We start from the raw sequence: 144,179 nt of genomic DNA, 5'->3' as shown, positions 1-144,179 counted from the left end.
GACGTGTATGTTGACACTTGGGGGCCATTGTGACATGTTCATGTTGGGTTATCCGGTGTTAGGGCTTGTGTGATGTCTGTGATGCCACACCCAGACCAGTGACAGTTTTTCTGTTGTGTTTCCCTAGGTGGCTTCGAGTTCTCCTTGCCTACATACAGCCCATGGTCCGGGTACATTGTGATCATGTTGAAGACTGTACACCCTGCAAAAAAGACAGAGCAGACACAACAACATGTGTGTGAGGATATTTTATTTACTATGGTGAGATGCAAGGGGGTGTACATTTCCATTGGGGGGAGTGAGTTGATAGTCGTGGTAGATGAGATGGTCGAGTAGTCACCACATTGCTGTGGTGACCCAGTCCAACAGGCAGATGCCATTCACAAGGCGGTGTGGGGTAGGACAGTCCAAAGAGACAATGCAGTGGTGGAGAGGGTTGCATACATGGCTGGCTCCGTGACTTGCGTCTGGCAGGTGCTTTGCCTCCAGATACACCCAGGGTCTTCTTGGGACGGCCCCTTTGTCGTTTGGCAGGGGGGGCCCTGCTGCAGGGCCAATGGGGTATGCGGACTCACTACTCTCTGTGGCCGCAGGGGAGGATGGTGAACTGTCAGTGTGCAGCCCACCAGAGGGAGGCGGAGATGTTGTCTGGGGCGCATGCCTGTCCCTCAGTACCACCACTTGCTGGCCCAAGAGGTCCACGATTTGTCCCATGTGTCTGTCAATGGACCTCATCAGCAGGATGAGCTTGTGCAACAGATTGTCCGACCGGCCCGTTCGTCCCTGGGCCTGTTCGTATGCGCCCAGGATTCTGGTGATGTGTTTCCAGGGACTGGGTCCCAGCCTCCTGGTGTCCCTGGCTGACTCTGCCCCTCCCATCTGCCCTGCTGCCACGGACCTGTTGCCTCAACACTGTGGGCACCCGCATCCTCTTCCTGCCCTCCTCCATGGGTGGTGTGAGTGGGGCATCCTCTGGGACAGGGAGGGGGTTGCCGGAAGCACTGGTGATGGTGGTGGTGGTGGTGGTGGTGGGGGCTGTGGCTGCACAGGCCGTGACAGCAGGGGTCTGCTGTGTAGTTGTTGTTGCTGCAGATGTGGCGTGGGGGACGCTGGGGTCCTGTGACCTGTTGCTCCCTGGCACACCAGATGGGCCGGCCGCAACCGTCAAGCTTTGGGTTAGCTGTGTGTCATTCACATTTTGTACAATGCACCATTGACATATCATCACATTGTTGACTGTGTGCAGTACTGTGCTCCCTGACATGATACAGTGGTACAAGCATTACTAGTCCATGGTGCGAGGTGTCAGGGCAGCCGGTTTCTTCTCCTCAAGCATATTCATTCTGTAATCAAACAACAAAGCAGATGGTGCCCTAAGGTCCTGGGCAGGCCTTGATTTCTTCACTAACATTGAGACGAGTAGTCACTAATAGACTACCCCCCTTTGAAGTCAGTCTTTAACCACCCAGGACAGTGGCTCAAACAGTCTTTTTCAGCAACGAAGTGTCTTTCTTCCTGGGTCGCAGCTGATATCGGGATGTACCAGGAATCGTGTGGTTTTGGGAAGACTTCCTCAGATCCTTCAGGCGACGTGGCTTGTCTTTTCTCGTGACCAGGATATCGCGGCGATATGCCAATGCAGCTGGGCTCACTAGGTCTTGCAACACTTTTCAACAGTGTGTCGCATGGGCCCAGTTTTTCCGGTTCGTCACTCGAACTGCAGTCCTGGTAGCCAATAGTACCTGCTCCGGTCCTCGCCACCTCGGTGCTAGGGAGCTGGTTCTCTGGAAGGACTTTATTACCACGTAATCCCCAGGGCGCAAGCAGTGGCCCTCACTTTGCGACCTGTCTGGAAGAGTCTCCCGAACCTGTTGATAAATAGAAGACAAACTGTCAGTCAACTGAGACAAATAGTCATTCATCAATACATAGGGTACATCATGTATAGGGCGTGGCTTAGGAATCCCCCAAATATTCATTGGCCTTCCAAAAACCACCTCATACTGTGAGAGGTCAGATTGTGTATGTGGTATCAATCTAATGGATAGCAATGCTAGAGACAGCGCATCAGGCCATTTCAATGATGTGGAGGCTTGTATCTTAGCCAGTTTCAATTTCAGAGTGGAGTTATATCGCTCCACTAGCCCCACTGATTGTGGGTGAAAAGCAGCATGAAACTTCTGCTTGATTCCCAATCCTTTCATGACATATTCAACAACTTGCCCAATGAAATGGGGTCCATTGTCACTCCACAAAATTCGACAAATGCCGAATCGGGTAAAAAACTACTTTAGGAGCACCTTTGCTGTAGTAAGAGCTGTATTATCTTTCGTAGCCTATGCCTCCACCCATTTACTAAAGGCACAAACCACTACCAAGACATACTTCAGGTTGTTACAGCTCTCAAGCTGGATGTAATCCATTTGCAGGACCTCAAAAGGTGCAGTAGGTATTGCAAACCCTCCTGTTGGAGTTTGTGTTCCCTTTCCTGGATTATACTGGAGTCACATCAGACAGGACTGGACTATCTTTTTATCCATGCTGGCAATCTCTGGGTGATCACAAACTTGCATAAGTTGCTTTGCTATTGAGGATGCTCCAACATGTGTTGCCCATGTGCCATGTGAATCATAGGATGTGAATAGGCTGGGGTAACTTCCATTTTGTCATTTCTTTATTCCTCCAACAGCCCTCAAAATCCAATGTTCCCTCCTTGGACCATTGGTCTAATTCACCAACAGAAGCAGATTGTTGCATGTCCAGCACCTCTTGCCTGGCTTCATGCCAACGCTCAGCCTGTGACTTAACTACATACATAGATGTGGTACTCCGCTGCATTGCAGTCACGCGAGCTGTGTAATCCACAAAGGCATTGCCTGCTCCTATTTTATCGGTCAATTTCTTGTGTGCGCTACACTTAACAATTGCTACTTTCTTAGGATAGGTCAAAGCAGTAAGGAGATTATGGACTAATTCCCTCCCTATGCATTATCTGTGTCCCATTTGAAGTAAGAAAGCCTTTCTTTCCAAAGTTTTCCAAAGTTATGCGCTACGCTGAAGTCATATTGGCTATCAGTGTAAATGTTAACAAGCACATCTGTAGTAATCTCACACGGTCTTGTCAGTGCTATTAACTCAGCTGCTTGAGCTGACTTCTGTGGGATACGAGCTATCTCAACTACTGTCTGAAGTGTTGTAATCGTATAAGCAGCAGAAGTAGTGCCATCAGGCAACTTCAGGCAAGAACCATCAACCCATATTTCTCCATCAACATTAGAGAGAGGCGTATCTTGCAGGTCAACACGACACGTTGTTTGTTCTTCAGTAAGGGATATACAGTCATGTAACTCTTGTGACTAAGACTGAGTAGCTGGAAGTGGCAATAATGTAGCAGGATTCAAAGTCAAACATCTTTTCAATGTAATATGAGGGGCCAAAAGTGTCAATTCATATGCTGTCAAGCGGGCACTAGTCAGATGCTGTGTTTTCGTTTGATTATCAAGGCATCAACTGAATGAGGTACTAACACAAACAATCTATGTGACAAGACTATTCCATCACTCTCACGTATGGACACAGTCGCTGCCGCCACCACTTGGAAACAACCAGACAGCGCGTGAGCAAGTGGATCAAGGACAGCCGAAAAATATGCACAAGGACGTTGCTTATCACCATGTATCTGTGTTACAACTGAGAGAGCGCAATCTACCCTCTCGTGTACGTAGAGTGTAAAAGTCTTAGTGTAGTCAGGAGTTCCTAATACTGGTGCAGAACAAAGAGCTTGACTTAGCTGTTGGAAAGCATTCTGGCATTCAGTAGTCCATGGGAGAGGCATCGGAGTGTCTTTAGTCAAAAGAGCCAACAAGGGTTTAATGATGTACGAAAAGCTGGTGATCCACTGCCTACAGAAGGAAGTAAGGCCAATCAATGCACATACGTCCTTCTGAGTACGGGGCACAGGAGTATCTAAAATGGTCTTAATGCGATCTGGCGTGAGTGCACATCCCTCCTTAGACAGGAGGTGACCTAAATAGGTAACCTCCTGTCTACAATATTGCAATTTCTTCCGAGAGACTTTATGATGATGAGAGGCAAGGAATGATAACAACAACAGTGTTCCTTCTTCACACTGTTCAGGGGTATCAGCCGCCAACAAGATGTCGTCGACATATTGAATAAGAGCCACCCCTTTTGGTACAGGAAAGAACTCAAGCTGCCTTTTCAATACCTGTCTATAAATGCTAGGACTCTCTGTATACCCTTGTGGAGGTCTACAGAATCTGAATGATCTATTATTCAAAGTGAATAGGTATTATAAAAAATGCGTTCTTTAAATCAATTACACTAAATGTAGTAGCAGTAGGAGGAACCATAGTAAGAAGTGTCGTAATGTCAGAGACTACCGGGTATTGGGGCACTACAAATTTGTTAACCTCTCATAAATCAATAATGAATCTGTAAATTTTAGTATTAGTGTCTCTTTTCAAAATAGGAAGAATAGGGTTATTACAAATGTTTTAAGGAACTTCTTCCACAACCCCCACCTTGATCAAATCCTGAACAATGTGTGTTAATGCTTCTTCGCCTTCCTGAGATATTTTGTATTGAGGCAATCGAGGCAATGAAGCACCTTCCTTCACTTGAATATGCACTGATGGAATAACCATTTGACCCACATCGGTATCTGATTTAGCCCACAAAGTACTAGGTAAGGATGCCAGAGAGATATCCTCTTTAATGAGACAAGACCTCTCAACCATTGGATAGTTATCATTTCAGATAATTCGCACACCTTCTGGGGAACAACGTATTGTAGCACGAAAATATTTGAGCATATAGATACCCACAATGTTATCCGGCGTGCTAGGGGAGAGCAAAAATGGACATGCTGCAGTGGGTTTATCAAGACTAAATGCAAGTGGCTGTGACAGTGGGCTAGATGTAGGAGTCCTATTGAATCCTATCGATGTTATCATTGCGCCAGACAGGGCGATCAGTAGAGCCCAAGACATTTGCATCAACATAAGGACCTTTCTGATCTACTGGGACCTTAACCGGTTCCTTACCCCATCCTAGGCATTCCTATGCATAATCAGAATCTGCAAGACTGTCAGCAGAAAAGTCAGACATTTGATATTGGTTTCGTCTATCAAAGGAATTAGAGTAATTTAGTCTGTGCTAAACTGCCTCAAATCTAGGACGAGTTCCTTTGCCGCCTCTGTTCCCAAAATTCCCTGGGCGTCCTCTTATAGTTCCCCTACCCCGTTGATACTGCTAACCTCGCAAAAAGGGGGCATTTAGAATGCCAGTGTCCAATTTCTTTACAATAAGCACACTGATCAGAAGACAAAGTTGATCGAGAGAAAGGGGGTACTCCAGGCATATATACTGCACGTCTGTCTCTACCACCACCTCTAAATGGTGGACCATATACTTGAGCCAACATAACTTTAGTCTTTAAATCCTTTACCTTCTTATCCTCCCTGGCTTTTGCCTCCAATTCCTGCATCTCGTAATACTGGGCCATAGTCAAAAGGGAGACTGGGGAAAACGTAGTCCACGAACTCTCACTGGCCTTAAGGCAACTAGCTATTTCTGGCAACATGTTAGCGACAAATTTGTCGACGAACTAATGCTTACCCGTGTCATCTGTCAATGACTGCCCACTAAAGTCATGGAATGTCTCTTCAAATCGTGTAAAGAAATCTGAAACTAACTCATCCGGTTTCTGTTTACAAGACTCTAACGTAGTCCATTCTATTTTCTGAGGGGGAATACGAGTTTTCAACTTAGTCACAATAGCTTTGGAAAGATCTAAAATCTCCTGCTGGGGTTTCTGTGCAGGCTCCCTGGCCACATTTATTTCTGCTAAACCAACCCAAGTATCGCTATATGCTACATTATCATCTATTTTCCGAATCGTTCTCCACATATCAGGGGGCAAAATAAGTCCAAAAAACATATCGATATCTGGCAAGGTCATAGTGCAGCAGCTAATGGCTACTTCCACTTCCTCATAGAAAGCGGCAGGATTTTTCCGCAGATCGGACAAAGCGGCTTTAAGAGCCGTAACATCCGCTCTACTCCAAGGAGTATAAACCCAATTATAAATAAAATATCCTTTTGCATCATCTGAAGCTTTATCTTCATCTGTTTCCGTACCCTTCGGAGGAACATACAAAGGCGCAGCTTTGCGCATTGGTCGTACATTAACTTCAGTACTACTAAATCCATTATCTGTTTCTGGAGCTTCTACTGTTTGTTCTGAGGGTTGGGCTCCTTGTACAGTTTAATTTTACCAGCTGCTTTTTTTCTCCGCTTTTAAGCGAAATGTGTCATCTGGTAATTTAACCACTCGCCTAATTAGATCAGGTATTTTTGAACAAAGAAAAGTTCCATCACTTAATTGTTTATTATCAGATTTTATATCAGTTGGCTCTAAGTTTGTAGAAAGGTTTCTAAAATTAAGTATTACTTCCCAAACGAACTTCTCTGCAAAATATAACTGCTCTAAATCTTTCCACTGCTGAACTAGCGCTACAAGGTCTGAAGCAGAAGTATTCCCACGAGCTTCTTTGCAAGCAGCGGATCTGATAGTGGCTTTTTCGTCAACAGTCAAAGTAGAGCGAGTCTGCCGCCCATCTTGCTTATCTAAGTCTTTATCGTCCGAAGAAAGATATTCTTCATTGGAAAGATCATTCTCAGGGGCAGAGCGAAACTTATACGATTCGGGGGTCGATCTAATAAGATGGAATCATCCTGAGGTTTATTAAGTATGGGATAGATGGGGCGCCTAATTGGGTACTGGCCAGTTACCTCTAAATAACGCTCCCTTTCCTCTTTTTCTTTTATTGCCTTCATCTATTTATGTTTTAATTCCACTGCTTTTTGATATATCATTTTTCGCTGTTCTTTTTCTGCTATAGCTTCTTCTTTCCTCACTCTCTCTTGCACTTCTTTCTCCCACATTCGTACACAATCAAACATATCTTGTCGACTTTTTCTCTTGAATAAACACTGCTCTACATATTGAATCTTTTTAAAGTCAAATGACCCATTCACAGGCCATCGTAAATCAGGATCCTTTTTCGTGTATTTGTTCCACAGTGTGCTATACATTATGGAAGAAATACCGTATTTAATAAACATATGTCTATTAGGTGTACCCTCTGGGGGAGCTGGCTGACTTCTTTCTAAATCCATATTGGTACCACCAAGACAGCAACACAACCTACGGAGTGTGCTGGAAACAGGCATGCTACCAAGTTTTTGTAAAATATTACTTTTCCAAAATATTCAAAAGTAGAGAAAAATCTCCACATTACCTGCCTTTATCTTTTGCAAAAAATAAATCAAACAAACAAAACCAGAATCTTGGCCAAGCAACAAGAGTGCTGCTTCAGCGACCTTACCAAACAAGAGTCTCCAACCTCCAACTGCCAATCTCTTGGTCGACCTAATGGTCACTGCAAAAATAACGTCAAAGGATACCTCATTCTGGACCGGCCAACACCTGGAGGGTCAAATTGAGAAAACCGGAAAAATCACCATGGCTGCAAAGACAAGGGTCTCCTCATGCAGGACGTCTCCTCAGCAATATTCCACTATTCCGTCAAGACCACTCCTTCAGATGGCCGCATCCTCGATGAGGCCCCACATGTCGGGCACCAACTGTAGAAATGTGCATTTTAATGGGCACACCGGTGCAGGGGTCGCCCTTCTCTGTCCACGTGTCCGTAGACCAACAAAATAGAGATTGGCACTGAAGCTGGCATTCAAATAAGAAGTTTATTAATCTCTCATGAGTGGGACTACATCAACACAGAACAAGTGCTGCCTGAGGTAGTATATTTAATACACAGACCATGGTGCTTATATACAGAGGTACAAGTCTACACAGGAATAGTTACAGCCAGACATGGGCAGATGGGTAATCACTTAGTCAGCAAAGTGGGAGGGAGAACAGAACTGCTTACAACAGCACAAATGATTGACAGTTACATCTTTAGCCAGGTGCATTTTAGAAGCAACAGGCCTTTTCTCAGCACATACATTGCTCTGGCTCAGTACAGAAGGAGTTAACTAAAGCTGATTACGCAAGCAGAATAGAAGAGCAAGCAACAGTGAAGACGGAAGAATTACATAGCTAACAAAATGGATGCCACAACCAAGATGGCTTCAGCTTATGCTAACGGAAATTATTTCAGATTTCCACAAAGTGTTTTGGGTGTGCTCATGCTTGTGTGGGATTTGTAGTGGCGCTGATTGTGTTTGCTTTTGTTTAGACACTGTGCGCAGTGAGGGTGTTTGCAGGTGGCATGGTTGTCTGCAGGCTCTTTGAGATGGCATACATGTGACGTTGCATGTAGTTTGCATGGACGTTGTATATGGCTTTGTACTGGTTGTGTATAGGTTATGTTCTCATTAAGTGTTTCTGTTGTGTGGGGTTGAACCTGGCTTTCTGCAGGCAGTGTGGCGTGTCTGTGTCGGCTGTGTGTAGTGTGCTGTTTGTGCAAATGCTGCCTGCGTCTCTGTGGTTTCTCTGTACAGGACGTCTTCAGCCTGTACTTAAGCTGTTTGCAGGCTTGTGTGCAGCTTGTGTACGAATGTTTTTGTGTATGGGGGCTTGCAGCTCTGTGCAGGTTGTTATGTGTGTGCTTTCTGCTGACTTTGAACAGGATATGTTTGATTGTCTGCAGATTGTCTGCAGATTGAGATGTAGGCCCTAATAGTCAATTATGGACAAACTGCATGAATGCTGTCTGCAGGATTTGTGCAGTCCGTATGCAGGCTGTGCACAGATTTTGTGCAGGTAACATGCATGTCTAGTGAAAGTTATGTATACATTTTGTGTGCAGGTTTTGTGCAAATTATGTATAGATAATATATGTGTTTTGTATGCTATTGTGTGCATGGGTGTGTTCAGGCTGTGTGTGGCTTGTGAAGTAGTGTGTATATGATTGTGAGCTGCTGTGGGCAGGCTTTGTACAGGCTGTGGACAGGCTATGTGCTTATGTTGGAGTGTGTGCCGTTGTGTGCAGGCTGTTTGCTGCTTGAAAAGCAGTCTGCGTTTGAGTGTGTGCGTTGTGTGCAGGCATTGCACAGACTGTGGGCAGGCTCTGCTGTTTGCTCAGGGACTGAGTCTCTAGCGGTTAATCATTCACAGCGGCTATCTCCCCCCTGTTTTCTGAGCCGCTGATGATCAATAGGTTGCTGATGGAAAACAGTCCTGATGCCAGGGCAGGCAGGAGCTCCCCGGATGGTCCACCTGGGCTTCGTCAGATCTGTTGGATCCGGCACTGGGCGTGCCCGCTCTCTCACGCCGGGATCTTGAGGTGGGGAGCACGCGATCACCCCCACTGACTGGCCATGTGATGACGGGGCACAGCCGGCACTTGTATGTCGCACAAGTACTGTTTGTTCGGCCCGTAGCACCTTGGGCTGAGTATGAAATTTTATACAGCTCTGGAGTTACTTCAAAATGGACTCCAGTTCAGCTGAGACCAGTTCTATCTATTGTGCACTGAGCAGCTGTTTCTCACCAGGCGGTGCACGTGCGGTGCTCCTCAAGTGAAACCCCAACAGTCAGCACTGAGGTACCTGATGATATGAGGTACATGACTATCACCACTGACTTCCAAGTTGATCATCACCACTGACTACCAACATCTCCACTGGCTCATCACCACTGACTTCCAATGTGATCATCACCACTGACCTACAACTTCTCTACTCACTCATCACCACGGACTTCCAATGTGATCATCACCACTGACTTACAATGTCTCCACTGACTCATCACGACTGACTTACAGCGGGATCATAGGAGGCACACACGCTTCTCCACTGACTTCCAGTGGTATCATCACCACTGACTTACAATGTGATCATAGGACTTACGTGATCTTCACCAGTGACATTCAGTGTGGCGCGATTGGAGGATGAAACAAAAGGTTAGAGAGGGTTTCACAAAAAGACAGGTTTTAATAAAGCGAGGGGACAACTGTGAAATGTCAGGTTTCAGGACACAAGTGAGGACATTGGGTATGGATAGGGTAGGATATGCAATGCTCTGTACCAAACAGCTGTATCACGGTGAAGAAGTGAAGAAATTAAAGCTGTGGCACAAACTTCAAGAGATAGGAACAGAAGAATAAACAAAAATCAGAATGGACAACCTTGGGATAGTATAGACATTTAAGGTTTTTTTATAGTAATCTATACAGGGCAGAGGAGCACTATGTAGATCACCCAAGAGTCCCTCAACTTTTCATACTAGCAGTCACTAACTTCAATCCAATCGCAAACACTTGACCAACTAATTCAGATGAAGAAGGTCATCAAAGCTTTTCCCCAGGTTAAGACTAGCAAAGCACTTAGCTCAGAAGGGTTTATACCAGGTTCTTCAAATCATTTTCCCTACCTTGGGGCATCATAATGCAGAACTTCTTCAACTCATTTGCAAGACAGGTAAACCCAATGCCTACATGAGAAGGGCAAAAGTTATCTTCATTCCAAAGCCTGGGAAAGACACCATTCATGGCAGTCTAAAAAAGACCCATTCCACTGCTCATTGTGGACACTAGGGCCTTTGCAAACATTCTTTCTTTCAGATTCGGCCTAGAGCTTCTGGGTCTAATCGATCCAGATCAGTCTCAGTTTGTATACAACAAAAAATGCAATCACAATTCAGAAAAAAAAACATTCATATACTTGATAACATCCACAGAATCCACCCTACTATTATCACAACGCACTGAGAAGGCAATTGACCAAATGTATTGGTAATTCCTTGTGGTACATTTATAGAAGTTTGGAGTTGGTACCAAATTTAGAGGAAGGTAATGGCGAGATAAAGGAGACAATGCGAGTACACCTAGAAGTTTGTTGTCTAGCGCACCAGTTGCCAGGGAATCTTGGTTCCAACTGGTGTAACCGTCGTATAAAGCCATAAATAAAAACTTGCCTCGACCATGGAGCACAATAAAATGTGCGTAAGGACCAGACATAGAAATGCCATAAACATACGAACAAACACACAATAACATAATGGTGAAATGGTTTCCTAACTACAACTCTACTTGTCTCTTAGAGGAATCTCCATTGAAATCATAAGCACCGAATAGTCCCGTCCACGTGCGCAGCTCCCAGAGGACTCTTTTTCCAAAGTCACATCCCATACAGTATCTTCACCCCACTTCAGAAAGGTCAGAAGGTACATGTGACAAAAATGCAAACGTGAGCATAGGAGGCAAAAGGGCATCGCCACCAACTTACGTGATCATCACGATTGACTTCCAATGTGATCATCTGTGACTTCTAAAATCCTTGTATAAGCCGTAGGAGACAGGAGCATCACCACTGACTTCCAGTGAAAGCATCACCACTGACTTCCAATGTGATCATTGGGGGCACAAGAGCATCGCTATCGACTTACGTGATCATCAAGACTGACTTCCAAAGTGATCATCATCAGTGACTTCCAAAATACTCGTATGAGCCATAGGAGACAGATGAACATCAGCACTGATGTACAATGTGATTCTGATCATCACCGCTGACCTACTATAGGATCAAAGGAGGGAAATAAGCATCACGCCCGGCCTGACTTACAATGTGACTCTGAATGGATCTGTTAAAACTCTCTAATCTGGAGGGAGATTCATACAGAACTTTGTTAGAGCTCAGAGGTTGTGGTTGTAGACCCCTCTAGCTCCCATTTTAATTGGAGATTAATGTTCTTTTCTCTTTAATAAGACAAGCGCAGGGCTGGACAGTGAATTATTGTGTCTGTTTCACTGATTGAGTTCTGAGTCCTCCCCAGCCCCCCAAACAACGTCCCTGAGAAGCCTTTGACTGCTTGTCTTGCTACATTGGCAGTTAAGGATGGAAAGGGTGTACTTGGCCCAGTTTTCTGATCCATAGTGGGGTGGACCCCAAGACACAAATGGCATATGTCCCCATGGTAGTGTTGCGGGGATTCTGCTCATGCACAGAACTATGCGCAGGAAACCAGGACCTCAGTGAATTGTGGTGTACCCAAAAACTCACCTCAGTACCTAGAACCCCTATCCGACTAGCATCAGTGTCTCATTCGTTCTCCGTATCATATCAAAGCTACCAATGATTAGACAACCCAGAACAAGCGACTTTGAATACTCTCAGGAATGGTGGGAATCAAGAACACCTTTTTGTTATTGTTCTCATATCAGTCCACAACGTGAGTAATCAGAGAAACGGAAAAGTTTAAAATGTTTATTTTTAACTGCGTGCTCTAAGGTGCAGTACTTTGGCTAACATAAGCAAACAAATGATTAGAAATAAAACCATCAGCATCGTTACAATACCATAAAAAACAAAGGGAGAAATCATATTACAATGATAGTGGAAACAGGTCCTATAATACCTTGTGAACCACCCTCCCCTAGCTAGTGAGCTAGTTTTATAATAATAGAGGGTCTCTAGGTTTGAATGGGGAACCCCATACCTCAAAGATCAGCTTAGGTGAATCACATCACAGGATCAGCACTGCTCTCTGTATCTGGAAAGGTTTTCTCCAAGAGTGCCAGCCTCATGCATGCAATGCAATATTAAAGGCACCGAGTTTCAGATATTTGCAGCTGTGTGTTCCTTGTGTCTAGAGCGTGGGCCGAGCAACCTGAATTCAACAGCATACATTGTTATTTGACCTTGACGACTTCTGCACACAGTGTTCAGACTAAGGTCGCGGTGCACGTCTAGGGATGTGAAAAACAGACCGTTCTCATGTGAAGAAAAAGTAAGCAAGCAGTGTTACCTATAATAACAGCTACCTGTAGTGTCGTGTGCAAAAGCAGCAAAGTGGCATGATGGCGTTAACATCTAAAAAGCTTATGCTAACATAGCAATGTGTGCAGGCAAAACCCTCTCTTCAATACACCCTCCCTTGATTGGACCACAAACAAAATAGGGAAGTAATATAGGAACGCAGAGTTCAAGTTTGAGTGAGACAGAACCAAGTTTACATATTGCCAATCCGTATAATTGGTAGTGAAAGTTCAAAAAGTTCATTAGGAAAAAGTAAAAAACAAAAACATCACTTAGGGGCGATAGACAGCCCTGTATGCAGTGAAAAAGTAAAAAATTAGAGTTTGTACATGCGGAACATGGACAACTGCCAATTTAATCCATCAACGTATAGGCACAGTATGTCGCAACAGCCTCCAAGAGGAAGTCATTGTAATCTTCAGTAAATGATTCAGCCATCCAATCTAATAAAGTAAAGGAACATACATGTGCTTCGATAACCGGAGCCTCTAGCACTATCAGAGGACAACTTGTGTGTTCTTCGAGATAACTTTGCGCCAGGAGTCATGGGCTGCTGCGTATATATCCCAATTCCCTAGGATTCTATGCGCAGCCGCACAGGCCATAATCCCGATACCAGAACAGTCTAACTCATGAGCCACTAAGGGACTCATCAGTCGATCATAATCCGGGGCAGGAGACGCCGTGTTCGACTGGCACAAAATCAGAGCCCATTCAAATGAACAATCTAGACAATGGAAAACAGGTTGCATGCAAATAAAGTATGAGAACCGGAAGGATAATCCATAGGCTATGCTCAAAATGGCCAAAGGTAGTGTTCCATAGTATTCAAGCATACGGTCGTGAAGTTGGAGCAGCCGGAACAGGCTGTCGTGTGACACAGACCGTGCAGCCATTGTGGAGCAAACAAATTAACAGCAGCACACCAGCTGTCAAGGTGAGGATTAACGGAAGCCCGCCGAAGACGCTGGAAAAAATAGAATGAAAAAATGCCGGTATCACACCAAATATTGTTTGGAACAAGGTCACAAGGCCGGAGCCCACAACTTTGAAAAAATGTGCCAAGCCAGTTGTTGACGAGGCATTGAATATAGTGTGAATCAGTACTGAAATGAAGTGGGAGATCAGTATTTAAAAGAGCATGCACCTCGGTGCGAGTGTTAGCCACGTTAAGGACAAATGTTTCACGAGAGGAAGTTAGGGTGACTTCTTTTTGAAACAATAGAGCCCTTATTCTGCTCATTTTGTTGAACTCTGCTTTCAAGGTTGGTATGGAAGGCCAGATGGATACATCGAGTCTCCCATGCGGGGGTGGGAAACGCACATTCTTACAACAGACTACTCGTTGTGAGACAGTTACAATGTACGGAATCCCTGCTAGCATCCTGCAACACGCCTCAATAATTAAAAGCAAATAGGTACCGTTAGCTAATAACGTGAACGTTGGCGTAATTGCTGGCACAGGATTTCCCTATTAAATAGCAAGCTAAATTCGGTGCGTGAACGTTGCAAGCGCCATGCAATTGGATGTTCCTACAAACTACTGAATGATCAGGTGTGGAAGTGCAATCCTCTCCTTTTAAATAAACCTCTTTACCCTCTCTCATGCAACTGTATGTAAATGGAAGTGACCAAACTTCATGTAGGAAAACAGTACCTAGTGGTTCATATCTGCCTAAGGCATAGTGTTTCATACATGAAGTGGACTTAAACAATGGAAAAGGTAGTGTGATTAACCCATGGATAAGCCACACAGCCGAGTTGGATTCGGCCACAGAAAAAGGTAAAGGTTCCAACTTTTCAATATGCAATAGTGAATATGTCGCATCCTTCATGGACATGAACTGTTGTTTATCAGTCAGATTAAACGGTAGAAATAAAGATTAAGTATTCATGTAGTCCCAGGGAACTTTCCCAGCCTTCAATGTTTGTAAAGTCCATGCAAACTGCATTATAGAATGCAATTGATTTTGACCATGGTATAAGACATACATGTCATCTTGTACAATATCCACAACAGATGAAACAATATTATCTAATGTGTAAATTCTGGAAGAAAGAGTGTTAATGCTATTATCAATGACAGCAAGTACTTTTTCCAAATTTGCTTGATCAATAGCTCTTAATCTAGAAGCAGCTTCAATTTGAGAAAATGTCCAAACTTTGTTGTAAACAGCATACACCCATCTTTTGGACCTGCCACCCACAGAACCTTTTCAAAGTAATTCAAATCTACATTGTCAGTCTATTTGGACAAATGAAGTTTAACTGACGCCAAGGTGGAATGTTGAAGCCAGTTTTGACATAATTTTCCTACGCAATAAGTAGTAACAGAATGGGAGGCTTCAAACCGGGGTCTACTCTAACCTGTGTATAGCCGGGGATTAGACCCAGAAAACGATGTTGACATTAATCTGAACTTTTCTGCCATAATAACCATCCTTGAGGATCCAGGGTGGAAATATTAAAGAATGTATTAGTAATCAGGGACTGCAATTAATCAAGGGACATATCTGTGTGATTATCCCAAGTTGGATAAGCGCCCAGATCAGGAACAGTAGGAGCGTTCATCTTTTTAGAAGTAGCCAATCCAAATCAGGTGGTCTGAAAAATAGTAGAATTCAAAAATAACATATAGTTCGGGATAAGGCACGCACGATGCAAAACCTCAGAGCCTTGCACCTGCCAGGTTTTAGAACCACAAACAGATTTAAGATCAATGGTATCTTTCCACAGCTCATAGCCCCCTATAGCTAAGTCATCCATAAAGGACTTCGAATACAATAATTTAGTATGGGCCAGTCTAACTTTGGAAGCTGACTCAGCAGCCATTTTAAAATAAAAGGCTTCAGGTTTAAATACACTGAAATCAGTAAAATATGTAAATCTTTTCACTAGAGTTTTGGAACTGCCTTCAATGGGAGCTGGACAATGTTCCCATTGTGTATAATTAACGATATTCCTAAATGTATTCACTTTATGCAGGAAATGATTGCCATAGTATTGGTGGCAAAACAACTCTCCATAATTAGCTGAGTCTAAATACAAATCTTCAGCATCAAAAGCGGCATAATATTTCAAACCAGGAAAAAGAGCCTCTACGGCTTGGACATCCCAATCATCAGAGCGTATGTTCTGTTTCACAACATCTCCCATAGAAACACGAAGTACATTGGGGACATTAATCACCTCTGTGGGGCCATGAATTTGAAATTTTACAGCATCCCATACAATCTCATCTAACACAGGCCAGGCAGTAATATTAACAGAAGTCTGGTCCCTCTTCATGATGTGTGATGAGGAGTGGGGTGCCAAAGTTCCATCAATTAATCTAATTGCAGATCTTTCGGTCAGATAATGTCCGTTCACTAGACGAAAAAAGACAACTATAAACCCAATCGACATGAACAAAAAAATAGATATGAGCACCAGCCAAATGTAAGTCCAAGGGGAAATTTAAAAATGTCTTTTAAACCAAACAGCAAAAATCGAAATTTTCGATGGGGCATTCGATGTTGTAGAGTTAGTGTCAAATGAAAAACGTGACTGGTCAACTGCACTTGATTGCACACCAGGCAACGACACATCTGTGGGATAGGTATACTCAGTATCTTCATGGGAACCACCAGCAGGTGGAGTCAATAAAGGATTAGTAACTGTATGCATCTCGATGGCAATGTCAAGCCTGTTGGTATTTGCAGGAGCCAAAACAGAATTTCTAGAGACCGCTGGAGTCATACTAAGAAGAATTGGCTAGTCGTTGTAGTTTGACATTGTCAATGGAGATGTACCTGTTACCCTTGCGTCCAGGAAGTAGAGGTAAAATGACTGTTCTTGTACCCTGCATGCCAAGCACTGGAACCGGTGCACGATAAGAGGGGCTGAACTCCTTCTCGTTCTCCACCTTCTCACGGACCAGGTCACCAACTCGAGGTAGCCAGCCAACTACCAGAATCTGAAGTGCAGCATCAGTTGTGGAGGGCAAGTGTTGCTTTGCAAGACTGTCTTGAGTCTCTTGTAGATTCTGTATGACAGCAGAATGATCATCTACGTCAAAGGGTGCAGCTGACGCCGCCATGTCTAGACCATCAAGGTCCGGGACAAACATTTTTATGCCAAAGAGCATTTCGTATGGGGTACGCCCATCCAGAGACCTTCTAGGGAGATTGTTAAGTGCACGTTGAACGCTGTACAAATGGGTCAGCCAGTTCCTGCCAGTACCTAAAACCCTAGCTGTCAAGGATTGCTTTAAGTCACAGTTCATTCGTTCCACAACACTATTGCCCTCAGGCCGGTATGGAGACGAAAATTTGACTTGGACCACCAAAGAACTCATGGCATCCTTGTACGCCTTAGAGGCGAACGCAGGACCCTGGTCCGAATGGAGGGTACCACATGCAAAAATTCCCACAAAGGCACGCAAATCCCTGATGACAGTTCGAGCATCAGCACTCCTTTGTGGCCAGACCCATAGAAAACGTGTGCACGAATCCACTGCAACCAAGATGCACTTATACGCAGTATCTGAGGAGAAAGGACTGCAGTGATCCAAATAAACACACCCAAGTGGTTTATTAGATATGTACATCTGTGTTTGAGGTGGACGCGCAGCAGCGAAGGTTTAATCTGCTGGCAAATGTCACAAGTACGGACATAATCACGAGTCTGTTTATACAATCCGCGCCACCAGTAACGTTGTTGTAAGATAGTAACAGTCACTGAGACGCCTGCATGGGCTGAAGCCATACCTTCGTGTGCGGCTGTTATCTAGGCTAGTCTGCGGTCCGCATTGGGAATCAACTTGTCACCAACGTAATTAATTCTCACATAGGGAACTTTATCAGGATTTAAATGATAAGAGTATTTAGAAAGGAAACCTCGAGGGTAAATATCACCCTTCTCTGTTGCAGCAATGGCTGCCAAGATGTCATCATCAATTTTACTTTTGGATCTTGTAACTGCTGCTAGCAGATGTGTTGCCACTGCTGTTTTCGCTGCTTCGCCAGCTAAACTGTTGACAACAGCGTGTACCCCTACGCGCTGGTGACCAAGAGTATGAATTACATTAACAAGAGGCAGACGTTGTTTAAGTTCTGTGACTCAAACCCAAAGCATTTTATGTTTGATTGTGCTACCTTTGGAATCACGATATTCATTTTGAGACCAAAAGAATAAATTGTCGTTGAAAGACTGTACACAGTAGTATGAGTCACTCACAATAAGAGTAGTCACTCGAGGATCAGCAAACTCCAGTGCAAGCACCAGAGCCCGTAGCTCTGCCAACTCGGCGGTACAATCACCCAATGTCTGCGTATGCAAGACATCAGACTTGAATTCTCCATTTACAAAAGTACCAGCCACTATTGCGCAGGCCACGGAATAAGCATGCTTAGATTCCGTCGCTGGTTGCGCCGAACCGTCAGTGTAAATGATACAATGGTAATTCTAAAGCGGGCGCATACTGTAAATACTCCTGAGTCTGCAACGAGGCATCAAAGATAAAAGTGACATCCGGAGACATCAAAGAAGTGGCCCATTGTATCCAACGTGGATGCAAAGCTTTAGAATTCGGTACACTGGCTGTCGTCACTGCCTCAAGGGCAGAATACAGTGTGACAACCAACATGCGTTTCCCTTACGACAGCGCTATCTCTTTTAGAATCGCCATCTGCACTGCAGTCAAAACTTTTTCGACAGTGGAAAAACGCATTTCAGCCGAAGTGAACAAGTGTGACTTGTAAGCAATTGGGACCGTGTCCCCTTCATTAAAAGTCAAGTATGTGAAACCCACTACTCCAGGTACAATTCTGATGACCAGGTTTGTGTGGTTCTCACATGTCAATAAGTATTTAGAAGCAAGAAAATCAGCCTGCAAAGAGTGCAGTATAGCTGAATGTTCTGGCAGCCAGCTCGATTTGGCAGAAGTAGGTTGTACCAAGGCATATAGCGGCTTGATACGCTGGGCATAATCGGGAATGTAAGTACGCCCAAAATTCTAAAAAACCTAGCAAAGATTGTAGTTTTTTCAGAGTTGTGGGAGCACGCAAACATGCGCCTTCCTCCAGGAAGTGAGGTGCTAAACCTCGACCTTCGTTGTTGAGTTCATTGCCCAAAAACAACACTGTATACTCTGTAATGTGTGAGTTTTATCAAAGTTAAATTTGTAACCGAAGTCTGCAAACATGACAATGATGCGGTCAACGCGACACAGATGCGGCCATAATTTGTCGTCTGTGAGATAAATATCATCAACATACGAGTACGCATCAGGGTCAATGCTCTCTAACAGAGAGACTACACATGCGGCAAAGACTCCTGGACTGTTTTTGTAGCCCATGGCTAATCTTTTAAACTGTTTTTGTTTGCCGCCAGAATTAAAGGCTGTTCATTGACTACTAATAGAGGACAGGTTATGGCTATAAAAGCCATTGGAGATGTCAAGTGTGGTCTTAAACCTTTTTCTCACAAGACTATCAACGAGGGCAGAACTGTGGGTGTTTTGTACCTCGCACGTTTGACAATGAGAGTTCAAATGCCGATAATCCAAAACTAGGCGGTACGACCCATCAGGTTTGGTTACAGTGAAAAGAGGATTATTCATGGGTGACACACATGTTTCAATTACACCTTAATATTCCAATTGTTCAAGGATTTCCGCGACGTGAGATCTAGTTTCTCGGCGCATGGGCTATTGGGTTTGTGGCTGTGGCATAGACTGTAATGGAATCTCATGGCTTGGTGATAATTTTTCCCACCCAACCTGAGTACGGTACAACGCAGGAGCAAGCACTTGAGCCCACTCTTCTGCAAAGTTTTGAGCTCGCTCCTTTGGCACTGTGTGCGCAAAAGATGGGAGGATTACCTCCTCTCCTCTGGGAGCGGCCAAAACAAAAGCTGGGGGCCAGTCCGCCTCTGCTAGCAAAATGTCATATGTAGAGGTCAGATTTTCCCCAAAAATCCCTTTTATGGTACGTTGTATGTCACCTTCAATTAAAAGGACTATGTCATATAGTCTGTCAGGGTGATCCACTCTAGTATCAGGAGTTCCTACAGTAATAAACTTGTTAGTTGCTGTCGCCTTCAGATATGGACGCAGTACTTGCTGCACTATTGTAACCTCCACTGCGCTGTCTAGCAGCGTTAGTGCCCATGTCAGGTTCCGAAGCTGTGTTCTCACTATTTGTGGCATACCTCGCTGTTAGTGCAGTGATCCAGCGGTAATTACCTGGTAATTTCCCTATTCAAAACCTCATTACCTATGGTTTACCCCTGTAAAGGATGAAAATGATGGACCTTTTGATGACCCTGTTTCACCAAGCAGGAGACTTTACATAAATATGAAAATTAAATGCAAACAATATTAGAGGCAATAATGAGAGTGGTGAGTTATTTTAAAGGGTTTTATCTTAAGTCAAAAGTTAAGGTTCTCTGACTCTTTATTCATTAGTCAAATATCAATCAGGTTACAGAATTGAAAAAAATAGGAAAAATAGCATTGATACAGAACATATTACAGTCTGCATATAAGCATCAATATAGGAAGGGAAATGTGGCGCAAATTGTCAGTCAAAACTGTTAAAGAGTTTCTAAGAAAAAGAGTAAGTCTTACAAGGTTAATCAATAATTAATAATGGCAAAATCTCAGATTAAGAGAAATAAATGCAGTTTAGCACCTAAAATCTAAATCTGCTCTGATCCTTTCAACTCTTTCTCTCTGCCTCTGCTTCGCTGTGCTAGTCTGTGTCTCTGTCTCAAGCTGCACAATAGCCCCCACAGAATGCAGCCCCTCCCAGTCTCTGTGTCCAGCTCATAAATTGGGCCTGGCCCTCAGAAAAAAGGGAAAAAAAGAGGCACTCCTCCCACTTGTAAGCCATATTTCAAGTAAAAGTTCACGTGCTCAGTCCTCATAGCTGGTCCAATCAGAACTTCAAGACACATCATCTCCCCATGGGGTGACTGGATACGTCATTAATCAGGCGTGTTCTTGTTCAAATTTCAGTCTTGTGATTTATGAAAAAAAAGTGTGCTCTTCTCTCCACGTTTAAACAGGCTATAAAACTATGCAACATAGTGAAGGTCGAACGGAAACCGGAGGCAGGATTTATTAACAAAGCCCTTTCATTGAAAGTAGGGAAGTGGAGCACATTCCATTCTGAGTGTTCAAGGGCAAAAAAACTACAGAAAGCTGAGTCCACTAAAGCAAACTAAAATCACGTGGTTTTCTACACTGTGAAACACAATTCAGCACATTTCTACTCTTACACAAATACATGATGCCATTTTGAAAGTACAAATACATTTTCTAAATTAATGTGCATTCTATAGTGAGATTACATATTGATTAATCACATATAAACATGGCTGTTCAACTAATTAAGCATGTTTTCATATGAAAGCACCTCCAAACTGAAGCATTCTGATCAGGCCTATGTTTTCATCTTGCTTGCGCCACAATCTGCGTGATATTTTAGAACTCATGTCTGCAGCTTTTTGTCATATAATAATGCATACATTTTATAGGTGAAATCTAAGCTCCATAAATTCACCCTTTTGATAAATATCAAATCATTGTACCTCAAATGATTTCGAAATTTATCACACTTATTTAATTTCACATGTTACATTTGCCTAAATAAAACACATAATTAGTTGAGTCAAATATATGTTTTTCTCTACCTAAAATATTACTACACATCTTTAGTACACAGGTGTCTAAAATAAAACCCTACTAAATTAGTATGTTCTTTATCACTTGTTATTACAAAAGCTGAGCATATAACAATGTTACCTCTATTTCTAAGGCCACACAAATTTGGTCTGTAAGCAGATCATATATAGCCAAGCTCAAAAGTTGTGCAGATTTCTGTAAGTAGCTTCTTGGAACAGTTTGATAGTTCTCATTTATTGTTTCAGCAAATTTTGGCTCCTTGTCACCTGCTTGCCTTCAGGGTGGCTCAAACAGTGTGGCATCCTGTACTTTTTCCATGCATCTTTGACCACTCAGGTGCTGAAAAACTCTGACAGAGCACCATCAATTCCTTGAACTTTTCCAATCCAAGCCTTTCACTTTTATTTTCACTTTGATCAGATTCAGATGTTTCAGCTATGGGTGCAAATGATTTTTCAAGGGACCACTGCAAATGTTTTTGATTCCCTTTCAGCCAGCTTTTTCCTACCTCCACTCGTAGGCCCACAGCACTAATTTCTTCTTCAGAGGCTGCATCTGACTCTTTCACCCTTTGGACACCGCTTTCATCTGAGTCAGTTTCCACTTTTTTCTTTTCCAGTGCCACCTTAGTTTTCTCTAGTGCTGCTTCAAACTCTGTGTGTTCCCTTACAGCTTGACTGACCCTCTTCTGTGGACGTTTGACCACTGCTGGCATTTTTTCTTGAAGAGGAGCTGTTTTATCAGGGGAACACAGGACCATACGTGTGTGAGAGGCATGCACCCAATTTGGAAGGCCACCACATTTCACAACCGTCTTTGCCAGGATCATTTGAAACAGGCCTTTCTATTTCACAGCATCTCTCAGATCAAAGCTTTGGCACCATTCATTATGTAGATCTTGTGTAGCAGCTGCAATCTGGTGAGAAACTGCACGCTCCACATCAGTCAGACCTTCACGGCAATGGCTAGTCTTTTCATCTGTGTTTTTCACAAGTGCATTTGCATGTACATACTCAAGCAACTTTGGTGATGCTGAAACACAGTCTTTTGCAAAGTGTAACTCTGTGCTGCCTTTGTGTTGCTTTATTATGCTTGAAACTTCAGGCAGATAGCTACAATCCACTCCTTGTCCAGTCTGTGGTTCTGCACTCATCATCTTTGAGACCTCATTATGATCTGATTTCAGAGAAACTGGCAATCTATACTTGAGCATCAGCTTTTGCAATAACACATTTGAGACTAACAGGATACAATATTGTGCAACTGAATTAGTATTTCTCTTTCCCAGGACAACAGTGACTCTCAATTGAGAAATTATATTGCATGTTATGGTAAGGGCAATCAATCTCGAATTTTGGGCTGAGGTAACTGCTGACAGCCATGAAACTTTGACAACATAATGTATAGGAAGCACAGCATGTGCTGTTCTTAATGTGTCATTGTTACCTTTCAAATATGGTCCATCTACAAAATGGTTGGGCTGAATCAGACGTTCATCATTAAAGTCTAACTTTGGTTTCAGGCAGAAATTCATGATATCTAAACATTTAGGTTCAGTTTGATGACAAACAATTTCATTTGCTGGCAGTAAGCTAAATACATTTGAATTTAGACATTTCTTGGTCACAGTATTTTCCCAAAACATAACTCCACAAAGGAAGCAACCATTACAATAATTGGAAATGCCATTATTATAAACTCACTCTTTTTATGACTGTCATCTACCACAGCTACTAAATTAAGGCAGCTGGGCATTTCTGTGACGTTGGGGTCAAGGGTCATTGGGAAATATGTCACAGACCTTTGAACAAATTCATGTTTTTGAACAGGCTCTGAGAGAGCGCAGCCCTCCCACTCACTGCACATCAGTGTATTTTCTTTTAAATAAACTTGCATTCCTAGTGCCGGGGCACGACGCCTTTTCTCTTTCAACTCTAGGAATTTCTTTGTGCAATTGTTGTCCAATGGAAGCGGATCAGACACATCCTTGTGTCTCATCCTCAGTAAAGGCTTAGCCACTAGGAAAAGGGTTAGCAACCACTCTCTACAGCAGCTAACCATTCCCCAAAACTTCCTGAGTTCTTTCTGAATTTGAGGTGGATTCATCTGGTATATTATTTCCACTCTCTGTGGTGACACCTTTCTACCACCCTTTCCAATTATGTGTCCCAGACATTCATTTTCTTTCTGACAGTACTCCTCACTAGCTTCATGCAATGGCACGGTGACATGAACTTGGCAAAAATCAATAACAGTAAGCCATTCTTCAGCACATGGAATGTGAAAAAATATATTGGTTGGATTCGTTACCATAGGACAACATGGAAAAATTATGCTATTAATCTCCTGCTCTAATCTGTTCTTTTCATTTAGTTTCTGCGAACCTGTGATCAGAAAGTTACATAAACTTCCAATCAATTCCATCAAAAATCCTTTTATTTCGTAAAATTCCTGCAACTGATGCTGTTCTTTAATACATGTCATCTAATTCTAATTTGAATAAGACATGCTCTGCACATTTTATTAATCTGACATCCTTCTCTGTGAACTCTCTTATTTCTGTTTTTATTATTGCTTTCAAATCAGAAGGTAATTTTTCAACTGTCTTTTCTGAAAACAATGCTACAGCTGTCTCTTGTTGGGCCATTTTAAAATGTACATCCTCAACAGGAATCTGAAAATTAATATTATCTGGTGCACAGTAATCTGTGTTGTTTAATTGGCAAAACAATTGTTTTTCTGTCAGGTCTTGTTTCTGGAAATAATTCACATTTGCTCTGGACAACTTATTTAAATTCATTTTAGAATTTTCCATATTTTGTGGGACCATTTGGGCTTGAAAAATTCCTGCCATTGGTACCTGTTTCTGAACTGACATTTGCATTTGCTTAGCTGGCACCTCTTGCACCTGCATTACTCTATGTTTTTGCACATTTCCTACTTCTGCTTCATGTTTACATTTAAATGTCTTCTTCCAGTGCTCAAATCTGTCACAAAGATGGTAAAATAGCACTTTTTTCCAGCAGTACAACATCCATACCTGAATTTGCACGAACCAAAACACCTTTATTTCCATCCTGTGGAACACCAAATCTTCCTTGAGCACTTTTTACCTCTGCTTGTGAAACATCACCCTGTACCACAATGTTATTCTCTGCAAACAGCTTATTCTGAAAACGTTTCTGTGCAAACCTTCTCTGTACCATCATAGGTTTTTCTTCAAACTCTTTTGTCTGCATTCCCTGTCCAGCACAATAGTAACATTCATCCTTCAGGTGCCATTCTATCAGCTTTTGCTGTATGTGCACACTGATCTGATCAGAAAATATTAAACCAATAACCAACTTAGTCACACAAAATCTTATGCTAGTGGCATCAGGACATTCTCTACCATTGTGTTGCTGAAACATTAAACACACACTTTCAGAAAACTCATGAACCAATTTTAGCTCCTGTTTTGTTCTTTTAATCTGTACCCAATGAACATATTTTGCTGGCACTCTGTCCTTCAGAAAAGTAATCACTGCTTTATTTTTCTCAACAACAAGAGAAAATGATGGTGCATTCATGCAAACATTTTTCACTGTCTCCTCTCCTGGCCTTTGCACCGCAACTTTAGATTCAAACCATAATTCAGTTTGCATGACCGTGTCAAAAATCATTTCCAAATTAATACACAACTCCTTTAAAATTTCGATAAATCCATCAACTTGTGGGTACCACAGCATAAGTTTGTCTCTCAATTTCGGGAATGTGTTCAGAAACTCTGCAAGTTTACTTTTGTTCCGTGGCACATGAACATGCACTTCTCCCACCATTTTTCTTAATGAGCAAGCAAAAGCTTCTCCCACATTCTGCTTATTATTTTCCTCAACTAAATCTGGTGGTTTCTTTTTCTTATCCAGTTTCCTTGCTAGGTCTGGTGGTTTCTTTATCGTATCAAATTTCCTTGATAGGTCTGGTGGTTTCTTTTTTCTCATGTATTCTTGTGCACTTGTCTCCTAATTTCTCAAATCCATTGCATTTAAAAATATATTTCGTTTCTGCAATGTGCAATTGCATTCCTGAAGAACACATTGTCTCATTTGCCTCTTCATTCATGTGTACCCTGAAGCTTTTCTGAAATGGAAAACTTCCTGAAACATTAATTTCATATTTTTGAGCCAAATCGGTCAGTCTACCATGTGTTGTTACTGCACATGTATTTGTTTCCTTACTCAGGGAAATTAATTATTTTTCCTGACACTGGTTCATATTTTCATGATTTAAATAGCCAGGACTATTAATTTCTTCATGCTCAAATGTTAAATTTAAAACACTAAGCTATTTCTCTTTTTCGGGGTCTGAGTTAATTTGTTCCCCCATGCATTCTATCTTTTTAATTACTGCTGCTTCCTCAAAGTAGGTTTGAAAAATCCCATCTTCAAATATATTCCTTTTATCCCTGGCTGTGGGTGCTGTAAACACCATTTTTCCCCATCTTTCAATTCTTGGACTGTCTGGGGTAATTTCTGTTCAATAATCTGTGCATTCTGAGTTTCTGAAATAAACCCTGACATATTTACTCCTTCTACAACTCTTTGAACCTTTTGAGTAGGGCCCATATTAATTTGAACAGACATAATTTGTCTGAGTACTGTCTGTGCATCTGCAGCTTGTAGTTTTTTCACTGAATCAGTCACATTTAAAGCAGTAACACCTGGAGGTATCACTGTCAGTGCTGAATCAACAGGTAGTGGGTCAATCTGAAATGTCTGCACATTTCTCTCATTCTGTATTTCTCTCTGTTCAACAGAAGCAGAAGCCACTGTAGTACTTACTGGTACACTATTATCAGTATTTCTAATGGGAACCACATAAAGTGGTAGACACTCAGTTAACAATGCATCCATTATTTCATCCCCTGAATCATTATTTGAAGCTTTTTATCATCATTAGTTCCCTTCTCCTGCATCTGGTGCTTTACCTTTTTATCCTCACTTGCTTTGTCTCTTGCGGCTTTTTCCCACATGTTTAAGGCCTCAATTTTGCAGCTCTAGATGATGTCTTTCTTTCACATCACACTTCCCTTAATTTGTCAAAAACTTGCAATTCAAAAGTACCATCTATTGGAAACCTCAAAGGACCCTCTTTTTCAGTAATCTTGCACCATTGGTGAACCCACATACATGAATTTTGTCCCAAATTGGTAGACATAAATCGCACAGGTGTTCCTTCAGGAGCATCACCAACAAAAAACGAATTTTTCACTTTACCTCCGAACAGCTTATTTAAACCTTTAAACAATTCAATTTCTGCAATATTTTAATGCAATTTATTTTCTCCAATCCTGCCACAATTGACACTTTCGGTCTGTTTAACTCCTGCTACTGACCCCTTCTTTTTAAACAGGGCTCACTTCACACCCATTGTCTCGTCCAATGCCAGCGAGGCCCTTTGGGACGTCAGTTTTTCTCCTGCTACTAGCCCTCCCTTTACAAAATCTTACAGCAATCTTTTTCTTACGTTCTCTTTTACTCAAAATCTGTTAGTAACGACATAAAAACGCCACCATTGTCTGCTTCGCTAACAAAGAGATAGTCTGGACCTTTCTCACAAGAATTCCGTCTTTCCCGAGAGCAGCACTTACCTCTGCCCTACTACGGAATTATTACATTCGCCGATAAAGTAGCACTTCCCTCCACCTTACCCTTCTAGCAAGCATTAGCTAACCGTTTCTCTAGAAATAAAACACCTGTTGGAGACCCAATGCTCCTGAGAATTAAGACCTGAGTTTCACAATTAACCTGAATGCTATTTCATTTACACACATTCATACGGAAAATGTAGTTCATTCACACAGAATCCTGTCTTTCCCGAGAGCAGCGGACAATCTGCCCTACTACAGAATTATTACACTCGTTAATAAAGTAGCACTTCCCTCTACTTTATCCTTCTAACAAGCTTAGGGAACACCTATTACCTTTCCAGTGATAAGCGTAATCAGAGTGCCTTTTGGACTCCTGGTAATTAAAACCAAAATTTCACAGGTGGCCTTCGCTACCCATACACTTCTTTCATACAGAAAATATCCCTAATGGCAACACACGACGATGTTACCAAATCGAACCCAGACAATGCGTCGTGCAACTTCAATCATTTCACGTTTTCCCTGTGTACCTACAGGGCACAATAATTCCGTCTTTCCCGAGATCAGCGCTTACCTCTGCCCTACTACAGAATCATTACAAATATCCGACTTCCTACATCCCAGAAGTCTTCAAAAACAACATAAAACGCGAAGCGACTCAACATAGAATGTTAGTACATAAATCAATAATCAATAAATCTGTCCTATAAAATTACCAATTCAATCAATTAAAAAAATAAAAACATCAAATCAAAATGAGCAAACTTTAATCCACAGTCGAAACCCTTACTATTTTCCAACACCACAAAAACATACCTGCAAGCACATTAACAGCATTTCAGAACCCTATTAATACTCACACCACTCCAGCAATCTCCTTCTTGTATCACCTTTCCAGTACTGCTTTGCCAGTCTTCAGGTTCTGAGCACAGGAATCAGGAATCAGGACTTTCATCTAACTTGGGAATTATTATCTAACACTAGGCATTAAACTAACTATGCTCCTTTTGGTGTTGGCACTAACATTAACTCTGCGACCAAAAACTGATCCAGCGGTAATTACCTGTTAATTTCCCTATTCAAAACCTCATCACCTATGGTTTACCGCTGTAAAGGGTGAAAATGATGGACCTTTTGATGACCGTATGTCACCAAACAGGAGACTTTACATAAATATGAAAATTAAATGCAAACAATATTAGAGGCAATAATAAGAGTGGTGAGTTATTTTAAAGGGTTTTATTTTAAGTCAAAAGTTAAGGTTCTCTGACTCTTTATTCATTAGTCAAATATCAATCAGGATACAGAATTGAAAAAATAGGAAAAATAGCATTAATACAGAACACATTACAGTCTGCATATAAACATCACATATAGGAAGGGAAATGTGGCGCAAATTGTCAGTCAAAACTCTTAAAGAGTTTCTAAGAAAAAGAGTAAGTCTTACAAGGTTAATAAATAATGGCAAAATCTCCCATAAAGAGAAATAAATGCAGTTTAGCACCTAAAATCTAAATCTGCTCTGATCCTTTCAACTCTTTCTCTCTGACTCTGCTTCGCTGTGCTAGTCTGTGTCTCTGTCTCAAGCTGCACAATAGCCCCCTCAGAATGCAGCTCCTCCCAGTCTCTGTGTCCAGCTCATAAATTGGGCCTGGGCCTCAGAAAAAATGAAAAAAAAGAGGCACTCCTCCCACTTGTAAGCCATATTTCAAGTAAAAGTTCACAACCTCAGTCCTCATAGCTGGTCCAATCAGAACTTCAAGACACATCATCTCCCCATGGGGTGACTGGATACGTCATTAATCAGGCGTGTTCTTGTTCAAATTTCAGTCTTGTGATTTATGGAAAAAAAAGTGTGCTCTTCTCTCCACGTTTAAACAGGCTACAAAAATATGCAACATAGTGAAGGTCGAATGGAAACCGGAGGCAGGATTTATTAACAAAGCCCTTTCATTGAAAGTAGGGAAGTGGAGCACATTCCATTCTGAGTGTTCAAGGGCAAAAAAACTACAGAAAGCTGAGTCCACTAAAGCAAACTAAAATCACGTGGTTTTCTACACTGTGAAACACAATTCAGCACATTTCTACTCTTGCAAAAATACATGATGCCATTTTGAAAGTACAAATACATTTTCTAAATTAATGTGCATTCTATAGTGAGATTCCATATTGATTAATCACATATAAACATGGCTGTTCAACTAATTAAGAATGTTTTCACATGAAAGCACCTCCAAACTGAAGCATTCTGATCAGGCCTATGGTTTCATCTTGCTTGCGCCACAATCTGCGTGATATTTTAGAACTCATGTCTGCAGCTTTTTGTCATATAATAATGCATACATTTTATAGGTGAAATCTAAGCTCCATCAGCAGCAATTATCTTTTTCTGAAACGGAGGTCGTTGACGTGCAAAATCGTCCTGCTTGCCTTTACCATCCGCCGGGCGGGGCTGCTTATGACCTTGTGGGGCACCACGACCTCTGCCACGTTCAACTCCACCGGACTGTGAGACCGATGTTTCCTGTGAAGAACGAGGAGAACATTGATCAGGAACCTGAAATCTATCAGGAGACCTAATTCTTGTGCGATCGCGCAAGCCGTAAGTGCATTCAGTAGTCGCTTGTACGAGACGAGATCCCTGTTTCTGCTCCTGCTTCCCCTGTTTCTTAGTTTTCCAATTTTGTTTAGGAAAAGCTGGACGGTCGTCTTTAGTAGACTTAACCGTCTGAGTTTGCGGTTGCGCTGTTGTTTTAGCAAAAGGCTTAACACCCAAACTATTGCGCCCAATGGTCTTATAAGCTTCCGCAATAATTTTCGGTAACTGTTGGGGCTTATCGACGTCGTCAACGAGGCGCAGCGCATTCGACACCTAAAAGTAAACCCCGTCTCCCTTGACGTTAGCAAGGATGAGATCAGCAACTATGTCGAACACACCGACAAGCCTCATACCCAACTCGACTGCCACCTCCGGACTGTGCTCATCCTGAACACGCTTAATCACGGAGGGCAATACAGTCATAGACGGTATGCCGAAGCACTTTGCGCAGACTGCTGCAAATACTTTACCCCAGTTCTCACAATCTGTGACCTCTGGAACTAAGTCTTTCTGCAAACTAATTGTAAGGATCCTGTGTTCTTCCACAGGAGTAGAATATGGAAATACTGCTTCCAGCTGGTCAAATTTCTCAGCAAGCCAAAAACACATATCGTCCTTATTCTGGGGGCGCTTGCCCATTACCGAACTAATAGTGATCCCGGCCGGTCCAACTGGTTGCGTCGCAACCCCAGGTGCCCCACCTGGACATTGCGAGCGACGTATTGCACTATAGCCCTATGCACCGCAATCAATGCGGTATGGAGTTGACGCAAGTCATCCAGCGGGGCTAGCAAATATCGTGGATGTGGTGGGACCCTGGCCAAGACTGGTCAAGTGGCCCCAGTAATGGACAAGGGACCTAACCGAACCGGAGTTACGGTGTGGGGGAGGGCGCCATTGAACCAAATACGATGCTGCCAAGCGGAAATTGGAATTTCCTGCGTCCTATACAGCGTATAATTAGCTGGAACTGCCGTAGGAGTGTATGCGTGAAACGTCCTATCATCCGCATTCACCTCCGGAAAAGTAACCCAAGAGTAAAACAGCTCATAGGGGAACAATGCATCGGCACTCACTACAAAGATAATAGACATTCCATCGTCTGGTACCCCGAACTGCGCGACTATGCGCTGCAATAGCAACTTCAGCCATAAGGACGCAGAGAAGAAAAACAATCTATATTAATCCGTAGCACAAAAAGGGTCAGTAATTCTAAAAGAAACCTTTTTAATTGTCAAGCTTGAATAAACCTATAAGTCAACTATATTGGTAGGTTTAAACCGTCACTCCCGTCAACCGGCAACAAGAGTGAGGGTGTTGTGGACAAATATAAGCACTACTAAGGCATCTCAATCTTAAGACTAAAACGTTAGATGCGCCATGTTGCGGGGATTCTGGTCATGCACAGAACAATGCGCAGGAAACCAGGACCTCAGTGAATTGTGGTGTACCAAAAAACTCACCTCAGTACCTAGAACCCCTATCCGACTAGCATCAGTGTCTCATTCATTCTCCGTATCATATCGAAGCTACCAATGATTAGACAACCCAGAACAAGAGACTTAGAATACTCTCAGGAATGGTGGGAATCAAAAAATACCGTTTCGTTATTGTTCTCCTATCAGTTCACAACGTGAGTAATCAGAGACACGGAAAAGTTTAAAATGTTTATTTTTAACTACGTGCTCTAAGGTGCAGTACTTTGACTAACATAAGCAAACAAATGATTAGAAATAAAACCATCAGCATTGTTACAATACCATAAAAACCAAAGGGAGAAATCATATTACAATGATAGTGTAAACAGGTCCTATAATACCTTGTGAATCACCCTCCCCTGGCTAGTAAGCTAGTTTTATAATAATAGATGGTCTCTAGGTTTGAATGGGGAACCCCATACCTCAAAGATCAGCTTAGGTGAATCACATCACAGGATCAGCACTGCTCTCTGTATCTGGAAAGGTTTTCTCCAAGAGTGTCAGCCTCATGCATGCAATGCAATATTAAAGGCACCCGAGTTTCAGATATTTGCAGCTGTGTGTTCCTTGTGTCTAGAGCGTGGGCCGAGCAACCTGAATTCAACAGCATACATTGTTATTTGACCTTGACGGCTTCTGCACACAGTGTTCAGACTAAGGTCGCAGAGCACGTCTAGGGATGTGAAAAACAGACCTTTCTCATGTGAAGAAAAATCAAGCACGCAGTTTTACTTATAATAACAGCTACCTGTAGTGTCATGTGCAAAAGTGACAAGATGGCGTTAACATCTAAAACGCTTATGCTAACATAGCAATGTATGCAGGCAAAACCCTGTCTTCACTACAGTAGTAGCCAAGTAACCCCTGATTGCTCTGTGGGCCCCCCAGAACAGTCTCTGACTTTCTCCTCTATCCAAATACTGAGTCATATGTGCATTCGGAGGAGGACCTTCAAATGAACCTTTTCATTTTTTCTCAGGGTGAGTTCTAATCTCTTCACCTCTGCCATTCTCGTCCCAACGGCGGTTCTTTGAGTATCGCAGTAACTTCTTTCCTGTTCAATGCTTACCGCAGGGCTATACTGTGTCTAATTCAATCCTTTCATTTCACTTGCTTCTCTTCTGCTGATGAAATGCAAATCCATCTCAGACTGTGGAAACCATCAAACATTACACATTTGCACCAGGCCTCCTGGCAACTGAAATTCAGATAAATGGGAACCATCTTGGGTCATCTTCTCTAAAACCAAAATCCTCCCCTGTAGGTACTGGTCCTCATACCAGCCCGCTGACCAATGACCATCGTACTTGTGAGACCAGCCCCCCTTGCTGGCCAGCAGTGTGAGTGACCTTGGAGTGATCGTATACGACAATTGCTCCTCAGCCTTCAGGTAGACCTGGTAGTCAGATCATCACTCTACATAATGACCATTGTACTTGTGCTTTGCAGACCTGACTAAGCCCTTGAATTCTACCTTGGAGCACCTGATGTCTTCATATGCAGCTCCCAACAGATGCAGAACTCTCCTGCAACACTGCGATTGCATCTTTGACTCTTGAAACCTTTGACCTTGCCAGGTAGGTCGCTCCCCCTCCGCACAGCACCGCCTGTGTGTCCCTGCCCCAGCTGCCGCTGCTGCTGAGGAAGTTCGAGGCCCTCCACCACCCGCAGGCTACCACCTGCACCTCATCCCTGGTGGCCAGTGGTAGGCCGTAGGTTTGTTCATCTTCCGCTCTACTGTTTTATTGTATTGCCTGTATTTCATTGTTGTGTCTGTGACTGCTGTTGTTCTGTCTTCCCCCGCTGCCTGTACGTGGTCCGTGCCCGTTTTCTTCCCTCTGTTCCCCTCGCTGTCCCCGTGTCTCTCAGCCCGGTTTTTCCTTCTGTACCCCCCGCTGCCCCCGTGTCTCTGCCCGGTTTTTCCTTCTGTACCCCCCGCTGCCCCCCTGTCTCTGCCCGGTTTTTCCTTCTGTACCCCTCGCTGCCCCCGTGTCTCTGCCCGGTTTTTCCTTCTGTACCCCTCACTGTCCCCGTGCCTCTCCGACCGTTTTTGCCTTCTGTCTCAGCTGCCCCTGTATTTCTGTGCCCTCTTGCCTTCTGTGACACTCGTTTTTCCTGTATTTCTCTGCCCTTTTTGCCTTCTGTGGCACTCGTTCTTCCTGTATTTCTCTGCCCTTTTGCCTTCTGTGACACTCGTTTTTCCTGTATTTCGCTGTTCTTTTTGCCTTCTGTGACACTCGTTTTTCCTGTATTTCGCTGCCCTTTTTGCTTTCTGTGCCACTCGTTTTTCCTTTATTTCTCTTCCCTTTTCCTGTATTTCTGTGTCCACTTGCCTTCTGTGCCACTTGTTTTTCCTGTATTTCTCTGCCCTTTTTGCCTTCTGTGACACTCGTTTTTCCTGTATTTATGTGCCCTCTTGCCCTCTGTGACACTCGTTTTCCCTAGTTTTTTGTGACCTTTTGCCTTCTGTTCCCTTCATCGTCCCTCAACACCCCCGCCGCTGCGTCCCCTGCGGCCCTGCCTCCCTAACTGCCCACTGCCCATTCGCTGCCCCCGCCTCCCAGCTGGTCCTCCCTCCCACCTCCTCATATATGCCGGCAGCTGCGCGGCCGCTCCGCTGGCACGCCGAAGGTGTGCCTGAGGCAAGCCCATCTGCGCCCGTCCGTGCCTGGACTGCGTCCAGTGCCAGAACCCCTGGCCCCCGCACCCGCCACGACGACCACTGCCACTACGACGCCAGCACTCTGCACGTTCTCAACTCCGGACGGACCCACACCTGCTTCAAGGCTGCCCCGAAACGCACACACGGTCCCTTCACCTGCCGGAACTGCAGCTACCCCAGCCTCAGAGCCAACAAACCACCCGCCAAGAAATACCCCAACCACCTCCGATGCATACTACTGAACACCCGCTCCGCATGCAAATACGCCGTCGAGCTCTGAGACCTGCTAAACACAACATCCCCGGACGTCGCCTTCCTGACAGAGACCTGGCTGAACGACTCCTCCGCACCCGACATCGCCATAGCCATCCCAGACGGCTACAAGATCACTCGCAGAGACCGCACCAACGGAGTCGGAGGAGGAATCACCATCATCCACAAGAACAGCATCAGGGTCTCGACTAGCACCGACGACGTACTCAGCACTGCCGAACAAATGCACTTCCAGATCCACACAGACCCTAGCTCCACCCTCAGAGGCACCCTCGTCTACTGACCACCCGGACCCCGTCCCCAGTTCAGCGACTCCATCGCCGACTTCATCAGCACGCACGCCCTGTCCTCCACCGACTTCATCCTCCTCGGAGACCTGAACTTTCACCTTGAGAACAACAACGACAACAACTCCACAACCCTGATCGATAACCTCGCCAACCTCGGACTGAAGCAACTCATCACAACGCCCACCCACTCTGCTGGCCACACGCTCGACCCCGTCTTCTCCTCAAGCACTCACGTCTCCGTCAGTCACACCACCAAACTCCTCTGGACCGACCACCGCTGCATCCACTTCGCCTTCCAGAAACCCACCACACACCACCGCACCCAACAGATCCCCCGCCGCTGCTGCAGCAAAATCACCGAAGACCAACTACATGCAAACCTAGCTCTCAGCCCACCCTCCAACGCCGACGACGCTGCCCACAGCCTCAGACGCTGGATCGAGGACTGCGCCAACACCCTCGCCCTGCTGAAGAAACTCCCCCACAGAGACACCAGCAAGAGGGCCAGCTGGTTCACCCCAGAAATCCTTGCCTCCAAGCAAGCCTGCCGGAGACTAGAGAAGGAATGGCACAGTGAACAAACTCCGGACAGCCACGCAGCACACAAGGACGCCATCCGCAACCAAAACCACCTCATCAGGGCGGCCAAGAGGACCTCCTTCAAAGACCGCCTCGACAACAATGCACACAATAGCAAGGAGCTCTTCAACATCGTGAAGGAACTCTCCAGCACCAACAACATCCCGTCGTCGCAAGCCCTGTGCGACTCCCTCGCCACCTTCTTCCACTGCAAGATAGCAGACATCCACGACAGCTTCAACACCCAGACAGCCCCAACAGACACAAACACAACAGACCCTCCGCACACCATCGACCACGACCCCCTGCTAGCCTGGGCCAGCGTGAGCGTCGATGACACCATCAAGACCATGAGCACAATCCACTCTGGCTCTCCATCAGACCCATTCCCGCACCACGTCTTCAACAAAGCAAGCAGCTCCATCGCACTGCACCCGCGCAACGTCATCAACCTCTCCCTCAAGACCGTGACCTTCCCAGAGAGCTGGAAACACGCCGAGATAAACTCCCTACTCAAAAAACCTAAGGCAGACCCAAGAGACCTCAAGAACTTCCGGCCCCTTTCTCTTCTCCCCTTCCCTGCCAAGGTCATTGAGAAAATCGTCAACAGACAGCTAACCCGATACCTCGAGGAAAACAGAATCCTGGACCCTTCTCAGTCAGGGTTCCACAGCAACCACAGCACCGAGACTGCCCTCATCGCCGCCACTGACGACATCAGGACCCTGCTGGACAACGGTGAGACCGCATGTTAGAATCCGGATTCTCTGGTTGGCACAGGTAGGTACTTGTGACAAGCAGGGAACCTTTCCTCTAGTCAGGGTAAGGGGTTACAGTCCTAAAATAACCCCTGCTCACCCTCTAGGTAGCTTGGCGCGAGCAGACAAGTCTTATCTCAGAGCGTTATAGGTTAAGCATTTGTGAACACATACAGTAACCAAGTGACAACACTACAAATGGACACCACACAGGTTTTATATTACAAATAAGGATTCTTTATATAGAGTTACCACAAGCCCATTAAACGACAAAAATACACAATACTGTTACTTTTAGATGGTAGAAGTTTGCTTAGTTCTCTTAAGTTCTTAAATGCGACACTTGAAGTCAATGTACCTTTTAGATGCGACACGCAGGGCAACGAAAGTGTTGCAACGATGTTGATGCGATGAAGTTTTTGGTGCAAAGAAATAAAGACGTGAAGATCTTCCAGATGCGTTACGCTTCTCCGATGTTGCGAGAAGGCTCGACTCGATGCGTCAGCTACAGCGGCGTCACCCTTTACGCGATGCGACGACAGCGGCCTTAGCAGCGGCACTCTTCTCCGACGTTTGCGAGACGCTTCCGCTCGATGCGATGTTGCAGCGGCGACTCCCCTTTACGCGATGCGACGACAGCAGCTCCGACGGCGGCACGCTTCTCCGTGGATGCGAGGCGCTTTTCTTGATGCAGTGCAATGCGACAGCTACGATGGCTGCGATGGCGACACGCTTCTTCTTCGATGCGAGACTCTTCTCTGGATGCGGTGCGATGAGTCAGCTACGATGACTGCGATGGCGACACGCTTCTTCGGCGTTGCGAGACACTTCCTGGATGATGCGAGACGCTTCCGCTCGATGCGATGCTGCAGCGGCGACACACTTTACGAGATGCGACGACAACAGCTCCGACGGCGGCACGCTTCTCCTCCTTGAGTCGCGCTTCCAGCTCCTTGAGACACGCAGTCCCTCAGAAGGCCCAACAACAGCAGCAGGCACTTCCAAAGAACTTTGGGGAGCTGGGGGGTGAAGTCTGTTGTTCCTGAGACTTCAGCAGGAGGCAAGCTCTATTCCAAGCCCTTGGAGATCTTTTTAAGCACAAGTTGAAATAAAGTCTTTGTAGTCTTTCTCCTCTCCTTCAGCAGCAAGGCAACCACTGCAGGCCAATCCCCCAAGTCAGGGACAGTACTCCTCCTTACAGCTTTCCCGGTTCCTTCTCCTCAGGCAGAGGTTCTTCTTGTCAAGCAGGATCTAATTTCTTGGGAGCAGGGTCCCAATACTTATACCCCTAATTCCTTTGTTCCTCTGGGGTAGAGGGGCCTTTGCCCAGTCCAAACCAGTTCCTGAGCACTTTGTTGACATGACTCTGACTTTCTATTCAGGGTACAGGGCAGAGACATCAGCTGCTCCACAGGAGGTGGAGCCAGCATTGTGGTGGCAGAGCACAGCCCTATTCAGAGTCCAGGTGCACTCCTCCCACCCATCTGGATGTCAATCTCTCTATTCACCACCAGGCACCCTAGCCCTGCCCCTCTGGGTTTCCCCAGCCCTGTCACTCACACAAACCAGACAGGCAGATACACATCATAGCAGAGGCGGGCTGAAATGGTTAGGCAAGCAAATACCAACTTTCTAAAAGTGGTATTTGCAAACACAGAATATTAAAATAAACTTTACTAAAAGATGTATTTTATTATTCTGAGTTCAGGCATACTAAACTCGATTTTCTACCATGTTCCCTGGGTCTGTTAGGATCATAGGATGTAACAATTCTAACAGCCCATTCTGGCCTATGGGAACAGGTAGCCTTACAATAGTGAAAAACGAAAATGGCTGTAATTCACTATTAGGACATGCCACACACATCAGGGCTTGCCCTACCTTATGCTTACAATGCACCCTGCCCTTGGGCCTACCATAGGGTTGACTAATATGAAGTTAAGGGAAGGTTTAGGGACTGGGAAGTGGGTGCACTTGCCCAGTCAGCATGACAGTACCAGACTGCACGCAGGTTCTGCAATGGCAGACCTTAGATACATTTTACCAGGCAGCTTCTGTGGGTGGCACAACCAGTGCTACAAGCCCACCAGCAGCATTTGTATTTACAAGCCCTGGGCACTCCTGGTGCACTTTACTGGGGTCTGACAGTAAACCAAATAAGCCAATCATGGAATCCAACCAACATATACATTTTAAATAGGGAGCACTTGCACTGTGGCACTGGTTGGCAGTGGCACAGTGCTCTGAGCAGCTAACACCAGCAAACCACATGAGGCACAGCGACAAAAAGTGGAAGGGAGACTCACGCCAAGGTGCCAGATCTAACACGTGTCCCCTCCAGCTGAAAAGTGGGGAGAACTACCCTACCCCAGGGAGTTCCTCATCACTAAGGCGGAAAAATCTGGACAGACTGTCAGCATTGGCGTGATCTGTACCAGGGCGATGTTCCACCGTGAAATCCATACCCTGTAGGGAAATGGACCACCTCAACAGCTTTGGATTCTCACCCCTCATATGCATCAACCATCTGAGGGGCCTGTGGTCTGTCTGAACCCGGAAGTGAGACCCAAACAGGTAGGGTCTTAGGTTCTTCAGCGCCCAGACCACAGCAAATGCCTCACGCTCAATAGCACTCCATCTCTGTTCCCGTGGAAGTAACCTCCTGCTAAGGAAGGCTACAGGTTGATCTAGGCCCTCTTCATTAATTTGTGAAAGAACAGCCCCCACACCATGCTCTGAAGCGTCTGTCTGAACGATAAACACTTTGGAGAAGTTGGGAGCCAAGAGCACGGGCGCCGTGCACATAGCAGCTTTCAGGGCCTCAAAAGCTTTCTGACAGGTGTCAGTCCAAATCACTTTCCTGGGCTGCTTCCTAGAAGTCAGCACTGTCAGGGGGGCAACAATGTTGCCATACCCCTTGACAAACCTCCTGTAGTACCTGGTGAGACCTAGGAAGGCTCTCACCTCTGTCTGGGTTTTGGGGGACTCCCAATTCAGGATGGTTTCTATCTTGGGTTGAAGGGGTGCCACCTGGCCGCTCCCAACCTGGTGCCCCAAGTACACCACGGAACCCTGCCCGATCTGGCACTTACTCGCCTTGATCGTGAGGCCTGCCCTCCGCAGCGCCATCAACAATTCCCAGAGGTGGCGCAGGTGTTCCTGCCAAGTGGAGCTGAACACTGCGATGTCATCCAGGTAGGCGGCACTGAACGAGTCCAGTCCAACCAACACCTGGTTGACCAACCTCTGGAAGGTGGCAGTGGCATTCTTCATCCCAAAGGGCATAACCTGGAACAGGTAGTGCCCATCTGGGGTGGAAAATGCTGACCTCTCTTTGGCCCCCTCGGTCAAGGCGATCTGCCAGTACCCAGACGTTAAATCAAACGTGCTGAGGTAGTTGGCAGCCCCTAGCCGATCTATGAGCTCATCAGCTCTGGGGATGGGGTGTGCGTCAGTCCTGGTGACTGAATTGAGTCCTCTGTAGTCCACACAGAACCGGAGTTCGGGTGTGGCTCCCGGCGCTGCAGCCTTTGGGACCAAGACCACTGGGCTGGCCCAAGGACTGCTGGAGGACTCAATTACCCCAGGTGCAAACATCTTGGAGACCTCCTCCTTGATGCAGGCCCTCACCCTGTCAGTCACCCTGTAGGCCTTGTGCCTCACAGGTGTACTATCCCCAGTGTCCACATCATGGACGCACCAATCAGTGACACCGGGAACCAGGGAAAACAGATCAGAAAATTGTCCCAGTAGCTGGCGACAATCATTCTGTTGCTCAGGGCGGAAGAGAGGATGACACCATCCACTGACCCATCTTGCTCCTGGGCTGACAGGAGGTCAGGAAGAGGCACGGTCTCCTCTTCCATCCCAGCATCTGTTGCCAAGAGTATGCCAACTTGAGACCTCTCCAAGTGGGGCTTGAGGCGGTTGACAGGAAGGACCCTTAAGGGGTTCCTTGGAGACCGCAAGTCCACCAAATAGGTAACTGGACTCTTGCGCTCCACCACCTCAAAGGGACCGGTCCACTGATCCTGGAGCGCACAAGGCTCCACGGGGGCCAAGACCCACACCTTTTGTCCAGGCTGAAGCTCTACCAGAGTGGCATTCTGGTCATACCACCGCTTCATCTCCTCCTGGCTGGCTTCCAGATTTGCCTCAGCAAGTTGCCTGAATCGCCTAGTCTGATTTCTGAAGGCCAGCATGTAGCTATATACACTCTGGGGAGGTTTCCTGGGAGATTGCTCCCAGCCTTCCTTGACCAGACGTAGAGGTCCTCTCACTGGGTGGCCATACAGGAGCTCAAAGGGGCGGAACCCTAGAGACTTCTGTGGCACCTCACGGTACGCAAAGAGAAGGCATGGCAAGAGGACGTCCCACTTACGCCTCATGGGTTCTTCCAGACCCATTATCATGCCCTTGAGGGTACGGTTGAATCTCTCAACCAACCCGTTTCCTTGGGGGTGGTAAGGTGTCGTGAACTTGTAGGTTACACCACACTCTTGCCAAAGGGATTTGATATACTTGGATATGAAATTGTTACCGCGGTCAGACACCACCTCTAGAGGGAATCCCACTCGGGAGAAAATTCCCATCAGTGCACGTCCCACCACGGGGGCCGTCACTGTCCTCAGAGGGATGGCTTCCGGGTACCGGGTGGCATGGTCCACCAGGACCAGGATAAGCCTGTTGCCCATGGCTGTCCTGGGGTCCAGTGGCCCCACAATGTCAATCCCCACTCGCTGGAATGGGGTACCGACCACAGGGAATGGCTGGAGTGGAGCCTTCTGCTTCCTTCCACTCTTTCCACTTGGCTGGCAAGTCTGACAAGTCCTGCAGTGAGTGTCTGAACTCCTGCGCATTTGAGGCCAATAAAAGTAGGTGACAAGCCTTTCAAAGGTCTTGTCCTGCCCCAAATGTCCTGCCAATGGCACATCGTGAGCCAGCCCCAGTAGGAAGGCTCTGAAGTCCTGGGATACCACCAGTGCACGGGCTGACCCACGCTCAGCAACCTTAGGCTTTGCATATAGGAGGTCGTTCTCCCAGTAAATGAAATGTGACCCAGACTGATCACCTGCGGCCTGGTCTGCAGCCTGCTGCCGCATACCCACGAGAGAAGGGCATTCTTTCTGTGCCTTACAAAAGTTTTCCCTGGAGGGGCCTCCTTCCTGGTGCCAATGGGTCAGCTCAGGTAGGTCCCCCAGTTCAGCTATCTGTTCCCCGGTAGGCTCCAGGGCATCCCCCTCAAGGTCTGCTTCCTCCTTGGCCGTGGGAACTTCAGGGGCCGGTTTCCCGCGCCCCCTGCCTCTTCTCTCTAAGGCCGGTCCCTGGGCCTCCCTCTCAGGCTCCAGGACCTCTTGAGCACCTCTACTTGCTGCCATGGACCGTGTGGTGACACACGCCCAATCTGGCATACCCAACATCTCCAGGTGAGCACTCCGCTCCACCTTAGCCCAAGGTGAGCTCTCCAAGTCGTTCCCTAACAGGCAGTCTACAGGCATGCCGGGCCTCACAGCTACCTGAAGAGTACCAGAGACCCCCCCCACTCAAAGGGAACCTGAGCCACCTTGCAGTGACTCTCTGTGTTGTCAGCGGCAACAACTGGATAGAATGCTCCTGGGACAACCTGCTCTTGAGACACCAGGTGACACTTGACAGCTGTCACACTGGCTCCTGTGTCTCTGAGAGCTTCCACCCTACGGCCATTGATGGTCACCCACTGCCTGTATTTCTTAGTGTTATGAGGCAGCTGGGTTTGGGGGACCATCTCACAGTCTCCTAATGAGACGAGGGACATCTCTGCGGGACCCCACCCACCTTGGACAGCCATCTCCTCCCCCAAGGCTACACTAGCGACCTGCCGGGGCGGAGCACCAGTGGGTGCTGGTTTACCATACAAAGGACACTTTAAATCAGAGGCAAAATGCCCCATGTTACCACACTTGTAACATTTTATGGGCCCCTTTTGAACAGGTGGACCTGTCGGGGCCCCGGTCGGTTTCTGGGATGGGGGAGGCTGAGAACCTTTCCCTTGGTTCCCTTGGGGATTACTTTGGGGCCTTCTTGGGAACTCCCTCTGTTTGCCCTTGTCCCCCCCACTCTTCTGCTGGGGACCCTGCCCACCTTTAGCGGAGTCTCCCACTGAACCCTTGTGGACCCTGGTACTGACCCAGCGGTCCGCCTCCTCAGCAAACTTCCTAGGGTTAGTCAGCCTACTATCAATCAGGTGCTGGCGTAGCTCAGGAAAACAATTACTGGACAAGTGCTCCCATGCCATTAAATCAAGAAGCCCTTGAAAATCATTAACCTTACTACCCTTCACCCAACCATCCAGTGCTCTGCAAAAAAAAGTCACATACTCCACATACGTACTGTTTGGAATCTTGGTGCACCCCCTGAACCTTTGCCTATACAACTCAGGGGTCAACCCATACTAAGCCATCAAAGCTGCCTTCATATGGGGATAAGAATTATAATCATCTGAAGGCAAGTCTAGCAGTGTGTCCCGACCCTCACTAAGGAACCGTCCCCACAACCCCGCTCCCCAATCCTTCTCAGGGACCCGGTGGGAAGACATGGCTACTTCATATGTCATCATTTTTAAAAAGTTCTTTTACCACATCTTTGGGTATGTACACCCTTGATTCTACGTGTACTGACGGTGTGCTGCCACCAGAGGGAGCAATTTCCAAACTCTGGGCCTTCAGCTCCAACTCCCTCAAAAACCTTTTCATGTTCATACTGTAGCTTTTTTTTCTTCGAGGGCTAACTTTCTACTTTGCATTTCAAATTCTAACTGCCCACTTAACTTGAGCTTGGTCAGCTCCAATTCATGCATCCTACACTCTTTTCTATCTGCCAGCTCCTCTGGAGATAGACTTTTACTAGAAACACTGCTACCGGCAGGGGAAGGGGTTCTCCTTCCTCTTGGACTCACTGGCCCATCCAGCTGCTCCTCTGCATTATCATTATCAGTGGCATTCCTTGCTTCTACCCAGCCCCTCAGCGCCTTGTAGAACTCTGTCTTGTTTTTACATCCAGTTGTAGAAACATTAAATTTCTTGCAGAATAATTTCAGCTGCTTGGCAGTGTAGCTATCCAATTTCTCTTCTTCCCATTCAAATTCAGTATTCAGACTATGGATGCTGCTTTCTCCACCATGGTTAAGCTTGGCAGTACTCAAAAATAGAAAGTCCCAAAAAGAATCTACCAACAAGTATTGGTTGCGTTAAGGTGTGCACTCACTAAGTAGTGTTCACCAATCACTGTACATGAGTCACAAATGCAAGTCCAGAATCCTCACCGCTGACCACCAATGTTAGAATCCGGATTCTCTGGTTGGCATAGGTAGGTACTTGAGACAAGCAGGGAACCTTTCCTCTAGTCAGGGTAAGGGGTTACACTCCTAAAATAACCCCTGCTCACCCTCTAGGTAGCTTGGCGCGAGCAGATAAGGCTTATCTCAGAGCGTTATAGGTTAAGCATTTGTGAACACATACAGTAACCAAGTGACAACACTACAAATGGACACCACACAGGTTTTATATTAAAAATAAGGATTCTTTATATAGAGTTACCACAAGACCATTAAACAACAAAAATACACAATACTGTTACTTTTAGATGGTAGAAGTTTGCTTAGTTCTCTTAAGTTCTTAAATGTGACACTTTAAGTCAATGTACCTTTTAGATGCGACACGCAGGACAACGAAAGTGTTGCAACGATGTTGATGCGATGAAGTTTTTGGTGCAAAGAAATAAAGACGTGAAGATCTTCCAGATGCGTTACGCTTCTCCGATGTTGCGAGAAGGCTCGACTCGATGCGTCAGCTACAGCGGCGTCACCCTTTACGCGATCTGACAGCGGCCTTGGCAGCGGCACTCTTCTCCGACGTTTGCGAGACGCTTCCGCTCGATGCGATGTTGCAGCGGCGACACCCCTTTACGCGATGCGCCGACAGCAGCTCCGACGGCGGCACGCTTCTCCGTGGATGCGAGGCGCTTTTCTTGATGCGGTGCGATGCGTCAGCTACGATGGCTGCGATGGCGACACGCTTCTTCGGCGTTGCGAGACACTTCCTGGATGATGCAAGACGCTTCCGCTCAATGCGAAGCTGCAGCGGCGACACACTTTACGAGATGAGACGACAACAGCTCCGACGGCGGCACGCTTCTCCTCCTTGAGTTGCGCTTCCAGCTCCTTGCGACACGCAGTCCCTCAGAAGGCCCAACAACAGCAGCAGGCACTTCCAAAGAACTTTGGGGAGCTGGGGGGTGAAGTCTGTTGTTCCTGAGACTTCAGCAGGAGGCAAGCTCTATTCCAAGCCCTTGGAGATCTTTTTAAGCACAAGTTGAAATAAAGTCTTTGTAGTCTTTCTCCTCTCCTTCAGCAGCAAGGCAACCACTGCAGGCCAATCCCCCAGGTCAGGGACAGTAATCCTCCTTACAGCTTTCCCGGTTCCTTCTCCTCAGGCAGAGGTTCTTCTTGTCAAGCAGGATCTAATTTCTTGGGAGCAGGGTCCCAATACTTATACCCCTAATTCCTTTGTTCCTCTGGGGTAGAGGGGACTTTGCCCAGTCCAAACCAGTTCCTGAGCACTTTGTTGACATGACTCTGACTTTCTATTCAGGGTGCAGGGCAGAGACATCAGCCGCTCCACAGGAAGTGGAGCCAGCATTGTGGTGGCAGAGCACAGCCCTATTCAGAGTCCAAGTGCACTCCTCCCACCCATCTGGATGTCAATCTCTCTATTCACCACCAGGCTACCTAGCCCTGCCCCTCTGGGTTTCCCCAGCCCTGTCACTCACACAAACCAGACAGGCAGATACACATCATTGCAGAGGCGGGCTGAAATGGTTAGGCACGCAAATACCAACTTTCTAAAAGTGGTATTTGCAAACACAGAATATTAAAATAAACTTTACTAAAAGATGTATTTTATTATTCTGAGTTCAGGCATACTAAACTCGATGTTCTACCATGTTCCCTGGGTCTGTTAGGATCATAGGATGTAACAATTCTAACAGCCCATTCTGGCCTATGGGAACAGGTAGCCTTACAATAGTGAAAAACGAAAATGGCTGTAATTCACTATTAGGACATGCCACACACATCAGGGCTTGTCCTACTTTATGCTTACAATGCACCCTGCCCTTGGGCCTACCATAGGGGTGACTAATATGAAGTTAAGGGAAGGTTTAGGGACTGGGAAGTGGGTGCACTTGCCCAGTCAGCATGACAGTACCAAACTGCACGCAGGTTCTGCAATCGCAGACCTTAGATACATTTTACCAGGCTGCTTCTTAGGGTGGCACAACCAGTGCTGCAATCCCACCAGCAGCATTTGTATTTACAAGCCCTGGGTGCTCCTGGTGCACTTTACTGGGGTCTGACAGTAAACCAAATAAGCCAATCATGGAATCCAACCAACATATACATTTTAAATAGGGAGCACTTGCACTGTGGCACTGGTTGGCAGTGGCACAGTGCTCTGAGCAGCTAACACCAGCAAAACACATGAGGCACAGCGACACAAAGTGGAAGGGAGACTCACGCCAAGGTGCCAGGTCTAACACCGCAGCACTCATCCTCCTAGACCTCTCCGCTACCTTCGACACCATCTGCCACCGCACACTATGCGCACGCCTCCACGCCGTAGGGATCCGAGACAAGGCTCTGGAATGGACCACCTTCTTCTTCTCTGGCAGAACCCAGAGCATCTGCCTACCCCCATTCCGTTCCAAAGCCTCCGAGATCATCTGCAGCGTACCCCAGGGATCCTCCCTCAGCCCGACACTGTACAACATTTACATGGCCCCGCTCGCACACGTCGCCCGACAGCACGACCTCAACATAATCTCCTACGCAGACGACACTCAACTGATCCTCTCCATCACCAAGGACCCCATCACAGCCAAAGCCAACCTCCACGAAGGAATGAAGGCCGTCTTCGACTGGATGAAGAGCAGCCGCCTGAAGCTGAACTCTACAAGACGGAGGTCCTCATCCTCGGCTCCAACCCCTCAGCCTGGGACGACTCCTGGTGGCCGACGGCACTGGGGGCAGCCTCGACACCCACCGACCACGCACGCAACCTGGGAATCTTCCTCGACTCAACGCTCTCAATGACCAAGCAAGTCAACGCCGTCTCCTCCTCCTGCTTCAACACCCTCCGCATGCTCCGCAAGATCTACAGATGGATCCCGACAGATACAAGAAAGACAGTCACCCAAGCCCTCGTCAGCAGCAGACTCGACTACGGAAACGCCCTCTAAGCGGTAGCCCCGACCATGCTCATCAAACGACTACAACGCTTCCAAAACGCCTTGGTGCGACTGATCCTCGACGTACCACGACACGGCCACATCACCCCCCACTTGAGAAACCTGCACTGGCTCCCCGTCAACAATAGGATATCCTTCAAGCTCCTCATCCACGCACACAAAGCACTCCACAAGACCGGCCCAGCCTACCTCAACAGACGGCTTTCCTTCTACAACCCCAACCACCAGCTACGCTACACCGACCGATCACTCGCCACCGTCCCGCGCATCCGAAGAACAACCACCGGCGGGAGATCCTTCTCTCACCTCGCCGCTAAGACATGGAACACCCTCCCACTGAGCCTACGACAGGCCCAAGACCTGCTGACCTTCAGGAGGATACTCAAGACCTGGCTGTTCGATCAGTAGCACCCCCCCCCCACAGCGCCTTGAGACCCTCGCGGGTATGTAGTGCGCTTTACAAATGATTGATTGATTGAAACACATCACAGTGGCCTTAGACGCTGTACACTGACCTCTGCATTACTTGCCACTTTATCAGTGACACAGAAATTGTTTTGTGGCTGTTAACTGAGATAGAGAATTGGATCAAAGCCCTTGCTTCAAATTGTTCTGCAAAATCCCACTTGGGAGGCTCTTCATTCTCTGCAAATTCCTGGAAATTATGGAACTAAGTACCTATGGGTATTTATCAATTACCGGACTCCCTGGCATTATGAACAGCCAGTAAAACATGGCTTTTCCCATCACCTTGAGATTATAGCCATTATAGACCCATGTATTCCTGAGGAAATACGTACTGCACAGTGAGTATTTTACCACATGACTCAGCTTAAAAACAGCTTCCACCATAACCGTATAGTTGATGTAGATAAAAGTGCATCGATTTGAGCCATACTAAGATATGGGTTTGCTCATCCCATGCCATTTCCAGGATGGATGTTGCTGAGTGAGCTCCGTTGGCATGGCTTCCTTGCAGAAAGAGGCAACCCCTTCCTGCTGACTCTGCCTATATACATGTAGCTAGAATAGAGTACACATCATTTTATTTAGTTCTGGAGATCCCTTCAGCTTTATACACCTCTTAATAGCTCCAGAACCAGGACCAGATCCCATCTCTCTTCCACCTTTATTCTTTATCTTGGGCAGATAGACTCTCATTTTAAGACTCAGAGTTGCCTCTGATGACAGTTAGCCGGTGGCAAACGCAGCCAGCACTGGACTCCAAGGCCTCTACTGCCTTGTTCAGCTCTCATCGCCTTCTTACATATACTTCATCTTCAGATCCAAGATGGTCTAAGGCAGTGGTTCCCAAACTTTTGACTCCTGAAGACCCCCAGTAAGTCACTACTGGAAGCCAGGGACCCCTAGCAATTTGTACTATTTAAATTTCAAACATTAAAACAGAAGTACGTGATAAATACACAAACATGTGCATACCACACAAATACTCTACTAGCTAAAGATTTGATTATTTTACATTGAAAAAAATTGCAAAAATCTAAAGATTTTAATGGGAAGGTTGGTGCTGCACCTCGGCAACTAACTTTTCAATGATTGCTTTTATTTTGTGGTATGAGGCTCCTGCTTCTGCCAGGGCCGTACTGGAAACCCAAGGCTGCCCTGACAAATGTTGTCCCTCCACTGTGCGCACCAAGTGTAGCTAGTGAGTCTGACCACTACAAAGGGAGCTTTGATGGGCTCTCTCCCCCCAATAAAATTTGGAAAAAATGGTGCATTTCACATACGTTTGTCATTATATATTGAATTGTATTAGCTTTTAAAGCATAGTAAATGATGACCTTACTGTGTAGCAGGATACAACGATCTTTGTTGGGGCTCGTCAATGATTCCCTCACTATCACCCTCCAACAGTGTCTCTTATTTCTCCATAGCTCCTCTGTCACATGAATTGCATTTTTTTCATAGCATCTCTCATACCAGTGTCAGGCAGAGACAATGAATCATACATGTGCCAATCAGTGTATAGAAAATGTTACATAAGGCAAAGGGGAATTCAAGGTGTGGGATTCATGTAGTCTATACCTGTAGGCATTTTTTTAAGAGTGCTTGGTCTGGAGAAGCACAAACTCAGGATTCAGAACTTAACAGTGGTTAGCATTGACGTTAATAATAAGAATTGATTTCTACCCAAATAAACCTTTATTAGCAGCATAAGGTTAATGAAAGCCTGAGAGCAAACATAACTTACTACCTTTCACCATGCAGTTTGAATGCAGCTCTTTGATGGCGGTTCATAGCTCACTGATCTAGTTTACAATTGTAACTTATGAACTGCACAGTAACAACAGAAGTTCTTTGACAAAAGCCGTAACCCACTGAGCTATGCACATAAAATATTGTTTTTTTAAGTGCAGGGTTCATGTTCTTTGCAGCAGGCATATTAAACCTCTGCGCTTCCTTAGAGGAGTCAAAGCTGCCAATAGACAAAACTCCCATCTCTCTCTCCAGCAGGTACATTAATCACCGGAGTTTTCTTGAAGCTTTTATTGTAGCTTTGAAAACTGCTGATTATACAAGGAACTTTGCAGTGCTTTTAAAACTGCTGCCTGGGGACCCCCTGGGAATGTGTCACGGACCCCTAGGGGTCCAGGGACCCCAGTTTGGGAACCACTGGTCTAAGGCTTCTGCCTGGCCAGATCTGTGAACCCTACTCTGCTACCTCGCAGCCTATGCCTGGCTTATCTCCCTTCTTATTTTATGGTTTCCGGGCTCGAAATAGATGTCGCCCCCTCCTGTTCAACATTGTTACAACCTATTCCCTCCTGTTACATCTAAGACCTCTACAGAACCATGGCCATGTCCATTAATGCACCAAGAATCTTGAACAACATCCTCATATCCATCAGGACCACCTCAAGGCTGCTTCAATTTAGGAAAGAGCTGAAGACTCACCTCTCTAATGAACACTACATTACAATACATTAACCATCCACAACTCAGCTTCCTGTCCTATTGTTGACTTTAAGATTCCCTTTGACCATATAGAGTACTCCGCTGCCTTTTGGCTAGGTTCGCGCTATAGAAATATATACATACATACATACAACCAGGAACGCAGACAGAGCGGAAGTTCTTTAGAAGCTGTTGCAACCCCTCTACATAACAAGTGATGTGAGTGGGATGTGGGCTAAAAAAAACAATTCTCACATTCCTATTGCAGGCCACAGACCACTGACCAAGTGGGAGCTGAATCTTCCTAGAAAATGCCAGCGTCCAAGAAATTGCCACAACCTCAACTACGTAACAACAGCCGGATAGACTCTCTGGCATCCACACCTAATGCTCCCAATTGTGTCCCTTCGAAGGCCCTACTCAGCTGCAGTGTCTGCCGATCTACCATGCAGCACTCGACGATGCATCCTGTGGAACGGTCCTCGACTGTCCCAGAGCTCCCCACAACAGCTGGGGCCTGCGGTCTGATTCCTCTGGCAAACACCACGCGTTCCCGCTTATGGCTGAGCCCCCTGCAGCCGGAACCCAGTGTTTCCGCTCCCTCCCTCTTCAGGCCCCACTGTTGTGTCTGTCATCCATGCGGCACCTGTTGCGTTGTCCTTGGAAGAGTCTCGAACACGGCAGAGCCCTCAGACACTGGACACTGAGCTACCACACCAGTAGAACCAGCACACTCATGGAGCTGGAGCCACAATCGACATTATGTGTCTTGGGGCGGGTCCTTTATGGATAGAAAGCTGCCCTGGTAGGGCCATGGAGAGTTATGCACTGGAGTAGGGAGAGGGCGCTCTGCCTCCCGGACCCAGACCCATGCAGGCATTATAAGCACAGAGCCTGTATGCACCAGTCAGAGCCCTGTTCATTGTTAACACATAGGACAGCCTAAATACACACGACTCTTGTGGCCACACACAGTCCCTGTCCGTTAGCAAAAGCACGAGTGTCATCAGAGGCGTATGAGAACCCCGTGAGCACAGAGACGTCAAAGGTGGCTTAAAGCGCAACCCCTGAGGCACTAACATCACCACTGATTTACTGTGAGATCAGTGAGGTACAGGAAACTCCGGAGATTACACTTAAATGTGAACAAATGGGAATCAGAAATCAGCAGCGCATTACAGTATGAGACACATGCTAACTTAATATTCACCTGTGGACACCAGTATCACCACTGCCGTAGCAGGACCCTTTGAGACACACATTTCAACTCTCACTCGGTATCTGACCCGATGAGGCGCAGACAACACCACTGACTTACTGTGTGATCCTGTGAGGCACAGACAGCAACGCTGACTTACAGCAAGACACTGCTGGACACACTCATCACCTCTAGTTTACAGTGAGACCTTAAGTGGCAATGAACATCCTCACTGATTTACTTAAATGTGATCATTTGGGACACAACCACCACCCCCGAATTACAGTGTCACTCTGTGAAGAACAAAGACTAAGAAACATCACCTGCAACTTACAATGTGACTCTGTGAGGTCACAGACATCACCACTGCCTATGAGTCAGGGGAATACCAGCACTGACCTACGTTGTCCCCCTAAGTGGCACGGGTCCATCAGCGCTGGCTTTCAGGATGACCCTATGGGGCTTGAGGACATCAGCACTGACCTACAACATTATTATCCAGAGGACAAGCATCAAGACTGAGTTCCTTCTGATCTTATACTTCCAGGAAAAGACATGCCCATGGTCTTGCAGTCTGACCAGCCAGAGGGCTGTTACTACCACTTTCAAAGTGGGTCTCCAGTACGCGTGATCATCACTGCTGCTTTACAGTGTGATCTTAGGGGCTCAAGGATATTGCCACCAGTTTGAAAGTGATGTTGTGGGAACAAACATCTCCATTGACTTATTGAGAGGGAATAAAACTGCTGTGCAGACCTTAATAAAATACACCACTGTGCTAATCAGCTGGTCAATGCTCTAAAATACACGACGTAATCACACTTTCTATAGATAATATTAGATTTAAAAGGCTCACTAACCCAATGTGCAGGCAGTGGCGTAGCTAGAGCTTGTGGCGCCCAGGGCTATCCCTCAGATTGCCGCCCCTGGGGAGGGGGGGGGGGGGGGGGTTGCTGGGGAAAAAGGACGGCAAGCACTTGAAAGAGGACCGAGAGACATGTAGTATCGTCGCTAATAGTTACCTCGATCATGCAAGTTACATGCACATACATGACACGGTCCAAGGCTACACAGTTGAATACACTGGTGACTGGCAGTGACTGGCAGTACAAAAGAGAACACACAGACTGCATGATCTATCTGGGGACTCAGAAAAACCGCATGTGACATCCATCAGAGAGCTGCGTGAACAATTACCTGGTAATCCCCTAAGCATAATGCAAACATGCACATACATGACACTGTTCAGGGATCCATCATCTACAGCTGACATTAAATGACCATTCATCATGGTCCCCCCATTAAAGCAGTGCACTTTGTGATCTGCATGGTACATGTTCTTTGTAGCAGGCATATTAACCCTCTGTGCTACCTTTCCAGGAGTCAACCCTTCCACTAGACAAAACTCGGATCTCTCTCTAGGAAGAACATTAATCACCAAAGTTATCATGACATTTTTATTGTTTCTGAAAATTGCTGGAGGCCAGGAAGGTGGCAGCCAGTTTGTTTTTAGACCTTAATATACTTGCAAACACTACGCACCCACCGAAATAGGTACCCAGTGCGGTCACACCGTTCGCACCGCCTTAACCTGCTCAAGGTTCATGTGACCTCAGTGACAGAGTCACAGTGACTGGATCACTGTTGCTCTAGGGTGTGCTGCTTCGTAGGCCTGCCCGCAAGACTGAAGATGAACTTCAGTATGGATTGTGGTGGACAGGCCTTCAAGGTTAACTCACAATTGACACAACTAGGGTACACCTGCTTGTGCTAAGACATCAAGCCTTAGCGGCAGAAAACTGCAGCTAAAGCGGCGATAATGGGCTTGATAATATGCCGCAGAAAATTCCCATAGAAGCCCATGTTGACACTAGAACATGGGCTTCTATGGGAATTCTCCAGGGCATATTATCAAGCCAATTATCGCCGCTTTAGCGGCAGTTTTCTGCCGCTAAAGCGGCGATAATTTTAACGCTGTTTGTTGATAATATGCCCCATGGTTACCTTAACGATCTCTCACTCACTATTCAGAAATCAGTGAGTGGTTTTACCTGAAATGTTAAGGACATGACTACAGGGCCCTGAGGGGAACCGTTTCAATGTCCATTGCTTATATCCTTAATAAACGTAAGCAGTATGGTTTAAAAAGACCACATCCATAAACAGAGCCATGGTACACATTTTGTTTTCCAATCCATCCATCAACCAGGTATTGTAGTACCTCCAGGAATGGTGCACTTCCCCACCTGGGGACAGCAATGCTGTTCAAAGAAAGACGAGAAAACAAAAGTAGCGCTTCACTGCAAAGTCTGTAAAGTGAGGCTGATGTGTTTGGATGTGAATAAAACCAATCTGGCAACTTTGCAACCACTCTGTCTTGCTTTATTTAGTTATGTATTTATTTTTCATATTTAAAACCTTCTATTTCTCTCCATCCCGCTGCACTTTGGAATCGAAAAATGTCAGAAAAAGGGCATTTCCCGCTAGAATATTTTTCTTTTTTGGATCCATTTCACAGGGAAGCAACTAAATGAAAGAAGGAAAGAGGTTGTGAACCGTTTCTTCAAGTTACGGTTTTCAGTAAGTGAGGAGCAAGACAGAAAGAGAGGGAATAACAGGAAGAGAGGGAGGGACAGCTGCCAGCACAAAAAAGAAGAGGACATTGCCTGAGTCCTATTCCTCTCTGCCCATCCCCGAACGTCCACGAAAGCAAGCCGAGCCTTATCTGAATGCCTTTGTCCGCCCCTAAAATAGTGCCGCCTGGGGCGGACCGCCCCCACCGCCCCCCCCCAGCTACGCCACTGTGTGCAGGTATTTCGAAAACATCTACTCGAATCTATATTAACACCTCACCAGAGTACCTTTAATTCTTTGGCCTACATTTTCAGGGTAAAATCGGCAAGACCTGGGCCACTTAACACCAAAGATCTTTACAGAAGAGAAATAGAAAACTACAGGGCTGCATGGTTTTCGGCACATGGCCACCTTACTTCATTGTGACCTGTCATCTTACAGGCACATTAGAGCCATAATCATGATTTGTTGAAATATGTTTTTCCCCTCAGGGTTCCCCGGTATAACCCAGACTTTTCTAGGGGTCTTGAGTAGGTTCTAGTATGTTGATGGATTGGTAGAGCCGGTTTTGACCTCGTTGACCCGTTAACTTCCTTCATCATCTCCAGTTGTGAGTGAAACCCCGAGGTCACATGATTCATGGGTTTTGGGTGTGCAGAAACAGACTAATGGACAGGCAGCCCACTTTTATTCAAATAGTAGGTCAGTCTCGGACTCCGGCGAGCATTTGCCACATTTTTGGGAAATCCCAGCCCAGACTAAGCCCCCACGGACCCCAGCCCCCACCACATTTTCAACAGAGCCGCCGACACCATCACACCCATGCTCTGCCACACCATCAACCGCTCCCTGGCAACTGCCTCATTCCCTGATGACTGGAAACATGCTGAGATCAACCCCCTCCTGAAGAAACCCTCGGCGGACCCCACTGATCTCAAAATCTACAGACCCATCTCCCTGCTCCCGTTCCCAGCGAAAGTCATCGAGAAAGCCATCAACAGCCAACTCGCCACATTCATCGAAGAGCACAACATCCTCGACTCCTCCCAATCCGGCTTCAGAAAAAAACACAGTACGGAAACCGCCCTCCTCGCCGCAACAGAGACATCCGTACCTTACTGGACAAAGGAGAAACAGCAGTCCTCATCCTCCTCGACCTCTCACACCCTAATACGCAGACTCCATGAGGCAGGGATCCAAGACAAGGCCCTCGACTGGATCCGTTCCTTCCTCTCCGGCAGAACGCAGCGGGTCAAACTCTCCTCTTTCCTCTCGGACCCTAAACCTACCACCTGCGGAGTCCTCCAGGGGTCCTCCCTCAGCCCTACGCTCTTCAACGTCTACATGGCTCCGCTCGCCCCCATCGTCAGAACCTACGGACTCAACATTGTGTCATACACAGACGACACCCAACTCATCCTCTCCCTATCCAACGAACCCAACACTGCCAGACACAACTTTCGAGAAGGCATGGAAGCCGTCGCCAAATGGATAAAAAACAGCTGCCTACAACTAAACACCAACAAAACGGAAGTACTCATCATGGGCCCAAACCCAGACGCCTGGAACGACACCTGGTGGCCCCCCGCCCTCGGAAGCCCGCCCACCCCCACGGACCACGCACGCAACCTGGGAATCATCCTGGACTCAGAGCTCAAATTGGACCGCCAGATCAACTCCGTCTCGTCCTCCTGCTTCCACACCCTCCGCCTCCTAAGTACGTCCTTCAAATGGATCCCCCTCGAACACAGAAAGACCGTCACTCACGCCCTGGTCACCAGCAGGCTCGACTACGGCAACACACTCTATGCCAGAATAAACAAAAACCTCACCCGCAAGCTACAGAACATCCTCAACCTGCCAGGACACTGCCACATCTCCCATCACCTGCGCACACTCCACTAGCTCCCCATCGAAGCTAGAGTCACCTTCAAGATGCTAACCCACGCTCACAAGGCCCTCCACGACACTGAATCAGCATACCTGAATATCCGACTCAAATTCCATGCACCCCAAAGGACCCTACGATCAGCCCAGCTCTCCTACGCCGTGGGCCCCCGCACCAGAAAGACCAGATCGGGAGGCTGCTCCTTCTCCTTCCGCGTGGCCAGAGCCTGGAACGACCTTACGCTACACCTCAGACAGGTAACATCGCTCCCCATCTTGTCAAGAAACCTCAAAACCTGGCTCTTCAACAGACCCCCTCCTTGATGGACTGGAACCTGTGACCCCCCCACACCCTCCAGCACCTTGAGACCCTTACGGGTGAGTAGTCGTGCTTAATAAACACCTGATTTGAGACTAGCGCACAGCACCACTCGTCCTACGCCTCCTGCTGTGTTTGACATGGTTGAGCTTGAGGTGTTTCTCCCAAGGTTAGCTCAAGAGATGACACTTGCTTATGGCCCACCATTTCAAAGATCCTTTTCAAGAGGATAGAACAATCTGTCCGACAGGGCGCTGGCCTGTGAGAAGACTTTTATATTATTTTATTCAGTTTTATCATGAGTACCTGGAGTATTTCGACATAAAATGCTGTGCATAGCAACTTCAAAGTAGCATATAGGTCAAAATACAATTTGAGTGGTAAACACATCAAACAAAACATGATGAGTAAAATAAGTGGGTGATCAATAAGGAACAGAACATTGACTTGCATAAACATTTGGGTTATGTACCTATTTGTCTCAAACGCATGGTCAGCACTTGGAATGGAGAGTATACAATAAAGATGGCCGCATTGGTGTAGTACTGGGGAGCCCCTGGAATTCCAGTCACGTGACCATCAATTGTCAAGCTTCCAGCACTGAGGACTTAGTAAAGATCACCACCAGGGTCGGCTTTAACACTGGTGGCGCCCCGTGCGATAATGATTGTTGGCGACCCCCACCTCTCAATGACCACCTCTGCAACGGATTCTTTCACCACTGCCCTTTAACAGTGCCCCTCAAGTCTCCAGAATCACTGTCTCTCAGATTCATTTAGTTTTATAGCACCATTCATACCCCTGTAAGGTGTCAGAACACTTTACATCTTACACTCACAAATTGCACAGAGACAATCATAGGTGTGTAAATCAGTGTATAGGAAATGTTACATCAGACAGGACTACAAGGTATAGTGTAGGAGTGACATTTAGCGATACTGGTAGGCAATATAGTTTAAGAGTCAATATTCTGGAAAAGCACACATTTTGAATTTAAAATGTAACACCATTGTTAGGGGTTTTCTTTAATAAAAAGCATTGTTTTCCACCCAAATGAACCTTTTTGGTAAGATTAGGATAATGAAAGACGGGGCAAAAAAACATATAGCTCTAACATAATCCTTGCAGTTTACACACAGATGTTTGATGGCAGCTAATAGCTCAATGTTCTATATTACGATTTTGCTTCACAAACGACAAGTGACAAAAGGAGCTCTCTTGCAAAAGCAGTAGCCCACTGACCTATTTACATTACATGCACTTTGTTATCTGCATGGTACACGTTCTTAGCAGCAGGCATTTTAACCCTCTGCACTACCTTTGGATGAGTCAAAACTTCCACTAGACAAACCTCCTTCTCTTTCCAGGAAGACATTAATCACCGGAGTTATGTTGACATTTTAATTCATGCCAATAATTGTTGGAGCCCAGGAACGAGGTAACAGGTGCTTTTTAATTGACAATATACTTGCAAAAATGACGCCCCCATCCCAAGTCAGCGCCCAGTGCGGTGGCACCGATCTCACCGCCCTAGAGTCCGTCCTGATCCCCACAACTACACGAGGGCTTGGGCTGAGGTCAGCCCCCTTCATTTGGGTGGTTCTCTCCTCATTAGAAGATTGGAGGTTGAATATTACAATGAACAGTTTTGTGTAGTGCTCCTGCACCACAGGAAGTTATGGCTTTTTCTACTGAACATATTTTTAAAAAAATTGCACAACTGACATAAATATGCACAGAAAAAGAAAACAAGATGGTAGAAAGAGGCCGCAAGGGCCACCGATTACCTTTCCTTAACGGTTCTGTTGAACAACTGTTTGGTATATTTAATATTTTTTAGTGCAACGCAGCTTAGCGCAGCGCAGAAACCAACATTGCTGTGTCTAGTCTACTAATATACAGCACTGTTGCTCTCTGCCCAAGTGCTGATGCACAAAAAGGCGGCCTACAGCCATGCACACACCTTTGCACCATGGTGCAAATGTGTATGTGTGAATCTAGCATAGGTTTTGAACAAGAAGGGTGCCTTTCCAGTACAAAATACTATGCCAAAACAAAGTTTAAAGCTTTTCACACACTGGATGTGTGCTGTACCGTGCAGCACGCATGTAATGTCTTGAGAAGTTAGGAGAAATTAAAAGATTTTTCCAACTTAATGCGTGACTCAAAGAGGTGCTATGTTTTGGTGCGAAGCCCTGTCCACTATTGTTAGTTGATGGGGCTCTGCGTAAAAAAAAAGCAGGTGAGAGCGTTACAATGCCCATGCACCATGGGATGCCCCCTTGATGCAAAGTCTTGCTTTGCACTATTTGTGCTGCTTTAAGGCTACATTACAATACAAGTAAAGTTTTATGCTGGACAGTAAATACTATGGGCCTCATTTGCAAAAAAAGTGCCCCAGCGCTGCACCACAAGCCCTTTGGCTGCGCCACACTGCAGCACTTTCAAAGCATATGGATGCGTCATATCTACAAGGATATGACTGATCCCTTTGCTCTCCCCTGCGCTCACGCACAATTTGCTGCCATGCGTCGATGCAGGCACCCTTGCACCATGATGCAAGGATGCCTGCGTTACAGGGATGATTGTTTATGTGTAGGAAGGTGCCCCTTCCTGCACATAAACAATCTGAAATGGCGTTTTTCAACTCTTGTGTGTGCTGCATTAGCACACATAGAACCTGCTAAACGCCACCTTCCAGCACATAAACAATCACCAGAGGTGATTTCCTCGTTTTATGTGTGCTGTAGAATAGAAAGAGGAAAAAAAAGGAGAAGTTAATACATTTCTCCTCGTTGCGCCTCCCTACGCCTCCCCTGGGGAGGTGTAGCATTCAGATGCATTTCCAGGTTTATGATTTCTCGCAAATCTGGAAATGTGTCAGGTTCCATGGATGTAGCGTGGGAACACCCACAGTAACACCCATGGAATGCCCTTTCGTGCAAAGTGCTGCGTGTAAACGGGCCGTATTTAAAAGGACAGGACAAGCCACGCATGGTGGCTTTTTCTGTTCTTGTATATTTGGGGCAGCAAAATGCACCACTGGTGCGTCATAAAATGTGACGCACGGGCTTCACAAGGGGCTTGTAAATAAACCCCTATATCAACACTTTTCACTGGTTTGAGTCCCTTTTCATGACCTTGCTTGGGACTAAATGTTCATAAACCGTCCCCTATGTGTGAGGCCTAGTACTCCTGAGTGAAAGCTTTTACAAGCATCCTGCAGCTAGAGCAGCTTCTGGGAGTCGTAGGCATATAGCTGACCACCACATCCTGTTAGCCTATCATCAATCTCTGCTGCCAGCTGTTCATTGGCCCGCTGTGCCAACCATTCACGAAGGACACCCACCATCTGCGAAGTCTGCACAAGTGTCTGCGATAAAGCCTAAAGGCCAGTGTCAGATGCTATCCTGGATACAGGCTGGCTGTGTGCCATAATGGCGAGGAGACAAGCAGAGGCTGGGGTGTGGCTCACGGGGAGACTTTCTGCTTGCTTGACCAGGTTCAATGGCATCCTGAAAGTAGGAAGGGTTGGAGCGAGGAGTAGGTTTTAGCTTGCAGGTGGATGTAGTTAAGGTGCCGGAGATTATCTAGGATTTTCCATTTCCGCCAGTGCTGAGTAGGGTCACGCGGAATCACTCATTACCTCTTCATCAGCCCTCCCCGTCCCAGTCCAAACCACATGAGCATAGCTCCTCCCACCAGAAACTTCAAAGCCAAACTCTAAACCCATCCCTTCCAGGCGGTTCATTTGGCCTTGGCTCATTTTCTGCCTTGGGTCCTCCAGAGGGATGTGATGGTGTGGTCTGACAACACGGTCGTGGTGTGTTATGTCAACCGCCAGGGGAGTGTGAAAGTGGCTTCCCTCAACTTGTTGGCTCAGCAGATCTGGCTGTGGGCTGACTCGCTATTGTTGTCTCTGAGGGCTTTACATCTACTGGGGGTTTTGAACTCTGAGGCGGATCGCCTGAGCAGGGTGTTTTCCTCCCTGTCCAACATGTGCCTGACGCAGGAGGTGTTTGGTTGCCTGATGGCCTGCTTCGGGGTCCCAGTGGTGGACCTGTTTGCAGCTCCGGGAAACGCCTTGAGGGAGAGGTTTTGTTCTCTGGTTCAGTCAGACGCGGTTTGGAGGGTGTAAGCCCTGTCCTTCCAGTGGAAGGGGGGGGCCTGATGTATGCTTTTCTCCCGATTGCTCTAATCCCGCGTGTCCTGCTGAAAGTCAAGCTGTATCGGGCCTCGGTGGTCATGGTGGCTCCAGATTAGTCCAGGATACCTTGGTTCCCTCTGTTGTTGAGGTTGGCGGTGGGACCTTGCTGGTGGTTGCCAGTGGTCCCTTGTCCCCTGTTGTTCCCCCTCTGTCTCGGGGGTGTCTGGTCCGCCTGCGACTGGCAGGTTGGCTGTTGAGAAGATGAACCTCGTGGCTTTAGGGTGTTCTCCTTCTGTGGCTGAGTTTATTCAGCTGCCCAGGAGCCCTTCAACCCTTAAGTCCTATGCCAGACATTGGGTGTCATTTCTGACTTGGTGTACGGCTCGGGGTTGGTCTGCGTTGGAGGTGGATCCGGTGCGTATCTTGGACTTTTTGAAGGATGGGTTCGACTTACGTCTGGCTGTGTCCTCCCTGAGGGCTCAGTGAGTGGCTATACAGGCCTTCAGGGGTTCGGACTGTGAGCCGGTGGGCCCCTTGGTGTCCCAGTTGTTGAGGAGTTGTTTCCTCCAGAAACCTGTCATTAAGTCCTTTGCTCTTAGTTGGGATCTTCCTCTGGTGTTGAGGGCCTTGCAGGGGGCTCCTTTTAAACCTCTGCATGCGGTGTCTTTGCGTTTTTTGACGATCAAGGTTCTTTTCCTTGTCGCTATTACCTCGGCTCGGAGGATTGGTGAGTTGGGCTCCTTGCTTTGTTGTGTGCCCTTTTTGCATTTTTTTTCCTGATCGGGTTGTTCTGCGGCCTGATCATTCCTTTGTTCCCAAGAACCATTCCTCGTTTCACTGCTCGAAGGATGTGGTTTTATGTCCAGATCCTCTTTCAGAGGTTGAGGTGGGGAGGCACCGTTTGGACGTTCGGTGGGCTCTGGGGGTGTACTTGCTGTGTACTAAGCCTTTTCGTAAGGTGGATTCCCTTTTTGTGACCTTTGGGCTGGCTGGTCAAGGTCTGAAGCCTTCTGGGGCTACTCTCAGTCAATGGCTGTAGTGGGCTGAGGGAGCTGCGTGTGAGGCTTGTGGTAAATGCCCTTGCTAATATGCCCCTTAATCTCCCCTTGCCTAGAAATGAATTTGTCCGTTGGGTCAAGTTCGCGCTATACAATTTTTTTAAAAAAAACATGAAAAGTGCGCGAAGGAGAATGTATTGACCTATAAAATGTCTTGGAGGTTTTATATTGTTTGCATTATGGGTTGATGTTGAAAACAAGTATTGCACATTCAATAAATGAAGTAGCACTACATTCCAGCAAACATAACTAACCTTGGTAGCATGGCAAGTAGGAGCAATCCTACCCTAAACTCGCCAACACGGGTCTATATAGAACTGAAACCCTGAATCTAGCATAACCGACAGATGGGGCACTGAAGCTGTCCCTTTCATGGTTCTCTGCTGCCCTCTTTTGGTCAATTTGCATACGACAGCACAAATTTAAATAAACGACGCATACAAATTACGCATGAAAAAGTGCAGTGCTGAGACACAGCACCTAAACTAAAATCGGCAACGACAAGCCTCTTCAATGTGATACTCAGCTCTGGGCAATTTCCAGAGGAATGGTCAGAAGGACTCATTACGGGGCATATTTACAAGGGCTTGATCTCTGCTTTTTTGGCTTACAAAGCCAAAAAAGCGTAGATAAAACCAGCGCCCTATTTACAAGAGGGTGTTAACATGCATAATCGCATGTTAGCACCCTTTTTACCAACGCCTCACTTTGCATCTCCAATGAGATGCAAAGTGGGCGTTACTGGGCGTACCCAAGATGGACTACCTTGCAAATATCGCTGATGTTTACATCGAGATATTTACATGGCAGCCCACATGATTTTAGCACACATTAGATTTTGGCGAAAACGTCTGCTAAAATCCTGACTTAGCCATCCCTAACATAGGGGGTGGATTATGCTGATACGTGGGTCGTATCAGCAAGGTTATCGCCCTTTTGCAGGGAACATCGCTGGAAAACCTGCGATAATATAATTATCGCTAAGCACGGCCACTCAAAACTGGACAGCATACTCATAATGCAGACCATCTCCTTAACCCCACAGAATGTTTTAATTAACTGGTCTGAGTAGAAGGGCTTATCCCCATCATATTTATTTTCAATTTATTACGTAGTTTATGGTAAAGCTTTGGGAGCCAGGTTCACAATTATGGGTAGAGCCCAGGTCACAGGGCCCAAATCTGAATATAAAACTGAAAACATTATAGGTGGTCCAGGAGTAAGTAGGGCCTATCTACTTGTGAATGGTATGTGTATGATCCACTGAAAGATTGCACAATGCAGTAAATGTAATTGTATAATAACGCTTCTTATGTCATTCAATGCTCACAAACAGACACGCTACCCTTCTACTACGCATCCCCTCTGCTCCTGGCACTTCTCCTTACGCACTACGCCCCTCTGCACCCCACTGTCTCTGCTCACACACTGTACCCTCTACTACCTGCCCTTTTTGTGTCCTCACTGCCCTCTCTGCTCCCGGCCCTTCTACATATGCACTTCCCACTCTGCACACTGCCATCTCTCCTCACACACTGTCCAGTCTGTGTACAAAGGCACACTGCGGTCTCAGAGCCCACCCCTCCTCCCTGCTCATACACTGCCCTCTCTGCTACTTCTGCAGGTGCACTGCCATGTCTGATCCCTGTCCCGTCTGATGACACAGTGGCCTCTGTGCACGCTGGCCCTTCTGTTCATGCTATACCCTCTGCGCTTCTTGTCCTGTATGCTCCCTGCCTCCTTCTGCTCACACACTGCTCTCTCGGGGTCCATGCCCCACACTGCCCTCCCGGGGTCCATGCCCATCCTGCTCACACGCTGTCCTCTCTGCACCCTGCACTTCTACAATGAGTGGTTGAAATGCAAATCTAGAAGTGCAGGTACTCCTTGTCACAGAGTACCTGTTTGCTGGTGAGAAGTAACCGTACTCTCCCATTAAAACATTGGAGCAGTGCTGAGAAGTGCCACTACAATCCCTTTCAAATGAAAGAAGAGCAGCTACTGAGTGCCTGATAGTACCTTCCCATTTAAAGCACAGCCTATAATCCTCCCCAGAAGCATATATATTGCCCATGCAGTTTACGCACCACAATTTGTGTTCCTTGCAGGCCTGGCCCTAAATCGGATTGACCGAATTGCAAATTAAGCACTAGGAGCACATTGTCTAACTTCTAAGGGCATCGTAGTTCTACGGTCAGAGTGAGCTGAAAACAGGAATCAGTGAATGGCTACATGATTCAGCAAAATATAAGGGGCCCGATTCACAACTTTTGTCTCACTTTACCTTTGTGAATCGGGCCAAAGGTCATTATTTTCTGAAGGCCAAGGGCTGGAATACATGGCAGGGATGTGTTGTCCATGTGGTCTCCAATTATAGAAATATTTCATATGAACACAAGTGTACTATGCAGACTCACAAATTAGTTGTTTCATATTGAGTGGAAAGGGCTATAATGCCCTGGGTCTCTAAAATGCTGACACACTGACCGCCCTACTCGTGGATATTCATATACTTCCAGGTTAGCCCAGGGAATGGTTGTTTTCTAGGATTTGTGAACATACACATTGGTATGTGGAAATTGTAAAGTAAAATACACCATTTAATCCTGCTGTTTTCAATATTGTCTTTAGGGATTCCTCCCCTCTTCTCCAAACCCGCAACAGGAAGTCAGTCTCACCTACGCAGATCTGTCTGTGGAAGATATCCACATCCCACCTTTTTCAAAGTTCACCAGCCACCACTTCTGCTGCTTGCAACCTCTGCACACCCACTGTGTTCTGGGCTCCCTTATCTTTCTGCTCACACACTGCCCTCTTTTCCCTGCCCATTCGCTGATAACCTACCAACTGCTTCTCTGCTTCCTGCCCCTTTAACATACATACTTCCCCCTCAAATGTGGGGCCCTTCAAGTAAACCCAGTACCCCACCACATTTGGTTCCTATGAATAAAGCACTGCTAGAGCCTACAAGCATGACCGAGAGATTGCACTATAGGTTTGGTAGACATAAAAAAGTTGCACAGTTGCAGAAAATAAGAGGGGTGTATATAAACATATAGAAGTCTTTTGTCCAACATTGAGTGCATAAAAGGTAAATGGAATTGTTGACAATCATATCATTATTAGGCCATTTCAGCTAGGCCGGGAGTGCCGTGACAGAAGAGCATTCCATTCACCTTGTAAACATTCCATGTGTTGAGCGTTTAACAGTTAATTGTAACCGGGCCTGGCTGTGCGACAGTTGGGTGGTTCTTGTCTCTGACAAATACATTTCTTTAAAAAAAGAGCGGCGTATGACTACATTAATTTACCTTAAAACAGAAAAAACACACAAAAGGAAGTGCCTCAAGAGTCCAACAATTGTATTGTAGAGTTTGTTCTCTTTGTTTCTACTCTCCTCCTTTCATGAAGTACACATAGTTCAATGGTCTCAATATCAATGTACTCTTTTCCAACATCAATATAACATGGGCGCCATTGTCTGAAGTCTCAAAACAATTCTCTTTATTATTCTTCAATACATCAAAGAAACAGGCAGGCCAACACGTTTCGTCCTCCAAGAGTACTTCATCGGGGTTAATGTATGTCTATAAAGGAATTTCACATCAAAGTCTAAGTGTAAAATGGATAAGTTTGCCCCGAAATTCTTGGAACACTCGTACTGCTCCTATATTGTTCTAGGAAAATACAAGGTGTCCATAAATAAATATTACAGCTTAATATCTGCACCCCACTGGGTTCTGTAAGCTCAGACCGGATAATATGACACGCCACCACTGTCACTGACTTACCACATTTTGGTGACAATTTTCGGTGCCAGCTGCAGGTGGCTGCAGAGACAGAGACCCACCAGGAAGGACATACGTGGGCAGAGCATCGAGTGTGGGCAGAGCTTCAAAGTTCAAAGAAGCTATATGGAGACGTCGGCGGCAGGTAGTCAGGAGCACAGTTGCCTTAAAGTCTTGAAAAAATTCAGAGTAGAACTCATTTTTGTTGTCAGATCGGTGAAAAAGCTTGCTTACCTAAGGCAGCGGCAAGTTGAACTAGCGTAGTATGTAGAGTGCTTGATGGCAGTTAATTGTGCAATGTAGCAGCAAGAAAGCGCAAGAAAGATTGTGGGTTGCAAGTAATCCCACTTTAAAGGAAGCCATAGTGATTGTGAAAGTTGTGGAGGAGTCTGAGAAATCCATGAGAGAGATGAAGAATCTCCAAAAAGAGAACGGTTTGGAGGTAGCAATCGTGCAGAGTGATGTTGAGTCTCTCAATGTTGTAAAAAACAAAGCACTAACTCTAGGTGCAAATACCAACAAAACTAGGACAAGCAAGGGTGCATTCACTTCTGGGAAAAACTCCTCGCGGATGTGTCACACGTGTGGAAGTACATTTTATTTAGCTGACTGAAAAACTCTGTTTTGCACCTGGGAAAGAGTGCCATAAATGTGGCAAAAAAGGGCACTATGCACACATGTGCAAGGCAAATAATAAAAAAGTAGCCATGGTGGAGGAAGATGAAACAGAACACAGAGAGCCATATTCACAAGGAGCTATCGCCGAATTACCGGCACTTTATCACAGCCATAGTCGTGATAAATTTACCTCCCCATTAACAAGCTGGTGCTAACAGCCCACAGCACCAGTTTACCCGCGATAGCAGCCGCAAAAAACAATGCCACAGAGGACCCCCGCAACTATCGCTAATGAGATGCAGAGTGGGAGTTCCCGTGCCAAAAGCCGCGACCACACCACACCTCAACATTCTCAACGAACAGACAGATCGGCGATAAAAACACAAAACAGGCGATAAGGCGCGTTAGCATCAGGAAATCTACACCTGCTCTGACCTGCTGTTAAGTCAGACGGCAGCCAGCACCACAAAAGGGAGCACAGCCAAGGGCCACATCGGAAGTGCAACAGATGTCATGGAGCCACTCCTCATGTGGCCGGGACACCCAAGAGGGCGAAAAACATCCACCGACACCACCCCAGTACCCCACCCCACACCCGGAAAACCCCCCCGGACAACCACAGAGGCAGCGCAAAGACAGCGGACCCCCAGGAAACGCACCAGCCTCACAGACCCAACATATGATAATGTCACCGTCCGCTACAGGCTGAAAAGGACATCCATCCTACGCATCCTGACCATCATCGCCTAACAGGCCTACGGCACCAACATAGCGGACAACCAACATCCCACACCAAGCTGCTGCCTGTGCTGCACGTGTTGGCCCCTGGCACCCCCCAAACAACACCCACCAGACGTCACATCCAAGTCCCCCACACCTGTCCTGGACATCACCATCACCCTGGTACCCCAGTCCCCATACGTCCAACACAATGCGCAGGATCCGCTGGAGACCAAGCAAGGACCAAACGCCATAGCAGGATGCATGCACGTGTTGGGGGCAATCCACAGCACACATGTCCCACCTGTGCTGTAGGAGAGTAGGATCTGCTTCACATGGGTACCCCCACTTTTTGCTGGTGTTTCACTGTTTTTCGACCTTAGTCTGGCTGTGGCCCTGCTAATCAGGACCACAGCCTAGCTGCTTCCTCTCTAAAATGGATCCCATGTACATTAGGTACATATCCAATTGGATTCTGGAGTGCCTTATAAGCCCCTAGTATATGGTATACTATGTACCTAGGGCATAGGTACCTCAGAGGCCTACCAGGGGCTGCAGCATGTATTATGCCACCCCTGGGAAGCACTCCAAAATGACACGACAGGTCTGCTACTGCAGCCTGGGTGAGGGTGTGCTTGCACCCCTTACTGTGGTATAGGCTACCTATATCACTACCTTATACAGACACATATAAACCTATAAGCCACTCCTATGGCAGGCCTTGACAATCCTGAAGGCAGAGTGGTTGGTTTTATGTGAGAGGAAGCCCAAGCATGAGCTAAGCCCCTCTGCAGCTTTTGGAAATACTTCCTTATGGCTGTTCTGTGATACAGCCATACCATATAATCTTAAGTGCATTATAACCTCCCGGTAAATGCCACCTATGGGATGGCTGCATCAAAACATGTCGTGTTTGGTTTCAAACGATTTGGAATACTACCCCCCCCGCCAGTCCTGGCGGCGGGGGTAGCATTCCACCCTTCCAGAGGGAGAGACATGTTCACACTGGCTAAACCCGGTAGGACTTTCCTGAGCTCTGGCATCACAAAATGGATGCCTCTGCCACAGACACGGGTCTGGCCTCCTGCTGCTGACCGAAACTACGGCAGGGGAGGCCTGGACAATAGGTTTCCTGTCGAGGGGAGGTGTCCCCACCTCCCCAGACAGGCTGATGTGTATTGGGGCTAGGCGGGAGCACTCTCTGGTGCTTTGAAGTCCTGCACTGGGGGCACACTTGGTGTCCCTGTGCATACTCCAGTTCAAACCGGTTGCAGGGGCTACCTGCCCCTGCTCTGGCATGAAACTGGACAAAGGAAATGGGTGTAACCACCCCTCTTTCCTGGCCCACCCATAGGTGGGGCCTTAGAGTTAGTCCATCCCCTAAACTCAGTATAAGTATAGGAATCCAGTCCCTAGGACTTTAGATTACCCTGGATGAAACTCTGCAACGCACATCCTGGACCTTCGACGTTCTATCCTGACTAGAAGACTGAAGAAATCTCCCTTGGGCTCAAGGAGTGACTCCCCTGCTTGCCAGGCACCAAAGAAGCAACTGACCGGTTTCAATACTAAAGTTCCCGCCGGACGCTGAAGTCTCTGCATCCCCAGAGGTGGATTTCCAGACTTCCCCGAGGCTACCCTGAGTCCACAGTAAAGCTGAGGTTTGGGCTATCGTGGATGACTTGGAACCGTGACCCCTGGACACCGTGAACTTTTGCAGCAACACTATCTTCCTGGTCCTCCTCGAAGTTGTGCTTTGGGCTCTGAGTAGCCCCAGCCTTGAGCACCTCCTGCACTGTAGATTGTTGGCCTCCAGTCCACGAGTGACCCGTGGGCCAGCTTCAAGTGCGATCGCTTGAGGCTCCTTCGCGATCACTAGCCCGTTAGCTAGCAGGTCCCCACGAAGGCAACTCCTTTTCTGATTGGGCTTATCTAGTTGCACCAGACGTGCCCTGACTTACCTTCGATGGGTGAGTCCCTCAGACCTTGCTGGTCTGCACCGCAGTCCTTTCTCTGTTTTCCAGTGACTTGCCGTTGCCAAGGCTTGTTGGGTCCATTCTGGTCGCCGATACTGCAGCACTCGACAGACTTCGTGGGACAGCTCGAATCCGGCTCGTGGACTTCATCGACGCCTCCTGGACCTCGTGGCTGAAGAGTCAAGACACCCATCAACTCACCTGAAGCACCCGAAATCTGTGGGCATTGGTCCATCCTGCCCTAGGTATCTGGCAAGTGACCCAGACTCTGTCCCCTCTGCTTTCAGGTTCCTTCCACCCTAGATCCAGGCTTGGATCTCTTCGGACACTTGTCCTCTTCACGGCAGCAGCAGTTCTATGCAGGCTTCCATTGAAATCGACGATGCGACCCAACACCAAAAGGCACCTATGCACCCGGCTTCCCTGGGTGAGGTAACTCGAGTACTCCGGTGCTCACGTGGGTGCTAGCCCTAGAACTTCTTAAGGCCAAAAGGGTTTGGTCCAGACTTGATTAGAAGTGTCCCTAATCTTTAAATTTCCACAGCGACATTTCCCATAGAAGATAATAGGAACCCGCGGTTGTGTTTCCACACTGCATACAGTTCCCGTGGGTCCCCTGTTTCACTACCTTGGGTGGTTCCTTGGGGTCCCAGCGATTCTAGAGGCAATAGGCCTAGTGCCTATTCCAGTCGTGGTTCTTATACCACTTTTTTGGTATATGGTTTGGTACGTCCCTAGGGCCCAAACGTGTATTTGTGTTTTTACTGATGCTTGATCACTTGTAACTAAAGTACTTCGAACTCCAGTCTCATAAAGAGACTAGAGGGGTGTGTGTTAACCTAAATACATATATTTTAAATATATACCTGGTGTGGTTGTCCTTTCATTTGATCATTCAAGAGATTATAGACTGGTAAAACAAGCTGCTTTACATGCCTTCAAGACTTAGCCTGAAGGCTGCTCTCCATAGCTACCACTAGGATAGCTTTCATATAAGGTTGTCTTTAACCATTCACCATAAGGGGTTGTTTGGACTGATACAAGGTGCCCACTAGAACTAGTGGACAGCATATATCAGGCCACCTTCTCACATTGGTGTGCAGCGTGTGGGATTCCAGCTTGCAATTGTTTTACCAGATAATCTCAAGTGAATTGATCAACTGAAAACCACTAAAGGTACCTGAGGTACATATAATATCAAGTTTAGCTACAGTAAGTTCTACTGAACTTAGAGTTGTGTGTTAAGGGATAGCACACCCTTTCTACAACTCAAGAGAGTTTAGTAGGCCACACTAGTGTAGGTAGTGCAATACACCACACCACATTAGTAATGTCTAACCAGCCAGGAACCAGTGGGTCCCTACCAGGAACCACTGAGCTCCTTCCCTATAAATAAGAGGATTTCTCCTTTGCACAGCTTAGGGCCTTATGTACCATTAGGAAGCTGAAGACAGGCAAAAGTCCATCCACCCAGCATCTCATAAAGATACTGAAACTGGATGATATGACAAGTTCTAGTGGGCCTGATGATGCAGATAGTGTGGGTGGGGCAGCACCTGAGGGTGGGTCCAGGGGTGGAAACTCCCCTGACCCTAACTCTAATGCTGACCAGACTGGTGACAATGACCAGACTCTGGTGAACACAGACCATCAGGATGAGGATGAGGAGGATGACAATAATGCCACTACCTTTATTCCTCCTGGTAGGCCTGACAACAGGGCTAGAAGGGATAGATCTCTGTCAGGGGGTCTATCCAGTCTAACTTCTCTATTGGAACCTCTGTTTCTTCTCACAGAGGGAGGGAAACCTCCCAGGAGAGGAGAGAGAGACCGCTGAAGTATGAGCAGGACAAGTTCAACCTCAGAAAGCAGCAGATGTCATTAGATAGGGAAGCCCTGGAGCTCTACCAAGCTAGTAAAAAGGAGGGACTAGAGTCCCTTGGTGGCAGCAATTTCCCTAGAGATAGGGAGAGGTCTTATGACCATAGAAACCTAAGTAAGATTGTCCTTCCCTACCAGAGTGGAGATGACATCCACAAATGGATAACTGCCTTGGAGAGGGCCTGTAAAGTACAGAGGGTCCCTTAAGGTTAGTGGGCAGCAATCTTATGGCTCTCCTTTGCAGACAAAGGTAGAGACAAGCTCCTCACTGTAAGAGAAGAGGATGCTGATGACTACAAAGTCTTGAAAAGTGCTCTAATAGATGAGTTTGGCCTAACCACTGAACAATACAGGTTAAAGTTCAGAGACACCCAAAAAGCACAAAATCAGGACTGGGTTGACTTTGTTGACTGTGCTGCTTAGGCTCTGGAAGGTTGGTTATTGGGCAGTAAAGTGTGTGACTTCATAGGATTGTACAATCTGATAATGAGGGAGCAGATTCTTAATAACTGTTAAAATCAGCTGTTGCACCAGTACCTGGTAGACTCTGATCTGACCTCTCCCCAAGAATTGGGAAAGAAGGCAGACAAATGGGTCAGAAGCAGGGTGAAGCAGAAAGTACAGAACCAAGGTGGTGACCCTAAGAAGCAAGATTAAAAAAACTCTGATAAGGGTGGGGACAAGGGTAAAGACCAGAAGTCTTCACAAGGGCCCCAAAAATCTTCTTCGGGTGGGGATTCACAAGCTAACAAAGGGAAAGGCCAAAAGAAGCCCTGGTGCAAAATCTGTAAGCAGAAAACTCACTGGACTAGTGACTGCACCAAGGCCAAAGAAAATACTCCAGCCCCCACCAATGGCCCTAAGGCACCTTCTCCCCCTAGTGCAGTTACAATTGGTGGTGGGAATACACAGAATAAGGGTGTAGTAGGGTTGACCCTGGGTTCTGAGATGGACTCTGGCCTGGTCAGAGTACCAACTCAGGCTGTGATTGTCAGTGATGGGGGCATGGATATGTCCCCCTTTGTAAGCCGCAGTAACCTGGGCAAATACAGACAGCAGCCTTTGATAAATGGAGTAGAAGCTTGGGCATTCAGGGACACAGGAGCAAGTGTCACAATGGTGACAAACGATCTTATGGATCCTGGGCAGATTATACTTGGTGAAATGTACCAAGTGACCAATGCTAGCAATGTCAGAACAGACCATTCTCTGGCAGTTGTTAACTTCTCCTGGGGAGGGGTAACTGGCCTTAAGAAGGTTGTGGTAAGTGTGGACCTACCAGTACATCACTAACTCTAGGTGCAAATACCAACAAAACTAGGACAAGCAAGGGTGCATTCACTTCTGGGAAAAACTCCTCGCGGATGTGTCACAGGTGTGGAAGTACATTTCATTTAGCTGACTAAAAAAACTCTGCTTCGCACAAGGGAAAGAGAGCCATAAATGTGGCAAAAAAGGGCACTATGCACACATGTGCAAGGCAAATAATAAAAAAGTAGCCATAGTGGAGGAAGATGAAACAGAACACAGAGGGCCATATTCACAAGGAGCCATCGCCGAATTAACAGCACTTTATCGCAGCCATAGTCGTGATAAATTTACCTCCCCATTAACAAGCTGGTGCTAACAGCCAACAGCACCAGTAAACCCGCGATAGCAGCCGCAAAAAAACAACGCCATAGAGGACCCCCGCAACGATCGCTAATGAGATGCAGAGTGGGAGTTCCCGTGCCAAAAGCCGCAACCACACCACACCTCAACATTCTCAACGACCAGACAGATCGGCGATAAAAACACAAAACAGGCGATAAGGAGCGTTAGCACCAGGAAATCTACACCTGCTATGACCTGCTGTTAAGTCAGATGGCAGCCAGCACCAAAAAAGGGAGCACAGCCAAGGGCCACATCGGAAGTGTCAAGGATCCACTCATCATGTGGCCGGGACACCCAAGAGGGCCACAACACCCACCGACGCCACCCCAGGACCCCACCCCAAACCCGGAACACCCCCCCGCGGAAAACCACAGAGGCAGCGGAAAGACAGCGGACCCCCAGGTAACGCACCAGCCTCACAAACCCAACATCTGATAATGTCACCGTCCACTACAGGCTGAAAGGGACAACCATCCTACGCATCATGACCATCATCACCTAACAGGCCTACGGCACCAACATAGCGGACAACCAACATCCCACACCAAGCTGCTGCCTGTGCTGCACCTGTTGGCCCCTGGCACCCCCCAAACAACACCCACCAGATGCCACATCCAAGTCCCTCACACCTGTCCTGGATATCACCATCATCCTGGTATCCCAGTCCCCATACGTCCAACACAATGCGCAGGATCCGCTGGAGACCAAGCAAGGACCAAACGCCATAGCAGGATGCACGCACGTGTTGGGGCAATCCACAGCACACATGACCCACCTGTGCCCCCTGGTGACACAGCACACAATCACCGTAACAGGAAGCACACGTCTCACATCAATGTGCAGGCAACAACAGAACACCGTGGAACCTCCAACAATGTCGCCTCCAAATACCCAGCCACTGTGCACGATTCCTTCACCCTCCGACAGTCCATCAGCAACCAGCCTACCCAGGATGGGAACAATGGAAATGCACAGCCCCATGGCAAGTTTCAAATGGACTCCCTACTCACCTCAACTCCACAGCCATGCAACTCACAACTCTGGCAATGCACACGTCACAAAAACTAAAGCAACATGCACAACAACATGACCACCCACCAGACACGACAGAACAACTCACAATGGTTACCTGGTCAAGCCGTGAACATGAGCCATCAATGGCATGGCACCTCAGCCACACAACATCCAAATGTGGGGAGAGGTGGCAACCAGGCATGCGTGAAGGATGCAGTAGAACCATGATTGGGAAAGTACACAATGCCAAGAGTGGCGGAGATGTGCTGGACAGACCGCAGTATGCAGAACACACCCATATCCATGGCGACACACACCTCTGGTGTATGGAGTCTAGTGGATGGTGGACGCAACCATTTCACCCCAGCAAGTGGGGAACCTTGCGGAAATGTTGCCTGTTACGCCCCCCCAAGCGTGACCAGAGTGGGATGGCCCGGCATATGCCACGCCAGCATAGGGGTGTGAATAAAAAGCATGTAGCCCTGGGCGTGGTCCTCTTTCAGAAAGCACAAAGTCTCTGCCAGGGCGGCGCCTCTCACCTCGCCACGAGGCCAAAGCCGACCTTGTGAGCGGAGTTGCCTGCGATGCCGTGTGCCTGCCGGACCCCGTCATGCTGGACCACGAACCCTTCAGGCCCGCCCCAGCGCAGCCAGGCCACACTGATCACCTGCCAACACCGGCGTGTGTCAAGGAGGGCCCACCACGTGCCGGCGCAAGGTCCAGGCCCGAGTCCCGCGACCTTGGCATCCTCCTCAAACCATCGCGGCCTCCATGACACAGGCCCGCTTTAGTCCTTTCTCGTTGACGTACTCTACTGCTGCCTTCGGACTACTCTTCGGCCCAGTTGGTCACATGTGCGAAAATGTGTCCAGATTCATGAATGGCAGTGAACCCAATTCCGGGCCAGCGGCCACAGCACCAGACCCACCCCGATCAGTGAGGCATAGTTCCATATGGGCTATTTGCGACACGTGGTGCCACTAACCCTGTTCAACGCCAGCCTGCGACATGTGGTGCCACCAACCCTGTTCAACGCTAGCCTGCGACACATGGTGCCACTAACCCTGGTCAACGCCAGCCTGTGACACATGGTGCCACTAACCCTGTTCAACACCAGCCTGCGACACGTGGATGTGGGACCAGGACCACCCTGCGGACCAGTAGGTCCCACATCCAGCATCTTGGCGCAAATCACGAATGGCAGAGTCCACACCAGTGGTCGCACAGAGAGGAGTAAGATGAAGATGCGGCTCAGTCCGGACGAAAATCGGGTCACAGTCACGGAGGTGAGCGAACACTTGATGCCACTGAACCTGAACTATGCAGGCCGGTGGGGCCATCCAACCTATGCCGGCAACACTCGGTGAATGGCCCGTGCTGACCACTGCCTACGGCCTACACTGCGGTCCAGTAGGTCACAGACTCTTCATTTTGCATTGGCTGAGTTCATATCAGCGTACCGGCATCATCGCAGACTGCCTCCCCTCTCAGCCCCAGTGCCACTAAGTCTGTTCCCTGACAATCATGGACACTCTCTGTTCTAACTTGGCGTCTGAGTCTATGGACCAGGGGGCAGTTTTCATCCTCATGTAGCTAATACCGAATTGGTGGTGGCAACGAGGCTGTCACATTCCACTCCTCCATTTGCTGCTTCTGGATAAAATCAAACCTTTCGGCGTCATGCCCTGGAGGACACCTAACACTGTCCCCCGATACGCTCCGCAACATACACCTCGGACATTGATGCTGACCCGCTCAGGTCGCATGGCCCATCTGACTTCACCGCAAGTCACCGTCCCGGGGCTGGGTGCCTGTGCCAGCCGCTGTGCATCCGGGGCCACTAACTCTGTACTAGTCAGGTCCGGGACCCCTTCTCCTGAGAAATTGGATGGTCTCTGAAGTGTTGCCCTTGGGGTCATCAACGTCATTTCTCTGTGGCCCTGCGCTGTACGCAGCCTCCAGGTCCAAGAGCGTCCCAGCAGGGCTCACACACCAAATCGAGTCTTGACCATCCCGGATGTGGCATCACCGCAGGAGGCACACGCCACCACCGCAAGGACCACCTCCAACAGCCATCTGCCACAGTCGACACGGTGGTCCTGACAGACTTACGGAGTTGCTCAGACCTGTCGTGGATGCCATCATTGGCCTGATACGCTGCTCAGCACTCCAGGTGCCAGTGACTCAGTGCACCACAAGCCATTGTCCTTTACTGATTGACATTTGTGCTGTGGAGATGTTGCACAGCAATATCACCTCATGCAGTGGGGAAGAGCTGGGACTATGATGAGGAAGATGTGTCAAGTGTGCATAGGGGCGATGGCACAAACAATGGGAGGGCAGGAGGCAACATCCCCAAGGCAGGAATGCAGACTGGAGGTGGTAGTCGAGCCATTCACCCGGAACCATTACTGGGTATTGCGCTGTGGACTGCGCACGCAACTATCACCTCAGACAGTGTGGGAGACCTGGGACGTTGATGCAGGTGTAACACACCCCACCCCACTGCATCTGCATTAGGACTAACACGAAGGGACACAATCCTAGCATTACCTTCACATGAGCGCGCTCATCTCTACTGCCCCTACCTCAGTGCACTGCAACTCACGGAACCTCCTGACTGAATTTCGGGTGACCTCTGTCCTTGCTCCGGGTTCCTCCATGTTGCTGTGCAGTTGACTCTGTTATGCATGGGTTTTCTGTTTCCATTGCACTGGTGTCCAATGTTCAAGTTGTAGTTGTTGCCAGCACCAAGCATTCCATGCGGGCTGGCTTACACTCACCCCATACACATCCAGCACAGGCATCACTGTACATGTGGCCCTGCCAATATAGGGGCCAGGCGCATGTGCCCGTAGCAAGTTCAACATGATATCGGAGTGTGTCCCTGTGGTCTTGTTGTATGCATGAGGGCCCTGGGCCCTACGACATTACATTGTGCTGTGGACATCGGATGCAGACTTGTCACCGCAGGCAGCGGGTTGTAGCTTTGACATGTAGCTTTGTCGTCCCCCACTCAATTCATAAAGGGAGTGTCCAGGGCCGTCGTACGCAGAGCCAACATGGGTGTGTGACTGCTATTTGCCCGTGGTTCTGTACTGTGAATGTGCATTTGCATGTGTCTCTATGGTAGTGTGGGTCTTAGTGGGGTGTTGGTGGGCCCTGAAGGGTGAAAGACACCTACGTATGTGTCCTGGTTCGCAGTCCATGGTTGCTGCCCCCACCCACACCTGTTGGGCCACCTCCTTTTGGCGTGCAGGAACATGGCATTGAGGTGCGATGTGTGGGGGGGTGAAGTGTCGCGAGCCAGCTGTGCTTGCGGGTGCTTCCTGCTGTGTGGTCTGTTGCAGGTTTGGTGTTCTCCTTCTCCTCTGAGTAGCTTGGCTGTCTGGGTCCTGGTGGGGGGTTGCGTGGGATATCCATGTGCTTTTGTAGGGAGTCGGTGTCGATGGTGTGGTGGTCCTCTCAGGCATCACTGATGTGTTGTATTCTGTGCTCTGCTGAATGTGTTGTGTGCCCCTCTGCGATGTGAAGGGGAGGTACGTATTCACTTTGTGTTGACATATATGTTGGCGCATTGTGCAGGTTTGCGTGCAGACTGTATTGCAATGTACATTGTGACTGGGGGGTGCAGGATTCTTCTGTGGGACAGTGTACATTTGGTCGACATGACGGATGTGAGGTCGTACGCGTACATTTCCATTTCACAGTTTCCGGCTCCGTCAGATGTAGTAGGCATGTTTCTGTGCATGTGCGGCTATGCGCGTTGTTCCTCGTTGTGGTCAATGTGGGTGTGATGTTCGTGCTATGTGTGTGTGCTGCAGTGTGCCAAGGGGATCTGGGCCATGAGACCTGGGTGATTGTGGGTGTGCAGTGTGGTACACCTCGTTGTGCATGTATGCCATTGTGCCCACTCCTCCTATCCCCCCCAGTCCCTGTTCGTTGCACTCCCTGTTGATGTTGTGTCAGGTCCTCTCGAGCTGTGTCCGTACTCCCTAATTCTTGCACCGTCTCCTCACTGATGATTGTGGCCTGGGTTTCCTTCAGCTCCTCTGGTGGCGCTGGACTGACACCTCCTGTCGCAGTTGCTGCATTCCTGTTGGCAGCGGATTTGTGCCAGGTTTAGGTAGTCACGTAATGCCGGCGCCTATTGTCCTCCTGGATTGGCCTCCTCGGCACTCCACCTGCAATCCAGGTGGTCTGCTTGTGGGTCAGTTGCTGGTAGTGTTCTGTCACCTCCGTTACGCTGGTCATGTTTTCCTGCGGTCTGCACCCCGTCTTCCACTCCCTCTTCTCCTTGGCCCCGTTGTTCCTTGCTGGTAGTCTGTGGGGGTTGTGGGGTTTGGGTTGGCCTCAGCCTTGTGTCAGGGTGCATCCATGTTGCTACGCACTTTGGATTGTTTTTGGTGTATTTTTTCTGTGGTTTTTATAGTGCATAGTTCCGCCAGACGGGTGGGATTTGCAGGCCTGTGGCTGGTTTTCGCTACTTTTTGTACCGCGGTTGGCCTCATCGCATGTTTTTTGCGTTCACGTATCGCATTTATGCGACATGGCATTGATTTTGACGCGGACATTTGGCGCGTTATCTGGTGACTATCGCATTCTACTGCCTTGTTGTGAATCCCACGTTGTCACGGGGTTATTTTCCCGCGATAGGCTGCGATATTGAAAGTTACGTTACGCTACTCTTGCGGTAGTTATCACACTTTCTTGTGAATATACCCCAGAGTGTTCATAATCAAGGAGGAGGATTTGACGGAACATATGGTAAGGAAGAGGATTCGACTCAAGGCAGACTTTGAGATTAATAGGAAAATGTAATTGATGGTGACACAGGCTCCATGTACACCATACTTCCCAAGGCTTTCTATGATACAGTGTGGCAGGGAGTAGAAATGATTTCTTCTGATGTTATTTTGAAAGGGCACCAGGGGGCAAACATAGGAGTGTTGGGTTATGTGACAGCATCCATAAACTTTCCAGGAAGACATACTACTGGGAACGATTATATTGCTGCAGATGGCCCTCCCATCATAGGATGTGCACATCAATATGATTTGCACATCTTGGTGGATCCGAGAGTGGAAAAGAAAGTTATAATAATTGAGGAGAATAATTTACAGAGTCTATAAAGCCAAAATACACAGGGTTTTTTGATTAGGTTAGGGGAGACAACATGGTACCATCATGAAATAAAACTCAAGAAAAATGCTGTTCCTGTCAAACATGTGGCAAGGAGAACTTGATGGCGGCAAGAGCACAAGTGAAAGAAATAATCGAACAACTGTAAGACAATAAGGCCATAGAGGCATTGGAGGCTGCAGAATGGTTGGCACCCGTTGTTATTTCAAAGAAACCTGATGGGTCACTTCATTTTTGTGTGGACCTGGGAAGTCTAAATGATAATGGACGATTTCCCACTGCCAAACATAAATGAGATGTTGATGTTGTCAGAGGGGAGATATTTTTCGAAACTTGATTTACAAAGTGTCTATCACCAGCTAAAGCTTCATCCACACTCAAAGCAGTACACATACGTCATAACATCTGAGGGAACATTCCAATTCAACAGACTTCCATTTGGATTATGTTTAGCAGCCAGTGCATTCCAAAGAATCATCACATACATTTTAGTGGGGGCCTACAAAGTCATATTATTTCAAGACAACATTTTAATCTTTAGGAAGGATGGGGAGGAACATAATAGAACATTGGGGGAAGCGTTAGAATGTCAGAGAGAGGCTTAGTTAACATTGCAAAGAGAAAAGTGTGTATTTGCAGTACAAGAAGTGGACTGTTTGGGGTACCACATTACCAGACAAGGTATCAAACCAAAACAGAATTTGGTCACTGCTATTTTGAATCTAGAAGTGCCTAATATTAGGGACAAATTAAGATCTTTCATGGGCTTAGTGGAGTGTTGCCCCAAATTTTGCACACAAATCTGAACCCCTAAGGGAATTGCTACAGAAGGGTAGGAAGTGCACTTGGAGTGGAAGGTAGCAAACTGCTTTCACCATGATTAGGGAAAATATATAACATTGTTGCACTCTAGCAGGAAATATAACCATATAGCGGGCATTTGTACAACATTGAATGCATGAAAGGTAAATTAAATTGTTGACAGTGGCACAATGTTATTAGGATGCGGGGATATAGCTGAAACAAATGCAACTCTGTCAGTTTAATGTTGTAGTGTGTCACACAGAGAAAAGGTATATTGGTGTTCAATATATACATTTAGTCAGCAGTGTACAGTGATAAAATGTTTCAGAATGCAATATACGTCACCGAAGTATGTTTATTACCAGTTTAGTGAACACCGTGAGTAGTATGGGCTTAATGTATATTCCTCCAGCTTGGATTTAAAATACATTTTGTATCAATTGGAAGTGCATTCCATATCCTGTGGGCATTCCCCAAAAAGGTGTATTTGATGTAGATAGCTTTTTGAAATGCATTGTTTGAGGAAGAGACTATTTTTGCTTCATAGGGACCAGTGTATACAAAACAATACAGGTTATTGAGTGAAGTAAGGGGGGAATCTAGATGTAATTTTTAACATGTATGAAAGGCAGTCTTATAGCCAAGAGTGAACTATTTTACAATAGTTGAGTAAAAGGTGTAATTCTCTAAAGTTTTCTTGTTTCGTTGGTCAACCTGACTGCAGAGTGAAGCAGTGACGGCTGGCACAGATCGGGGGTGGTGGGCCGTAGGGTGGGGAGGAGTAAATATAAATAAACTTACCTGCTCGCTGTGTCGCTCCTCCATTGTCTCTCCTCATCCGACCTGAACAGGAAGCACCTAGGCTCTCCTAAGCCAAATCACAATGCTGCAATGCAGCATTGTGATTGGTCTGAGCGTTGTGGTTCGGCGCGCAGATGGGGACAGGGAGCCTGGGCATGTTCTCCACCCAGACAGTAATACAGCCTGGGTGGAGAACATGCAAAGCACACACAACTGTTTGGCCAGTCCAAGATGGCTGGCCAAACATTCATGCACACTTATAGAGTGCCCCCCACTCCTCGCCCCGCTCTGTGCAAAAGCTGGCACAACGGGAAAAAATAAAATGATAATAACATCACGTCATTATTATTTTATTTTTCCTTTATTTACCCTGCGAAAAGCAATTGGGCGATGCTCCTCCGCCTTAGCGGATGAGCTGCCACTGGAGTGGAGGATAGCTTTGAGAGGGGACAGCCAGGATTTATGTGGTTATCAGTACGTTCTGGTACCCAATGCTGAATATCATTCATTTCTGTACAGCGTTTTTTTGTATTTTAACTCTACATTGGAATTAAAGGGTCTAATGTTTCATAGTAGCTTTAGTTGAAGTCAGTGGTGTAACTAAACTTGGGGGGGGGCCCTGCAAAGTACATGGAGGGGGCCCCCCATTCTCTGTGTCAGTCAAGAGCTCTCAGGCCAGCGACCCGCCATACCGCAGGGGCTCACCCCAGAAAATAAAAAAGGATTCTGGTTTCTCCATTGGTCACATCCGCCGTTTCATTGGGCGATTTACATATATCAGTAAATACTGCTGCTGCGCCCTCCAGCAAAGTTACATAACACTGCCTCCAGCCGGCCCACCAAACACATCCTCCTACTTGATGACCCACCTTCAAGCGAAGCCCGCTCAGCTAACCACTTCCAAACACAGACTACTGCCTTCATGCCTGCTACTAATGCATCCATTAACTCTACTCTCACCCCTACTCTCACCCCTACGAAACCCGCAGTTATGCTTTCCCGCCCACCTTTAAAACCACCCCTTGGATGTCACTGCAAAGCCGTGACCGCTGCCCACTGCTCCCCTGTCCACCACCGACAAGAAGACTGATGGCCGGTCCCCATCTAACCACTGCCTACCAGTAAAGACAGAGCCTTTCAGCTGCTGCCCTCCCCAATGCCACTGTAGTAGTTTAAAACATGTTAAACAATCTCTTCAACTGACCACCCCAAAACAGTTCTTCCTACTAGCCTCTACGGCATCAAAGCCGTTCCTGCTACTTTTCATCCTCTGCATGATGCACACAATAATATTAAATGTACAAAGGGTCAGAATTTTTGTTTCCTCATGCCAACAATAATTTACACTATGTACCCAACTAAACCATACCTCCTGTCAAAGGCAAACCTGATCCCATGTGTAGCACCAGTCAGCAAGTACCCCAACGACAAACACCAGAGAGAATGCGAGATTCATGTAATTAAAGCTATAGTGACAACATAGCATTTCCCCACCCACTGTCAGCCCACCGAAGTCTGCAACCGCACCGTAGCCATTAATACTGGCAACATCTAAAGCGCATTTTCACTTCCTTTCAAGGGCAGCTCCTGATACATGTACCTATGACTTACTTCTGGGTGGCATCAACCACCGACCACTGCATTATTTGTCTCCCTAAGACTAACCGAATGCTGTCGGTGAACGCTTTTCCTCCCCCTTCCTTACTAATAACTAATGGAGGATAACGAAAAAAATATTTAGTATTTTCTTATGCAAATAGCGTCTCAAGCACTTGCTGCCCGCAGTCCTCACCAGATCCACATGTATCAATATTCTGCTGTCGCACCTTCCTGTCAACCCTATTATTATCTGGAGATGTTTTTTATCCCTTCCGTGAACTGGGAAAAACAATACCTTGCACGAAAACAAGTTCCTTTAAAATCTTTGCTACTTATACAGGCTCACAAAGCAATGACTTGTTTTAATAACTGTCCTCATACAGCAAACAGGTAACTCATTCTAGGATTGGAATTACTGCTTAGAAGTGTGGAAGTTAATACTGAGACGTAGGAGGATGTTTTGCATGTCTGCCAGACACTTCTTTTTCCCTGCATGCGCACACAATGCAACAATACAATTTGGCTTAACAAATTGTTCAGAAATGTACCGGAAGGTAAAGAAACAGCCCATATTATTTTTACAAAGAAAAATAGACAAACGTCCACTTTATACCCCATGACATAAAAGCCTTGGTGTGCACAGCTTGTCCAAATCCACGCCACCTAATTCAGCCCTGCTAAGTACCACACATCTGGCGTTAGACTAATGCATTTCGGTGTGGTGATCAACATCACCGCACTGAAATGCAAAATCACGCATAACAGGCATCGCGCCTCCTCAGGTACCAGTGCTGCAAATCAATGCTGGTGTAGTATTATTTCCATGTGGCCGCCATCTGTATTCTGGCGCTTCCCCCTGTCTCCTAAACGCAATGCGGTAAATTTCATTATGCAGTACCGCTGCCTGTGAGGTAGTCCTGTAATGATGTTTCTTTTCTATGCCAACAACATTCTGCTGTATTTCCGTATTATGTCCATAAAGTTAGGTCTCGCGAGGATTTGTTACAGGCGTGCGCCATGCACCGGCAGCCCTACGATGTCAGACGTTTCGAGTGCGACATATGCAAGGACTGGTTCCTGACGGGAGCTAGGAGCTTGAGAAGGGCACCGGAGCTCTGGAGTGGGTGATGTGACCCGGGATAACCTGCGCCGCCAAGCTGGAAACGATGTGCAAAAACGGCGGCTCTGCATGGAGGAGCCGGGATCTAATATTCCAACACGATGACACCTCGGTGCTGAGGTGCCCAATTAAATTGCTGTTTTGTTGATGAGAAAGTATTAAAGGAATAACATGTGGGAGTCTGTCTCCAGGCTGATTCCTACTTGTTTTCTTCGAAACTTTCACATGGCACTAATAGCTACTTTCATCAGCAGACATACCGGAATGAAAAACAAAAACGTTAATTGTGAAGGTCCCGTAACTCCTGTGACCTAGGTGTATTGGTAACTCTTACCTGTGTCAGAGCGTTGATTTCTTCAGATGCAAGATAGATGTATGGCTGCACTGATTAGGGTTGTTACATTGATTAATTGCTAATTGAGTTACAATGGGTTCCGAAAGCGTTACTGTACCCAGGTGTACAGTATTGTATTGATACCGCACAATAGACTCTCGGAGTGCATAGACATAACCTCCCCTCCCCTTACTGCCATGAATTATTGCTCCTCAGAGGGTTAGCGCCTCCAGTCATCTCTCGTAGTTCCACCTGTTACTTTGGTCAATCTCCTCGTAGCCATCCAACGCCTGTTGGCCCTCCTGCTGTCCACAATGCTCCTCTTTTGACTAGAGTCCATCGAGAGGCATGCTTCAACAGTCTACTATATTGCCTCATCCAGCCTCTCAAATGTGGGCCTCTGCCTGCTGGTCGCACGCCCGTTAGGCCCAATTTACACACACACACAGAAGAGGCCTCAGGTCCCCCTCCGTCCAGCAGGTGTTGTATTAATGCACCTACAGACCTTGCTCCGCAGACGAGCTGATTGCGCTGAGGGTCTAGGTGCCTACCGTGGCGCAGGGAGCTGTGGCCTAACTCTAGTCTGGGAGCATCAGAGGCACCACTGCACATACTGCTTCAGGCTCGGATCTCCCCTCCTCTCACACTCCTGGCTAAAGGGACAAAACACATCAGACCAGGTCAGTCTAGACCACATAGTCCTAAAACATGTTAGATCCGAGTTGCACCTTAGAAGCAGAAGATCACGGAGGACGCAGGCACTAGAGGGTAAGTCACTGGGTCTTACTGTGATTTTAGCATCCCAGAAACAGACTGATTACTCATAGATGAAAGCAGCTCTTTTTGGAAGGTTTAATCTGACCACAGATTAGCTTTAAAAAAAAACTTTGCAGCATTTCTACGCAGAGTAACCAGACATTATGGGAGGTTGATTGGACCTTGAATGAACTGCCACTTTTAAAGTGCTGGAGTAAGTGTAACCTGGCGCAGGCAAACCTCTGATTTTTGCAGAGAACGTCCTATGTATTTATTTTGTAGAGTTACATTAACATGTAGCTGATGGAAAACTGCTTGGCGCTTGCAAGTTTGCAAAGACACCTGGCAGGGTGGTCACCATGAGGGTGCAGAGGAATACACCTCAATTAGAGCACATTTTCACACTGATTCACTCATAGATGTCAAGGTTTCAGATTGGTAAGTGGCATGTTTTCATAATTTTAACTGTAATAATGGGTGACATTCACACAGTCTGATCTGCTCAGTTTTCAGGCGCCTGCTGTTAACACACTTTAGTTCAGTGACTTTCTTAGAGTTTGTAGTTGCTCAAATGGGCATAATTTCTAATATTGATATGTTTCCTTCCTCTTCATTGCTTGATTTTGCTCACGAGAAAGTGGCACTCATTGTCTTTGAAATATAACTCATAATCATACTGAAATTATGAAAATGTCACACATTGCAATCTGAAACCTTGGCAGCTATGCTAAGTCTACCACACCCAGCACATTTGAACATCTCATAATTCCATGCCACACAATTCAACTATAAATAATTTAACCCTACAACATTCCATACCACATAATTACAATCCTAAAATTTAAAAAACACATATTTCCACTTCACTCCATACAACATAATTCCACATCACATAATAACATTCCACAAACTTAATAAACCATATAATTACACTCCACACAACACAATTCAACTGCACATAATTCCACTTCAACCTATATAATTATACTTCACACAACATATTTACACTCCACTCCAAAACACATATTTACCCTCCACAAAATACAACTCTGCAACATGCTGCATAATTCCACTCCACACAAATATACACCACACCATGCCACATAATTCCACACGTCACACAATTCCACAATTTATCCCTACACAATTCATCACACAACATAATCAGACTCCACATAATACCACTCAGCACCATATAATTTACCTCCACATAATTATGTTCTACTCCATATTGCATAAATACACTCCACATAAATCCAGTCTATGCCATGTAGCAACATTCCACATAACTACACTTCACACCATGCCTCATAATACCACTCAACATACTTTTCAATCAACAGCGCACACTTCCACCTCACACAAGTTCAACTCTACACATTTCCATTCCACACCACATAATTCAACAACAAAGTACATAATTCAAACTAACAACACAATTACACAACACACCACATACGTCCAATCTACACCACAAAATTCCACATCATGCTACAATATTTAACAGCACACCACATAAGTAAACTCCACTGCATACTACTCCACAACACAAAATAACATTCGAGATAATTTCTCTCCAAGACACACAATCCAACTCCATTACACACAATCTCACTCCACATAATTCCAGTACACTTAATACCACACAATTACTATCCACATAATTCCACTGCACAGCATGCCACATTATTTCACTACACTGATCCAATCCACACAACACAATTCTACAACTAACAATTCCTATCCAAACCATATATGACTTGCATATATGCAAATGTTTATATTGCAAATGCTTGTTTACCTTCCAATGTGTCTCAGCAGATCCTGTTCCTGGAGTGAGCTGCAGTCCTTCTCCTGTACCAGTCAGCTCTGCACTGCCTGCTCTCTCTGGGGCCCCCACCCCCACCCTTGGTCCGTCCGACTCTGACTGAAGAGAAACAATGAAACTTGTAACTTTGTTTCTCTTCAGTCCTGCGTCAGCCAGCGCGAAGAGCTCAGAGCAGGCTGCACACTGCAGCTGCTTAAGAGAAAACCTCTCACAGTTCTCTGTCAAAGAGCTGAGGGGGGTCCTTTCACCTACTGAAGACTGCCCCCCCCCCCCCCCCCCAGCACCACGCGGGGGGCAGCGGGGGTGTTTATTACGCCCCTGGTTGAAGTCTGGTAATTTTAGTGATTTCTTTGATACGAATGTCAAGACTGAGATAGTCTTGCGTCAATCCTGGTGATTTGGCTGTGAGGATTCAGGGGAAATGACCGGAGCAAGGAGACTGGATACTCTGGAGAACAGGCCAGTGGAAGTTACTAAGGGCTGGGACACTAAACTGCTAACTTCAGTATCACTGTAGTAACTCACTAGCTTCAGTATCACTCAAGTAACCTCCTGCTTTGGTCACTTACAGGTGAAGAGAGGTAGAGCACTATTTAGACCCACTTAGACTATTAGTCTTAGCCTGGCAACGTGTAGCGGAGTTGCACTGGCTTTTTACTCAAGTAATAGTTTGCGCACATTATTGTCCTCTCCAAGTTTGTTTTCCTACACTTTTCGATTCCCCCAGTTTCCTTGTTTTGCTCCTGTTTTGCCTTGCCTCGTGTTATGCTGTCTTACCCATTTTTCTGTACAGTCTTACTGGTGTGTTGGTGCAACATCCTGGACCCTTCTGTTTGTATCCTGGTCAGCTTTCGGCTCATGACAGCACTACCTGTTGCTAGAACTAGTAAGCACAATTTCCAGCAGGGCTTTTTATTTACCATCTCCCTCTGACTCCAATGGGTAGTTTCTTTAGGGGTTTGTGTTTAAGTTTGGTTGGAGCAATCATGTTAAATATCTCAGTTATTTTGACTGTGTAATGATACATTAGGGGTACAGAGTAGAGGGTCTATTCATGTTGACTGAACTAATCATGGAGTCTAGTAGATTAATATCTGTATCCTTTAAATACCAGATAATGGCGCTTTGTACCTTCTCCTCCTAAGTATAGGTTCAGCTGTCCAGTGGTGTATCCAGAATATTGTGAGAGATGAGAAAGTGACCTGACCAATCAACAGAAATAGGGTTGATCTTAAAAATGTGGCCAACTTTGGATTTTACAAAGTTAAGCGTGGGGTATGTGGTGTGAGTGAGGATAGTCATTATCTTGGAAGAAAGGCTTGAGTTGGGATGTTTATGTGCCAGTTGTTTTTTCTATGTAAGGTTACAGACTCAAAGCAAGACATGTTTGTTGGAAAAACAGAAGGGGAACATGGCAGGCATGAGCTAGGCGGCCGCAGGCGCCATTGGGGGAGTGGAGCTGTGCGCACACTAAGTGACTCCTGATCGCGGTCCGAAAACGTACCGGGCTGAAAGCTGGAATGTCAACCGTGCGGATCCCACCTCCATGCATGACTGTTGCAGTCGGCTGGTTCCTAGGCGCAGAGGTGCCAGGCTTCGGGTTTGCGCTGGAGAAAGGTGGCTAGGGAGCTTCGGCGCTTCAGGGAGGCCGGCGCAAGGCTAGGTGGCAGAGGCAGCACAAGTCGAGGCTCCTCGTAGTCCCTCGAGGCAATGTGCAACAGCCGGTCTTCCTCTCTGGGAGACCTGAGGAGGGGAGAGCTGGGTGAGAAAGAGAGTTACACCAGTGAAGAGCGGGTAAGAAAGTTCCATTCCCTGCCTATGGTGAAAGGCATTTCAATAGAAGGTGAGGTTGGAGATAAACCTTCTAGCTATACCTTAAGAACAGGAATATTGGGGGGAGTAAAGTTGGAAAGTTACCAGTCTCCTTAGTATCAGACCCCCCTCTGGGCATAGTGCAGGATATAAAAGACACGACTAAAGGAAGGCGACGTCGGCAAGCTGTCACAATGACACAATGACATTGCAGGTCCCTGGAACAAAGCCCAACATAAGGTGGACACTAAAACGTGTGCTCCTCTTAGATGAGGAGGTGGTGCTCGCTCTAACAAAAGCTACATCAGAGTACTTTTTGATTAATAAAGGCACCGCTACCCCTGGAGTTGAGTGGGATGCTTTTAAAGCATGTGTTAGAATCCGGGGTCTCTGGTTGGCGCAGGTGTGCACTTGCGACAAGCAGGGACCCTTTCCTCTAAGTCAGGGCGAAGGATTACTCTGGGAAAATAACCCCTGCTGGCGCGAGCAGTCAGGCTAGATTCCAGAGGGCATTAGGTTAAGCATTCAAGATGTCCCACACAACAACCACCAACCCACCACACAGAGACACAAGGCTGTATTTTGTAAAAATAAACTCTTTGTATAAAAGGTTTCTTCAAGCAGGCCTTAAAAATACAGTTCTTCACTTCAAATGAGGTTCCAGTTACTTGTAATGACTTTTCAGCAGTCCACAGTTCTTAAAATGGCAATTCTTGGTTCAAAATACGCTTCTTTCAGGTCTGTGCGCTTCGTAGCGCCTTCCGTATGCTTCGTACCGCTATTTGGACGGGTCGTGCCGTTTCTCACGCTTCTCGCGTGAGCACGCGTACGAGGACTTGAGCCATACGGACCGTACCCTCGTAGGTACGCGTCGTACAAGTCCGGTACGCCTCCTGCCAAACCTCACGCCTCCCACGTGAGCAACGTCTATATATTTTCAACGGTACGGACCGTACCTTCGCTGGGACGCTCCGTACAGCTGGGGTGAACCGTACCAAAGCTCACGCTTCACGCGTGAATAGCGTAGCGCGACGCCAGCGCTGGTACGGACCGTACGAAGGCAAGTACGGTTCGTACGAGGGCGCTCTCAATTCACGGTACCTTGGGTCTTTGTAGGGAGTTCCTGGCAGCCTCAGCAGTCCCGCAAAGGGCGTCCCGCGTCGCGTTGCAGTCCCAGCTCTTCAGTGGACGGCGATGCTTCGGGGGCGCTCAGGGATGTCTCAGCACACCACGGAGGTCAGGAGGAGGAGGGGCCGCTCGGAGGTGATTCTCAGTGCGTCGCGCTGTCGGCAGACACCAGGTTCGGCAAACAGTGCACCTTGGGTCCTTACGGTGGTCTCAGAGGCTCAGGGTCGCAGAGGCTCGGCGCTTGGACGCAGGTCGTCTCCCTTCACGTTGCGAGCTACGGCTCGAGGGGGCAGTTGTTTGCTTTGGTCAGGCCAGGCGGGCTGGTCTTCACGGTGCTCACAGCAGCCCGGGCAGCCAGAGGTCGCGGTGCTCAGCGAGATGGGGCACACAGGTTCTCTGGGGTCAGCGTTGCAGGGTCACCCACAGCAGCTTCCTCTTCTTCCAGGGAAAGGTAGCGCCCACTGTTCCTGGGGCGCAGTTCAGGGGGCAAGTTCACACGTAAGCCCTTGGAGATTGTTTGTAAAGCACAAGTTGAATAAAAGTCTTTTCTTCAGTCTTCTCCTCTCCTTCCAGCAGCAAGGCACCCACCACAGGCCAGTCTCTCAGGCTTAGAGACAGTACTCCTCCATGCAGCTTTCCCAGGACCTTCTCTTCAGGCAGAGTTTCTTCTTGGCGCAAACAGGATCTGATTTCTTAGAAGCAGGGCTCCTTCTTTTATACAGCAATTCTTTTGTTCTTTGTCGCCAGTGGGCCTGGGCCTGGCTCAGTCCGGTTTTGGAGCACTTTGTTGTGGTGACTCTGCTCTTTCCTTTCAGCAGCAGGGCAGGGACATCAGCCGCTCCACAGGGGGTGGAGCCGGCATTGTGGTGGCAGAGCACAGGTCTATTCAGAGTCAAGGTGTACTCCTCCCACCCATCCTGGTGTAATCTCTCTACCCACCACCTGGCAGCCAGCCTGTCTCCTGGAATTCCCCAGCCCTGCCCCTCGCTGAAACTAGGCAGCACACACACACAACAGAGGCAGACTGAAATGGCTAAGCAAGTATATACTAACTTTCTAAAAGTAGTATTTACAAACACAGGATATTAAAACAAACTTTACTAAAAGAAGTATTTTATTATTCTGAGTTCAGGCATACTAAACTTGACTTTCTACCATGCTCTATGAGTCCACTGGGATTACAACGTGTAGTAATTCCAGCAGCCCATTCTGGCCTATGGAGAGCAGGTAGCCTTCAATAGTAAAAAACGAAAATGGCTGTAATTCACTATTAGGACATGCCACACCCATCAGGGCATGTCCTACCTTATACCTACAATGCACCCTGCCCTTGGGCCTACCAGAGGGGCGACTAATATGTAGTTAAGGGAAAGTTTAAGGACTGGCAAGTGGGTGCACTTGCGCAGTCAGCGCGGCAGTACCAGACTGCACGCAGGTTCTGCAGTGGCAGACCTTAGACACAGTTTACTAGGCCGCTTCTGTGGGTGGCACAACCAGTGCTGCAAGCCCACCAGCAGCATTTGTATTTACAAGCCCTGGCACTCCTGGTGCACTTTACTAGGGGCTGATAGTAAACCAAATAAGCCAAACATGGACACCAATCAATGTATACATTTTACCATAGGGAGAGCATATGCAGTGGTAAGGTGCCCAGAGTCATAAAACAGCCAACAACAGGTCAGGAAAAATACAGGAGGAAGGTAAAAAGTTTAGGGATGACCCTGCAAAAAGGGCCAAGTCCAACAGCATGCATACGGGGGGTATTAAAAAGTCTCGGATGTACTGAGGGAAGAGAAGAGAGGGCAGAACTAGCAGGAATGGAAAGGGAAGTGGGTATTCTCGAGGTCTCTATACAATCCTCAATTGAGGGGGAAGATCTGGAGGGGTTGGTAAGAACACTGGAAGAGGCGCAACCAAATCATAAAATTAAACTGGATTCCAAGAGTAAGGCAAGGTGGCAGGCAGGAAATATGAGGCAGGTTGAATATGGGGTAAACGCTGGGGCCTTACTGGTTTGTAAGGCCAGGGTAGAAAGAACTAGAAATATGATCAAGTATTCAGAGGACATATGGGTGAAGTGCTAGATAATTGGGAATGAATGCAGAATCATGTGGTCTCCCTCTTTTCCCTGCTATACAAGGAAGATATTTCTCCTGAACCTCGGTGGCTAAAAGATTGGTTGGGGGCGATTGGCCTCCCTGTATTGACTAGAGAAGGGAAAGAGAGTATGGAAGCTCATATGGAAGAGATTAAGGGGGCCATGACTGGAGCTAGGAATGGGAAGGCTGCTGGTTTTGACGCCATCCCATCGGAAGTTTATACATTGCTAATAGAGGAAGTTTGAGAGAACTTGTTCAACCTGGTGTACATGGAGAAGGTACGGGTCCCATAATCATGGAAAGAGACCACTATGGTCCTGATCCTAAAGCCAGTTAAAGATCCTAGGAAGGCGGAATCGTAGCGCCCGATTTCCCTGCTTAATGCTGACTATAAGATCTTTGTCAGCATTTTAGCAGGGAGACTGGGTAAATTGGCTCCCCAGTTTATACACCTGTATCAGAAGAGATTTGTTCCGGGTTGGCAGATTCATGAACTGACCCACGGTCGAATCCTTTGATGGTAGTTACACTGGATGCCGCTAAAGCCTTTGACTGTGTTTTTTCAGGTGCTCTATTTATGGGCAGTATTGGCGGCTGTGGGGTTTGGCCATTGATTCATAACAACGCTGAAAGCTTTGTATGAACAATCAACAGCCAGGATTCTTCTCAACGGCTCCCTCACAGGTAGTTTTCCAATTTCCAGGGGAACACAGCAGGACTGTCCTATCTCGCCACTGCTGTTTGAGATTTATATTGAACCACTTGCCCAAATACTGCGACAGGACGATCAGGTCATTGCTTTCAGTTCAGGCACCTATAAAAATAAAGTCGCAATGTATGCAGATGATTTTGTGATCCTTACTGCAGACCCGGTCCTAACCATTTCCAGGGTGGAATCCCTGGTGAAAGAATTTGGGTCACTATCCAGTTATTTGGTAAACAACACGAAGACCACGATAATGTTTTGGAATGTCTCAGATTGGAAGGGAAATGTACAGAACAAACTCAGATACCTTGCAATTAGTATCATTAAACCACTGGAGGAAATCCCCCAGTATAATTTGGAGAGGATAGCAAAAGAGGTGGATACATCACTGGCTAGGTGGAAGAATTCCCCCTTGACTTTATTTGGAAGAGTGAATTTAATTAAAATGGTGATACTCCCTAAACTGACATACCTCTTCAACTGTATCCCTCTAACATTCCCTAAATCCATGATTGATAAGATACAGGGGAAATTGGTTAGTTTTGTTTGGGCATATAAGGGAGCCCGGCAAGCCTGGAAGAAATTGAGGCACAGGCTGGAGAAGGGTGGTCTGGCTCTCCCAGACCGACGGCTACACTGTATGGCTTTCCAGTTTAAAAATGATAGAATTCTTCTTGGTAAACCTGGGTCCCTGGTATGGGGTGGCCTCTTGGAAGAAATGGTAAAGGAGTGGGGCTATAAAGGTTTATTTTCTTTACAAGTTTGGGGCAAGGAAATTATTTTAAAAAGTAAGGTTGAAGATCCTAAAGTCAGCACTTACTCTTTGGTTGAGGGTAAGGAGGATTCTTGCAATAGGCTACTTTGCAGACTTCTCCCCAGTCTGGGACTCACCAGGCACACCTGAGTGCCTATATCAAAATACACAAGATGATGGATGGAATGTTGCACATTGGCAAACTATTCACCCCCAGTCCCAGTCACAGACTTGCAAGATCTGTTAAGTCTCCCACTAAGGAGGGTGGGGATTGAAGTGTGGGGGATATCCTGACGGTGCAAGGTATAGTCCCCTGGGAAGTGCTGGTGGCAAAAACGGTGATTCCTTCTCAAGATTCAAGTACCTGCAGCTATCATCTTGGGTGGTGGCCATATGCAATCTGGGATGGTGTCATGCAGATGACGGAGCCATAAACAACATGGAAATTTCTATCAGAATACTTTATAATGTGATGAAACCTGCAAATTCGAAAAGGAATCACTTCTTTACAATTAATAGGTTGCACTGGTCCCCCCAGAAACTCGCCAAGTTCGTATCAGTAGCAATTCCAAGATGTTGTAGATGCGGCATGCTAAGAGCCGACGGCTTACATATGTTTTTTGAGTGCCCAAAACTTCAGGATTACCAGCAGGCCGTCAAAAAAGTTGTTAATGGTATTTTTCGGTTAAATATAACAATGATTCCAACACTGGTATTGATGGGGTTGGAGGACCATTCTAGTCAGCCCCTCACGGCAAGCAGCAGGGGCCTCCTTTTTTATACAATGCTCTTAGCCAAGAGGGAGATTTGTAAGAGATGGACAGATCCTCTCGCCCCTCAGGATGTCGACTGGCTCCAGGCGGTTAGAACCATATGTAAAATGCAGTGGCGGCTGGTGACATTTCAAAGTGGTGTGCGTAAAAGTTGGCGATAAATTTTGCGAAAGAGTCCAGCCGACGTAAGGGTGTTCAGCCCATTCATCATTCACCGAATGATCACCCCATTATTCATCCATGTTTCCATCATTCACAGCATCTGTTCATGCATACATCCATCCATCCATCCTTCTAGAGACTGTCACATTCACTCATCCACCCACTCATCCATGTATCCATATACTAGAAAATGATCCATTGATTTGTCCATCATATGGTGCATTCGTCCGTTCATTCATTATATATCCTCCCATCCTTCTGGTCAAACTGTCCTGCAACTCTTACGCCCACCCATCCCAACAACTTACAGCGACGTATTGTTTCGGCTTAGCAGATGTTTCATTCTCCTCTGCAGAAAAGACTTTTTAGCATGCAGGCTACTAACGATAAATACAGGAATATATTGAAGGCAGCAGCTGGCAGGATTTATGCTCATAACCTTATGTACATGTATTTCCACTAACAGAAAGAAGTGAACAGGCATATAAGGCTCCATCTAGTGCAAATGTTCACAAAACCTAGCAATACACAACCATACAAGAGTATAATACTTCATACCCTAGAGAGGCGCATAGGCTACTCTGCAGGTGTTTGAACCATGAGTGAGAGTACAATAAGAACTTTAAAATAAAAAATACCACTGGAAAAATTTTACCCTGGGCGCTTAACGTACATCTGTGAGGCCCTTGAATTTACCCTGCAATGGGTTGAATTATTATCCTTAACGCCAAGACACAATATCTGAAGGAGAAATAAAGGCGGCCTTCAAACCAAATAGTCATTTCTTTAATGCATGCTACCCATGTAATAAGTGTTTTCAATGGAACAAGTGCATTTTCAAATCATATTCTGCAATATCACTTCTGCTGTTAGAGGAATAATGACAGCTACCCAGCAAACATGTACGTCGGCACAGAATGTGTTGCTGCCTGATGGTGACTCTCTCACTACTCGCTTAGGCGTCAGGCTTTGACAAGGTGGTTGTAGGAAGGTGGATATCTAACTATGGTTACCCCCAAATTTTTGCCTAGTGTCTAGCTGGTTTTTCGACTTAGTTGGCCTGAGATCCTGCTATTCAGGATCTCAGCCTGGCTGTTCTCTCTTTAAAATGGACTCCATGTACCCTAGGTACATACCCAATTGGTTGGATCACCCTGTCAGCCCCTGTACCAGTGTACACTAGGTACCCAGGGCATTGGTGTACCCAAGGCCTGCCAGGGGCTGAAGCATGTATTATGCCACCCCAGGCTTGGCCTAACAATTTGACACAACTGGCTGATCACTCAGCTGGGGTAAGTTGGTGTAATCACCTCTTACTTAGGTGTAGTATACCTATACCTAACCTTAAATGGGACACCTGGTAACCTATAAGTCACTCCTATGGCAGGCCTTAACAATCCTGAAGGCAGAGTGCTTGGTTCCATGTGAGATGGTGCTCTGGCATGAGCTGAGCCTGTCTGCAGTGGTCGGAACAACTTCCTTCTACTGTTTCCAGATATCGTCATACCATATACTCTTAAGTGCATTATGAACCTCGCGGTTAAATGCTATCTTTGGTTTGGCTTTATCAAAACATGTCGAGTAAGGTGTCATACGAATTGGAATACTAACCCCTCGCCAATTCTGGTGACGGGGTTAGCATTCCACCCTTCTAGAGGGACACGACATGTACAGTGCCTGAAACCCGGGTAAAATCAGACATAGCCTCAGCTCCACAAAATGGATGCTGCCACCACAGACACAAGTCTGCCCTCCTGCTGCTGGGAGTCCTTCCAGCTTGGGAGGTGTGGACAAAGGGTTTCCTGCCAGGGGAGGTGCATGCACCACCCCAGACAGGATTTTGTGTATTGGTCAGGTAGGGCTTGAAAGAAACCAGACATGCCTGTGGCTCACAAGGAGCCTCGGTGCATATGCCAGTTCAAACCGGTCCTGGGGCACACCAGTCCTGGGCCTGGGGCGAGTTGGACAAAGGATTGGGGGTGTAACCACCCCCCTTCCTGGTCCCACCCATAGGGAGGGACCTAGCAGGTAGTCCGGCCCCTAGAATCCGCTTAAAGGTAGGAGCTGTGTCCTAAGACTTCAGACATCCTGGAATCAACTTGAAACTAAGAAGAAGACGGGAACTTCGACATTCTGCTGCACAGAAGACTGAAGGAAATCTCCCCTGTGGTCAGGGAGTGACCACCTTGCTAACGCAAGCACCATCCAGCAAATCAATGTCCGCTTTGCCACCGCCTCCCGCCAGAGCCCGAGCCCAGAGACTGACAAGACCTGGACCTCCAGACCTCTCACCGCCCGATCCACAGTCCCTGAAAAGAGGAGACCCGTGGAGGCACCGAGACACGTGGAGCCAGCCATCTTGAAACGACCACGACAAGCTGACAAGTGCAACAACCGAGGCTCCCTCCAAGTTGTGCTTTGGGATCTGAGAAGCCCAACCCTCGAGCAGCATCTGCACCAAAGGTGAGCCCTCCAGCATCTCCACGATCTGCGTGGGGCCCTTCTGCATTTTGCCACTCGACGCGCCTAACCGGTTGCTGGCCCGCTGGCTAGTAGCCATCTTGGCGACGAACTTCACGAAATACACCGCTGGTCTGGTTGCTCCAGACTGGCCCTTGCTCCCCTCCAAAGGAGCAGTCCCTCTGACCTTGCTGGTCAGAACCATCAGCTTATTTCATCTCCTACAACAATTGCTTTTGCCAAGGCTTGTTTGCTTCGATCAAGTCGCCGACACCGCCGACAGCGAGAGCCTGCGTGGGACAGCTCGTCGACCTCCAGGGACCACGTGGCTGCAGAGACAAGCTACACCTTTCTTCCTGTTTGCACCCGACATTGCCTGGTACCCACCTGGTGCCACGCTGGTCACTGGCTAGTGACTGTGAACACTGTCCCCTCTGCTTACAGGTCTTCAACATCTCCGATCCACTCTTGGATCCACCGCATCTCTCCCGGACCGACCGCCTGCAGCATCTTTGTCCACAGGCTCCACGGAACAGATAGAAGAAACCCGACGCACTTCGACACCTAGCACCCGCTTCCTGTGGGTGAGGTAAAGTTGGCACTCCGGTGCCCAAGTGTAGAGTATCATCTCTAGTGTCTATGTTTCCAATCTTGAGTTCCTAGTCCATCCGGAAGATCCTTTTTGCAGTAACTTTGTACTTTTTACGCACCCATTGAAACCTATGGGAGCACGCGTGTGACTATTTGCTCTGCACACGCCACCCGTGGACCTCCTGGTCACTAACTGAAGTTAGCTCCTTGTAGGCCCAGCGATTCTAGAGGCCCTAGGCCTTTTCCCTTTTCTGTTCGTGGTACTTATACCACTATTTTAGTATATGGTTCGAGCGGCCACCAGGGCCTATCCATATAAAGTGCAACTTCTGTGTATTCTACTGTAATCTTGTTTGACGATTTGTGCTCCTGTGCTCATAAAGAGACTAGGGGTTACTTTGAGAAATAAATACATATATATTTTGAATATATATCTGTGTGGTGTCCTTTCATTGGTATAAAAGGGGGTTGCATTTGGTAAAACAGCTGGCTTAACACGCTTCACGAGTTTAGCCTCAAAGACTGCTTAGCCTACGCTACCACTAGGGCAGCTGGTCCGAAAAGGTTGACTTACAACCACACCATAAGGGTTGCTTGGCATGGTACAAGGTGATCACTTTAACTAGTGGGCATCATATACCAGGCCAACTTCTCACATTGGTGAGCAGCGGTTGGATTTGAGCTTGCTGTGTTTTACCATTGTAATCTCTTGGTTACCAATTGAAAGATCACATAGGTACCTGTAGGTACATATAAAACAAGATTAGATATACATAAGTTCTACTGAACTTAGTTGTTGTAGAGCAAAGGGAGTAGCACACCCTGACTACAACTACTAGATAGGTTTAGTAGGTAAACCCAAGTGTAGGTAGATTGCAACACATCCACCCACACTTAAGAGCAATGGCTGGGGCAGAGGGGTCCAATGTACCTATCTCTGTTGAGAGTGACCCCCAGAGGGCACCATCCATCTTTGCTACCCTTAACCAGAATGAGCTCAGGCATTTGGCAACTCTTAGAGGCCTTAAACAGCCCAAGAACCCTACCTCTGCTGAGCTCAGAGAACTCTTGCAAAATGATGAAAATCAGAGAGAGCTCAAGAAAGCTTCCCAGTTAGCCCCCTTAGGGTCAGGAACAGGAGGCCCCCCTTCTGAAGATGCTACAGAAGTACCCCTTTCCAATAGCCATCCCTTAGATGAGAATCATACTACAGAGGAGGAAAGTGGGGAGGATACAGAGAGTAGTGATGATGAAGGGAGAACTAGCCCAGTGCCAATTGTTATACTTGGCCCAGCTAAACTAAGGCTATTGGGGACTGACAATGGGATCATCCCATTGGATCTCCCCAGTGGACTTAACCAGGGGCTTGGGAGGCAAAGGAATCGCTCAGGTGACTCTAATGCTTCTCATGCCTCTAGAGGCTCTCAAGGTCACTCCAGGAAAAGGATGACCACCCCTCAGAGGAGGGAACATGAGGCCAGAATGCAGGAAGCCCAGCTGAGGATCAGGAAGCAGGAGCTAGAAGTAGCCCTGATGGAAGAAAAACTGAGGAAGGCTAGGCAACCTAGAGAGAGTGGGTCTATACCCACTGGTGGCAGCATTGTCCCTAAGGACAAAGATAGGGTCTTTGATAATAGGAACCTGTCTAAGGTTGTGCCCCCCTACAAAAGTGGGGATGATATCCACAAATGGATAACTGCTCTTGAGAGAGCCTGCAAAGTACAGCAGGTTCCTGAAGACCAGTGGGCAGCAATCCTCTGGCTCTCCTTTGAAGGAAGAGGCAGAGACAGACTCCTCACTGTTAGGGAGGAGGATGTCAGAAATTACAGAGCCCTGACGAGTGTCCTAGTTGATGGGTTAGGCTTAACCACTGAACAGTACAGGTTAATGTTCAGAGACACCCAGAAGACACAGACTCAGGACTGGTCTGAATATGTTGAATGTGCCACTAAGGCTTTGGAGGGTTGGTTGCTGGGAAGTAAGGTATCTGATTATACAGGATTGTACAATTTGATGATGAGAGAACAGATTTTAAGTAACTGTCAAAACCAGCTCCTCCATCAACACCTGGTAGACTCAGATTTGACCTCTCCCCAAGAATTGGGAAAGAGGGCAGATAAATGGGTCAGGACCAGGATCAGGCCTAAGAATCAGGGTGGTGACCAAAAGAAAGATACCACCAAACCTCAAGAGAAGGGTGGGGATAAAGCAAAAGAGAAATCTTCCTCAGGGCCCCAAAACTCCACACAGGGTGGTGGGTCCCAAGCTCCCTCCTCTACCACAGGTAAAAAGCCTTACTGCCATGAGTGTAAAACTCCTGGGCATTGGAAAACTGACAGCAGTTGCCCAAGGGCTACAAACAAAACTGTTCCTCCAATTACTCCTGTCACACCACCTATTACTGTCAGCAGTAATCCCCCAGGTGGTGGGAGTGCCCCCCAAAATTTGGGTGGGTTTACTTGGGGAACACAGGGGGACCCTGGCTTAGCCAATTCCCCTGCAGCAGATACTCTTGTCTGTGATGGTGGCATGGGGTTTGCCAACTTCACTGCCTGTCCCAACACTTTGGGTAGGTACAGACAGGAGCCCTACATCAATGGTACAAAAGCTGAGGCCTACAGAGACACTGGAGCTAGCATCACAATGGTGGCCCATTGGCTAGTTCCCTCTGAGCAGCTTTTGCCTGGTTTCTCCTACCAGGTGACCAACATTGATGGCAAACAGAACAGTCATCCCATGGCAGAGGTATGTCTCGGCTGGGGAGGTGTCACTGGCCCTAAAAGGGTGGCAGTGTCCCCAACCTTGCCTGTAGACTGCTTACTGGGGAATGACTTAGAACTCTCAGCTTGGGCTGGAGTTGAACAAGACACCCATTCTAAAATGGTAGGCCTTTCACAAAAGGGTAGTGGGGTTGTGCCATTCACAACCCCTGTCCAAATAGATTTCCTCCCTGGAAAGGTTGGAAGGGCAGTGGTAGCCACAGCCCAGGCACAGACAGACTTCCCTGTAGAGACTGGCAGAGCTGTGACAGTCACAGCTCAAACACAAACTGAGTGCCCCCCTTAAAAGGTTGGCAAGGCTGTAATGGTCTGTAGGAAGGTGGATATCTGACTATGGTTACCCCCAAATTTTTGCCTAGTGTCTAGCTGGTTTTTCGACTTAGTTGGCCTGAGATCCTGCCATTCAGGCTCTCAGGCTATCTGCTCTCTCTGTAAAATGGACTCCATGTACCCTAGGTACATACCCAATTGGTTGGATCACCCTGTCAGCCCCTGTACCAGTGTACACTAGGTACCCAGGGCATTGGTGTATCCAAGGCCTGCCAGGGGCTGAAGCATGTATTATGCCACCCCAGGCTTGGCCTAACAATCTGACACAACTGGCTGATCACTCAGCTGGGGTAAGTTGGTGTAATCACCTCTTACTTAGGTGTAGTATACCTATACCTAAACTTAAATGGGACACCTGGTAACCTATAAGTCACTCCTATGGCAGGCCTTAACAATCCTGAAGGCAGAGTGCTTGGTTCCATGTGAGATGGTGCTCTGGCATGAGCTGAGCCTGTCTGCAGTGGTCGGAACAACTTCCTTCTACTGTTTCCAGATATCGTCATACCATATACTCTTAAGTGCATTATGAACCTCGCGGTTAAATGCTATCTTTGGTTTGGCTTTATCAAAACATGTCGAGTAAGGTGTCATACGAATTGGAATACTAACCCCTCGCCAATTCTGGCGACGGGGTTAGCATTCCACCCTTCTAGAGGGACACGACATGTACAGTGCCTGAAACCCGGGTAAAATCAGACATAGCCTCAGCTCCACAAAATGGATGCTGCCACCACAGACACAAGTCTGCCCTCCTGCTGCTGGGAGTCCTTCCAGCTTGGGAGGTGTGGACAAAGGGTTTCCTGCCAGGGGAGGTGCATGCACCACCCCAGACAGGATTTTGTGTATTGGTCAGGTAGGGCTTGAAAGAAACCAGACATGCCTGTGGCTCACAAGGAGCCTCGGTGCATATGCCAGTTCAAACCGGTCCTGGGGCACACCAGTCCCGGGCCTGGGGCGAGCTGGACAAAGGATTGGGGGTGTAACCACCCCCCTTCCTGGTCCCACCCTTAGGGAGGGACCTAGCAGGTAGTCCGGCCCCTAGAATCCGCTTAAAGGTAGGAGCTGTGTCCTAAGACTTCAGACATCCTGGAATCAACTTGAAACTAAGAAGAAGACGGGAACTTCGACATTCTGCTGCACAGAAGACTGAAGAAAATCTCCCCTGTGGTCAGGGAGTGACCACCTTGCTAACGCAAGCACCATCCAGCGCATCAACGTCTGCTTTGCCGCCGCCTCCCGCCGGAGCCCGAGCCCAGAGACTGACAAGACCTGGACCTCCAGACCTCTCACCGCCCGATCCACAGTCCCTGAAAAGAGGAGACCCGTGGAGGCACCGAGACACGTGGAGCCAGCCATCTTGGAACGACTACGACAAGCTGACAAGTGCAACAACCGAGGCTCCCTCCAAGTTGTGCTTTGGGATCTGAGAAGCCCAACCCCTGAGCAGCATCTGCACCAAAGGTGAGCCCTCCAGCATCTCCACGATCTGCGTGGGGCCCTTCTGCATTTTGCCACTCGACGCGCCTAACCGGTTGCTGGCCCGCTGGCTAGTGGCCATCTTGGCGACGAACTCTACGAAATACACTGCTGGTCTGGTTGCTCCAGACTGGCCCTTGCTCCCCTCCAAAGGAGCAATCCCTCTGACCTTGCTGGTCAGAACCAACAGCTGATTTCCGAATCCTCCTACAATTGCTTTTGCCAAGGCTTGTTTGCTTCGATCAAGTCGCCGACACCGCCGACAGCGAGAGCCTGCGTGGGACAGCTCGTGAGCCGACTCCTGGACGTCGTCGACCTTCAGGGACCACGTGGCTGCGGAGACAAGCTACCCCTCATCACCTGTTTGCACCCGACATCGCCTGGTACCCACCTGGTGCCACGCTGGTCACTGGCTAGTGACTGTGAACACTGTCCCCTCTGCTTACAGGTCTTCAACATCTCCGATCCACTCTTGGATCCACTGCATCTCTCCCGGACCGACCGCCTGCAGCATCTTTGTCTTCAAGCTCCACGGAACAGATAGAAGCAACCCGACGCACTTCGAGGCCTATGCACCCGCTTCCTGTGGGTGAGGTAAAGCTGGCACACCTGTGCCCAAGTGTAGTATTACATCTCTAGTGCCTGTGTTCCAAATCTTGAGTTCCTAGTCCATCCGGAAGATCCTCTTTGCAGTAACTTTGTACTTTTTACGCACCCATTGAAACCTATGGGAGCACGCGTGTGACTATTTGCTCTGCACACGCCACCCGTGGACCTCCTGGTCACTAACTGACGTTAGCTCCTTGTAGGCCCAGCGATTCTAGAGGCCCTAGGCCTTTTCCCTTTTCTGTTCGTGGTACTTATACCACTATTTTAGTATATGGTTTGAGTGGCCACCAGGGCCTATCCATATAACGTGCAACTTCTGTGTATTCTGTGATAATCTTGTTTGACGATTTGTGCTCCTGTGCTCATAAAGAGACTAGGGGTTACTTTGAGAAATAAATACATATATATTTTGAATATATATCTGTGTGGTGTCCTTTCATTGGTATAAAAGGGGGTTACATTTGGTAAAACAGCTGGCTTAACACGCATCACGAGTTTAGCCTCAAAGACTGCTTAGCCTACGCTACCACTAGGGCAGCTAGTCCGAAAAGGTTGACTTACAACCACACCATAAGGGTTGCTTGGCATGGTACAAGGTGATCACTTTAACTAGTGAGCATCATATACCAGGCCAACTTCTCACATTGGTGAGCAGCGGTTGGATTTGAGCTTGCTGTGTTTTACCATTGTAATCTCTTGGTTACCAATTGAAAGATCACATAGGTACCTGTAGGTACATATAAAACAAGATTAGATATACATAAGTTCTACTGAACTTAGTTGTTGTAGAGCAAAGGGAGTAGCACACCCTGACTACAACTACTAGATAGGTTTAGTAGGTAAACACAAGTGTAGGTAGATTGCAACACATCCACCCACACTTAAGAGCAATGGCCGGGGCAGAGGGGTCCACTGTACCCATCTCTGTTGAGAGTGACCCCCAGAGGGCAACATCCAGCTTTGCTACCCTTAATCAGAATGAGCTCAGGCATTTGGCAACTCTTAGAGGCCTTAAACAGCCCAAGAACCCTACCTCTGCTGAGCTCAGAGAACTCTTACAAAATGATGAGAATCAGAGAGAACTCAGGAAAGCTTCCCAGTTAGCCCCCTTAGGGTCAGGAACAGGAGGCCCCCCTTCTGAAGATGCCACAGAGGTACCCCCTTTCAATAGTCACCCCTTAGATGGGATGCCTACCACAGAGGAAGAAAGTGATGGGGATACAGATGTGAGTGGGGATGAAGGGAGAACTAGCCCAGTGCCAAGTGTTATACTTGGCCCAGCTAAACTAAGGCTATTGGGGACTGACAGTGGGTTCACCCCATTGGATCTCCCCAGTGGACTTAACACAGGGCTTGGAAGGCAAAGGAATCGCTCAGGTGACTCCAATGCTTCCCATGGCTCTAGAGGCTCTCAAGGTCACTCCAGAAGGAGACTGACCACCCCTCAGAGGAGGGAACATGAGGCCAGAATGCAGGAAGCCCAGCTGAGGATCAGGAAGCAGGAGCTAGAAGTAGCCCTGATGGAAGAAAAACTGAGCAAGGCTAGGCAGCATAGAGAGAGTGGGTCTATACCCACTGGTGGCAGCAATGTCCCTAGGGACAAAGATAGGGTCTTTGACAATAGGAACCTGTCCAAGATTGTGCCCCCCTACAAAAGTGGGGATGACATCCACAAATGGATGACTGCTCTTGAGAGAGCCTGCAAAGTGCAGCAGGTTCCTGAAGACCAGTGGGCAGCAATCTTATGGCTCTCCTTTGAGGGGAGAGGCAGAGATAGACTCCTCACTGTTAGAGAAGAGGATGTCAGAAATTACAGAGTCCTGAAGAGTGTCCTAGTTGATGGGTTAGGCTTAACCACTGAACAGTACAGGTTAATGTTCAGAGACACCCAGAAGACACAGACTCAGGACTGGTCTGAATATGTGGAATGTGCCACTAAGGCTTTGGAGGGTTGGTTGCTGGGAAGTAAGGTGTCTGATTATACAGGATTGTACAATTTGATGATGAGAGAGCAGATTTTAAGTAATTGTCAAAACCAGCTTCTCCATCAACACCTGGTAGACTCAGATTTGACCTCTCCCCAAGAATTGGGAAAGAGGGCAGATAAATGGGTCAGGACCAGGATCAGGCCTAAAAACCAGGGTGGTGACCAAAAGAAAGATACCACCAAGCCTCAAGAGAAGGGTGGGGATAAAGAAAAAGAGAAACCTTCCTCAGGGCCCCAAAACTCCACACAGGGTGGTGGGTCCCAAGCTCCCTCCTCTACCACAGCTAAAAAGCCCTACTGCCATGAGTGTAAAACTCCTGGGCATTGGAAAACTGACAGCGGTTGCCCAAGGGCTAAAAACAAAACTGTTCCTCCAATTACTCCTGTCACACCACCTATTACTGTCAGCAGTAATCCCCCAGGTGGTGGGAGTGCCCCCAGAAATCTGGGTGGGTTTACTTGGGGAACACAGGGGGACCCTGGCTTAGCCAATTCCCCTACAGCAACCACTCTTGTCTGTGATGGTGGCATGGGGTTTGCCAACTTCACTGCCTGTCCCAACACTTTGGGTAGGTACAGACAGGAGCCCTACATCAATGGTACAAAAGCTGAGGCCTACAGAGACACTGGGGCTAGCATCACAATGGTGGCCCATTGGCTAGTTCCCTCTGAGCAGCTTTTGCCCGGTTTCTCCTACCAGGTGACTAACATTGATGGCAAACAGAACAGTCATCCCATGGCAGAGGTATGTCTCAGCTGGGGAGGGGTCACTGGCCCTAAAAGGGTAGCAGTGTCCCCAACCTTGCCTGTAGACTGCTTACTGGGGAATGACTTAGAACTCTCAGCTTGGGCTGGAGTTGAACAAGACACCCATTCTAAAATGGTAGGCCTTTCACAAAAGGGTAGGGGGGTTGTGCCATTCACAACCCCTGTCCAAATAGATTTCCTCCCTGAAAAGGTTGGAAGGGCAGTGGTAGCCACAGCCCAGGCACAGACAGACTTCCCTGTAGGGACTGGCAGAGCTGTGACAGTCACAGCTCAAACACAAACTGAGTGCCCCCCTGAAAAGGTTGGCAAGGCTGTAATGGTCTCAGCCTATACTCAGACTGACATAGGTGTTGTGAAGCCTGAAACAATGGATCACTCCACACAAACTGAGAGTAGTGGGGAGGAAGAAAAGTCTCCCTCTCCCCAGACATTAGGAAAAGGTCAGCCTCCTCAGGGATCTGACCTCACCCCTTGTGAAGGAACTGCCCCAGAGGTAGCCAGGCCTGGCCTGGCAGAGCCTCTGATGTCAGTGGCCCCTTCCAAGGTGGGATCCAGTCTGGTGCAGGTAGCCTGCCTCTCTCTACCCTGCCTCAGTCAGCCCAGGGCTGCAGAGGTCAGGGAGGCCAGTGGACCCCCAGAGGGCCCCTGTCCACAAGAACCCCCCCATCAAAAGAATGAGGATTGCCTGGCTAGTAGCCCTAGTCAGGTGATGGGTAAAAACATTCCTGAGGGATCTCCTTTACAGGTAGTTAGGGACCTCCCCCAGGGGGATTCTGTTGGGCACAGGCAAACATGGGACCTTAGGGCCCCAAACCTGACCTGTCCCTCCAGTAAGCCCACAAAAGGGACCCAGCCTCCAGCTTTAGGTAGCCAGAGGCTGACCCTGAGAGCACAGTGCAACTCAGTTAAAGAAAGAAAGGCATCCATGGTGGAGGATGATTGGAGGAAGCTGAGGCCTCACTTTGAGGACACTCACTTCAGTACTCCATCTCAACACCAGCCTTTTACTTTGCCAAGACACACCACAGGTAGAGATTCCCTATGGTGGAGACCCTCTGATACCCTTAGGGTGAGGGATTGCTTAGTGGACCATGAGACAGGGGGTAACCATGCCAGTGCTGGTTCCTCCTTATATGGCCACTTGGGCAATATAGGCTTACCTGGTCAAGGTCAGCCTTATCTCCCTTCGTTTGGGGGGGGGTTGTGTAGGAAGGTGGATATCTGACTATGGTTACCCCCAAATTTTTGCCTAGTGTCTAGCTGGTTTTTCGACTTAGTTGGCCTGAGATCCTGCCATTCAGGCTCTCAGGCTATCTGCTCTCTCTGTAAAATGGACTCCATGTACCCTAGGTACATACCCAATTGGTTGGATCACCCTGTCAGCCCCTGTACCAGTGTACACTAGGTACCCAGGGCATTGGTGTATCCAAGGCCTGCCAGGGGCTGAAGCATGTATTATGCCACCCCAGGCTTGGCCTAACAATCTGACACAACTGGCTGATCACTCAGCTGGGGTAAGTTGCTGTAATCACCTCTTACTTAGGTGTAGTATACCTATACCTAAACTTAAATGGGACACCTGGTAACCTATAAGTCACTCCTATGGCAGGCCTTAACAATCCTGAAGGCAGAGTGCTTGGTTCCATGTGAGATGGTGCTCTGGCATGAGCTGAGCCTGTCTGCAGTGGTCGGAACAACTTCCTTCTACTGTTTCCAGATATCGTCATACCATATACTCTTAAGTGCATTATGAACCTCGCGGTTAAATGCTATCTTTGGTTTGGCTTTATCAAAACATGTCGAGTAAGGTGTCATACGAATTGGAATACTAACCCCTCGCCAATTCTGGCGACGGGGTTAGCATTCCACCCTTCTAGAGGGACACGACATGTACAGTGCCTGAAACCCGGGTAAAATCAGACATAGCCTCAGCTCCACAAAATGGATGCTGCCACCACAGACACAAGTCTGTCCTCCTGCTGCTGGGAGTCCTTCCAGCTTGGGAGGTGTGGACAAAGGGTTTCCTGCCAGGGGAGGTGCATGCACCACCCCAGACAGGATTTTGTGTATTGGTCAGGTAGGGCTTGAAAGAAACCAGACATGCCTGTGGCTCACAAGGAGCCTCGGTGCATATGCCAGTTCAAACCGGTCCTGGGGCACACCAGTCCCGGGCCTGGGGCGAGCTGGACAAAGGATTGGGGGTGTAACCACCCCCCTTCCTGGTCCCACCCTTAGGGAGGGACCTAGCAGGTAGTCCGGCCCCTAGAATCCGCTTAAAGGTAGGAGCTGTGTCCTAAGACTTCAGACATCCTGGAATCAACTTGAAACTAAGAAGAAGACGGGAACTTCGACATTCTGCTGCACAGAAGACTGAAGAAAATCTCCCCTGTGGTCAGGGAGTGACCACCTTGCTAACGCAAGCACCATCCAGCGCATCAACGTCTGCTTTGCCGCCGCCTCCCGCCGGAGCCCGAGCCCAGAGACTGACAAGACCTGGACCTCCAGACCTCTCACCGCCCGATCCACAGTCCCTGAAAAGAGGAGACCCGTGGAGGCACCGAGACACGTGGAGCCAGCCATCTTGGAACGACTACGACAAGCTGACAAGTGCAACAACCGAGGCTCCCTCCAAGTTGTGCTTTGGGATCTGAGAAGCCCAACCCCCGAGCAGCATCTGCACCAAAGGTGAGCCCTCCAGCATCTCCACGATCTGCGTGGGGCCCTTCTGCATTTTGCCACTCGACGCGCCTAACCGGTTGCTGGCCCGCTGGCTAGTGGCCATCTTGGCGACGAACTCTACGAAATACACTGCTGGTCTGGTTGCTCCAGACTGGCCCTTGCTCCCCTCCAAAGGAGCAGTCCCTCTGACCTTGCTGGTCAGAACCATCAGCTTATTTCTTCTCCTACAACAATTGCTTTTGCCAAGGCTTGTTTGCTTCGATCAAGTCGCCGACACCGCCGACAGCGAGAGCCTACGTGGGACAGCTCGTGAACCGACTCCTGGACGTCGTCGACCTCCAGGGACCACGTGGCTGCAGAGACAAGCTACACCTTTCTTCCTGTTTGCACCCGACATTGCCTGGTACCCACCTGGTGCCACGCTGATCACTGGCTAGTGACTGTGAACACTGTCCCCTCTGCTTACAGGTCTTCAACATCTCCGATCCACTCTTGGATCCACCGCATCTCTCCCGGACCGACCGCCCGCAGCATCTTTGTCCACAGGCTCCACGGAACAGATAGAAGAAACCCGACGCACTTCGACACCTAGCACCCGCTTCCTGTGGGTGAGGTAAAGTTGGCACTCCGGTGCCCAAGTGTAGAGTATCATCTCTAGTGTCTGTGTTTCCAATCTTGAGTTCCTAGTCCATCCGGAAGATCCTTTTTGCAGTAACTTTGTACTTTTTACGCACCCATTGAAACCTATGGGAGCACGCGTGTGACTATTTGCTCTGCACACGACACCCGTGGACCTCCTGGTCACTAACTGAAGTTAGCTCCTTGTAGGCCCAGCGATTCTAGAGGCCCTAGGCCTTTTCCCTTTTCTGTTCGTGGTACTTATACCACTATTTTAGTATATGGTTCGAGCGGCCACCAGGGCCTATCCATATAAAGTGCAACTTCTGTGTATTCTACTGTAATCTTGTTTGACGATTTGTGCTCCTGTGCTCATAAAGAGACTAGGGGTTACTTTGAGAAATAAATACATATATATTTTGAATATATATCTGTGTGGTGTCCTTTCATTGGTATAAAAGGGGGTTGCATTTGGTAAAACAGCTGGCTTAACACGCTTCACGAGTTTAGCCTCAAAGACTGCTTAGCCTACGCTACCACTAGGGCAGCTGGTCCGAAAAGGTTGACTTACAACCACACCATAAGGGTTGCTTGGCATGGTACAAGGTGATCACTTTAACTAGTGGGCATCATATACCAGGCCAACTTCTCACAGTGGTCCACAGACAAATGGGCTCATTTCACCTTCTAAACCCGTGCTACCGAAAGTTGTTTTGCTGTGACGTGATCAGCAAATGTCTTGTATGCCTCACACAGCCAGCCCCACCAAAGGCCTTTAGCATTTATTGCGCAGTAAGTTAAACATTAACATAATTCACGGGTGGGTCACCATTTAATGCCAGTCTAGGTCCCAATCCCTCACACGACAAGACTTAAACCTACTGCGTTCCAAATTAAACACTTGAAAGTTAGTGGGTGTGCTCAAGTGCCTTGCCTACTACTGATCACTTGTGAAACCCAACACAGGGACTTACTTGCACATTCTAATCGGAGTCCAGGAATTCCTTATCAAAAAAAATATTCACTCCGAGAAATGTGGCACCAGTCACACACACCCTGCCGATAAGTCCCTTCTTATGGATCTATGATTTGTTATGTCATTCATGGAGGCCTGGAGTCTCGTCATCAGAGATGAAAGGCAGGGCATTCACGCATTTGCCAATTCCAAATGCCAAGTTGTACGCGAGGCAGGCCACACAATCAGGCTTTGATTCTCAGGCCGACCACGAGGTCACTAGGTCTCGCAATCGCGGCCGGCATGACGGGCGGGTGGGGTGGTGGAAATGGGGTTGTCACGGGGGGAGGCGGGAGGGGTTTAATTAAAAAAAATATTAAATAAGGCTTACCGTCCCGGGCGGCCGCGCCACCTCAGATGGGTCCTGAGCCCCGACTCCCGCCGTCCTGCATTTTCCAATTCCATTTCCTGCAGGTCTCATCGTCATCACAGGCAGCCTCCCTCCCTCCCTCCCCTCGGCCAATCACAATGCTGCAATGGCAGCGTTGTGATTGGTGAGGCGCAGTGGAGCGCGCCCAACCTGGGCCATTTTCTCTATGTAGGCTGCATGCAGCAGCCTACATAGAGAAAAAGGGAGAGTGGGCGGTCCTGCTCGAGGGCAGGGGGGGAGTGGATTGCCCACTTGTTAGAAATGGGATTTCTGGCTGGCTAAGGCTTGCGCCAAAGTCAGGCAGAAACCACCACTCTAGTCAGGGCAAGGAAGTTACACGCCAAAGATAACCCCTGCTCACCCCCTTGGTAGCTTGGCACGAGCAGTCAGGCTTATCTCTGAGGCGATGTGTAAAGCGTTTGCGCGCGCACCCAGCAACAACACCCAAGGCCCACCACAATGCGGGGTGGGCACCCGCCAATTAAATAATTAAATGAGCGGGGTGGCTCCCGCTCGGTCGGTAGAGACGGGGCAATTGCCGGGTGGGCCCCGGCTGGCAGTAATAAAGCGCTCCTGAGCGCTAAGGGCAAAGAAAAGCGCTTCCAGGCAGGGCACACAAATAAAACGCTCCCAGCGCTTCCGGGACAAAAGAACCACAAAGTCCAGCAATGTTCTTCCCTGCATGCAGCAGGGCAGGGGTGGGGGGCAAGGCTGGACCCAGAGCCAGCTCACTGGGCCTCCAGGCAGGGAGGTAGTCCAGGTGGCGGTCCTCTGGTCCAGCAGCAGCAGCAGCCCCCCTCAGGTAAGATCCTGGCAGAGAACAGTTTCTGTGGGGACACAGCCCCATTTTTATATAGGCAACCCCTTTGTTCTGGGTTCAGGGTGAGGGGGAAAACCAGTCGCAGCTGGTTGGGGAGCACCCTTGATGTGCTCAGCCCCTCACTCTATTCACTGGCAGGGCTAGGGTCGTCAGTCGCACCACAGGGGGCGGGGCCAGCATTGTGTGTGGAAAACCCTGTCCTATTCAGGACCCAGGTGTACTCCTCCCACCCATCTAGCTGCTGATCTCCCCATTCACCACTGGGTGACTCATCCTGACTCTGGGGAATCCCTAGCCCGTCACATGACACGACCAGCCAATCACGCGACAGACACACTGCACACAGAAGTGCCCACTTCTAGAAGTGGCACTTCCACACTAGGTACATGCACGCCGCACACATCATCGTGCAGCATTCACTCCCACGAGTCCGCACATACCAAACTCGGGCCTGCACACCCCACGCATCAGGAACTACTAGGGACACATACATTCCCCATGCATTCCTATGGGAGGGCAGGCCTATCTCACCACATGCACTCAGAGCACGCACGCACTTTACCCTGGGACACAGGGAAAGTGCGCAGAGACCAAACAATTACCACACCAAGTCACCAATAAAAAGCAAAAAAAGTTCAGGGGTGAACCTGCCAGAAGGGCCAAGTCCAACACAACCCCCTTCCAGCCAAAACGCAGGGCAGACCAATCACCACCGTGATGGACTTCCCTGCTTGGGGCGATAGAACACGGACGCGGGCCCGCAACTGCAGGGACACCCTCCGGTTCTACGCCACGGTGAACCCATGGAATTATTTCTAACACCACTGTCTGGACCAACTGGGCTACCCCACTGGTACTCCCAAGCTGTCCGCGGCCAAGACCAGGCCCTAGGCCACCCAGGTGCCACTGGTCTTTGCCTAACCACAGAGTGGGGGGTAGTAACCCCTGGCACATAGCGGCCATTCTCCACTCTTCCTCTCTGAAAGACAGGACTAGACTGCCACTGGTTCTCCAGCCTAGGGTCTACACCCTCAGGCGGACCAGGAGTCTCAGGGAAGGCTCTCCTCCCCTTACCTCTTCTCCTAGGGTTCCTCCTCCTCTGGCGAGGGGTACACCTAGAACGCCATTCCAACCCAGGGTTTAACCCCTCAGGTTGTACCGGGGGCAGAGGTGGGCTCTCCCACCCTCTGCACCCCCTTCCAGAGCCCTGCTCCCTACCAACTGGGGCGGTACCTCTGGAAGAAGAACTGGTCGGGACGTTGGTTACAGACGTCCCACCCTTCAGGTCAGGCTGATCCCGAACCTGGCCTTCCAACCTCCGGCCTAGAACCTTTGGTGGAATAATTGCCTGGCACTCCAGGACTTCTGGGGATTTCCACTCCATCCCCCTGAGGCTATCAAAGGACACATACGTCAAGCGACTGTCTGTCTGGCGCTGATCTCCCGTCCCCTGTCCACCTGACAGTGCGCGGAGATCCCCCAGAACAGAAGTGGTGCCACCCTGGTCACTACACGGGATCCTAGCCCAACTGGGTAGTCCCTGACCCACAGGCTCTTCCACTGGGAAACTCATCCCCCAATCACTCCTCACACTGGACTCCTGTACCCTCCCTACCGGAGCGGTACTGCCAGACTCTAGAACCACCGGAGCCCTGGTTACAGGTGCTCCAGGTCCTCTACTCACCAGGAGATCTCCCTCAAATGGGCTAACAGGACAGCCTAGGTCCCCAACTTGGTGTTCCCTCATGGAACCATCCAAGTCCTGAGGCAGGGTTTCGTACGTCAGGGGACCCTCGGTCACCCTCTCACTCCTGCTCCACTGAGCCAGGCAGTGAGCCCCTACACCCTCCTCGCTATCCTGGGACCTAGCTGGGCTACACTGAGCCTCTTCCACCACGCTGGGCTGGAAGATACCTGACCCACTACTTTTGGAGTCACTCCCTAATGACTCTAGAGAACCTCTAGCCCTTTCCCAGCGCTCTGCTTCCTCCGCCAGGTCAAATGGCTCAGACAATCCACACCCCAACAGGTGTTGGCGCAGCCCCGGCACACAACAACTGAGCAGGTGTTCTTTGAGAACCAGATTACACAGTATATCAAAATCACTTGCTGTGGAAATCCAATCAAACATTGCATCCTCACATCCATCCACAAACTCCTCCCAAGTCTGGTGAGACAGTTTCCTACTGCCCCTGAATTTCAACCTTAACTCCTCCTCCTGGGGAACAGGTACCAGACTGGGGGAACTGGGACTGGGATTTCCTACGCTGGAATCTACATCGCTACTACCACTGGATTCAACCCTCCCTGGGGAGCCCAGAAAATTAAAACTGCGCGCAGGGGATAGTCTACCCTCCAGAGCTACTTTGCCTCTGGTGGAGGCCCTCTCAGCCTCCTCTACCCTCTCCCGCGCCAAGACCCACTCAGTCTCTCGCTGTTGCTTCCTGGCCTCCAGCTGCGCCATAGCCTGAGCATGCTCTAACCTGAGCTTCTCTAACGCCAGCTGGTGCTCCCTTTCTTTCCTCCTATCTTCCCACTCCTCTGGGGACAGGGAAAGGGATGAGGCGCTGCCTCCTACGCTGGACCCAGCAAGGGACGCCCTACCTATGGGGTCCTCACTCTCTACTGGCGTCCAGGTATTGTCATCCTCTACCTCCTCTTCTGACTCTTCCTCTGTACAGTACCTTTCTAACTCCTGCCTCTGGCGCCAAGCTAGCTCATAGGGATCACAAGCAGGCTCCATTCTGGCGGACGTTATGGTAACAATTATACAGGGAACCTAGGGGTCTGAGTTTCACACAGGGGCACACAATTCACAAAAAGATTCAGCAAGCTCTCTAACCCAGAGAACTCACACTCACTTGCCTAGTGCCACACACCATTCATCCACACACACAACCCTCCCCTCGGACTGGTAAGGCAGTTTCTACCACCCCTGATTCCTCAACCTGACCACCACGTGACACAGGTACCAACTCTGGGCGCAGGGCGGGGGACAAATGTACAGGACACTATTACGCTGCCACCACTGGATCCCACCCTCTGGTGAATCCAGAAACACAATGCACTAAGGGGGATGATCTACCCTCCCGAGCTAGGGACACCTAACTCACAGTGCACAAGAAACACATTTCCAAAGAAATGACACTTAAAAACAAACTTAGAACAATAATCCCTATACCATGTGATTTATCTAAATGCAGAGTTTTGTAGTGCGGCCAGTTGCTGCTGCGGTACAGCGCAAACGCAAGTCCAAATCCCACCGCTGCCACCAATGTTAGAAATGGGATTTCTGGCTGGCTAAGGCTTGCGCCAAAGTCAGGCAGAAACCACCACTCTAGTCAGGGCAAGGAAGTTACACGCCAAAGATAACCCCTGCTCACCCCCTTGGTAGCTTGGCACGAGCAGTCAGGCTTATCTCTGAGGCGATGTGTAAAGCGTTTGCGCGCGCACCCAGCAACAACACCCAAGGCCCACCACAATGCGGGGTGGGCACCCGCCAATTAAATAATTAAATGAGCGGGGTGGCTCCCGCTCGGTCGGTAGAGACGGGGCAATTGCCGGGTGGGCACCGGCTGGCAGTAATAAAGCGCTCCTGAGCGCTAAGGGCAAAGAAAAGCGCTTCCAGGCAGGGCACACAAATAAAACGCTCCCAGCGCTTCCGGGACAAAAGAACCACAAAGTCCAGCAATGTTCTTCCCTGCATGCAGCAGGGCAGGGGTGGGGGGCAAGGCTGGACCCAGAGCCAGCTCACTGGGCCTCCAGGCAGGGAGGTAGTCCAGGTGGCGGTCCTCTGGTCCAGCAGCAGCAGCAGCCCCCCTCAGGTAAGATCCTGGCAGAGAACAGTTTCTGTGGGGACACAGCCCCATTTTTATATAGGCAACCCCTTTGTTCTGGGTTCAGGGTGAGGGGGAAAACCAGTCGCAGCTGGTTGGGGAGCACCCTTGATGTGCTCAGCCCCTCACTCTATTCACTGGCAGGGCTAGGGTCGTCAGTCGCACCACAGGGGGCGGGGCCAGCATTGTGTGTGGAAAACCCTGTCCTATTCAGGACCCAGGTGTACTCCTCCCACCCATCTAGCTGCTGATCTCCCCATTCACCACTGGGTGACTCATCCTGACTCTGGGGAATCCCTAGCCCGTCACATGACACGACCAGCCAATCACGCGACAGACACACTGCACACAGAAGTGCCCACTTCTAGAAGTGGCACTTCCACACTAGGTACATGCACGCCGCACACATCATCGTGCAGCATTCACTCCCACGAGTCCGCACATACCAAACTCGGGCCTGCACACCCCACGCATCAGGAACTACTAGGGACACATACATTCCCCATGCATTCCTATGGGAGGGCAGGCCTATCTCACCACATGCACTCAGAGCACGCACGCACTTTACCCTGGGACACAGGGAAAGTGCGCAGAGACCAAACAATTACCACACCAAGTCACCAATAAAAAGCAAAAAAAGTTCAGGGGTGAACCTGCCAGAAGGGCCAAGTCCAACACCACTGTTGTGCATACTGACTGTTTGGTCGGTCCCAGGGCCGACCAAACAGTCAGTATGCACAACAATGGGCTAGCCACTCCCCCCCCTGCCCTCAGCAGGACCGCCCGCCCCCAACCAGGCACTTCTGCTCTCTCGCAGTGCGAGAAGCAGAAACATAAAATGGTAGTTTTTACAATTTATGTTTCTGCCTTCTCGCACTGCGAGAAAGCAGTGGGGCGACGCCCCCATGCCCCAATGGGGGAGCCACCACTGGTAAAATGGATACTGGTCTTGAGGAAGATCCTCGTAGCTCGGTTTGGGATGATTATGTGAGTTGGTATGGAACAACAAGGGCCTAAGACTACGTCCTATGATTATACCTACGAGAAACCAGTAACCAGGAAACTGGAAGGACTGGACTAGCAGGGCTAGATGTTAATTACAAGTAGCCTGAGGGGGGAATAGGTCGCATATTAAGGCTCGGCTTTGCAAACACTGGTGATATGAGGTCAAAAAAAAGGCATGTTTGTTGGAAGGAAGAAGCTGAGTAGGCATGACATCCAGAAGTTCTTTCAGAAACATGTTCTTTCTATCGCCGTGATACAGGATATGTAGTCTGGTTTTGAAGGAATGTTTAGAATATCTTGGTGGAAAGAGTACTAATGTGTGAGCAAGACAGGTATCGGTGAAACATTTTGTTTTAGGGAATTAAGGATATGGTTACAGGAACAAGAAGAAGACAATTAGCTGACTGACAAAGGAACAGGGGATTGTAGAAGTGCAATCTAGGTTTGCAATAGTTAGCATGACTAGGACTAGGCCTCACGTGTCTTCATTGAGAATGATCAACAATTTAAAGGGCAATGGGAGGAATGCTTGAAATAAGTCTACCCATTGGCAATCACTCAGGGTAGCATTCCAGCGCAGCATTCTTTTGCCCACCATGCCACCTCAGTTAGGACCAAGCCATATGTAGGCCAGGTCCTCCCTGTACTGGAACAAAAGCAATCCAAGACCAGTTTCATGTCACACAGAATAACACAAGCACTTCACCTGTCCACATTCCCGAAACTTGGTGTACTGGTGGGTGGTAATGTAGCCAGCTAAGATCTTTTGTGTGGTCTATGTTTTCCCTGCTACACTGAAACCCACCCTACCCCTATCTGTGGCCGTTGACCCTGGCAACAGGAATCTCCAGCTATCAGTATACACATTCTTGGCTGAATCAATACAGACTAGTGTCAGGGTGGCCACCAGGAAATCTGGTCTTTTGGGACAACAACTGCAGAAAGATGCTCCTCCAGAATTGGAATGTGATATGTAACAAGGACAATCCTTTAAGCCCGCAAGGACTATGGTAAGTATCATATATGTATACAAAGTGCCGTGGGCTTTATTTAGTAGTTGGGAAACACACCGTAAATCAGTAAATCCTGTATTCAATGTAATGACTAATACAGTATAGAGAATGCTTCTTAATCCAAACGGAAAAAATCTGACAATGGTTTCATTGATGATATGTATTCTCCAAATTCTATGTAATCATTAGTGTACTATTATATACAAAGTGCAAACGACGCAGGGTCTCCCCAAGACTACGGGGCATATTATCAAGGACGGCGTTAAAAATTATCGCCGGTTTAGCTGCAGAAAACTGCCGCTAAAGCTGCGATAATGGGCTGGTGTGAACCTGGGCTTCTATTGGAATTCTCAAGGGCATATTATCAAGCCCATTATTGCCACTTTAGCAGCAGTTTTCTGCCGCTAAACAGGCAATAATTTTAATGCCGTCCTTGATAATATGCCCCTAAATTGTTTGACTTAGAACAATTGAGCATGTAAACTGCCAAGTGTAATACTTTGGTGCCGATTACGATCCTGGAAAAAAATACCCCGTACGACTCGTATCCGGTCTTTTTACCGTACGAATCGTACAAGTGCCGTACAAACTGCCAAGTACGATTCGCATGGGAAAAAGTCCATACGAATCGCATTGGGAATATTTCCCCACACGTCCTCGGGTCGGAAAATGTGCCCGACATGTCCCCGGACTAATTACCGTACAAATGTGAAAAGTGAAGTCCGACCGTGGAAGTACGATCCATCCCGTGCGTCCGATGTTACAACCGGATGGAAAAAACACCGTCCGCACCGAACTCCTATAGCATCCATGGAGATATGTGCCCGCATACGCGCCCAACACCCCCCCCAGCCCCCGTATGTACGCGCCCAATCACCCCCCCAGCCCCCGTATGTACGCGCCCAACCACCCCCCCAGCCCTCGTATGTTCGAGTCGAACCCCCACCCGTGTATGTACACCCGTGTACGTACGAGTCGAACCCCTACCCGTGTATGAACACCCGTGTACGTACGAGTCGAACCCCCACCCGTGTATGTACACCCCCATACGTACGGCCCGTACCCCCACCGCGTATGTATGGAGCGTACCCCCACCCCAACCGTGTATGTACGGCCCATACCCCCACCCACGTATGTATGGAGCGTACCCCCACCCCAACCGTGTATGTACGGCCCGTACCCTCACCCGCGTATGTATTGAGCGTACCCCCACCCCAACCGTGTATGTACGGCCCGTACCCCCACCCGCGTATGTATGGAGCGTACCCCCACCCCAACCGTGTATGTACGGCCCGTACCCCCACCCGCGTATGTATTGAGCGTACCCCGACCCCAACCGTGTATGTACGGCCCGTACCCCCACCCGCGTCTGTATTGAGCGTACCCCGACCCCAACAGTCTAAGTACAGAGCGCACCCCAGGCCCCAACACCAGCACCTTCACCCAACATCGCGCATGTATGAGTCGTACCAAGCCAGAGACAAGGACAGCACTGTACAACAAAATGGCCGATGTACACACCGTACACACGCTAAAAACACACGTACACAACCAGGACAAAACAAAACAACACAAGAAGACTCTATTCGAATCGCACAAAGCCACAAAACATGTCCAACAAGCACAAATCCAACACATTCACTGACCTGCAACTACCAAACTCCCAAACAGAGGCCCAAAACACAACCACTCCTTATAACACACCCACCCAAAGTTCAAACACAGCCACACCCACCAATGGACCAATAAAAAGGCCCAACACACACAAACCATGATCCTTTGCAACAGACCCACTGCTGCCAGACCACACAGAGAAACAACTGCACCATACTACAACCTCCACTACACCTTACACCTGCACACCTTCACACAACCACCTTCACAAACACCCCCTCATCACATTCACACACACACACCTGCACAACCACACCCACACACCCACAACCATCCACACCCACACCCCCCACAACCATCCACACCCACACCCCTCACCATGCCCACTAACAAGAATCCAAAGTTCACTAGCCAAGAGTTGGAGGTCCTTGTCGACGAAATCCTCAGAGTCGAGCCACACCTCTTTGGAACATTGGTCAGACAGACCGGCATTTCTGAAAAAACAGCCATGTGGCAGACGATTGTCGATGCTGTGAATTCTGTTGCGTCCACCAGAAGAACCAGGCATGAATGCCAAGCCAGGTGGTACGATCTGCGGAGGAGGGTCCGAGCCAAAATGACCGACGACCACAACCAGGCCAACATCACTGGAGGAGGGCCGCCCCGCAGACGCGTATAATACCATCCCTGGGAGGAGAGGGTGATGGCCATACTGCCGGTGGTGGCAGTGGACGGAGTAGAAGGACTCCGAGAGCCTGGTGAGTACACAAACAACTCACCTCACATGGGGGGGAACGTCATCCACAACCAAACTCACAATCATGCACGCAACCACCCCAAGCTATCGCATGACTCAACCACACTCCATAAACACGCACATGCCACTAGCGCCACCATGCCCCATGCACCCAGCTGGACAATCCCAAGTCACAGGCCACAGAAAACACTAACACAAGACACGGCAACCCGGATGGCGGGAGTGTGGGCCTCAAAAATCACATAGTGCAACTCAGAAGCAGACAACAATGCCCTCTGCCCATATGGCCTAGGTCACAGCCAGACAAACAGTGTGTCCCCACACAGGAAAGACTTGCCAGCAAATGGTGGACGCCTTGCATTAAGACATGGGGGTGAAGGCACTTTTTGCACATGACAGCAGCTAATGAACAGCCAACACTGTGAAAGAGTGGCAGCACACACCACCACAGCAGCAGCGCAGACACAGACACTACACCCAATGGGTGCCTGGAGATCAGAAACAAACTCACATGAACAAGCCAAGGGCCATTTAAAGATCTGCAAAAAGTGTGTGCCTAGGAAGCTGGGCTGAGGTGACAGAGGGTGACACACAGAGGGAGGGAGAGGGGGAGAGAGAGGGAGGGAGACACAGGTAGACGGACAGAGGGAGGAGGCTGACACAGGGAGGGAGAGAGAGGGGGACAGAGAGGGAGTGAGAAAGGGAGACACAGGGAGACCAATTCAGCCTTGGGTGGTGTGGGAATGTCTGCTCGTCAGCAGGTGGACTGCGTGCATGTAGACAAGGGTGGCCAGTGCCTGAATCCCCCGCTCTTCTCCATGGCAAAACACTGGGCCATGTCTCAACCTGTGCACGAGCACAACGCCAGCTACCTGCATTATATAAGTGTGTGGAACAACTCCATGTGCCCACGTACAGTGCAACACGGAAGGCGCCAATGCATAGCTCGCCACACCTGCTCACTCCACTGCTGACTGCAGTCACAGTTGACGCAGCAAGTAAGACTGTGTCAGACATAGGTAAAGTCTCAAAAGCTGTGGCCAAGGGACATACCCATGCACAAGTGCACTGTGAGTGGAATGCAAGACATATCCAAATACCCAGAGGAAATGTGCCAACTTTGAAACGAATGAAACATGGATGTTGCATGGAACAAAAATAACATTGTCTCTCTCACACACAGGTCAACGTCATGGATCACCCCCCCAACACTGGGGGGGAAGACTCACAGGACCCGGCTCTGCAGAATGACGATCCCACCGGCAGCGACGACTCTCACCACTCTGTGGACGACCCCGACCAACCTGGCCCCTCTGGTGTCCAACCACCTGCAGCACCTGCGTCAGGTACAACTGGGCCAACCACCACCCCCACTCCTGCCACATCCCAGGAGACACCCAGGATCCCTGCCCCACCACCACAACGCAGCCAGGCTGACCAGGAGGGACACGGTGTACCGGGCACCCAGGAGGAGGCAGGCGACAACGCTAATGCCACCCCTCAGGGGTCCCGGAGACCCGATGTGCCCACAAGGGCAGGCCAGGTGCAAGTGGGCAGGGGTGGTGGGAGTGGAGGACGGCGGAGGCGCGGGCCTGACCAGTTGGCTGCGGAACCGGTATATTCCCATGTGAGAAACATCCTGGACACATACCGGCAGGACACCACGGGCATGAGCCAGGTTGTGTCCACCCTCAACGAGATGAAGGGGACTCTCGAGGAGATCAAGACCCAGCAGGCCCAGCAGCATGCGGAGCAACATGCCTGTCAACTGCGACACCAAGGGCGGATGGAGGACAGACAGGCTGAGCTCGTGATGGTGTTCACGGGAATTCACCGTACACTCCGTCGGATAGCCGACAACATGGGCAACCCTCCCTGTGCCACCAGGCCAAGAACATCACCACCCACAGGGAGGGATCAGGAGGAGGAGGAGACATCCGACGGAGCATCCCAAACATCATCACGGCCTGCTTCTGAGGGTTCCCGCAGGAGGGCGGGTCGTCCACGGAAAAGACCGTGAGGGTCGGCACAACAGCACCATCTCCCAGGACACCTGGCCTGGCACCTGGCCCACTGGACCAACAGCAGCACATCAGCAAAAGACATTCTCTGCCACATGGACTTGCTGGTCACTGTCTGACCAATGTTGACAAAGACTGTGGCATGGACTCTGATGATTTCCAATGGCAAGGACACCAACTCCCCCAGTGAACTTTGGATTCCACACACCCGGAAAGCCCCTCTTGTCATACCCCCCCCCAACACGTACCCCAACACAAATAAAAAGTTACACGATAAAGAGATGATGCCTACATTTTGCATTATTACCTTACATGTGTCTTGTAAAGTCTAACCATGCCTGAGTTCTCATATGACTTCAACCATCCATACCCTGGGGCCTGAGTCTGGCACAGGACACACATGGGTCACAATGTATTAGGCAAGACAGACATGGAGCACCATACACACCCGTGATGGGCCCAACCAGCTGAGGGGGTGGCCGCACAACCGTGCCGACAGACATATTGAGTACAGCAACAGTCATGCGCAGAGGTCAGGGATCATGTGGAGTGTCCTGGGGGGCACCCAGGTATGTGTAGACAGGTGGCAGAACCATGTCCTGCAAGCTTGAGTCAGGTGGATGCAGAGAATGGTGGCCTGGCCAACGTTGGATGCATGGGGATGGCACATGTCACAATACCCACACAGTCATGGACATCATGCACAATACAGAGTCTAATCCCACACAAACAGCTTGCATCTTGCTACTCTACACATAGACACATAGCCACTATCACGGAAAACCATGCCAGACATGCCGTATGCACAGTGGCAACACACCAGCATTGACTGAGAAGAGGCACCTTGGAGGCATAGGGACACCTTTATTAGTCATGTATTCCTGAATGCAGAGGCAACTCGGAGTACACATACACAGGTCATGTGGAGTAACATGTGGGTCCAACACTGGCACCTCCCTTCTGCAGCACAAATGCGTGATAGCCATGGAACTGGCACACAAGTGTCGGGTAACAGCTAAACACTCCCTGCTGCTCACGGAGAGGCTGCCATACACCATTGATCCTCTGATGTGGAAGTCCCACACCATGTCAAGCCAATGCAAACCGTATGTGTCCGAGGCCAGTGTTACACACATTGATGCCATCATCACAATCCACTATCCCATCACAGATGACTGTCAACAAGTCTGACCATCTATTCAGGTGTATCCAGCTACATGTAATGTGTCCCATGGTGATGCGACATGTCTGCAGAGGAACCAAACATCGACAGGGGCAGTGTGCACACATCGTAAACAACTGCCACACCCAATACACCCCTGATGCATCCCTTACCCTAAGGAGACTTCCAAACTTGTCCATGCGTGTAACGCTGAGTCAGCACACGATGACGTGTCCATGAGGAATAGCAATGCCACAACAATGCAACCAGCAGACGGCATGCGCAAGTACCTGGGGATGAGAGACACACAAGAAGTCAGCCACAAAAAGCACAGCCACTTGCATGTGCATGTACTCGACACATGTAAGGATGACAACATGCTAGGTCACAATTATGACTGTGGAAATACACTCATCACTGGCACCATCACTCGAGTGACACATCCACACACACCTCTGACTCACGTGGGAATAAATGTAGATGGACACACACATCGCAACACATGCCACACGGGGAACAATGCGTGCACACTCAGACACTGGTACTCACCACTAAGCAAAGAAGTCGCGTATGAGCCAACTCCGGATGTCCTCTTACAGAACCACATCCTCCACATCACTAGCCCCATTGCCAAGCCCTTCGTCCTCCACGGGTGGATGGTCCTGATCATCTTGATCCAGGATGAGTGGCACAGCTTTCTCAACTGCCATGTTGTGCAGCATGCAGCAGAGCATGAAGATTTTGCAGACCTTCGCCGGGGCATATGGGAGAGCGCCGCCGGTCTTGTGTAGGCACCTGAATCGGCTCTTCAGGAGGCCAAATGTCCTCTCTATCACTCGCCTTGACCGGCCATGGGCGGTGTTGTAGCGGAGCTGGGCCGGCGTGCTGGGGTTGCGGAGAGGTGTGATCAGCCATGGCATGTTGGGATAGCCAGCGTCCCCTACATGGAAACCACATGGACATAAGTAGGACAGGAGAAGCGGTCGTGCTGGAAGTCTACGCAAAATACAGGACAGACAGAGTGTACCCACCAACAACACATGCTCGTTCGTTGCGCAGCTGCGTCATCATTTCAGGCACCCTGCTACGCCTCATGATGTAGGCATCGTGTGCTGATCCTGGAAAACGAGCACAGACATGTGAAATCACTATGTTGGACAGACACACCACAAGGGCATTGATGGAGTGGTAGTGTTTGCGATTCCTGTACGCTACCTCCTGTGCCTGTGGTGGTACCAAAGCCACATGTGTACCATCTATGGACCCAATGACATGGGGCATCCCTCCCAGGGCATAGAATCCACGCTTGACCCCAGTCAACTGTTCAGGAGTTGGGAAATGGATGAACTCATCCAGGTGAAGCAACATGGCCTCTAAGAAATCATGCAGCACACGGCTGAACATGCTCTGGGACATGCCACCAACATGAGCTATGGTATATTGAAAGGTACCCGTGCAAGAAAATGTAGGGCTGCCATTACCTTCAGCTTGGGTGTCAGTGCTGTAGGATACCTGTGCAGCGGTTGCAGGTATGGTGCCAGCCTTGCCGTCAACTCCTCAATCAACGGTTGTGGGAAGCGGTAGCAGCGTATACAGTCATTCTCCCGCATGTCAGCCAAGTCCGGAATTGGTCGGGGAAGAGGCGGCGCTCTGCAGTAATTTGGAAGTGACAAGGAAGAGTGAGTGCACTACAACAACAATTTATATGTACTGAGCACATGTTAATCTGTCAATACACATATGCTACATAGGGAGTCAGGTATGTGCTACATGCCCTTGACACGTATGGCTGCCAGGTGACACTCCTACCAAGACCCAGCTACACACGGAGATTGTGAACCTCCACATCCCATGGCATGGGACTAGCTGTGTCCCAGTGTAAGTGAACAGCCAGACGCAACACAGGAGTGACATACATCAACACATCAGCAGAAGTAGGATGTTGATTGCAGAGACAGGTAGCGGAACACTAGAGCCACAGGTCACATGACATTACACTAGGACAGCCCACACACCTTGCCATTAAGGTGTACATGTCATGACTCACCACACATACATTGAGAGGATGCAGACAGGTCCTTGTTACGCTACTCCGTGTCCCATGCATACATACAAACCTTACATCCGATACCACATGTGGCCTGGTGTGCGTAACAGTGTGCCATGGCCATCTACACACAGACACATGCTGGTTGCTGCAACAGCAGATGCTTTTGAGGGAACACCAACATCAAGCTAATGTGAACACACCACACATACATGACATAGACACATCGTGCACCGTGGGTAGTCACATGTCTGGTGTGGTAACCCCTGTAGCGGGCATCAGGGGACACTTGCGTGTGTTGTTGACTGTGCCATGCCAGTGACGCTCATCCCAAGTGTGCAGTATGACATGCACACATGTCAAAGGAGTTAAGGGCATGTCTGGCACATATTGCACCGTCACACATAACATCTGTACACATCTCATCATACATCTATTGCCTTCACAACTCAGGAGTAATGTGCCACATCACAGCCTTTCACACCTGTGCCCCACACATGTAGTACTGCCCAGACAATGCCTTGATGTCCATCCATGGACAAGTATGTCAGCTCTATTCCTTCCTGTGTGCTGCCTGTCACCACTGTTATGTGTGAAAGGCACCGTACATTCGCTCTGAGGGCGTGTGTACGTTCCCTATCACTATGGGAGTGCTGCCGTAGGCCTACCCATAGTGATAGTGAGCATACGCGTGTGTGTACGGTCCGTATCACTATGGGTACGCATACGCGAGCACACCCATAGTGATAGTGAGCGTACGCGCGTGTGTACGGTCCGTATCACTATGGGTACGCATACGCGAGCACACCCATAGTGATAGTGAGCGTACGCGCGTGTGTACGGTCCGTATCACTATGGGTACGCATACGCGAGCACACCCATAGTGATAGTGAGCGTACGCACGTGTGTACGGTCCGTATCACTATGGGTACGCATACGAGAGCACACCCATAGTGATACGGACCGTACACACGCGCGTACGCTCACTATCACTATGGGTGTGCTCGCGTATGCGTACCCATAGTGATACGGACCGTACACACGTGCGTACGCTCACTATCACTATGGGTGTGCTCGCGTATGCTTACCCATAGTGATACGGAGCATACACATGCCTGTACGGGCCGTTGCTATGCATTTGGGGTGCCCTAGGGCCCCGGAACGCACCGTACCTGTGTGTGAATCTCCAAATTACATAGGGGACACATGAGGGACAAGTATAAAGGCCTACATGCATGCTGGTTGTCATGGAGACCAAGTTTAAAGTATGAATTTTTTTCTGCAGGTGCACAGCAAAAGTCGGTTTGAATGAATCTACTTTGTTGCAAAGTGGTTGTGGAGTTGACATCATGCTCAAGAAAAAAAAAAAAAACACTGACTGTGCTAGGTTTAAAGGGATTGGAGGAAACATAGGATGCAAATGTGAGTGACCAATCACTCTGTACTCCTGTGCATGAAACAGGCCAGCAAGGCAGATATAAGGCAGCCAGGTCCCATGAGAGAGCACTTGCCTGCACATCTTTGGATTCAACGACCCTGCTGCTGCTCGTGATTCCCTGGAACCATGTCAAGGTCTGTGGAGAGGGCCCAGCCTTTCACCATGGAGGAGAACCTGGCATTGCTGGATGTGATCCTCCCACAGTACCCCCTGCTGTATGGGCGACCAGGGTATCAGGTGAGTGCAGAGTCCACTAGCACAGACTGTGTCCCTTTTTTGTGACTGTGACTTCTGGCATTGTGTCCAGGTGTGACACACACGCAATGTACTGTAGGGGGGGTCCCGGGGGGGGAATGCCTGATGTCTCCCAGCCAGAGCATGCTGTGGTGCATGTCTGCCGTCCTCCCTTGCATTGTGTTTACTGTGACAATCACTGCATGGTGCATGCCACATTCTGCCTATCTTATCCTCCTGGGAATGTTGCCTCTACAGTCCTCATGTGATTATGTGGTCAGCCCAGTGTGACAGGTGACTGTACCCACAGATGTGTGTTAGTTCTGTGTACCTGTGCTGAGAGTGTCCACATGATGTGGGCGTACCCTGGACATCGGTGTGTGTGTAAGTCCCCTGTCATGTGGGTGGGTGCATATGTGGAGTGTAGCACCCAAGCTGCATGAGGGATGGATATACCCTGCCCATCTGATGTGAGCAGGGAGCAGTGCTGTGTGTCTGACGTGCAGAGACAGCCCCACACCTGTGAGCCCCCCCGTCTAGTGGCACATGTGCAGAGTGAGGTTTGTAGCTGCATTTGGCAATGGCAGGTGAATGTCCTGTGCCTGTGTGTGTCTGTGTACTCTGCTGAGGTAGCGTCAGTGGCCTGTGGCATGTGACTGCTTTGAGGTGCTGCACATAATCCTGGTGTAGCTTGTGATGCACAGTGTGAGCCTGGATCATTGATTGTGTCGTTGCCCTCATTCTACCTGTGTACTTTCAATGGCACGTACTGCTTTTGCCCTTCCCCAGAGGATAATGTCCCTATGACAAAGGTGCAATGCGTTGGCTGCATACTATGCCTTGTTGTAACCAGCAAATTTGTTCTAATATGTGTCTCTGTGACATGTGCCAGGTGTATTGATGTAGTGTCACTTGTTCATCCTCACAGGTAGGCGCCTCTGCCAAGAAGCAGAACTGGATGAACGCCGTCAGTGCCGTGAGGAGGACGGAGGGTCGCAAGCGGCGCCTGGCCCAGGTGAGAAAACGCTGGCAAGATATCCGGTGCTGGACGCGGAGGATCGCACGGGTCCTGCTGGGGGACTCACCTGAGACCCATAAGAACCGTGGGCGCTGCCGTCTGACCCACATCCACAAGCGTGTGCTGGCGGTGGTCTTTCCAGACTTGGACAGGCGCTTACGGGAGAAGCAGCAGCAGGAAGGGGGTAGGTACATGTGTGTTTGTTGTGTGTCACCAGCATTTGTAAGTGCGCAGTTGCATGTATACACTGCCAGGGTTTAAATGTGCTGTGCAGATCCTGTTACCCACAGTACAGCGGTGCTCTCCTGCCTCCCTTCCCCTCCTTGCAATGTGTTCCCTGGTCTGTGTATAGTCACTCCTTCACAAGGTTATCTAGGCTGGCAGTTTATCCACGTGAACAATGCCTGTAGCATCATGTGTGGGGGTGGTGTGTAACAGGTTTTGGGACCTTGCCTGTGCCCTGTCCAGTTCAGTACTTGTGGGTTCCATGTCAGTTGGCACTGATGCTGAGTCCAGACATGGGAGTTAGTCTCTCAAGTGTCATGCCTTACAGCACGCATGTCCTATGTTGTGGCCTGTGACATGATGTGCATGAGTGTGCAATACGCATAGTGCAGGGATGGTGGCGTGTTTTGCAGTCATTCCCATTCAGGACCATGGAGTTGTGTGGCCACTACTGTCCCCTGGGGCATATTTTCCTAGGTGTCATGTGTGTCATCACAAAATGTGGACACTCTCAGTGTCTACAGCATAGGTTGTGCTCTGTGCCATTGTCCCCTGGCACCATGTATATTGACGTAAAATGTAGTACAAGTGTCCACTGTACAGCCTGACCTGATTTTCCTTGTTCATACTCACGGTGGCCAGTGCCTGTGTGTCTTGTTACAATCATCCGATGATGCACATTTGTACATGATTCTTTGGACAGGCGCACCTTGGGTATTTCGTGTTCAATCATGCATTTTTCCAGCCCATGTGTATTTCACCCAGACTAAGAGATGTAAGTGCTTCCTGTGTCTCAACAAATTGTCTCATGTAGGGGGTGGTTGGTGCGGGCAAGGCCTACATGTCAAAACCTGAAATCTCCTTGCTAGGTCTGGCCAGTGTGTGATGTTTGTCTGGACATACACTCAAGGTGCAGTGAGCCAGTCATGGTGGGCATGTTTTCAGTATTACCTATGCAGCATGTGCCTCAAGTTCATGGATATGGTCCCTGCTCATCCCTATTGTCGGCAACGCTGTGTGGTGCAGATGCAGTGCTGGATTGTCCCCAGAGCCTGGCTCCTCTGTCAAAATCCATTTCATGTCATTTGCAATTGTGTCATGCTCTCCATAGTTTTTCAGTGGCATGGTGGGTCAACCAACTGTGTGTTGCAGGGCCTACATATGTACCTTGTATTGTAGATGTTACTCATCTTTCTTTTCAGGCTATGCACTGTAACCTATGTAGATTGGACTCATTTGACATATGTATACAGGTGTATGATTAATTCCTGTCTCTTCACCTCGCCCACAGCATCGTCGGGGGACACGGATGGAGACATCAGCACAGACCGTGCGGAGGGACCGAGCACCAGTGCCAGCATTGACATCTTGGCTGGCACATCGAGTGGGACTGAGGCGGAGGGGAGTGAGGCGGAGGACCTGTCCAGTGCCACCACAGAATATGAAGCTGACGGGTCCGAGGCTGAGCTCTCCGAGTGGGCGGAGGCTGCACCACCAGCTGACAGCGGCACAACATCTCTCCCCGCCCCCTCCATTGCCATCAGCCGCCTCCCACTTGCTCGTGTCCCTTCCCAGCGTGCCCGGTCACCACATGTCTCCTTCCTGCCAGGCACCGCACCCCCTGCCCCTGTCTCCTCTGCTGCCGCCAATGCCGAGTCTGTGGCAGTTGCAGGTTGGTCAGGCTGCGATGCTTAATGTCCTTCATGGCCACAGCCAAGTGTTAAACAACATGGAGGCATACTTGGAGGGCAATTTTTCATCGCAGGCTGACCAACGCAACTTGCTGAGGTCCATTGACTCGACACTGACTGCAGCAGTGGGTCTCCTGCAGCGCTTCGTCCAACCCCCTACCCCTGACCCATCCACACTTCCCACTCCCATGCCTGTCCCACGTACACCCAGACGTCAGCATGCACCCACCACAACAGACACAGGCACCACACCAGCAGGGAAGGTCAAACGCACACCTCCTGGCACGCACACACAGGGTGCAGTAGGCACACCCACTGGGTCGGGGGGCAAACGTAAGACACGCAGCCAGAGTGGGAGTCTGCATTCCACAAAATCCACTCCCTCCAAATCCCCTCCCCTCAGCTCTCCTGGCCAAGAGTCGGATACAGGGTCAGTCCTGCCCAGTCTGTCCATCAGCCCCAGTGTGGCACCACCCCGCAAGCGGTGGAGGCAGGACACCAGCAGGGGAGTTGAGGCCCACTCCCTGTCCACACTCTCCCCCAGTGGCGCTGCGACCCATCCCTCCGGCCCCCCCCCCCTCCTTGGGGCCTGTGGTTCCTTCGGGTGCAGGGGAGACGCTGGGGGACCTTGCTGAGGTGTGCAGCGCCATCCTGACCTCCACCTTTGGCGCTGCCCCACCCCCTGTGGTGGAGTCCTCCATCCCTGCACCCACGACGCCTACCCTTCGCCCTCATGTCCCTGCGGTGCCTGGCCCTTCCCCCCCAAATGATGCCCCCCCCCTCTGGAAGACAAAGGAGTCTGACTGTGCAGGCAAGCTAGGGGACACGCGTCCCACTGTGTCCCCCTTCCGGATTGGAGTCATGGACTGCCCTATGGGCCTTGTATATATTGACATTTATAAGGATTATTATTTAGATCCTGCTGAATAAAGCATTTATTTTTTTGTTTAAATAGAACACTACTGTTTATCTGGTATTGCTGTTGGTGGACCTGCTCCATTATTTTGGGTGGTGGTAATGTGTTGGGTGTAGGAATTGTAGTCTTGTGCTGGTCATAGGGTGGACCCTGGTATCTGTGTGCCATTACAAGCTGTTGGCTACATAACTTTGTTCATGTAAGCAGTTACTGCATGGTGACATCGTCCCAAGGTGTGTTCCTTCCTCTGTGTAACCTGACATCTTCCCTGCAGGGTCATTCCAATATGTGGTGCTGAGCTGTGTCTACATTGGCTGGGTGTGTGACGGACTCGTTAGACTTGGGCCATGCATGCTGAGCGATGTCTCCACCTGCATCATTCGTGGCATCCTTGGTGGTCACTGTACTTGTGTATGTAGACTGTTGACATGACTTCATGTGGACATGTTTCCTTTTCGGCGCTATGCATGTGTATACTCCCAGCCTCGCACACATGTGGTACATGTACTGCAGGGTCTTTGTGCACCTGACTGACATTTGTGGCCATTGGATCTGTGGGTACTCCACCCTTTTCTTTCCAGGGGCACTGCTGTGAGTGTTAGGCACCCACCCCTCCTGTGCCTGGGCACTGCTGGGAGGACTCTGCACCCACCCCTCCTATGTTTGGGCACTGCTGGGAGGAATCTGCACCCACCCCTCCTGTGTCTGGGCACTGCTGGGAGGACTCTGCACCCACCCCTCCTGTGTCTGGGCACTGCTGGGAGGACTCTGCACCCACCCCTCCTATGTTTGGGCACTGCTGGGAGGAATCTGCACCCACCCCTCCTGTGTCTGGGCACTGCTGGGAGGACTCTGCACCCACCCCTCCTATGTTTGGGCACTGCTGGGAGGAATCTGCACCCACCCCTCCTGTGTCTGGGCACCGTGCTGGGAGGACTCTGCACCCACCCCTCCTATGTTTGGGCACTGCTGGGAGGACTCTGCACCCACCCCTCCTGTGTCTGGGCACTGCTGGGAGGACTCTGCACCCACCCCTCCTATGTTTGGGCACTGCTGGGAGGACTCTGCACCCACCCCTCCTGTGTCTGGGCACTGCTGGGAGGACTCTGCACCCACCCCTCCTATGTTTGGGCACTGCTGGGAGGAATCTGCACCCACCCCTCCTGTGTCTGGGCACTGCTGGGAGGACTCTGCACCCATCCCTCCTGTGTCTGGGCACTGCTGGGAGGACTCTGCACCCACCCCTCTTGTGTCTGGGCACTGCTAGGAGGAATCTGCACCCACCCCTCCTGTGTCTGGGCATTGCTGGGAGGACTCTGCACCCACCCCTCCTGTGTCTGGGCACTGCTGGGAGGAATATGCACCCACCCCTCCTGTGTCTGAGCACTGCTGGGAGGACTCTGCACCCACCCCTCCTGTGTCTGGGCACTGCTGGGAGGACTCTGCACCCACCCCTCCTGTGTTTGGGCACTGCTGGGAGGACTCTGCACCCACCCCTCCTGTGTCTGGGCACTGCTGGGAGGACTCTGCACCCACCCCTCTTGTGTCTGGGCACTGCTGGGAGGAATCTGCACCCACCCCTCCTGTGTCTGGGCACTGCTGGGAGGACTCTGCACCCAACCCTCCTATATAAGGATATGTACGCTTAGAACATACAGGGGTGTGGGTTCGCTCCATGCATACGCGGGTGGGGGTACGGTCCGTACGTACACTGTTGGGGTGGGGGGTATGCTCCATACATACGGGGGTGGTGTTACGTTCCGTACGTACACTGTTGGGGTGGGGGGTATGCTCCATACATACGGGGGTGGTGTTACGGTCCGTACATACACTGTTGGGGTGGGGGGTACGCTCCATACATACGGGGGTGGTGTCACGGTCCGTACATACGCTGTTGTGGTGGGGGTTGGCTCCATGAATACGCGGGTGGGGGTACGGTCCGTACGTACACTGTTGGGGTGGGGGGTACGCTCCATACATACAGGGGTGGTGTTACGGTCCGTACGTACACTGTTGGGGTGGGGGGTATGCTCCATACATACGGGGGTGGTGTTACGGTCCGTACATACGCTGTTGTGGTGGGGGTTGGCTCCATGCATATGCGGGTGGGGGTACGGTCCGTACGTACACTGTTGGGGTGGGGGGTACGCTCCATACATACGGGGGTGGTGTTACGGCCCGTACATACGCTGTTGTGGTGGGGGTTGGCTCCATGCATACGCGGGTGGGGGTACGGTCCGTACGTACACTGTTGGGGTGGGGGGTATGCTCCATACATACGGGGAGGTGTTACGGTCCGTACATACGCTGTTGTGGTGGGGGTTGGCTCCATGCATATGCGGGTGGGGGTACGGTCCGTACGTACACTGTTGGGGTGGGGGGTACGCTCCATACATACGGGGCTGGTGTTACGGTCCGTACATACGCTGTTGTGGTGGGGGTTGGCTCCATGCATACGCGGGTGGGGGTACGGTCCGTACGTACACTGTTGGGGTGGGGGGTACGCTCCATACATACGGGGGTGGTGTTACGGTCCGTACATATGTTGTTGTGGTGGGGGTTGGCTCCATGCATACGCGGGTGGGGGTACGGTCCGTACGTACACTGTTGGGGTGGGGGGTACGCTCCATACATACGGGGGTGGTGTTACGGTCCGTACGTACACTGTTGGGGTGGGGGGTACGCTCCATGCATACGCGGGTGGGGGTACGGTCCGTACATATCCGTACCCACGCTGTGGAATGCTTGTGCGGGCCGTACCCAGGCCTTTGCCACATGGGTACGAGTCCCGCCATTGTTGGGGTGACGTAGGTGTGGGCGTGGTACGACTCGTACCCACGCTCTTAAGGCATGGGTACGGGACGTACCTGTATTGTTGTGTTACCGGTTCACGTCATCAACCACTTCCGTGGCGGACGCTGGCTTTGCTGGACACGCCCCCACCCCCTCGTAGTGACCAGGGCCTGGGGGTCAGGTATGTCCAGGGCATGTGTGCTGTGTGACTTGGGTGGGGGTTTTGTGGCCTGCCCCTGCTCCTGCCCCCCCACCCCCCTTTCCCCCCTCCCTTTGTTGTTCTGACCTTCTGCGGCGTCTGCGTCGGATCCTGTAGAGGAGGTCGACTGCTATGAGGGCCGGGATGACACGTAGGTTCGGGTCCATGTCTGTCCGTCGGGTGCAGGTACTCCTTGTTCGCGTCGTCCTGATTTCCCGGCAGTTTTTGGCTGCCGGAAAATATTCTCCGTGCGGGATGACGTCGGTGCGAATCGTACTTCCTGGTTCGTGAATGGAAGGCTGCGTGCGTCCCGACGTCACGTCGGCGCTTTCCCGGATCACATTTGTATGTGTATTTTCGTCGGTCGGTGTTTTGTACGAATCGTACGGAAATGGTATTTCCGTGCGAATCGTACTTCCATGTTTGGGTACGCGTCGGACGGAGAATATGCTCCGTCCGACGGTTCGTACCTGGTTTTTCCAGGATCGTAATCGGCACCTTTATGTAATGGTGAATGTAACCATCCAAAGTCTGTTCCAAAATTGACTCCCTGGGAGGTCCGCCGTGTGAAGGTATCACCACCGTGATTCTGCTACTTTGTTGCTACTCATGTGACCAAAGAGATTTCACGACGGACGTGGTCAACAACCACCACTACTCTCCAGTAAACTCTGGGTAGGCACAACACAACACAGAAATGCAGCTGTTCACTGTAACACAAAGAGAGAGACCGATATTTCCTGAGAGAAGTTCAAAGTTGTATCTGAGATGTAACACATTCATCTGTGTATGGTAAGGTACGGGGTCCGCTGCTAATTCCAGAGATCTTTGCTTTATAATCAGTTTGTAATCAGTTTGCTTCTGTAGAAGGGGAGGGAGATTAGGCTATTCTGTCTCATATTATGACAGGGCTTTTCATCATATACGGTATATTGACAATGATGATGGTATTTTTGCTAGGTAGTTAGTTGTTTTCTATTGTGGCCCATATACTACACGTCAGTGCATGATAGTTTAAATAAATATTTCAAAATTCCTTTGTGTCTCTTTCATATCTTACAGTGGACGCGTACGAGTGTATGAGCAAAAGGGAGTGTCCTGTCACCGCGATCCCTGAGAAGGTCGGGATTGTTGTGTTCTGGGGTGTCTAGTCACTTGTTCCTCTGTTTATGAGCAGGAGGGCATGTGAGACACTATAGCGAGTCGGACTCGGGCTGATGGTACTGAGGTGGTATGGTGACTCAGTCCCTAACTACAGATGTTCTATGGTCCCAAGCATAGTTCTGTTACTGAGCAGAATCCCTTCAACATTTGGTCTGGTACTTATTTGCTGGAACCCTGATTAGCACTTGTGCTTGTCCACAATACCCTTGCACTGTCTTGCTGAGATGTACGTGGTGCATGGGATGTATCCTCCACAGTGTTTAGGACACGCCTATTTCTGTTGCTTTTTCAAGCTTGAAAGTTAAAAGGATTAAACCCTCTTGTGTGCTACCTTTTTTAATCCTTCGCTTATTCATTATGACTGTGGCCGCTGCGGCTAATTGCCTCCCAGCTGTTCCTCAACACTTGCTTTCTCATGGTGTCCCTAATACAGGGGCCCGGTTGTTTGTGTGATTAAAGCGGACGCAGTGTACTGCTTCAAAGATTTTTATTCCTGGGTCACCTTTCCTGCTGTCAATGCTAATGATAACATGTTTCATTCTTATACTGTAGCTTCACTGCCAAATGCTTATCATCCTTGTGTACTTATTGAGATTCCCCTTACAGTGACCTGGGAACACCACACTAGGTTTAATGGAGTCCTTCCCCATGTCCACGGCACCATTCGTATAGGCCCCTTGAGTAATGACTGTGCCACCTGGCCTACTCTTGCAGGCTTAACCTCTTTCCCAAATTTGGCTGCGCTGAAATGGGTGAAACTTGTGCGTTATGTTAACAGGTTTTTCATCTCTATAGACTCTTAATACAATGTATTTCTCCTGCCTTTCTGGCGAGTCGACCTAGGGCTGGTGCACCTGCGCAGGTATTGTAATTAGTACAGTTATTGTGAATTTGGTTATGGGCAACGGCCACCTAATCGTGAGGACATTCCATTTTGGATTGCCCAGAAACTTGATGCTGTGTCTCCCTTACAGGGCCACAGGAAAACCGTAGAATTTTAACTATGTGTTTGCATAATGGTCTAGTTCCCCCTTTAGCCAACTGCAAAACCTGGGGGACCGTGTTTGCTGCAGTGTATACTCTCTTTTATGGTACTCCCTCATTGGGCGTCCTGCCACACTTCCACAAACAAATACAGAATGAACACGGGGCAGGACTTGTACTAGATGTGGGGATAAAACTGGTTGGTAATTTTCCAATTGCCTCCGAAATAATTTTTTCTAACGTTAAAGGTGAAGCAGCTTCCTTGGATATACACCAGCGGCTTGGTGATGTGTCGATTGCAGACCGTGAGCGCAAGTTGCCTATTATAACTTCACAGGTGTATACGTCCTTATGGCGTAATAGTTGTGGACCAGACCATCAGTCTCCACCCTTGTAAAACCAGCTTCTGACAAAGATGCTCACCGGGCCCGTGATTTCCCAAAGTAAACATGGGATAAATCTAAACAACCACAACAAAGGAGTAAACCTCATGGCAGTACACCATCACCGGAATACACTGAGCAATGTTATAATGTTGTTGACTGCTCTATATTTAAAACTGATCATTTCCAGGTTCCTGATGCTTGTTCTCCTAGTTCCTTTCAGGACTCGTCTGACCAACAGTATGACAGAGGAGGACAATTTGATCGTAGACAAGGAGAGTACATGCCACCAAAACGAGACACACAATGTACTTTCGACGTGAAGGTCATGAAGGAGGATCAACCACCTCCTTATAAACCCCTTTCCAGAAAAAGAAAGTTGCGGCCTTAACAGCAAAATATGCCCCAGACGGTGAAAATCCTCCTCTTGGACAGGAGTTGGGTGGTGACTCTCCTCAACAGCGCCCCAGAAGTCCTCATAGTGCGCAAGACACTGCACTAGCTTCTGGAGGCCAGAGCAACTGAAACATTTGTCACAGTAGAAACCCAGGACACCCACGTTGCACCCCGACAGACTCTGTCATTTAGATATTCAAATTGAAGGTGATGTGCCACGCACCATCAAAGCTATCCTTTAAGACAGTTCAACTTCTTCTTATGATATTCTTTTGGTGGAGGTAGATTGGCCTCCTCCTCTTATTCTGGCTTGTGCCCTGGGTGAGGATGTCATCCTCCCTTTCTTTTCGCATCTGGTTCAAGACGCGGTTAAACAGGCTTATGTTCAGAATAGGCCCTTGCTTTGGCCCCTGCTTTATATTGCAACCAAGCTGGATGGGATAAAGATTATCCTTTCCATGTAATTGCTATACGGTCCACCCCGCCACCTCAAACTCAATATCCTACTAAACCTGAAGTCAAAATGGCTTTTAGAGACAATCTTAATCAATTGCACTTCCATGGGGTAAATGAACCCTGTGTGTCGCAGATGAATAATCCTCTTTTTCCGGTTTCTAAACCTGATCAATATTATCGTATTGTTTTCGACTATCGATATTTGAATAGTTGGTCTTTTGCTGCCAAAATACAGATAGTACAGTTCTGATTAACAATATTGTTCGTAAAAAAATTAAAAGCACAATTGATATTTTGAATGGTTTCTTTACTCACAATCTGGCTCTAGAGAGCCATGATTGGTCCGCATTTACCGCCCTTGGCTCCCAGCAGCGTGTCACCCATTTACCTATAGGGTATAAAATAGCCAGGCATTTTTGCAGCTCGAATTATGTCCATTCTGCATGAGATTCACCCTGATGCTTTGTCCTATGTCGATTACATCTACTTGACAGATGATAAACTAAACCCTCATTTAGCTAGAGTAGATCACATCTCTTTGCAGTTTGCTGAACTTGGTACAAGTTCAACTTTTCAAAACCTCACATTGCTTTTCTCAGTGTTCTTTTCCTTAGTTATGAATTAACCAATGTGGGAATAAGCTTCGCCCCTCACTTTATGGAAAAATGTGCCCAGTTGCAGCCGCCAAATACACTCCAAAAGCTTTAATCTTTGCTCGGCTTTGTAAATTTTGGAAGTACTTACATTCCCCACTATGCTCAATGCATTAAATCACTATACACCTTGATACAAAACAAGACAGATATTTCATTGCTAGGGGCTGTACCGCGCCCCCACACTTATTTACTGGCAGCGCTTGACAATTGGTTTTATAACTTACTCTTTTTAACTGGGGAATTGCTTTGGGGGGAGCTTTCTTTTCTTTGTACTTCCTCTGCTTTGTGGTATAGCGTAGCCGGTCCCCGGTCCACCACGGTCTCCTAGTGACCGATTATTGTGGAGGGACGCGGCTCCTCCCCCTCCCTCCGTCATTTCCGCTGACGGCACGGCATTTAAACAGGGTGGAGGTCTGGCAGCGCAAAGACAGATATTTCATTGCTAGGCAGCTGTAGCGCGCGCCCACACTTATTTACTGGCAGCGCTTGACAATTGGTTTTATAACTTACTCTTTTTAATTGGGGAATTGCTTTGGGGGGAGCTTTCTTTTCTTTTTACTTCCGCTGCTTTGTGGTATAACGTAGCAGGTCCCCGGTCCACCACGGTCTCCTAGTGATCAATTGTTGTGGAGGAACGCGGCTCCTCCCCCTGCCTCCGTCATTTCCGCTGACGGCACGGCATTTAATCAAGATGGACGCCCGGCTGCTCAGCGGACGCTCGCAGCGGGTGCGCCGACAGCGCGCCAAAGGCAAGCCCATATGCGCCCGTCAGCGTCCCGGAGGCGGCCGGGGTCGGGAACTTTGCCGGATTGAACCTACCCTCAAATAAGGCACTAACATATGATAGGGAGACTCTCATTGAGCTGGGCTCCACTTTCCAGTGTAAGAAAGCTACTGATATAGAGACTAGCTTTCTCTTAACAGGGTGTCAACACTGTAGCTGGGGTGACACTAACGACACCCTAAACACAATGCCTGTGCACAATATACAAAGACAGGAAGAGCCAAGTGTTATATCTAAGAAACAACAACACATCGAGGCTCTACTTTTAAATTGTTGCTCGCTTAATAAACATGCTTTACACATTTATGACATATTACTTGAGACTAAGCCTGATTTTTTGTTTCTTACTGAAACATGGCTGTCGGACTCATCTAATCCAACCATAGTTTCAGCCATCCCCCCTGGTTACTCCATTGTGAGGAAAGATTGGGCTCGAAGCAAGGGAGGCGGAATTGCTATTATCAGCAAATCGGATATAGCCATTACTTGCATTCCCATGGAGGAAATTGAAGGGGCAGAATGCTGTGTTTTCAGGCTACTCTGTACCCCCATCAGTGCCTTGCGGGAGTCCTCCTTTATAGACCCCCAGGGCAGGCAGGGGCGCTCTTGAAGTCCATTGGCGATGCTATTGCTCCTGTTGCCTCCAGATTTAAACACTTCCTCGTCTTAGGGGATTTTAACATACACATGGATCAACAGGACACCTTGGAGATGATTTCTTTACTAGAATGCCTGGGTGCGCTCAATATAGTTCCATGCGTATCTGCCCCCACGTATGAGAAAGGTCATACCCTTGATCAAGTATTTGCGAATTGCTTAATTCAGACAGAGCCTCCTTTACCCCTACTCTGGTTAGACCACTATCTGGTCAGTTTTAGGCTACCTAAACTGACAAAGCACTTATTGACACAGGTTAAGCAGCCATCTTCCACCTCCAGACCTTTTCATAAGATCACCCCGGATGCTCTTAAATACGAACTAGATCTACATCCTCCTACGCTCACTGGTGACATAGAGCTGGATGCAGAGGCTCTTTGAAAGTGGATTGCACAGGGCACTTTGACCCTCGCTCCCCTTACCCCATGCCCCACTAGAATAATTAGACGTTCAGCCCCCTGGTTTATCGATACCTTACGTCAGTGCAGAAAGGACTGCAAACACAAGGAAAGAGCCTGGAGGAAGGATTTTAAGGCGGAAAATGAAAGGAACTATAAAGAGGCCTTAAGAGACTACCACAAAAAGATACAGGTAGCTAAGAGCTTCTTCACTTCTAAAATTGAATCTGCGGGAAACAAAAGCAGAGAAATTTTTGACATCGTCAAAAGCTTCTCTTCAGCTAGGGCTGCGACCAGGCTCTCTCCCCCTCTGGCGAGTGGATTGTTAATCTAGCTAACTTTTTCTATACAAAGATCGTAACTATACAATCCTCATTTGACGGCCCAGGCATGAAAGATGTGCTGGCCACCCTACGGACTGCCCTGCAGTGTCAGGAAGATAGGGCTTCCCTTTCCATCTTCCCGCCTATGCCCTTAGTGACATCTCTTGCAATAATGAAGGGTTTGAAATCTGGCTCTCCTGTAGACCCATGCCTGGCCCAATTTACTGCATCTATGGCAGAGATTTTGAATCCTATTCTAAACTGTGTTTTGAACACGTCCCTCCGTAACGGCCAGGTCCCAGTATGCTGGACGAGTTCGAAAATAATTCCTTTATTTAAAAAACCTACGGCTGATCCCATGGTCTTAAATAACTATAGACCCATTTCTCTTTTGCCTTTCTTTGCAAAAACAGTTGAGAAATACGTTCACACCGTGATCAGCAATTTTGCAGAGGCTAACAACCTGTTTCATTCCAGTCATAACCATCTGAAATGTAACACAGACAAGTCCGAAATCATTTTCTTCGGCTCCCCCCCCCGTTGGAAGCCTGGGAACAATGGTGACCCCAAGACATGTCTCCTCCACAGGCTGCAGTCAGGACTGTAAAGAACCTGGGAGTAAAAATGGATGATGCCCTCTCTATGGTATCTCAGGTTCAGTCTGCAGCTGGGACTTGTTTCAGTCTCCTGAAGATGCTCCGGAGGTTTCTATTTTTACTACAGACCTCGCATAGAAAAACAGTCATTCAGGCCCTTATCATCTCCAGATGGGACTATGCCAACGTCCTTTATCTGGGCCTCCCGGAGTTCTTACTCAGTAGACTGCAGGTAGTGCAGAACGCAGCAGCCAGGGCTGTTCTGAGTCTTGGGCCCAGAGATCGGACCTCCCACCATCTTAGGAATCTGCACTGGTTACCTGTCCGCAGCAGAATTCGCTTCAAAGCTCTGGTCCTAGCTTTCAGGTCTCTGCATGGTATGGGAGCGAAGTACATCTGCAGAAGAGTCTCTTTTTACGTACCTGGCAGATCTCTTAGATCTGCTCATCAACATCTTATGGTCACCCCTAAGTATCTCAGGGCCCGCAAAGGCGGTCGCTCTTTTCAAGTCCAAGTGGCTGGACTTTGGAATAAGCTATCTCTTCCACTTAGGCAAATCACTAACTTGCTTGCCTTCAGGAAACAACTGAAAACCTGGTTGTTCCAATAAACAATATAACCGTCTCTTCTTCTTTGGGTTTATTTTTCCTCTCCCCCCCCCCTGCATCTGTTTTTTTCTGTCTTAGCGTCGGGATACTCTATTGAGTAGCTGTGCGCTCTATAAATCTATTTTAACATAACATATAACCAGATTCTACGGCGTCCTGCTGGATGACTGAACACACAGTTATTCTCAGATCCTTACAATCTGATTTGCTTGATACGCAACACATACATTCTCTTCTTAATACAACGAATTTGGTCATCCGGATTGTTCCAGGTTATATTGGATTTACCTATTATTGGAAAACGAGGCAGCATCTGTGAGGCCTGCACAAATAACATGACTACATTTGTCCTTCACTGGGAACCAAACACCCAATTGCAGCGCCTGACTCTCAGAGGATAGCGTTGCAGAGCAGTCTGAGGCTTACTCAAGGGAGGTAGTGTGGGTTAGTAATTGTCATTTGCAGGTGCGCAGAAATAACACTCAATAATTGATTGTCCAGTCTGTACTTTGCTTTATAAAAGTAAGAGTACATTTATTAAACACACACACTACGCAATACTATGCACCAATTTACAAACATACATAAGCCGTTGGAATTACTACTTTGTGACATTGCATAACATCTCCACCACTCCCGCAGGGGGGGTGGGGTCTAGTACCACCACTCCTATGTATGCACATCATCTTGCCCCCAATGCAGTTAGTTGAACATAACCTTGAGCGAGGGCCCTGCGCACTGGCACCTTCCAAGTGGCGACCCAACCCACTCCCTCAACAAACCTTAAAAAGGGGTACACCTGCCTTCGTGACACCTGACCCTGACTGAGCATCTCCTACTGACCATAAAGTATGTGCCTCTATATCTTAAGGGCTAGCAGTCTGGAGTCTTCACCTAAGCACATCACATAGCATGGGGACGCATATGTACGGACCGTACCCCCACCCCCGTATGCATGGAGCGTACCCCCACCCCAACAGTGTAAGTACGACCCGTACCCTCACCCGCGTATGCATGGAGCGTACCCCCACCCCAACCGTGTATGTACGACCCGTACCCCCACCCCAACCGTGTATGTACGACACGTACCCCCACCCGCGTATGCATGGAGCGTACCCCCACCCCAACAGTGTAAGTACGACCCGTACCCTCACCCGCGGACGTATGGAGCGTACCCCCACCCCAACAGTGTATGTACGGACCCTACCCCCACCTCGTATGCATGGAGCGAACCCACACCCGTGTATGTTCTAAGCGTACATATCCTGAAATAGGAGGGGTGGGTGCAGAGTCCTCCCAGCAGTGCCCAGAGACAGGAGGAGTGTGTGCAGAGTCCTCCCAGCAGTGCCCAGAGACAGGAGGGGTGGGTGCAGATTCCTCCCAGCAGTGCCCACACACAGGAGGGGTGGGTGCAGAGTCCTCCCAGCAGTGCCCAGAGACAGGAGGGGTGGGTGCCTATCACTCCCAGCAGTGCCCAGACCCAGGAGGGGTGGGTGCAGACTCCTCCCAGCAGTGCCCAGAGACAGGAGGGGTGGGTGCCTATCACTCCCAGCAGTGCCCAGAGACAGGAGGGGTGGGTGCCTATCACTCCCAGCAGTGCCCAGACACAGGAGGGGTGGGTGCAGAGTCCTCCCAGCAGTGCCCAGACACAGGAGGGGTGGGTGCAGAGTCCTCCCAGCAGTGCCCAGAGACAGGAGGGGTGGGTGCAGAGTCCTCCCAGCAGTGCCCAGACACAGGAAGGGTGGGTGCAGAGTCCCCCAGCAGTGCCCAGAGACAGGAGGGGTGGGTGCCTATCACTCCCAGCAGTGCCCAGACACAGGAGGGGTGGGTGCAGACTCCTCCCAGCAGTGCCCAGAGACAGGAGGGGTGGGTGCCTATCACTCCCAGCAGTGCCCAGAGACAGGAGGGGTGGGTGCCTATCACTCCCAGCAGTGCCCAGACACAGGAGGGGTGGGTGTAGAGTCCTCCCAGCAGTGCCCAGACACAGGAGGGGTGGGTGCAGAGTCCTCCCAGCAGTGCCCAGAGACAGGAGGGGTGTGTGCAGAGTCCTCCCAGCAGTGCCCAGACACAGGAGGGGTGTGTGCAGAGTCCTCCCAGCAGTGCCCAGACACAGGAGGGGTGGGTGCAGTGTCCTCCCAGCAGTGCCCAGAGACAGGAGGGGTGGGTGCCTAGCACTCCCAGCAGTGCCCAGAAACAGGAGGGGTGGGTGCAGACTCCTCCCAGCAGTGCCCAGAGACAGGAGGGGTGGGTGCCTATCACTCCCAGCAGTGCCCAGAGACAGGAGGGGTGGGTGCCTATCACTCCCAGCAGTGCCCAGACACAGGAGGGGTGGGTGCAGAGTCCTCCCAGCAGTGCCCAGACACAGGAGGGGTGGGTGCAGAGTCCTCCCAGCAGTGCCCAGACACAGGAGGGGTGGGTGCAGAGTCCTCCCAGCAGTGCCCAGAGACAGGAGGGGTGGGTGCAGAGTCCTCCCAGCAGTGCCCAGACACAGGAGGGGTGTGTGCAGAGTCCTCCCAGCAGTGCCCAGAGACAGGAGGGGTGGGTGCCTATCACTCCCAGCAGTGCCCAGACACAGGAGGGGTGGGTGCAGACTCCTCCCAGCAGTGCCCAGAGACAGGAGGGGTGGGTGCCTATCACTCCCAGCAGTGCCCAGAGACAGGAGGGGTGGGTGCCTATCACTCCCAGCAGTGCCCAGACACAGGAGGGGTGGGTGCAGAGTCCTCCCAGCAGTGCCCAGACACAGGAGGGGTGGGTGAAGAGTCCTCCCAGCAGTGCCCAGAGACAGGAGGGGTGTGTGCAGAGTCCTCCCAGCAGTGCCCAGAGACAGGAGGGGTGGGTACAGAGTCCTCCCAGCAGTGCCCAGAGACAGGAGGGGTGGGTGCCTATCACTCCCAGCAGTGCCCAGACACAGGAGGGGTGGGTGCAGAGTCCTCCCAGCAGTGCCCAGACACAGGAGGGGTGGGTGCCTATCACTCCCAGCAGTGCCCAGAGACAGGAGGGGTGGGTGCAGAGTCCCCCAGCAGTGCCCATGGAAAAAAAAGGGTGGAGTACCCACAGATCCAATTGCCACAATTGTCAGTCAGGTGCACAAAGACCCTGCAGTACATGTAACACATGTGTGCGAGGCTGGGAGTACACACATGCATACAGCCTAAAAGGGAACATGTCCACATGAAGTCATGTCAACAGACTACATACACAAGTACAGTGATCACCAAGGATGCCACGAATGATGCAGGTGGAGACATCACTCTGCATGCATGGCCAAAGTTGAAGGGGTCCGTCACACACCCAGCTAATGTAGACACAGCTCAGCGCAAAATATTGGGAACACCCTGCAGGGAAGATGTCAGGGTACACAGAGGAAGGAATACACCTTGGGACAATTTCACCATGCAGTAACTGCTTACATGAACAGAGAAACCTAGCTAACACCTTGTGATGGCACACAGATACCAGGGTACCCCCTATGACCAGCACACTACTACATTTCCCACACACCCAACACATGATCACCACCCAAAATCATGTAGCAGCCCCACCAACAGCAACACCACAAAAGCAGTAGTGTTCTAAGGAAAAAAAAAGGCTTTATTCAGCATTTCCAAATAAAGTGTGTGTGGATAAAGTTCAATATTTACAAAGCCCATAGGGCAGTCCATGAGTCACAGCTGGATGAGGGACACAGTGGGACGCGTGTCCCCTAGCTTGCCTGCACAGTCAGACTCCTTCGTCTTCCACAGCGGGGAGGGCATCATGTGGGGGGGAAGGACCAGGCACCGCAGGGACATGAGGGCGAAGGGTAGGCGTCGTGGGTGCAGGGATGGAGGACTCCACCACAGGGGGTGGGGCAGGGCCAAAGGCGGAGGCCAGGATGTCGCTGCACACCTTAGCAAGGTCCTCCAGAGACTCCCCTGCACCCGAAGGAACCACAGGCCCCAAGGAGGGGGGGGGGGGCGGAGGGACGGAGGGATGGGTCGCAGCGCCACTGGGGGAGGGTGTGGACAGGGGGGGGGACTCAACCACCCTGACCGGGGACTCCCTTGACCGCTTGCGGGGTGGTGTCACAGTGGGGCTCAGGGACAGAGCGGCCATGAAGGAGTCCTTGCCGGATATGTGGCCAGGAGAGCTGAGGGGAGGGGATTTAGAGGGAGTGGATTTGGTGGAATGCGGACTCCCACTCTGGCTGCGTGACTTACGTTTGCCCCCCGACCCAGTGGGTGTGCCTACTTCACCCTGTGTGTGCGTGCCAGGAGGTGTGCGTATGACCTTCCCTGCTGGTGTGGTGCCTGTGTCTGTTGTGGTGGGTGCATGCTGACGTCTGGGTGTACGTGGGACAGGCATGGGAGTGGGAAGTGTGGATGGGTCAGGGGTAGGGGGTTGGACGTAGCGCTGCAGGAGACCCACTGCTGCAGTCAGTGTCGAGTCAATGGACCTCAGCAAGTTGCGTTGGTCAGCCTGCGATGAAAAAATGCCCTCCAAGTATGCCTCCATGTTGTTCAGCACTTGGCTGTGGCCATGGAAGACATTAAGGATCGCAGCCTGACCAACCTGCAACTGCCGCTGGATGTCCACAGACTCGGCATTGGCGGCAGCAGTGGAGACAGGGGCAGGGGGTGCGGTGCCTGGCAGGAAGGAGACATGTGGTGACCGGGCACGCTGGGAAGGGACACGAGCAAGTGGGAGGCGGCTGATGGCAATGGAGGGGGCGGGTGAGATGTAGTGCCGCTGTCAGCTGCTGGTGCAGCCTCCGCCCACTCGGAGAGATCATCCTCGGACCCGTCAGCTTCATATTCTGTTGTGCCAGTGGACAGGTCCTCGGCCTCACTCTCCTCCGCCTCAGTACCACTCAATGTGCCAGCCACGATGTCAACGCTGCGTCTGGTGCTCGGTCCCTCCGCTCCGTCTGTGCTCATGTCTCCCTCCGTGTCCCCCGACGATGCTGTGGGCAAGGTGAAGAGACAGCAATTAATCACACACCTGTATACATATGTCACATGAGTCCAATCTACATAGGTTACAGTGCATAGCCTGCAAAGAAAGATCAGTAACATCTACAAAACAAGGTACAGATGTAGGGCATGCAACACACAGTTGGTTGACCCACCATGCCACTGAAAATCCATGGAGAGCATGACACAATAGCAAATGACATGAAATGGAGTTTGACATAGGAGCCAGGCCCTGGGGACAATCCAGCACTGCATCTGCACCACACAGCGGTGCCGAAAAGAGGGATGAGCAGGGACCATATCCATGAACTTGAGGCACATGCTGCATAGGTAATACTGAAAACATGCCCACCATGACTGGCTCACTGCACCTTGAGTATATGTCCAGACAAACATCACACACTGGCCAGACCTAGCAAGGAGAATTCTGGTTTTGACATGTAGGCTTGGCCCGCACCAACCACCCCCTACATGAGACAATTTGTTGAGACACAGGTGGCACTTACATCTCTTAGTCTGGGTGAAATACACAGGGGCTGCATAAATGCAAGATTGGACGCCAAATACCCAAGGTGCGCCTGTCCAAATAATCATGTACAAATGGCCATCATCAGATGATTGTAACAAGACACACAGGCACTGGCCACTGTGAGTATGAACAAGGAAAATCAGGTCAGGCAGTACAGTGGACACTTGTACTACATTTCACGTCAATATACATGGTGCCAGGGGACAATGGCACAGAGCACAACCTATGCTGTAGACACTGAGAGTGTCCACGTTTTGTGATGACACACATGACACCTATGAAAATATGCCCCAGGCGACAGTAGTGGCCACACAACTCCATGGTCCTGAATGGGAATGACTGCAACACACGCCACCATCCCTGCACTATGCGTATCGCACACTCATGCACATCATGTCACAGGCCACAACATAGGACATGCGCGCTGTAAGGCATGACACTTGAGAGACTAACTCCCAAGTCTGGACTCAGCATCAGTGCCAACTGACATGGAACCCACATGTACTGAACTGGACAGGGCACAGGCAAGGTCCCAAAACCTGTTACACACCACCCCACACATGATGCTACAGGCATAGTTCACGTGGAGAAAGCGCCAGCCTACATTACCTTGTGAAGGAGTGACTACACACAGACCAGGGAACACATTGCAAGGAGGGGAAGGGAGGCAGGAGAGCACCGCTATACTGTGGGTAACAGGATCTGCACAGCACCTTTAAACCCTGGCTGTGTATCCATGCAACTGTGCACTTACAAATGCTGGTGACACACAACAAACACACATATACCTACCCCCTTCCTGCTGCTGCTTCTCCTGTACGCGCCTCTCCAAGTCTGGAAATACCACCGCCAGCACACGCTTGTGGATGTGGGTCAGACGGCGGCGCCCGCGGTTCTTATGGGTCTCAGGTGAGTCCCCCAGCAGGACCCGTGCGGTCCTCTGCGTCCAGCACCGGATATCCTGCCAGCGTTTCCTCACCTGGGCCAGGCGCCGCTTGCGACCATCCGCACTCCTCACGGCACTGACGGCGGTCAGCCATATCTGCTTCTTGGCAGAGGCGCCTACCTGTGAGGATGAACAAGTGACACTACATCAATACACCAGGCACATGTAACAGAGAGACATATTAGAACAAATTTGCTGTTTACAACAAGGCATAGTATGCATCCAACGCATTGCACCTTTGTCATAGGGACATGATCCTCTGGGGAAGGGCAAAAGCAGTACGT

The 144,179-nt window shown here is 48.8% G+C and overlaps 1 long non-coding RNA gene across 1 annotated transcript; it reads right to left on the bottom strand.

Moving 5' to 3' along the window:
- Positions 1-28,378: 28,378 nt before the first annotated feature.
- LOC146871167 (uncharacterized) lies at positions 28,379-134,426 on the bottom strand. Its single transcript, XR_014959510.1, has 3 exons — positions 134,327-134,426; positions 85,662-85,915; positions 28,379-29,628 (listed from the first exon to the last, which is right to left on the bottom strand). It is a non-coding gene; the product is annotated as an uncharacterized LOC146871167 (long non-coding RNA).
- Between the last annotated feature and the right edge of the window lie 9,753 nt (positions 134,427-144,179).

This window comes from Triturus cristatus, chromosome 1_1 (genome assembly GCF_964204655.1).
Source record: "Triturus cristatus chromosome 1_1, aTriCri1.1, whole genome shotgun sequence".
Taxonomy (NCBI): domain Eukaryota; kingdom Metazoa; phylum Chordata; class Amphibia; order Caudata; family Salamandridae; genus Triturus; species Triturus cristatus.
This window is presented reverse-complemented; position numbering and strand designations above follow the sequence as displayed.